Here is a 140,512-nt window from a genome sequence, read left to right as displayed (position 1 = left end):
TGCCATGAGAGGCCTGCTGGCCTGGGGTCAGCACTGCATCGGGCCTCCCGTTACGCATTGCTGTCACAGCCACTGATGACCTGGCTGTTATCAGCCTGGCCACTCGGGCCTGGAGGAAGCTGTCTGGGCTCAGGGCGCGAGTGGTCAGCTCCCCCAAGCCATGGGGACGGGTCCCTCTGGGGTCTTAACTTGTGACAGACTCTTGGAAGAGCCCCCCTGCCCACCCTCCTTCAGGCACATCCAGAAATTCTTAAAGCCCCTGCCTGTGGGACAGGGAAGTTTCTCCAGAGCACGTGGAAGACTTTAAATAAACCATTGAGGCTTTCTAGCAGAAAGAATCTGGGCTTTGGCAGGAGGCCACCCTCAGTTCAAATCCACACTCTGCTATCTACTTGCTGGGTGATCTTAGACAAATGTCCTCCCCTCTCTGAGCTTTGTATCTCCCAAGTGTGACTGAGCTCCCTGAAATAGCTGTTGTTCTCATCCTTGTGCTCACCTGGAAGGAACTCCCAGGGGTCTGATGCATTCTTCTATGTGCAAAAACAGCTCCGCTCGTCCTTAGTGAGTAATGAGATTTTACTGAAGGTTTCACGGGGTGATGAAAGGGTCACATTGCTCAGAATGCGGGAAAATCGAACGGAAGTCCCATTAGCCCTCTTGATTCTCTGACTCTCTCTCGCCACCCTTTCACCAGGCAGCCACTCTAGTCATGTCTCCCCCAAGCCCCCCCGCTCTGACATTTTTTATCTCCTTGCTGTTCCTTCTCTTATGCAAAACAATTTAGGTCTCTCACTTCTTGGAATCTTTCAGCTTTCTTACCCCAGGAAGGAGTTGAACATCATTTCTAAGAACGAAATCTCCAGAGCCAGGCAAGCTGGGTTCACATTTCAGCTCTGCTTCCGATTAGCAGGGTGGCCTCAAGTAAGAGGCCTCCCCTCCACCTGCTGCAATTTCTTTCTCTGTAAAATGGATTGATGATAACAATGCCTACTGGAAAGAGCGGTGGCGAGGACTAAATGAGTTAATATGTATAAAGCATTTAACGACAGCGCCTGGCACAGGATAAACACCAAATAGATGTTAGCCATTATTCCTATCTCCTCCTAAGTTGACAAGGGACCTTCCTTAAGATCTGCCTCTTTCGATGGCAGTGAGGAGCTGTAAGGAACAATTTTCCCCACCACAAACAATTTTTCCCGTCCCACGTTAAAGATGCAGACTGAATCGATGACTCCCGTGGTGTGTGGCTGCCTGACATTTTTTGGAGCCCCTTCGTACATTTGGAAAAATTCCCACATTATGATTCTCACCTCCTTTTTCTAGTCTCTTCTGGAGCTGGGAAGCAGGCGGGAGACTCAGGCTCTGCCAATTAGAAGTGACAACATCCAGGAGCCTTGGGTTGCAGACATGGGGTGGGAAATACTGAATCCATTTTCTAGCAAGAGCGATGGATGGTGGAGTGAGGTGCCCAGCACCTGGGGTCAGCGGTGACAACCTTAAGGGGATCATCTTCCCTGGACCTGGCCCATAATGTGCTTTGGGGTCATTTCTTGCTGTGCAGCCTCCACGCCTGACTCTCGGTTTCCCTTCCTGGTTCTGTAATCTTAACAGCATTTAGTCCAGGGAGGGGTTCTCAAAGTGTGGTCCCAGGACCTGCACTTAGAAACTTGTTGGTAATCCTGGGAACTTGTTAGAAATACAAATTCTTGGACCCACCTTAGACCTCAGGATCAGAAATGGTGGGGGTGGGGCCCAGCTATCTGTGTTTAACAGGCTCCAGGGGATTCCCATGCTGGCTCAAGCTCAAGAACCACTGTTCTAGAAAATTCCCTCTCCAGTTTCAGGATAGCACAGATTCCACTGTTTGCACCCAGGTCCCCTAACTTAACTGCTGCCTCTTAAGCTCTCGGAATTACTAAGACAGCCCATCAGAAAGTTCCTGACACTCTAGTGCCCAAGGCGGGGTCATGAATTTCCTTTCTTTCAGCCACCTCTTTACAACATTGCGTTTTGATTTAAAAGGTATTTTTTGGTTTGGTTGGTTTTGGTACATACTAGGTGACTGGCATGGGAGAAAAGTTTTTTAAAAAGTGCTTCAGATCTCGTCGGAGTATCACAAGAGGAGAGGATAAAAGCAGAGGTGAGTGAGGAGAGCGCTGTAGTGGGGAGAAGCCTCTGGGGAGTTCGTGGCAGGCTTCCTTGAGGAGGGAGGTTGTTGAGATGTGTCTGTAGAGATGAGTCTGTCACTTAGGACTTTCTCCTTTGCAAGTGACAAAACCTGACTCAACCAGCTTAAAGAAACAATGGAATTTATTGATTCGCATCCATGCAATGTTTAGGAGTAGATCTCTAGGTTCAGGTATGGCTGGATCCAGGTGCTCAAGTGAGTAATGTGATGAAGACTTTGTCTCCGTCATATCTAACTCTGTTTTCCTCCTATTGACCCCACGCTGGAGTGGATCTCCCTGCACAGTGGCACAAACAGCCCGCAAAGCTATGGAATTATAGTCCATCAGTTTAGCAAATTCAGAAAAAGTCCAGCGTTAACTCTGAATGCACCAATGTGGGCCACATGCTCATACTTGAATCTATCACCAATGGCCAGGTGAATGGAGAATTCTGATTGGCTGAATCTAGGGTCACGCGTCCACCCCTGGAGCCAGAGGATGGAGTCAGCCCCACAGGAATGACATGGACCAACAGTGGGAGTGGAGTGGTTCCCCACATGGAAACTGGGTTGTGTCAGCAGAGGAAGAAGAATGAGATGCTGGGAAGGCAAAAAGCAACAGGAGCCTGCGCCATCCAAGAAGACTGCCCGGGGGTAAATGGGGAAGGGGCATTTCAGGAGGAAGCAGGGACGCATTGGTTATCTACTGCCACATAACAAATTACCACAAGCTCAGTGGCTTCAAACAGCACACATTTGTGATCTCACAGTTTCTGTGGGTCAGGAATACGGGCACAGCTCAGTTGGGCCCTCTTTTCAGGGTCTCCCAAGGTGACAAGGTGCCAGCCGGGGCTGCCGTCTCATCTGAGGCTTGACTGGGGAAGGATCCACTTCTAAGCTCCTGCAGCAGTTTGCAGAACTCTGTTCATTGCTGTCGTCAGACCGAGGGCCTCAGTTTCCTGCTGGTGGTCAGCAGGCGGTCTCCCTCAGTTCCTTGCCGTGTGGGCCCCCCAACGTGGCTGCCTGCTTCATCATAGCCACGAGGGAGACACAGCCTCCTCGCGGGACGAGTGTTACTGCTCAGGGAGAGGAGTCACAGTCACATGATCTCGTACATCCCTTCACCTTTGCCACATCTGGTTGGCTGGAAGCAAATCGTGGCCCCACTCACTCTCAAGGGGATGGATTACACAAGAGTGTGAACACCAGGAGGCACACCATGGGGCTGCCCTGGACTTCAGCCACCACACGCAGCCTGAGCAGTGACCTGGCGTTGAGATTCAAGTCAGATGGGCAGAGGATCCTTAGGGGACATACACGGGCCTGGAAAAGAGGCTGTTCCCCTCTTAGGCCATGAACTCTCGGGGTAAGAAATCTTCCCTTGTTATTTGTGATTTTCCTCACTGCCCTGGCACATAGTGGGCCCTTAGCAATCCTTGGTTGGATTGAATTGTTGAACTAGATGGCGTACCCAAACTCTCATTCATTAATTCAGCAGGCATTTGCTGAGCCCCTGCCAGGCCTCAGGCCCCGTGCCAGGCGCTGGGGCATGATATGGAATAAGGACAGGGATCTGCCCTCAAGAACTCACTGGAGTGATAACTCTCGGCTGAGCCGTCCGACTGTTCACGGTTTGTTGCTCAGGACGCCCTTCTGCATATCCTGTCCCGTGACCCTGGTGTGTGGATGCCACTGAAGAACTGAAGTTCAGAAGGATGAGGACTCTCACGTGAGGCCGCTCTACAAGTTGGCAGCTGGCCTCCCATCCCGGGGCTCTCTCCTAGGACTGCCCTGCGCGGCATGCCGCGAGCCCTAACCCCAGGACACGGCCTGGGCCTCCTTCTGTTGTCTGGCTCAGAGTTTGGGAGGAACCCTGAGGTGGCCCCCGAGGCGGATGGGGTGTCCTCCTCGGAGAAGTCGCTTGGGGCCGTGGGAGCTGGGGAAGGGCCTGACGTGTGTCCTCTGCTTCCACCCCAGGCCCGATAAGAAAGCGACCACAGTCCTTTTTTGGGTCACTTTCTTGGTCAAAAGAGGAACATGGTCTTGAGTGAAAAGGGAAGATATGGAGAGAACGGCCACTGAGTGACTTGGTCAGCATGGAGGGTGGGGACGGCCAAGGAGGACAGGGACAGCCAATCATCATCTCAGGGTCCCGCCTCCTGACGTCTTGGTTCAAGAGGTTCCCTCTTCAGCCGTGCCTCTATTTACTCCCTTTCTATTGCTCAAGGCTGGTGTGCAGGCCCAGCCTCGGGGAAGTTCCCCGCAGGGCAAGAGCTGTTGTTTGTTTCACACTGGGGAGTCTAACGTGGTTGGAAGCAGGAGCAGATCCTGAGATAAGGATTGGAATACAAGTCGTTTATTTGGATTGAGTTCCCAGGCAACTTGGGTAAGGGAGAAAGCGAGTGAGACAGGGAGGTGGGGGAACCGATAAAGCACGTGCCAGTGAGCGGCTTCCACTGCAGGCAACAGGGGACCTCAGTAGCCAATACGCACCTCCCAGTCATCCCGCCACAGGGGCAAGGGCGCTGGGGCATTCACTTCTAGCACTCGCAGCCTTCCCCTGGGCTCAGCAGAGCCTCCAGCAAAGTGCGACAGGTGCCGGCAGAAGTCCATTAGGGTTCACAGTATTGGAGTGCTAACAGTGTCCGTGTACTGGTAGAATTTTTTGTAACAAAGGTTTTCACTGTTAAACAAAACTTTGAAAACCTATGATATAAGCCGAAACCCTCGCTTCACAGATGAGCTGGCAGAGTCGGAGATAGCAATGGATTTGCTCAGGGTCACCAGCAAGTTGAGGAAAGAACCAGGACTAGAATCCAGAAGCCAGGTCTCCAGTCTGGGATCTGGGAGTCTAGCACTCTCTTTTTTTTTTTGTCTTTTAATTTTGGAACAATTGTAGATTCACCCACCCTCTCCAAAGGTTAACATCTTGCACAAGTATAATACAATATCAAAACCAGGAAATTGACATTAGTACAATCCACAGGGCTTATTCAGATTTTACCAGTTATACATGCATTTGTGTGTGTGTGTATCTCTGTTCAATTTTATCGCAGGTAGCTTCAGGCAACCACCACCACAGTCAAGATATATAACTGTGCCATCACCACGAGATGCTGCCCTATAGCCACCGCCTGCCAGCCGTTCCTAACCCCTGTGCACCATCTCCATATTGCTGGTCGTCCACGGATGTTATATAAATGGAGTCACCCGCTCGTACCCTCTTGAGAGGCGCTTCTCACTCAGAATAACTTTCTTGAGGTTCGTCCAAGTTGCATGTATCAATAGTTCATTTCTTTTTGCTGCTGACTAGTATCCCATGATAAGGATGTACCACAGGTTGTTTAACCACTCATCCATCGAAGAACATCTGGCTGGTTTTTGGCTATTGGGAATAAAGCTGCTGTGAACATTCGTGTACAAGCTTCTGCACTGTGGCAGGCAGAATAATGGCCCCCAAAGATGTCCAGGTCCTCATCCATGGAGCCTGTGAATATATGACCTTACATGGAAAAAGGGGCTTTGCAGATGTGATTACATTAAGGACGTGAGTCACTGAAGTTTCATTGGGCACATGGCTGCCCAACTAAAGGCTACACGTCCCAGATCCCTTTACGTGACATGTGGCCACGTGGCTGGATTAAGGCCAGTAGATGTGAGTGAAAATGATGAGTGCACCTTCTGGGTGGTGACCTGTATTTGTCATCTATTACTGAGTAACAAATCTTCCCAAAACTTAGCAGCTTAAACTCACAATAGACATTTATTGTCTCACAGTTCCAGTGGGTCAGGAATTTAGGAATGGCTTAGCTGAGTGGTCCTGCCTCAGCATCTCTGATGAAGTTGACGTCAAGATGTCCACTGGGTCTGTAGTTATCTGCAGCTGGACTGGGGCTGAAGGACCCACTTCCAAGGTGGCTCCCTCACGTGGGGGGCAAGTTCATGCTGGCTGTTGGCGGAGGCCCCATTCCTCGCCACGTGGGCCTCTCCACAGGCTGCTTGAGTGTCCTCACGTCATGGCAGCCGGCTTCCCCAGAGCGAGTGATCCAAGAGAGCGAGGCAGGAGCTGCAGTGCCTTCCATGGCCTGGGCTTGGAAGTCACACTCCGTGTTTTCTGAAATAGCCTATTGGTGACACAGGTCATCCCTGTTCAGTGCGGGAGGGAACTATATAAGGACAGGAATACCAGGAGGCAGGGGTCACTGGGGACAGGCTTGGAGGCATGCCCTTAATACGAAAGGAATGTGCCAGCCCCCCTCTCTCTCTTCCTTCTGTCTGGGATGACAAGCCAATTGCACTTTTGTGGCTTGGGGGCATGTGAATATGGGCAACCCCCTAGGGATAGCTGAGCAACAAAATAGAAGGAGCCTGGGTCCCCAGCCCTGGTGAGCCACCCTGCCAGCCCCGGACCACCTCCCTGGACTGTTGCATGAGACAGAAATCCTTCTCTGTCTTATTGAAGCAATGATGTTTTCCATGATGTTACAGCAGACTAGTCCATCCTGCAACGAATACCATCTCTTTGCTGATGCAGTGACCTTGTGTCCCCACCCCCTCAGCTCCTTGACCTCTGGGAGGTCAAGTGAGGGGAAGATAGCGATTGGATTCCAACAGCTTCTGCTCCCAAACCTCCCAGCACTCAGGCCACTCCTGGCGGTCTAGAAAACAGAATGAGCAACCAAATTTCAGTCCCATCTCTCCCCTTTCCTTGCTCAAAGGATGGGCTAAGAGCATCATTCTTTTACATGAAAGCTTCTTAGAACCATAGGATTGCAAACTGCCCCGGATCAAGAGCCCACTAACCATTAGCATCGCTCTGTAAGTAGGTCTCTGCTTTCCTCGTACGGTCCTGGTCATGTGTTTCGACGCACATGGCAGTCTAGAAAGTTCTTTCCCACAAATCCATTTTCTCGCTTGAACCTGAAAACGACCCTCTGAGTCCCATTTTGCAAGTGAGAAAAGCGAGGCTCAGACAGAGCTGGAAGGGACAGAGAGGGGAGGATGCACGGGGTGGGTGGCCCCTGTGCTCCTTGGCGGTCTGTGTCTTCCCTCATCACAGCCTCACCCTCTGCCAAGTGTCTGCAGGCTCCTCGAGAGCGGAGGCTCCGTCTGCTTTGTCACTGTGTGCTCAACGCTCTTTAGGAGTTTGCTGACCAAATGAATGAGGGTATGAGCATGCTAAGTCATAAGAGGATCCTACGGGGGCCAGAAAAGCGAGACCACAGGAAGGCCAGGCTGCCTGCCCCTTACTGTGTGGCTGGCCCTCATTAGTGCCAAGCCTGGGAGAAAGTCTTTCAAAGCTAGCGTTTGCCGAGCGCTTCCTCCATGCTGGGCAATGAGGTGGGCACCATTATTGTCCCCACTTTACAGATGAGGAAACTGAGGCTTCTAGCAGAAAAGCACCACCCAGACTCTTTATAGGCAGCGGTTCTGTGCAAGCCCCACTGGGAGATTTTTGCCTGGAATAGTTCAGAGGCGTATGGCTTTCATTTTACCGCAAATTTTAAAAATAATAATAGTAACATGTGAACAAGATCTGTTGGGCCCAACCACCTGGCAGCCGCTGTTCTGTTCCCCTTTGATGTTCGAGTCTGTCTGTGGGGATTCTGCCCAGCGGCTCCTGCCAGAGTCTTCCCTGACCTCAGCAGAGCCCGTGTTTTCTAGATGAGCACAGACGCCAGTCTCTGCAACCCAGTGGCTTTTCTTGGCCTCTCTGGGAACATCCACTCCTTTACGTTCCCTCCAGCTGTGTGTGGGAGTCTCTAGGGAATTTCCTCTTGGCCAGTGGTTTTCTGAGACTTCAGGGGAACAGCTCTTCCTGTTTTGCTCACTCATGGCCTCCTCTCCCCTCCCCAGGAGTCAAGCTTGAGCTCACGAGGGCTGCTGGTGGGATTAATTGATTTGTCCGTCCAAAGGTGTAAATCGAAGCACCTACTATGTGGCAGCACTGAGCTAGCTAAGGACACAGGTGGACCTTCCGTGTGGCCTGCCATCCTCACAGACTTACAATCCGGCACGCAAGACAGGCGTTGAGTTAACAGTGATTGAAATGGTGAGGTATCACTTCACGCCCACCACAAATTAGAAAGATCAGTACCCTCAAGTGTTGGTGACGACCTGGGGAGAGGGGAGGCCCCAAGCACTGCTGTGGACGTGGGAATTGGCACAGCCATTCTGGAAAGCAACTGAGTAGTATTTGGCAAAGTTAAATCTGGGCATGCCTTGTGACCTAGAAATCCCACTCCTGGGTAACACCCCAGAGACAGTCTCGTGAGTATCCCTAAGAGAATCAGGCGCGGTGTTCACTGCAGCATTGCTAGCAGCGAAAGGGAGCAGATCCGTGCCAGGGAAGGTGGAGCGATGTCAGAAACAACAAACTAGATGTACATACAGCAGCGTGGACAGAGAGGTCTCCGAGGAGTGAACGGCATGAGATTTAACTTTTGAAAATTAAAACACACGCAAGAAATCCTTAAAAGAAAACGTACAAGATTCGTGCATATTTGGGGAAATTGATTGGGAGTGGGGATCAAGGAAGGAAACATAAAATAAATAAGAAAGGGGTCTTTGCATAAACTACCAAAGAAGGATTCCTACACCCAGAAAGTGCATCGATTCAGCTCAGTGTAGCTGGAGGTCCTTAGAAGCTAAATAAAAACAACTAACTACACTCATGAAGAGAGAACGAAGCCTCGTGGAGATCACCTATGACTAGGGTCACAGCCTTCTGCTCATAACTCTCCCTTCTGGCCTCGGCCCAGTGGCCTCAAACCAACCTTCCACATTTTGACTCTTTCTTACCTTCCAGGGAGTTCTTTCCCGGAAGTCTCTTGGCCTCATGCAGATAAGACACGTTAGACGACCCAGAACCTCCAGTCTCACCTGAATCACAGGTGAACACTGCTTATGTCGCAGGGGAGTCTCGGTGCATCAAGATCATGGTCCCGTTCGTTCTCCCCTTTTGTACTCATGGATGGAGCGCCCGCCGGCCGTCAGGCCCTGGGAGCATGGAGAGGAATGACGGTGATGAAGAGCATTTCTATTTTGCTTACAGGGTGGCAGGGACATGCTGATGCTTTTCATATATCAACCCACCTAAGCGCATCGAAACCTGCAGAGACGGACAGCACTGGCTAGTCGATCATGGAGCCCCTGGGAAAGAAATGGGTGGGCAGTCTACTGAATTCCTCCTTGCTCTGTGTAAGTGGAAGAATTCTAGGGCGAGTGAACAGGGTCTGACTCGAATCACCAAAACAGAGTCACAGCCCTCAGTTAATTCCCAGACTTGAGCCAGTTTATGGATCCAGACACCGTGAATGAAGGAGGGGCCGGTTCTCCTCGAGGAGGGACCCCGCCACACTGCTAAAAAGTTATACTCTTAGTCTTTGTCCCAGCCTACCCCAAAGGGACTTCCAGCCGTTTACCAGGGTGACAGCATAAGGGGAAGGGAAAGCAGCAGACTTTTCTGGCTCTGAACTGACCCCGGTTCCGAGAGAGCCCCTGTCACTCTGGCCCCTGTGGGAGTAAGGACGTATGGAGGTGAGGTGATCAACGTAGTTGTACCTCAGGTCTGCCTCACGCTTGGTTATGTCCCCAGTTGCAGAATGCATGATAGGCCCAGATATCCTCAGCAATGGGCAGGATCCCCATGAGGTGATGCTGTTATGATCATCCTCATTTTACAGAGGGACCGAGGCATAGGAGGTCAATTAACTTACCCAAGGTCACCGAGCTGGGAAGCTGCAATTCAAACCTGGGCAGATTGGCTCCTTAACCATTACACTATACTACCCTTAAGTGCTGGCAGCTTAGTCGGGGAGAGAAGCAAGGGCACAAATAAGTGCAACGCACTGTAGCATTGCTGTGACGGAGATGAATGCAGGGGTTATGGGAGTCGGGGTGGTGGGGTGGGGTCAGTGAAGGCTTGCTGGCAGAGGTGGTGTCAAAAGTCAGTGTGAGGGGCCGGCCCGTGGCGCAGTGGTTAAGTTCGCACGTTCTGCTTCGGTGGCCTGGGGTTCGCCGGTTCGGATCCCAGGTGTGGACATGGCACCGCTTGGCAAGCCATGCTGTGGTAGGCATCCCACATATAAAGTAGAGGAAGATGGGCACAGAGTGAGCTCAGGGCCAGTCTTCCTCAGCAAAAAGAGGAGGATTGGCAGCAGATGTTAGCTCAGGGCTAATCTTCCTCAAAAAAAAAAAAAAAAAAAACGCAGTGTGAAAGGATGAGTTGGAGTTCCTGAGACTAAGGTGGGCGCTCCAGGGCCAGAGGGGCAGAGGCAGGGACAGCCAGTGGGCAGGGGCCCAGGCAACGTGGGGCGGCTGTGTAGATGGTTGAGGCTGTGTGAGGTCGGGCTGAGTCTCACGGACTCCTGGACGCGAACTTGCCTGGACGCCCAAGAGCTTCCACGGGCGGAGTCCCATTCCTGCGCCCTGGGGCCCAGCGCAGCCTGCTCAGGCCCAGGAGCCTTTTCTCAACACTGCAGTTTGTGACATTCCAGAGCGTCGCCAGCTTGTGGTTTCTGTACACAAGTTCTTGTGGTTAGTGTTTAGCAATGTGCTTTCATCTCAGGGGAAACGCTTTCTTGGTCTTATTTTTGCTCCTTCTTTATTTATCACCCTGGGCGTCTCCCTGACCCCCATTTGAGGCTCTGAAAGGAAAGCAAAGCCTCCTCTGCAAAGCTCGGAGGGCGGGTGGCCTCTGTTAACGACGGTCGTCCTGGTCACATGGACTGAAGCAGCTGTCCTTGGAGACCACATTTCTCCGGTCCTTTGCAAACCAGCAACAGCCTAGGAAGTGAGGGAACACACTGCCCAGACCCCTGGCCATGGATCCATAGGAGAAGGGAGAGACAGCTGTGTGCGCGGTGCCTGCTGTGGGCCAGGCCCTTGCACTTCTGTCCTTTCTCTTAATGTTCACTTCCACCTATGAGCCAGGCGGTAGTTTACCCACTTCATAGATGAGGACAACCTGGCCCAGAGAGGTAAACGAACTGGCCCAAAGTCACACAGCAGCAAGAGGAAGGGCTGAGCTGAAGCCCCTGACTGGCTGGCTGTGACACTTATCTTTTCGGCTAGTTCACCCTGTGGCTTGAAGCATGGACAATCCAGTGTCTTTAGGTTGGTGGAATTTGGGGAAAGAGACTGAGAACCTAGAAAAGAAAGAATCATTATCTTCCTTCTCATCCATCTCGCTCTACAGTGACTAGTATGAAAATAATAACAGCTAACTTTATTGAATGCTTACTTAGTTCCAGGCACTGTTCTGAGCACTTTATTGGTATGGAGTCATTTAAACCTTACCAGAATTCTGTTGAGCGAGGTGCTTTATCATTCTCATTTTATAAGTGAGGAAATTGAGGCACAGAGAGGGAAAGCAACCTGCCCAAGGTCACACAGCTCATGAGTGGCAGAGCTGAGATTTGAGAGCAGGCTATCTCTGGAGACTCTCTTTTTTAAAAATTTTAATTAATTAATTAATTTTTAATTGTGGTAAAATACACATAACATAAAATTTCCCATTTTAACCCTCTTTAAATGTATAGGTCAGTGGCATTAAGTGCATTCACATCGTTGTACAACCGTGGCCACCATCCATCTCTAGAAGTTTTTTTCATTTGCAAAACAGAAGCTCTCTACCCATTGAACCATAGGTCCCCAGTCTCCCTTCCCCCTCCTCCTGGAAAGCAGCATTTTACTTTCTGTCTCTCTGCATTTGACTGTTCTGGGTTCCTCCTATCGGTGGAGTCGCAGAGCATCTGTGCTTTCGTGTTTGGTGTATTTCACTGAGTAGAGCGTCTTCGAGTCTCACCCTGTTGTTGCTCGTCTGAGTTTCCTTCCTCTTTAATGGAATGATATTCCGTCGTATGTACACACCGCATCTTGTCTATCCATCCTTCTGCTGGGGGACACTGGGCTGCTTCCACCTTTCGGCTCTTGTGAACAATGGTGCTATACATGTGGGCGTACAAATGTCTCTTCGAGACCCTGCTTTCAATTCTTTGGGCGTATGGAAGTCTGGAGACCACCCTTAACCCCACACTTCCTGCCTCTTAGCAGAAACCCCTGAAGCTTTGTGCGAGGCCTCTCTGAAGTGACTCGGCCGGGGACCATTTCGGGGAAGCCCAGTGATCAGAGGAGGCGCCTTGTCCATCCTCCCTCCCCACACGCACACATATTGGTTTCTAATCAGCCGCTCTCATCGAGACAATGAGAAGCCGGGGCTCCCAGCCGCCTTGATGTGGTGTAGCCAGGAGTGTGAATGGACTTCCGGCGATAGACGGCTCCGGAGCCAGACTCCCTGGGCCCGAATCCACCAGTGAGGCTGCCTGGCCTTGTGACCTTGGCTAAGTTCCTGAACCACCCATGCCTTGCTTGTTCACCTGTATGGTGAGGCCGTCATCATCATACCCACAAGTATCTTGTTGTGTGGAACACAGGAGGAAAACATGGAAAGTGCTCACACGGTGCCTGGCCCGTGGCAGGCACCCAACAGATGTTCACTGTGATTCCAGGCAGAGCAGAGCCGGATGGAGCACCAAGCGCTCTGGCTGAAATTGAAACACCGGGGCTAACTGTCAGCCACTTCCTGTGTGACCTTGGACAAGTGACCTCATCTCTCTGAACTTAAGTCCCTTTATCATTCAGAGGTGATTATGCTACTCCTGCTTAACTCCCCGGGGAGGAGAGCAAATGGGACCCGGGTGTCTGTGATGCTGAGCTAGAACACTGTCTTGGGTACCACTCCCTGCCTGTGTGTTGGTTCTGTGTCCCTGGCGCGTCAGCATCTCACACTTGACACTTTCCTGAAGTCCCTCAACAGACACTCGTCATTGGACCAGCGGGGCTACTGGACCGTGGTGCTCTGTCCCCAGCCGTTAGCAGTTGCAAGGGCAGCACCGCAACCTCAGGGAACTGAAAGGGAACATAGTGGCTCACCCAGGGAAAAGTGCAGGCAGAGCGGGCTGCAGGCATCCGCTGATGCTCTCAGGATGCCCTCTGTCCTTCAGCCCTGCTCTCCTCCGTGCAGGGCTTATTTTCAGGCAGGCTGTCCCTAAATGACAGCAGACAACCACCAGCTGCTCCAGGCTCACATCAAACCCGTCAGCAACCTCGGTGGGGAGAGAGCTGCTTTCTCTCACTAGTTCCAGCAAACATCCTGGGGCTGCCTCCCACCTCCAGGGCTGGATCTCAAGCCCATCTCACAACAGATCCTGGGATTCTGATGGGTTAGGTCTGTGTCGTGTGCCCACTCCAGACTTGGAAAGTGGATCAGCCCAAGATGAACCATGGGGACTGAGAAGGCGGGGCTGGCATCTCCCCAAAGGAGAAGAGAGGTGCTGTTATCAGAAGCCATGGCAGGCAGAGACAACAGGTGTTGACCATAGGTGTTAAGAGCCCTGGCCAGGAAGCCTAGATTCCGGTCCAAGCTCTCTCACTCACTTCCTGTGTGGCCTTGAGAAAGATACTGTCCCTTTCTAAGCCTCAGTTTCCTCATGTGAAAAAAGGGGTTTGCCTTCCTCGGTGGGTCCCAAACCTGGCTGCTGCTGGAATCTCCTGGTGAGCTTTTAAAAACGTGGATTCCCTAGCCCCATCCTAGACTGTTCTGATTCAGTAGGTCTAGGGTGGGACGAAAGCCTGCATTTTTCACAACAACCCCAGAGGATTCCGATGTGTTTTTACTTCTGGAATTCAATGGATGAAACAACTCCCAAGGTCCTTCCCGCCCTGGTGTCCTCTGATTCTAGAGTCAATTAACGTTGGCCAAAAGTCTGAGCAGAAAGATGTAGCAGGCACAGCAAGGCTCACCAAATATTCCACTCGCTCCCCAGCACGGGTCCGGGCCCTTAGGGCAGGCCGTGACTAGTTCTGGCCAATGAGATGTGAGCGAAAGGGACACGCGTCCCCTCCAGGATGAGGCGGTTAAAAGCTCAGGCCCCAAACTTCAGTCTCTCTTTTGCCTGCCTTGATGGATGGTTTGTGAAGCAGAACCTGGACAGTGGTGTCACCGTCACACACAGCAAAGATGTGACAGTGGACACAGGAGAGAGAGTGGGCTTGGGCCTCGACGTTCTTCCTTCCCTCCCTTCTCCAGCTGAGTGGGGGGCCTCCTGTGTCGAGTGGTGGTGGTCAGGTCAGACTGTGGCCCCCAGGGAGGAAGAACAGCAGGCCAGAGGCATCCTCGGACATTGGAGAAGCGTGGGTGTGGACTGGCTGGATGGCCCCGGGCTAGCTGATACACAAGTAAGGCATTAGGGTGAGGGGAGAGCGCTTGCCCAATAATGAGGTCTTCTTCCTTATCAGGATTGCAGGGGAGCCCAACGGGGAGGAGTGACTCACCCACAGTCCCTGAATACCTCTGACGCTGAGGGAACTCCATCCCGAGAGGGCTCCAAACCGAGGTCATTTCCTTCCACAGAATATGACTTCAGAGTGGCTTTGAGAATGTTTACACCATTGGATTGTCACTCCTTTCAGAGGTGACCCCTTGTCTGGGTTTGGAAAATTTTCCCTTTGATCTTGGAAAACACAAGCCTCTGGTTTTCCATGGTAAATTCCAGCATGTGTGGACAGGCTATACTTTGCATCTGGGCTTGTTCTTATCCCAGACAAGACCTCTACCCATGAGGCTAAAAGTTAGTTTTAAATTTTGATTTATTATATTTTGATTTTCATTATTTATCATATTTACATAATTTATTATGTCTCTATTTAAATTTTATTTATTAAAAAAAAGAATATATTCCCTTAGTACAAGTAATGGTTCTGGTCACCAATTGCAATCTGTGTGTGTGGTTTTTCCCCACACAGCCAACAATTCTTGGACACCAGCAGGGTGTCCTACAATTCAACTCAGCCCTGACACTATCTACCCAGAGACAGCAGCAGATGCCACAGGTTAAGGGTTCAGTCCCAAAAGGCTGCCCTCAGACGTCAACACCAAGCCCAGGTTGTCACCTGTGCCTCTGACCAACTGGCTGTGAAGCAGAGGTTCCCATGACCCCCTCCTCGGATTCAGTTTTCACCAGAACAGCTCCCAGAACTCAGGAAACCCGTTTACTTCCTAGATTGCCGATTTATTACAGAGGCCATTAAAGGATACAAATCAAGAGCCAGATGAGGAGATACAGAGGGTGAGGTCGCGGACAAAGGAGCTCCTGGCCTCGTGGGTCCGGGGGCCGCACAGCGGCACGTGTTAGCGTTCTGGTCCCGACCTGGGAGCTCTCCGAACCCCTCCCTTCGGGCTTTTAAGGAGGCCTCATTCCATAGGCGCGACCGATCGAATCATCGGCCACTGGTGACAGAGCCAATCTCTAACCCCTCTCCCCTCCCCAGCAATCAGGGCGTGGGACTGAAACTTCCACCCCTCTCTTCAGGGCTGGTTCCCCTGGCAACCAGCCCCCATCCTGGGGTGATCTCCAAAAGTCATCTCATTAACACGAACCCAGTCGTGGTGGAAAGGGGCTGCTTGTGAATAACGAGACACCCATCCCACCTCTATGGCTCTGAAGCGTTTCCAGGAACTGAGGCCAAGACACCAAATGTTATAACAAAGGATGCTCCTTGTTCTTATTGCTCAGGAAATTTCAAGGGTCTGGAGCTGTAAGCCAGGAACCACGGATGAAGACCAAATATATACGAGAAATATAACTCACAATATCCCAAAAATCACAGTACGGCAACAAGTTGGAAGATACAGAAGGATGTACAATGAGGAGGTCTTATGCTCACACTTTCCCCAGCCCCTCAGTTCCCCTCCCAGGATTAACTATTTGTTGTAAGTTTCTTGTGTATCTTGCCAGAGCTATCTTTACCAGCAGTTGGCAAACTTCTCCTGTAAATGTCAGATAGTAAGTATTTTAGGCTTTGTGGGCCATACTCTTTCTGTCAAAATTACTCATTTCTGCCTTTGTAGCTTCACAGACAATATGTAAACTAATGAGCATGGCTGTGTTCCAATGAAATGTTATTCGTGGTCACTGAAATCTGAATTTCATATTCTTTTCCTCTTTTGATTTTTTCAACCATTTAAAAATGTAAGTAATTTTAATTCACTTTGATTAAAATTTGTGAATTGCCCATTCATGTCCTTAACCCATTAAAAAAATTTTTTTCTTATTTATTTGGAAGAACTCTTTATATATTACTGATAACAACCTTTTGGTTAATTTATAGCATACATTTTTCCCAAGTTTCCAAACACCTTTAGAACTTGACAAAAATGATTCTGAAGTTTATTTGCAAGAAAGAAAATTCTAAAAGGGAAGATTAATCAGGGGAGAAATTTCCTCTCAGGTATTCAAATGTGTTGTAAAGCTACAGTCATGAAAACATTTTTTCTTCTTCTTTCCAAAAAAATGTATCCTGCTGGCCTCTGGGGTACAGTGCCTGGCACATAGTGGGTGTGCAATGAATATTTCTAGTTGGATGAAGATTTTCCTGAATCATTTCATCTTCTAAATGTAAGCTGAAGTAGAATCTTAACACCAATGGGTAGGAATTACAAGGGAACAGAATCCAGTGCAATTTAAAGAAAAACTTTCTGGTAATAATAAATACCATTTATTAAAATCTGCTGTCTGCTGCATCTACAGTAGGCACTTTCCATACACAATCCTAGCAGTGTCAGCAATGGCCCTACAAAGCTGGTATATTACAGGAGAGGAAACTGACCCTTCAACAGGTGAAATAACTTGTCTGAGGTCACACAGCAAATAAAAGGCAGAGCCAGCACCATCGTGCTTTTTCCAGTGTGCTGGATTCCTTACAATATCACTAATTAACATTGGTGTGATGCTTTTCTATTTATAAACTGTCATAAGACATTTAAGACTCATGACAATCCTGGGAGACAGGCTGGGAAGACATTATTGTTGTATCCAGAAGACAGATGATGAAACTGCGGTTCCAGGAGGTCCCATGGTTCTGGCCACCACCGGGAGCTTGGCCCTGTGCCAAGGGCCTTACAGACCTTAACTCGTGTAATCCTAACAGCAGTCCACGGCATTTTTTACCTTAGTGTGAGAGTCAGAAAGGTAAAGTGACTTGCCTTAGGTCCTACCACAAGTGACTGGGAAAACCAGGATTCGAACCCCATGTAACTCAAAAGTGATGCTGTTAATTATCAAGCACTGTGGCTTGCGTTTTCCATTTGACTAACCCACAGGATCCTCATATTGGAGCTAATAGGGTAGTTATTACTCCCATTTTCCAGTGAGGAAACACACTTAGACAGGTGAAGCGGATTGCCCAAAGTCACACAACCGACAAGTGGTGGAGGCAGGATTTGAACCCGCTTCTCATTATCTGTGGGGTTTTCCCCACCCCCAGTAGCCAGACTTGGACCTGCTGCTTCTGAGGAAGCCGCATCCTGTTTTCACGTCTGCAGGTAGTGATTTCACCAGACTGTGAGCACCTGGCAGGAAGGACGCGGAGGGAGGGACAAGGTCAGCCCCGAGGTCAGGGGAAAGGACCTCCAGCAATCCTACAGGCCTCGTTTCTGGATTCAGTGCCGTCAGTGTCACTTGAGCGTTCCACTTATGCCCCCGTCCTTGCTTTTCCAGCTGCCGCAGTTTCCAAGCCCTTTTTGCCGGCGGCGAAATTGTGCAGACGGCCCGGAGCTCAGTCGCGATGGGAACCTGGCCGCCGGCCGCACCTCCGCAGCCATTGGTTGTCGTAGGGGGCGGGGACTTGGGCTTATTTGCATAAAGTGCTCGAGGGGTCCGTGCGACAGGAGTGGGCGGGCTCAATCAGATCCACCTGTGAGCGGGTGGGGCGCGGGACGTCCGGGCAGGAGGGGTGCAGGGGCCACCTGGGCGCGGAGAGTGGGGCCGCGCCTCCTGTTCGTGGGTCGGGGGCATCAACTGTCTGCACCCCACTCACAGCGGCTCCGCAAGCGCGGCCTCCCTGCAAACGTGAATCTACTAGAGCAAGACACAAAACACAGTAACTCTGATTACTTATGGGGGAGGGAAAGCTTCTGGGGGGGGGGGCAGGGAGAGCAGGAGTGGGAAGGAGATTTTCATCGTAAGAGCTTTTATGCCCGAACTATGAACCATGGGCGTATTAAAACACAAATTTTAAAAATATGTTTTTTAATGTTATATTTTATTTTTATTTTAAATATATTTTAATAGGCTCCTGTGATATTTGTGTATATATTTGTTCCACATATGTGTGTAGATAGGTAGATAGATAGCTCTCCTTAGATCACAGAGACTTATAACTCCAAACTTCTTATCCTGGCGTTCAAAGCCTCCTGCAGTCTGCCCCAGCTTTCTTCCCACCCACCCACTGATCCTGAACCCAAAGCTACAGCCCCACGGGTTGGTCCCTGTGCCCACCCCATCTTTGTGCCTCTCACCTTTGCCTTTGACTTTGCTCTTGCCTTTCCCTCTGCACAGGGGGTTCTCTCTCCTTACAGCTCCGTTTTGGAAGTTCCACCCAGCCTCAGGGATCCCTCAGGGGCCTCCTCCTCCCTGATCCACAGTTGGAACTGTGCCTCCTCTGTGCTTCCAGGGCACTTGGTTTGTACTTGTCTGAGTGCACTTGTCAGAAAGTCCACCAACACTGTCCCCATTGGTTCGTCAGCCCAACTCCACAGCCTTGGCCCAGCGTCATTTATTGATTCAATAAACGTTTATTGAGTACTTACTCTGTGCCAGCCACTGTTCTAGGCACTGGGGATATAGAGCAGGGAACCAGCCCCATAAGTTCCTGTTCTCTCGGAGTTGGTGTTTTAGTGAGGGTGAGGGGTAAGTGGATAAACCAGCACGGTGCGTGATTTGCCAGGCGGGGACACACACATGAAGAAAACTAAAGCAGGGGAAAGGGGCTCCCTAGGGAGGCGTGTTGGTCCTCATTTGGGTTAGGGCTTTAGGGATGTTTATGCAGAGGTGACATTTTAGGAGCGACCTGAATGAAGGCACAGAGGGCGCCATGCTGTCCCTGGAGCGTTCCAGGCTGAGAGAGAGGGGCTAGCCGTGTGTCCAGTCAGGGCCAAGCAAATGGACACTGAATTAAACTGGACAATGGAGATGGGGAGAGAAGATGGTCACCGGTCCAGGAGAGAGTTGGGGCAGCTTCTTACATTCTCCAGGAGCGGCAAACCTGGTCTCTATCCAGGTGACTGAGCTGGCACCAGTAGTAAAACCTTTGGAAGCCACACCCAGCAGGTTAGGCTTCTGTGGAAGAACACGGAATTGCGGGAAAGAGAACCTGATTCTGGGTTCAGTCCTGGTTTTGGCCCTTGTGTGGGTGACCTTAGGAGCCGCTTCATCTCCTCGAGTCTCAGTTTCTACCCTATCAGTAGGGTAATGCTCCCCTTGCTGGCATATTGTAGGGACCATAATATTAAGCCACTGTTTCTTATCTCGAACTGTGAACAAGATCCTGTGTTAAACTTTTCACATACTTTATCTTACTTACTACACGAAACAACATGTTGAGGTACCCCTGATGGTTTCTAGAGGTTCAGTAACTTGCTAAAAGCTGTAGAGACAATAGAATTCCATCAATGTGCCATGAAGTCAATATCATGACCAGTTTTTAAAAAAATGAAATACATTAGAAGATATCAGGGGCTGGCCTGGTGGCCAAGTGGTTAAGTTCGTGTGCTCTGCTTTAGCGGCCCGGGGTTCGCTGGTTCGGATCCTGGGCGCAGACACAGCACTGCTCACCAAGCCATGCTGTGGGAGCGTTCCATTTGGAAGAACTAGAAGGACTTACAACTAAATATACAACTATATCCTGGGGCTTTGGGAAGGGAAAAAAAAAGAGAGAGAAAGAGTGGCAACAAATGTCAGCTCAAGGCCAATCTTCCTCACCAAAAAAAATAGCTTAAAAAAAAAGATTATGTCAGAGTATTTGGGGGAAATCTGTTTCATTTAGGTGAGAGTGTTTGTATTATAAAATATATTTCTTACGGTGGGTTGGAGGTAAGAAACAAAAACTCTAAAAACACCGCTTTGGACACTGCCGTGGCTAAAGCACGTCTGGCATGCAGCAGTTTCCGTTGAGGGTTGCTTTTGGAAGGTAATTAATCAGGGAACACCTCTGGAATTGCTCAGCGACCCTGGGCCCTCAGACCTCCATGCTGGACGGATGCTATCAGCAAGGACTGCTGGATTGGTGGTTCTTATTACTGTAATGTTGATGATGATGATTTAAGACCATGTGGAGCCCTGATCCCTCTGCTACGTGGCTCTCAGGCCACCCTCCAACCAACCATCTCCATCTCCCATAGAAGTGAAAATTTATGTCCGTACAAAAACCTACACACAAATGTTTACAGCAGCTTTGTTCATGATTGCCAAAACATGGAAGCAACCAAGTTATCCTTCAGCAGGTGAATGGATAGATTGTGGTATATCCAGACAACGGAATATTATTCAGCGCTAAAAAGTAATGAGCTATCAAGCCATGACAAGATGTAGAGGAAGCTTAAATGCTTATTATTACGTGAAAGAAGCCCGTCTGAAAAGGCTGCATTCTGTTTATTTCCAACAGTATGACATTCTGGAAAAGGCAAAACTATGGAGACAGTAAAAAGTTCAGTGGTTGGCAGGGGTTGGGGTCAGGAGAGGGATGAACAGGTGGAGCACAGAGGATTTTTAGGGCAATGAAACTACTCTCTATGATACTATAGTGATGGATACACGTCATTATGCATTTGCCCAAACCCATAGAATGAATGCACGCCACCAACAGTGAAGCCCGAATCACGCAGTCGCTTTGGGTGACTATGGTGTGTCAAGTAGATCCCTCAATTGTAACATACGTACCGCTCAGGTGAGGATGTTGATAATGGCGGTGTGGGGGCAAGGGGTATATGAGAAATCTCTGTACTTTCTCCTCACTTTTTCTGTGAACCCAAAACTGCTCTAAAAAATTAAAGTCGTAATGGAAGAAAAAAAACCCAAAGCAGTAGAGAGTTGCTAAGAAAGGGGCCCTGGAGCAAGATGTCCTGGGCTTGAAGCCTGGCTCCGCCACTTGTTAGCTCTGTGATACTGAGCAAGTCACCCAAGCCCTCTGTGCTTCAGTGGCCTCGTTTGTAATAGGGGAGATTAAAGAGACCTGCCTCATAGGGCTGCCGTGAGCAATACGGGAGGGAACAGATGGCCATGTCCTCAGAAAATGCCTGGCACGTCCTAAGAGCTATGGAAACCTCCGCTGCCACTTTCCCCCTGAAGGCCGTGGGAAGCCGCGATGGAGGGCCGGTAAGCAGAGGACACATTTCCAGCCCCGTCAACACCGCCTTAAATCCAGACATGGGCGTTTCCAGGAGGGCCGCCTGTGTGCCCTGCATTCCTGCTTCCAGCATCTCCATACCTTCGCCCTCTGCTTCCGAGGAGGCGCCCAGCTGTCGCCCTCCGCCTCGCGTTTGCTGTCACCTCCCTTTCTTGCCCAATGGCGCTTGTGGTTTTGTCTCCAGTCCGAGGTGGACAGGCTTCTCTTGGGCAAGAGCAGAGCTTCCTCAGTCACTCTTCTCTGCTTGCCGGGGGCTCTGCCCCTCCGTCGGATGCCTCAGCCTATGACAAACCTTCTCTTATCTCCAGAATCTCACAAGTCACTCTTTCTCCACACAGGCTGAGATAACCACGTACACACAGGCACCTCTGAGTTTGGAAAGCGCTTCCCCACACACTTTATCAGATGAGCCTCATCAAAACAATCTTGTTAGACGGACGGGGCATGGAAACACCGAGGCCCAGCATGGGCAAGTGACTAACTTAAACTCACACAGGGGCTGGCCCGGTGGCGCAGTGGTTAAGCTCGAACGTTCTGCTTCTCCGCCGCCCGGGGTTCGCCGGTTCAGATCCCGGGTGCGGATGTGGCACCACTTGGCAAAAGCCATGCTGTGGCAGGCGTCCCGCTTGTAAAGTAGAGGAAGATGGGCATGGATGTTAGCTCAGGGCCAGTCTTCCTCAAAAAAAAAAAGTTAAGCTCACACAACGAGGAAGTGGCAGAGTTAGGACCCCAGAGCAGCCCTCTTTCTATTTAATAATAAAACACCCTAACATCCATGTGTGTGGTACCTATTGTGTGCCAGGTTTTCACCTACATAATCTCAGTTAATTCTCACCAGTGCTTCCCAAACTTTACTGTGTACGTGAATCCCCGGGCCATGACGTTCAAATGCAGATTCTGATTCGGCAGGCCGGGGTGGGGCCTGAGATTGGGCATTTCTGACAAGCTCCCAGGGGATGCTGAAGCTGCTGAGTTCCATGGACTACAGTTGGAGTAGCCAGGATTCTCTCAGTGTCCTCCGAGGAAGGAACCATCCCCCTCATTTTTGCAGGTGAGCAAATGGAGGCTCCAGGGGGTTAAGACACTGCTCGAAGCAGCCAGCTAGTAGGTGCTAGAGCTGAGATTCCAACCCGGGTGTCTGGGAGCCAGATCTGGGGTGCTTGCCTTTATAACTCAGCTGCTTTGCGCTGGGGGGTCAAGTTGCATTTGCTCCAAATTGCTGGAATCCTGTGATGTCACCCTGACTCCATCACCACCCAGCTGGGCAGGGCTGGGCTGCTAAGACGGCTTCCCCATGTTGGAATGGACTTCAAACCATGTGGCCTGACCTCCCAGCAAAGGATACCTCGTGACCATAACGTCCTTTGCCACACAGAAGTAATAGGAGGCCAAACGTTAAAAATGCGCCCATGAAGGAGGAGAGGTGGAGGGCCACTCTCAGACCAAGTCGACCACGCCAGGCGCGGCTGCGGGTACCATGCTGGGCACACTGGGAGGAGGCCGTGCTCTTTCGCACAGCATGGGCGGGGGATGAATGCCCTGGCCAGTGGTTCTTACCTTCAAACACCTGCTTCCATGGAGCTGGAAAAGGCAAAGTTCAAGCCATTTTTATTCTTTTTATAACAGCTTTATGGATATACAATTCAAACACTATAAAATTTAGCCTTTTAAAGGGTACAACTCAGTGGTTTTTCGCTACAGTCACAGAGTTGTGCAACCGTCACCACTATCTAATTCCAGAACATTTTCGTCATCCCCGAAAGAAACCCCATGCCCATTAGCAGTCACTCCCCATCCCTTCTCCTCTCAGCCCCTGGCAACCACTCATCTGCTTTCTGTCTCCAGAGACTGCCTATTCTGGACATTTCATATAAATGGAATCATACAGCATGTAGACTTTTGTCGCTGGCCTCTTTCACTTAGCATGATGTTTTCAAGGTTCATGGTGTTGTAACAGCCATCAGAACTCCCTTCCCTTTTATTGTCACATAAGGTCCCATCGTATGGATATGCCACATTTTGTTCATCCACTTGTTGGTTCACGGACATGGGAGTCGTTCTCCTTTTTTGGCCATTGTCAACAGTGCTGCATGAACATGCATGTACATGCATATATAAGTTTTCATGCGGACATATGTTTTCCTTTCCCTTGCATATACACCCAGGAGTGGAATTTCTGGGTCAGATGGTAACTCTATGCTTAGTACCTTGGGGAACTGCCACATTGTTTTCCAAAGTGGCTGCACCTTTTTACAATCCCATGAGCAGTGTAGGAGGGCTCCAATTTCTCCACTATTTGCACTTATTCATTTCCTTTTAAGGAAACTTCTCAGTGGAAACCGAGACTTCCACTCGAGCTAGGCAAGGTGCAACAAATACACAGCGACCATGATGTACTGAAGCCAGTCTGCCCTTGCAAACAAGCAGGCCTGCCCTTGAGCTGGTCCTCCCACTGAGCTGTGCGTTTTTGGTAGTCACTTAACCTCTCTGAGCTAGTTTTCTCTCTTGAGACCTGAAATGCGATCTAATAACAGAGATCCTAGGCGAGTAGAGTTTGAGAAGCTTTGGTCAACCTTGTTTTTTTTTTTTTAAAAGGCTCTGTGGCTATAGTAAATGCTTTTTTTTTTTTTTTTTGATGGGAAAGAGTCACCCTGAGCTAACATCTCTTGCCAATCTTCCTCTCTTTTTTTTCCCCTCCCCAAAGCCCCAGTACACAGTTGTACATCCCAGTTGTAAGTCCTTCTAATTCTTCTGTGTGAGCCACCACCAAGCATAGCTATTGACAGAGGAGCGGGGTAGGCCTGTGGCTGGGAACGGCCACCGAAGCAGAGAGCACCAAGCTTTAACCCCTAGGCCATCAGAGACGGCTCTTGCCTTTTTGCTTTATTTGAGTCATCCACTTTCAAATGTTTGATTCTAAATTCACACTTCCCCTAAGAGGGGCCCACTGGTGGTAAAGAGCATCATATTGGGAGACGAGTTGGGCTAGATTCAAGTCCCGGCTCTGTCTCTTACTGTCTATGAGGACTTGGCTTGCAAACTTTACTTTTCTGAGCCTCCAGCTCTTCTTCTGTAAAAAGGGGATGAAACCCCACATCACAGGGTTGTTGTCAGGATACAATGTCCTGTGGTAAGTATGCAATCGGTGGTAGGCACTACTATTAGAACGCGAGATGATCCATTCCTCCCACCAATACTAGCTGAGTTCCTATTAAGTGTCAGGTCCTATGATACAAAGACAATTAAGACCCTTCACATGCATGGCTCTCAGGTTTGCTGGAGCAGACATGTAGAGAAATAATTGTGTCCCTGTGTGACAAGTGTGACAAGAAGTGTGTTTAAAGCTCTCTGTGGTTGGAGAGGAAGGGGTGTGGTAAGCAGAAGGAAGTGGGCACAGGAAGGTCTGGGTGGCCCTGGGGCAGGTGGCAGAGGCCCCTTTTCTGCAGGGTCGATGGCAAGGTGAAGGACCCCTTGAGCACCGTCTCCTTTCAGCAACACCCTCACCCACTCACATCCGGGATGCAGAAATGGCCTGTCTACACTGAGGCTGGAAAGAGGGGAGAACTTTGGCTTATAAATCCAGATCCGTTAAAGGCTTAACACCGTCCCTGAGCATACACCCAAAGCTCTGCGTATGCAAGGCCGGCCTCACGGGGGATGCCACGGGGAGTGAGTTTACGAGGGGAAAAGAGACACATGACATGAACTGGATTGGGGAGGGAGGCAGAATGGCTCAGAGGAAAGGGCTTTGAGCTAAGACTCTGCCGTTTAATAGCCTGTGATCTCTAGCAAGTCACAACTGCTCCTTCTAGCCTCAGTTTACTCATCTGCCACGTAGGGATAAACACAGCACTCCTCAAACGGTGAACATCAAGATGAAGTGAGGTGGCATGAAAAATGCCGTGACAAAAGCTAAATGCTATGTACCTGCTTGAAGGTTGGTTATTGTCATCTGATGAACAGGTGAACAAAATGCGGCATATCCATACAATGAGATATTATTCAGCAACAGAAAGGAATGACGTATGATACAGGCTACAACATAGATGAACACTGAAAACTCATGCTAAGTGAAACAAGCCAGATACAAAAGGCCACATATTGTATAATTCCTTTTATACGATATATCCAGAATAGGCAAATCTGTGGAGACAGACAATCGGTTAGTGGTTACCTGGGGCTGGAGGAGGAGGCTGGGGGCAATGGCGAGTGATTGCTGATAGATACGGGGTTTCCTTGGAGTGATGAAAATGGTCTGGAATTAAATAGCGGTGATGGTTGCACAACTCTGTGAATATACTAGAAACCACTGAATTGTACAATTTAAATGAGCGAACTGTGAATTATATCTCAATAAAGCTTTTAAAAAAAACAGAAGAAAGTTATTTATTCCTCAGCCATCTGTGGTTAGACACCATGAGGCAGACACAAATAAATATTGTATTATCTAGCATTGGTGCAGTGCTTTCACATATATTCTTACTGTGATTTTTATTTACTTATTTATTTGTTCACTCACTCTATAAACAGTGAACCATGCCGGGTCCTGGGGTTTCTAGTGCTAACAAGGCACCCATCTGCCCTTAGGAAGCTCCTGGCTCCTCATCTGCAGCCAGACGAGCTGAGGGCATGAGGGTGCTGTGGGAGTGGCGGAGGGCATCCGGACCAGGTGGGAGGATCTGACAGCCTCCTGAAGGAGCTACCACACTCAAAGGATCGAGAAGTGATGGCACAGAGAGCAGGGTGGGCCCTAGACAGAAAATGTTGTAAGTTGGGCATGGGAGCCATTGCACTAGATGCACGGAGCAATGTTGGAGTGCGTGCTGATGGGAGAGGGGCCCTGAGTGCCATTCCAGGGAAGGAGAAGCCATGGTCATGGGCTCAGTAATCCTTTGCTGAATGAATAACAAATTTATAAAATCTGGGTGCTCGGGACCCACGGCCTGAGATACTGATGCAGCTCTCCCTAGGGATTCTAATGTCCAGTGGAGTAGAAACTCCTCAGCAGGAGGACGGGACACCTCCTGATCAAGCCCAGTGTTTGTCACACTTTAAGACGATGTGAACCGCCTGGGGGTGGGGGGGGGGAGGCTTGTTAACATGCAGACTTGGCCCCAGTGGTCTGGGCTGGGTCCTGAGACCCTGCAGTTCTAACGAGCTCCCAGGTGAGGCTGCTGGTCCCAGGACCCCCTTGCCCCTTCCAACCCCTCCTTGACACTCCCCCACACCCACACTGAGCTGCTCAGAGTCCTGCACCGTCTGCGTCTTCTCCCTGCTGGCCTTACGCCCAGTTTTTCCTGCCTGGAATGAGCGTCTCCTCCCCCTTCACCTAGACGCGCCCCTCCTGCGCCTACAGCATGCTGTGTTGCTTACGACTTTGCAGCACTTACCAGGCTCTCCTGTTCATACCTGTGTGAACGTCATCAGAGCAGAAACTGCAGATTGTCAATCACGGAATCCCAGCACCTGGCAAAGTCCTCAGGAAATATTGGGAGAATGAAAATGGAACCTCGTAGAGGAGGTAAGATAGGAGGATGCATAATCACCATGATAATAGCAAACACTTCTGGCACTCACTCTGTGCCGATTGTTCTCGATGCTTGGTGGATATTAAGTCACTTCATTCTTACAACAACCCAATTTTGCAAGGACTATCATCATCCCCATTTTACAAATGAGGACACTCAGGCACAGACAGGGTCAGTAGGCGGCAGACTCTGGATTGTGACCCAGGCAGCACAAGATAGACTCATACCGGAAGGAGGGAAGTGCTGTCGGAGAGATGCACACATGTCACAGTCAACCACAGGGACAAGTCACTTTTGAGTGGGCATCTGGGTTTTGAAGGATGGGTAGGAGTCCAGGGGGCAGGATGGTCAGAAAAGGTATGAAAGCAATGGTGTGACAGTGGCAAATTGGTAGAATGGGCAGGTTCAGAGCACTGTGAGCTGCTGCTGCTTGGGGAAAGGGCCCTGCAGAGGACCAGGGAGAGACAGGGCTTGCCACGAGGTTGGAGGCCATTGCGTGGGGCCCAGGATGCCAGGCTAGGAGTTGGGCTTTACACAGAAAGCACTGGAAGGGTTCTTGGGCCAGAGAAAGGCAAGATGTACTCCAGGCTCTTTGAGGGCTGGGGCCAAGTCTACTGAGAGAGTGCAGCGGTTTGGGATTTTTGAATCCAATGTATCTGGGTTCAAATGCCCACCTCACCTCCTGTTAGCCCAATGACCGGGATCAAGTTACTTAACGTTCAGTGCTTCAGTTTGCTGCTCTGTAAGTGAGGAGAAAAGAGTCATGATAAAAATTGGGTTGTCGAGAGTCATGAAGCAATCATAATCCTAATGTTGTTAGAACCTGAGAGCTCTAGTACGGTCTCGGGCAAACTACTTAACTCCTCTGAGCCTCCGTTTCCTCTTCTGCGAAATGGGGGAGAATAATCGTACCCACATCAAAGGACTGAGATGAGCAGGTCATAAGGCAAAGTGTGTGCAAAGTGTGTGCTTAGGACCATGCCCGGCACGTGACAAGAGCTCAGTAAGTCTGTGCTGAGCTGATTGATGCTCATAGCTGGGCTTCAGAAAGATCCATCTTGGGATGTGGAAAATAGGGTTGGAAGTGGGAAGAGGCAGTGGGGGAGGGCTCTGTGGGAGGCCAAGGTCGTGGACTGGAGGGGAGGAGGGGAGGGTAGGTGCCAGAGTGTGAGGAGGGCCAGAAAAAGGAAAGGAAGACTGGCTGAGATGGTGGTAAGAGGAGAGAAGGCTCCCAGAGCCAGGGAAGAGGGCGGACAAGGGAGGCCTCTGGGTTTGAGCCTGGTTGGCCTGGAGAGGCTGGAAATGTGAGCAGAGCTGCAAGTCAGGCGTGCAGACAGGTTTGGCAAGAACCAGGACGGTGGGAGTTCATCATTAGACACTGAACAATAGGCAAACTCACAGAGAATCCTAGGTAATAAAACTATCAGTGATTTAGATTTTTGTTTATGCTTTTTAAATATTTTATAACAAAAAAATGAGTATGTATTATTTTATATCTATATTTTAATTGGTAGCATGTTTTCATATTTAAATTTGATTTATTTAAATACCTAAGACATTCACATGAATCTAAATTTAAGAGGCATAGAAGGTTTTTTCAGTGAAAATTCTCCTACACCTGTTTTTCAGCCACCCCGTTCTTCTAAGAACGCCCGGTGTTACTCACTCGGTGTACATCCTTCCAAAGATATTCCACGTCTAGTCTAGAATGTGTTGTTTTAGAATTTACAAAATTATGTGGATTAAAAAAAGACTGAAAGGCACATGCAGTAAAAGAAAAAATAGGCAAATTGGACCTCATGAAAATTTAAAGCTCTGTGCATCAGAATACACTATACACAGAGTAAAAAGGCAACCCACAGGATGGGAGAAAATACTTGTAAGTCATTCATCTGATAAGATTAACATCCAGAAAGTATAGAGAATTCCTAAAACTCAACAACAAAAAACCCCAAACAAACCAATTCAAAAATGGGCAAAGGACTTGAATAGACATTTCTCCAAAGAAGAAATACAAATGGCCAATAAGCACATGAAAAGATATTTTGTTTTGTTTTGTTTTAAAGACTGGTGCCTGAGCTAATATCTGTTGCCAATCTTTTTTCTTCTCCCCAAAGCCCCCCAGTACATGGTTGTATATTCTAGTTGTGAGTGCCTCTGGTTGTGCTGTGTGGGACGCCACCTCAGCATGGCCTGACAAGCAAATTCCATGTCTGCACCCAGGATCTGAACCAGCGAAACCCTGGGCAGCCGAAGTGGAGCGCGCAAACTTAACCACTCGGCTATGGGGCTGGCCCCATGAGGAGATGCTTAACACTACTAATTATTAGGGAAATGCAAATCAAAACCACAATAAGATATTACCTCATGCCCATTAGGACGGCTACTATCAAAAAAACAGAAAATTTTCACCTATTTTCTTGTTGTACATATCTCCTTTGTTGACAATAGTTTTTTTTAAGAAAAAAAAGAAAGTAAGTGTCAGTGAAGGAGAAATTGGAACCCTTGTGTACTGTCGATGGGAATATAAAATGGTATAGCTGCTGGGAAAACAGTATGGAAATTCCCCCAAAAATTAAAAATAGAATTAACATGTGACCCAACAATTCCACTTCTGAACCATACCCAAAAGAATCAAAAACAGAAGAGATATTTGTACACCCATGTTCCTAGCAATATTAGTCACAATAGCTAAAATGTGAAAAAAAAAAACAGTGTCCCTCAGCAGATGAATGGATAAGCAAAATGTGGTACATACACACCACAGAATATCAATCAGCCTGGAAAAGAAGGAAATTCTGACACATGCTACAACATGGATGAAACTTGAGGACATCATGCTAAGCGAAATCAACCAGTCACAAAAAGACAAATACTGTGTGATTCTCCTTATACAAGTGAGGGACCTGGAGTTGTCAAACTCATAGAGACAGAAAGTGGAACGGTGGTTTTCCACCAGCTGGGGCTAGCCGAGAGAAGAGGATGAAGAGTTATTACTTAATGGGTATAGAGTTTCAGTTTTGCAAGATGAAAAGAATTTTGGAGATCGATGGTGCTAATGGTTGCACAACAATAGGAGTGTTCTTAATGCCGCGAAACGGTACACTTAAAAATAGTTAAGGTGGTAAATTTTATGTTACGTATGCGTTTTATCACAAGAAAAACAAACTGAAAAAAAGAGACGATGTCAGGATGAGGCTGGGGTTGGAGATAGGAATTTTGAATTCACTCACAGGGATACATAGTTGAAAGTGGGGGAGTGGTTTAGAAGCCCAAGAAAGAGGGTACAGACCCAGAAGGGAGAAGCAGAGAAGAGAGATGAAAATAGTGGGCTCCGAGATGCAGTATTGGCCACACGCCCTGAAGTTCCACAGACATGGGCCTCTCTCTGGCTTCACCACTTAGCAGAAGCGCAAACTTGTCGAGTTGTTTAACTTCTCTGAACCTCAGCTTCCACCTCTGTAAAATGGGGATAATATTCATGTCTAACCTTGCGGTGTCCTTGTGAGGGTGAAATGAGATAAAGCTTACACAAAGCCCGGAGCACAGTGCCCGCCACACGGTCAATCACTCAATAAATGTGAGCCTCTGGTAGACATGCTATTAAAAATCTTTAACAACGGATGTAACACAAGCACCAACCAATTAGAAGAAACACCACCTTTAACAAACAGATGCAGCCCAAACCTGTGCGTTCCAGCTCCATGTTCACCCTGGGTGTGGGGCTAGGGAGCAATCATCAAAGGGAGGTGACCAGTCTCTCTGGGAAATTTCTAGAAAGCCTGTGTTGGGCGGAGGGGATGTTGAGCCATTTTAAATGCTGTCTAGGAAGGCAAGACCTGAGTGAGGCATTCAGCTTGCTGACTCCTGAGGAACAGTTTCAGAGAGAGGTAAGGGCCAAAGGTGAGGGTGTGATGCAGACCCGTGACCCTGGAGAAATGTGGTGATGAGAGGGAGGGGAGAACGTGCGCCATCATGGTATCCTACGGAGTAGTTCCACTGCCCTAAAAATCCTCTAGATTTGCCTTCTCAGCGTTCCCTTCCCCACAACCCCTGGCAACCACTGATCTTTTTACTGTCTCCATAGTGTTACCTTTTCCAGAATGTAATATAGCTGGAATCATACAATATGCAGCCTTTTCAGATTGGCATCTATCACTTAGTAATATGCACTTAAGCTTCCACCACGTTTTTCCATGGCTTGATAGCTCATTTCTTTTGTGAAAGATGACATGAGTGGACCCATATTAAAACAGAGCCGGAGTAGCCAGTTCAGAGGAATTGCCCTTGCACGTCTTGTTTTCTTTATCTTCCAAATTGGAGTAAACCACCAACATTCCAAGAAGTCAGTAAAGACAAGAATAGCCTGTTTGTAAGGACTGATAAAACTGGACTTTGCTGATGACCGAATCGCTAACCAATCAATGAAGCACAATGACTGGATCTCAAGCCAGTGTAACAAAGTACAAGCCTAGCCTTACCTCATCTTGCATGAGTGAATTCTTCTTTAGTACAACTCACCCCTTCCTCCCCTTTTCCCATAAAAACCCTAAGCCCCTGTCCTGTAATGGGAAAATGATTTAGGTTTCTACCTGAATTGGGCCTCCCAAATTGCAATTCTAACTGCCCAAATAAATACCTGCTATATAAATTGTAGTGATTTTTTCCTCAGTTGATGCTGTTTAGTGCTAATATTTCATTGTCTGGCTAGGATAGTTTACTTATCCATTCACCCACTGAAGGACATGTTGGTGGCTTCCAAGTTTGGGCAGCTATGAATAAAGCTGCTATAAACATCCGTGTGGAGGTTTTTGTGTAGACATAAGTTTTCAACTCGTTTGGGCAAATACCAAGGAGCGCCATTGCTGGGTCCTATGGTAAAAGTATGTTTAGTCTTGTAAGAAGCGGCCAAGCTGTCTTCTAAAGTGGCTTTGCATTCCTACCAGCAATCGGCAAGAGTTCCTGTTGCTCCCACATCCTCCTCAGCATTTGGTGTTGTCAGTGTTCTGGATTTTGGCCATTCTAATAGGTGTGTAGTGGTGTCTCATTGTTGTTTTAATTTGCATTTCTCTAATAACATATGATGTGTAGCATCTTTTCATGTGCTTATTTGCCCTCTGTATATCTTCTTTGGCGAGGTGTCTTTTAAGGTCTTTGGCCCGTTTTTGAACCATGTTGTTTGTTTTCTTATTGTAGAGTTTTAAAAGTCCTTTGTATATTTTGGATAACCGTCCTTTTTCTGGTTTGTTTTTCTTCTCTTTTCTTTTTTTAAAGATTGGCCCCTGAGCTAACATCTGTTGCCAATCTTTTTTTTTCTTCTTCTTCTTCTCCCCAAAGCTCCCCAGTCCATAGTTGTCTATTCCAGTCGTAGGTCCCTCTGGTTGTGCTGTGTGGGATGCTGCCTCAGCATGGCCTGATGAGCGGTACCATGTCTGCGCCCAGGATCCAAACCAGTGAAACCCTGGGCTGCCGAAGCGGAGTGTGCAAACTTAACCACTCGGCCACAGGGCCGGCCTCCCTGGTTTGTTTTTAAGACAAGGAAATCTAAAGTATATGTTTATAGGCAGATGAGCTGCCAAGATGTTGAAGAGAAAAATAATAAGCAGGCATAACAAAACCATATATCCAGTATGATTTGAATTTTCCTTCTTTCCTTGTAACTTTTAATTTTACGTAATGACAAACTAATAGAAAATTGCAAGAATGGTAGAAAGGACTCTCATACCCTTCATCCATCTTCACCAATTGTTTACATTTTGCACCAATTTTATTATTTTCCTTTTCTATTCAAGTATAATTTACAGCACACAGCCCAGTACAGCACACAAATCTCAAGTGGACAAATCACTGAATTTTACATGTATAGACCCAGTGTAGCCACCAACCAGATCAACATATAGCATATTCCAGTACTCCAGAACGTTCGCTTGGGCCCCCTCCCATTCACTAACTCTCCTCAAAGGGAACCTCCACTCTGGCTCTGTCAGTAGAGATTGATTTTGCCTGTTTTAGAACTTCATATAAAAGGAATCATACAGTATCTACTTTTTTTTGGTATCTAAACTCTTTCACTCAACAGTATGTCTGTGAGATCCATTCATTAAAAACAAAAAATAACAGCTTAATTGAAATATAAGTCACAGGCAATAAAGTTCATCCTTCTAAAGTATATGACTGAGTGTTTCTTTTGGTATATTCACAGAGTCGTGCAACCATCCGCAGTAGGTAATTTCAGAACATTTTCGTTGCCTCAAAAAAACCCCTTATACCCATTACCAGTAACTTCTTAGTCTTTCCCCTCACCAGCCCCTGGCAACCACTAGTCTATTCTCTGTCTCTATTGATTTGCCTATTGTGGACATTTCACATACACAAAATTATACAATACGTGACCTTTTGTGACTGGCTCCTTTTCGTTAGCATAATGTTTTTAAGGGTCATCCATGTTGTAGCGTGTATTATGTAGCACGTATGTTGCAGCATTCCTTTTTGTTGCTGAATAATATGCCATTGTAGAAATATGCCACATTTCGTTTATCCGTTCATCAGTTCACAGACATTTGAGTCATCGTGTTTTTTACATGTAACACTTATTTGTTCCTTTTTATTTCTGTATAGTAGTCCATTATATGAACATAATTAATCTATGTTACCATTGCTAAACTTTTCTCCTCTCAGTTTTTGGCTATGTTAAGCTGCTATGAACATTTCTGTACATGCCTTTCTTGGGCCTAAGCACTCATTTCTGTTGGGTACATCCTTAAGAGTGGAATTGCTGGATCGTAGGGTCTACACATGTATTCAACTTTAGTAGATATAGCCAAACGCTTTCCCAAAGTGGTTGTAGAAACTTACACTCCCACAAGCAATTTATGAGAGTTGCAGTCGCTCCCCACCCTTGCCAACACTTGGTGTCTTAATTTCAGTCAATCTGGTTGGGGATAGTGCTGTCTCGTGGTTTTAATTTGCATTCTGCGATAACTAATGATGTTTAGCACTTTGTCATTTTCTTACTGGCTAATTAGATACCCTCTTTTATGTAGTGCCCATTCAAATCTTTGCCTGTTAAAAAAAATTGGGTTGTCAGTTTTTTCTTGACACAGATATTCTCTTTTATTTTTTAAGATTTTATTTTTTCCTTTTTCTCTCCAAAGCCCCCCAGTACATAGTTGTACATTCTTTGTTGTGGGTCCTTCTAGTTGTGGCATGTGGGACGCTGCCTCAGCGTGGTTTGATGAGCAGTGCCATGTCCGCGCCCAGGATTCGAACCAACGAAACACTGGGACGCCTGCAGTGGAGCGCGCAAACTTAACCACTCGGCCACGGGGCCAGCCCCAACACAGATATTCTTGATAAATTCTGGCTACACGTCCTTTGTTATATACATGCATTGTAAATATTTTTTCCCAGTCTGTGGTTTGATTTTTCACTCTCTTAAACACGTCTTTTGATGAACAGAAGTTCTCAATTTTAATGAAGTTCAATTTAACAATCTTTTCCTACGGTTTATACTTTTTGTGTCTTTAAGAAATTTTGCCTGCTTCAAGGTCATGAAGATATTCTCCTACGCTTCCTTCGGGAAGTTTTACTGTTTACTTTTCACATTTAGGTCTCTGATCCATCCCAAACTATTTCTGGCAATGCTGTGAGGGTAGAAGTCAAAATTCACGTTTCCACGTGTGGATATGCAATTGACCTAGCACCATTTATTAAAATGGCCATCTTTTCCCACTTATCTGTAGTGGTACCTTTGTAATAAATCAGGTGACCATATAATGTGGACCTCTCAATTTTATTTTAAATATGTGTGTGTGTGTATAGAGATTTGAAGGAAGTAACAAGGTTTGTTAATAGTTGCTATATTGTGGTAGTAAGGTTGCGAGTGATTTTTATTTTCTTTCTTTTTAGTATTTTCTACACCAACCATGATACTATTTCACTACTCAAACAAAAGAGATGAAACTCTTTCTAAACTGTTACAAGAGTCGACACTATCAATGGTGTAGGTTCTTGGGACCTAGAGGAGGGGTTAGGTTGGACAGCAAGTGGGAGGGCTTCCTTAGTTGGGGAAGCATCTAGGCTGGTGGGTCCGGAGGAGAGAATTCAGAGTCTGGCTGAATGAGGCCTTCCAATTTCTTAGTGACCTCCATTTCCTGGAGAGGGTGGTGCTAGGAATCCACGGGTGTGAGGAAAATGGAAACGATCATTATCAATAATGCTCTTCTGTAAGTGCACACTGCTTCGTAGTTTTCAGGTCCACATCTCAAGTGTTCTTCTCAACAGTCCTGTGGGTTGGGCAAGGCCCAGTGATTATAAACATTTTACAGATAAGGAAATAGATGCTCTCAGAGTCCTGCTCAAGCATTCACTCAGGACCATTTTAAGCCAAGCCTTGTGTTAATTCTGGGTCCACAAAGACAAAGAAGGCACAGCCGCTATCTGTCCCTAGGCAGCTTCTAGCCTCAGCAGAAGAAATAGCAAGTAAATGGACAATTAAAATCTAAGGTGTAAGTGCTATGAGAGAGATAAACATAAGACGATGTGGGAGCACAGAGGAGGGCCACCTAACTGGCCTGGAGTGTCAGGGAAGATTTTGGAAGAGGTGACCTTGAAGTGAGTCTTTTTCTTCTATTTTTGAAAAAATTATGCAAGTGATATATGTGTTAGAAATACAGATAAGCAAAAGAAAAAATCAATCACAATGCTTCTACCAAGCTATAACCTCTATTTACACTTTGATATGATGCCTTTTAAACCTCATTTTCTCTCTCTCTGAAACACACATGTACACATACACACACACACATCAGGCACCCCCACACACAAACATTGCACAAAAAGAAATGAAATCCTGCCGTAACAGCATTCTATAATTTGCTCTTCCTCCGTATGTTTTAAATCAGTAAATACAAATTTACAGAAAAATTTCAGTGACTTTCTGGGTATTTTTCAGCATATGGATGTATCAAAATTTATTCAATCAATCTCTTTTATTGTACATTTATTTCTAATATTTAATGACTATAAACAATGTTGCAAAGAAGTTTTTAACCCATATCTGTGCACGTTTCCAATTTTTTTTTATGATGAATTCTTAGGGAGGATTGATCAATTTACTTTTCTATCTGTATGTTTAAACCTAGCCAACAGTGGGCATTTTTATTCTTTTTTTCTTGAGGAAGATTGGCCCTGAGCAAACACTTGTTGCCAATCTTCCTCTTTTTGCTTGAGGAAGATTGTCCCTGAGCTAATATCTTTGCCAGTCTTCCTCTACTTTGTATGTGGGACACGGCCACAGCCTGGCTTGGTGAGCTGTGCACAGGTCCACAGCTGGGTCCAAGCCCTCGAACCCCAGGTGCCCCACACGTGAACTTAACTTCTAGGCCATGAGGTAGGCCCCTCTTTTTTTAATTTGATAGGTGAAAAATGGTGTCCTATGTTGTTTTGTTTGCATTTCTGATTGCTTCTTTCATAATTATTGGCCATTTATATTTCTCCTTTTTTAATTGCCTGTTTCTTTTTTTGGTCATTTTTATTTTGGAGTATTTGGGGTTTTTCTTATGGACCGAAAAGAGCCTTTTATATACTGTTGATAGTAATTCTTTGTCACAGAGTTGAAAAATCTTTTTTCCAGTGTTCTTTTGATCATAAACTTTTTCTGAAGTTCATTTGGAAGAATAGTCATGATAGGAAGCACATTCCAAAAGGAAAGAGTAATGAGAAATTTGCCCTCTTGGATAGAAAATGTATTATAAAGCTATCAGCATGAAAGTATTGTGGAACTGGCACAGGAACACACAGAAAGATCAACGGATACAGCTCAGAAACAGATCTAAGCACATATACGAGTTCAAAAGGTGATGACGGTGGTACCTGAAATCAGTGGAGAAAATGGTGTGTGGACACACCTGGCTACTACAAAAATTATATTAGATTTCTTCCTCACTCCAAAATAAAAATAAATTCCAGATGGATTAAAAGATAAGTGTAAAAAATCTTTAAAAAAATGTTTTATCCTCTTGTAGCGGCCAGCAATCAAACAACAAAAAAAACCAAGAAAACATTTTGTAACAAATCTCTGAAAGGAAGCGTGCGAGTCAACCACGTGGAGGTAGCGGCTCGGAAGGGCGCTCCAGGCAGAGGGAACCCATCCGAGCCAAGGTCCGGAGGCCGAAGGACGGCAGCATGCCCACTCTGAGGACAGCGTCAGAAATCGAACTCAGGGCGCGCACAACGGCTCCGGGGCTGAGTTCATGTCCGCCCCCACAGGCCATCATAATTATGTAAAATAGCACTTTTCCCATATATGGTACTTAATATCTGTTCTTCTGGGATGACTTGGGTGGGACAGGAAAACAGCTCCCGGGGCGGGGTGTCGATCCCGGACCTTCCCAGTCTGCTCCCGCCCGGCCTCGCCCCGGCCCAGGCGGTGCACCAAAAGCCCGGCCCGGAGCCCTCCGCGAGAACCTCCTCCTCCTGATTGGACTCTCTCCATGTCAATCCTCCTCCTGAAACCTGGCTGTTCGTTGGGCCCGCCCTGGGGGGCGGGGCTCCCGCCTAGGCAGCGCGGGGGAAGGTGGAGAGGGCGGAGGTGGGGGCGGATGGGGAGGGTAAATCCCCACCCCTCTGGCCCCCAGAGGCTCCGCCCACCCCCTTCCCACAGGCCAATGGATCTGTCCATCAAGACGAGGCGCGGGCCGGAGTGGATGAGACAGCTGGGGGCGGGGTCATCTCTCCTGGCTCCTCCCCGGAGCCGGCGCCGGGCTGGGAATGGGCGCGCGGCTTCGAGGGCGGGGCGGGAAGGCGGCGAGGAGCGGAGCTGGGTGCGGTGAGGCGCGCAGATCACCGCGGTTCCTGGGCAGGACACGGAAGCCTGAGCGAGGCTGACCTGCTGCAGCTCCTGCCTCGCGCGCTCGCCCCACTCCGCCGTCGCTCGAGCGCTCGAGCAAGCCCTCTCGGGAGAAGCAGCGCCTGTTCGCCGGGGCAGATCCAGGTTCAGGTGAGCGAGCCCCACCGGCCGGTCCCGCCCCGAGCAGGCGGGCGCGCGGGCGGGCGTGGCGGCGGCGGCGACGGGACGCGCGGCGTCTGGGGCGAGAAGGCCAGCGTGTGGTTCTCGGCCTCCGCACGGCCGGCGAGCAGCGTGGGCGGGCGCGAACGCGGCGGGCCCGGGCCGGGGCACCGCATCCTTCCCTCGGCGCCCCGGGACCCCCGCGCGGACGCTCGGGGACGGTGCCGCGGGAAGCAGGGCCTCGGGGAGCGGAGGAAGGCTTCGGGGCCGGGCGCTCCCCGGAAACCCTCCATCCCCCCGCCCTCGGCCGGCGCGCTCCCCGCGGGGCACCCGGAGCCTCGACCTCCCCCTGCTGCCGGGCGCGCGCCCCGCCCTCGCCTCGCCCAGTGCCCAAGTTGGGCAAACTTTTTAACCCCTTCCGGGGAGCCTCTGTCCCGTGGACGCGGCCGAACGGGTGAGGGTAAGGTGGGGGGCTCGGGGCAGCGGCTCCTTTGGAAGTTTCCGGGCGTCTCTGAAACGGAGGTAACGGGCAGGCGGGGACCGTTTGGCAGCTGTCAGGGCGTCCTGACTCAGAGTCGGACGGTCCTGCAGCAGACATTGCGCTCGGCTCGGTTTCCGCCCTGCGCTCCCGACTTCCTCATTCACCCGGCTGCGAGCGGTGGGCGGCGGAGGGGACGCGGAGAGGCGCGGCCGGTGCACGGGGAAGGGGGACCCGGCGGGGCCCGGGCCGCGAGGCCGGCAAGACGACCCCCTCCCCCGCAGCCCCTCAACCTTTGTCTTTTGACTTCTGCTTCCCGGGAGAGCGAGGCCCGGGAATGTCCGCGGACGTCTGCGCGGCCCGCGCGCGCACCTGATTCCGCCGCACCTGCGGGCCACCCAGCGGGCCGGGGCCGGGGAGCTGGGCTCCGCTCCTTTAGGACCGGGACTGGGCTGTTGCATCGTTCCTGTCTGGGCCACATCCCCGGTTTTCTATCCCCCCCACCCCCCACTTCCTGTGCAGGGGTCCTCTCCCCATGCTGTCCTGGGGCCACGCCCAGGGCAAGACTGCACCCCGCTGCCGTCCCTCCAGAGACCCCTGTTGTCTCCAACAGAAACGGAGTACCCTCCAGGACTAGGTTCAGAAATGGAGTATCCTCCAGGACTAGGTTCCTGGCTGTCTTGAGGTGGGGGCAGGGTGGCTGCTGTCTGCGGCTCCACCCAGCCGGTGTGGGGAAAAGGTTCCTGGGAAGTCCCAGGTCCTGGAGACAAGCTGCCCTCTCGGCTGGACAGTTGAGAGGCCCAGCCACTTCTTGGTTCACTGCATCCTTTCCTGCGTTTAACAGGATTTCAAAGTAACTGTTGAGTAACGTTGAAGGGGGAAGAGAGGCTTAGCTCCTTTCTGCAACACTGTGGCCATTTGTGACTCCACCGTCGGAGCCTGGCCTGATAAACTCGCTGGGTGGTTTATTCCCTTTTTGGTAAGGAGGAAGGCTGCTTTAAGGCCTGTTTAGACAAACACTCGATTAATATTAGTCAATTTATGTACAAGGCTGCTAGGGGTGGGGGGAGGGGACACAGATGTGTAATCGAGCAAATATTTAACTGGCTTCTCTTTGCCAGGGACTCTGCCAGGTGGTGGTGGAGTGGGGGGGGGGGGGGTTGTCAGGTTGAGTAAGTCCTGGCCCTGCCCTCTGGCACCTAGGGCAGAGCTGAGACAAATCTGTAGATGACTCTAATGTGAGGCAAAGATGACAGAGACCCCAGAAAGGTACTGTGAGTCATGGGGATTTGGAGCAGGGAGCCAGCCCATTTTTGGGAGATCCCAGAGGCCTCCTCCAGGAGGGGAGTTCACAGTCCTCAAGGGGAAATTAGTGGCCGAATGACTGAAATACAATGGCAGCCTGTGATGAGTGTCCCAAGCATGCCACAGACAAAGGACTCGAGGAATTCCGAGAGGGGCCCCTTGTGTCTGGGGCGAGGAGGGAAGCTGCCTCCAGGAAGGAGCACAGTGCAGGTTTGGCAAACTGAGGCAAGCATTCAGTGTCGGAAAGTGAGGACTCATTTAGTGGTTAACTGAAGGGTAATTAAAAGCGTCAAAGAGATTGCTCAGTGTAATTTGAGAGCCGCTGTGCCCCCCAGGTGGCTGCGGAGTGACGCCGGAAAGCTCTTTGCCACATTCAGCAAGTCCTGGCAGTGCCTGTGGGCAGGTCCAGGTGCCCGGATTGGCAGGCTCTGTTTGGGGAAGGGCAGCCGGAGAGGTGCATTCTGGGGGGCTGCTTGTCCAAAGTGCACATAAGGGGAGAGGAAAGAGAGGGTCAGGGCCCTGGTTTTCTGTTTTTTATTTTTAAACTTTTTAACCTAAGGGTTGAAGATGGGACAACTTCCGTCTGGCAGGCTGAAGGACGCATGTTAATCACAGCCTGCCTTTTGCCTGTTCTTGCTCCAGAGAAAAACAAAACAAGGATCTGTCAGCTTTTAAAAGGAGAAAAGCACACTCAAAAAATGCAGCATTGTTACGTAGCCTGGTAGGTTATTGCTAGAAGCCCTGCGAGCTGGGCTTTCTTCACTTCCTCTTCTAGCTAATCCTTCAATAAAGTACTTAAGACAGCCCTTACCAGCTTGACATCTTTATTTCAAAAGGAGAGGAGGAGTTGGCTGTTGTTTTCCTCTGAGCCTGGCCTTACCCTTCTCTTGGAGGGGGAGAAAGAGATACCCGAAGCAAAGGAAAGATAAAATCCATGCCTTGACAGCTTCCTCCCAAGCATCATGTTCCAAAAATATTTAGAGTAACAAAAATCTGTGTGTCGTCTTAATTAAACAAACGTCCTAATTTGCTGAGCATAAAACAGCATCTCTGCCCGCAGGGGCAGGAAGTGCATTTTCCCTTTGTGCAGCCCGAGAGAGTCCCTGCCTCTCAGCCTTAACCCTTGGTGTGCTGAGCCCCTGAGCTCGAGTCCTGTGGTGACAACAGAGTGGAGCCCTGGCTGCTCCCTGGGAAGCGGTGCTCTGTGATCTACAGAATCCCATTCTTAGAGATGGGAATAATGGGGTGTGAGCTTAGGAGCTAGGCAGAGTTCAAAGCCTGACTATGCCACTTACTAAGCTTTATGACCTTAGGAAAGCCACGTAACCTCCCAGCCTCAGTGTGCTCATCTGTAATATGGGAATCAGGGTACCTACCCTGCAAGGTTAGATGTGAGAACTAAAAGAAAGAAGGTCTGGGAAGGGCCTGCTGGATGATGGCTATATAAGTTTTAAGAAAATTATATAGGGCTGGCCCAGTGGTGCAGCGGTTAAGTGCACGCGTTCTGCTTTGGCGGCTCGAGGTTCGCTGCTTCAGATGCCGGGTGTGGACATGGCACCGCTTGGCAAGCCATGCTGTGGTAGGCGTCCCACATAGAAAGTAGAGGAAGATGGGCACGGATGTTAGCTCAGGGCCAGGCTTCTTCCGCAAAAAGAGGAGGATTGGCAGCAGATGTTAGCTCAGGGCTAATCTTCCTCAAAAAAAAAAAAATTATATAAACTATCAGCGTTAACTCCCTGGGTTGTCAGGTGGCGAAGCAGGGGAAGGGGGTAGATGGTTTTCCCAGCTCCTGGCTCAGTGCTCTTTCTACTTCTAAAAAGGGGTGTTTGTGGGTGTGCAGTGCTCGTGGGCTGTGAAGCCCAAGTGGTAACAACACAGTAGTTCTGGGGCCCGTCTGCTGATGCTTTGGATGCTCTTAGCAGTGAGCTTGTGCTGAGAAGGCTCGTTTGAGGGCCCTGGCCCGGGCAGAAGGTGCACAAACTAACTGCAGTTTTAGTTCCAAAACGTGGTTTCCTGTGATCTAGGAGATGGCCAAGGGGTGACGTGGAAAGAACGCTGGACTTGAGTGGCTGGAGCCATGGCTTCCAGCTCTGGCTCTGGCTGGGGAATGTTTGATTTTGGTAGATGCCGCAGTTTCTTAGGCACTCTCAGATCCTACTGATGGGAGTATCAGTTGTAACAAGTCTCTTTTTAGAAGGCAGTTTGGTGGTGCCTGTCAAAGCAGAGTCCTTCTGACTGATTTCTAGGAATTCACCCCGCAGATAAACTCAGATGTGCAGAAGGAAATGTCCGAGGATATTCTTGGCAGCATTGTCATAGAGAAAGACAGGAAACAAGATAACCATCCATCAAAAGGGTCAGATCAATCATGGCACAGTGGTACATTGGGAATCTTTGTAGCCCTTACAAAAATGAGGCTGATCTATATGTCCTGATAGGGCATGCTCTCCAAGATATATTGTAAGGGAAAAAACCAGCTGCCAAGTAGTATATGTGGTGCTCCCTTTTGTATGAATGCTGGTATGTCAGCTCGGCTCTGTGTGTGGAAAGATGCTGAGACCCTGGGAATGGTGGTTGCCTCTAGAAGGGGCCCAGGAAGCAGGAGTGGGGGCTGAGCGTTACTTTTCGCTAAATGCTTTTTTGCATGTGTTGCCCTTAAATAATAAAAAAATTTTAAATTTTCTTAGTTTTATTATCTATAAAAATAAGTCATCTGGCCAATCTTGTAGGTCTCAATTGTAGAATGCATTGCTCCAGATTCCAGATTTCGTATTGAGTGCTTACTGTGTGCAAGGAAGGAGGCAGGAGCGTAAAATGGACTGACTTGCTCTTTTGGTTGGAACATTTGGGTTGGTTTCTTCTCCATGACATCATATTATCATCAGAGTAACCCCTTAAACAAATGTCTGCTCTGGTCTACTCCCTTGTATTCTGGAAAATGGTAGATGATTGCTTTTTCTTTGCTGTATGAGAAAAGGAAGCCGCAGGATGTGTCTGGAAAGTATTTTGGGATTCCCTTTTGCCAGGTTTCCCACAATCCCCCTGGCTCCAAATCATACGATGGCGTTTCCTGGGGAGCCCCCCCCTGACCAGAAGGCTAAACCAGGCCTTTCTTCTCTTGGGTCCTCTTTTTTAAACTTGGGGTCATTGAACCACTAGTGTGCCCCCCTTCCTGCTCCATCCCCAGCTGTCCCTCAGGCATCTGGCCTGTGGTTTTTATGTATTAATATTAGTGGAAAAGCCGAAATTCTTGAGAAAATGTAATCAGAAGGGTGTTTTGAATTGGAGGGCCCTGATCCCCTCCCCAGGGAGGACCATCATAGCCTTGCACGATCTGGGTGCTGGAGAAGCCGCCAGCTCTGCTCCCCGCTGAGGTGGCTCTTCTCTGTGGTTAAGCTGGTGGGAGACCCCTTCACTTCAGGCTCTCAGGCAGGCCCGAGTCCCTGCCAGGCAGCCTCCGGGCCTCCTGAAGGAATGGCATGAGTCACACCAGAGCACACAAAATGAGCCTGGGTCTAAAACGGGCCTGCTACCACATGGGGATGGTTTGAGGGCTGGATGCCAGCCTGTGTCTGCCTCCTCTACCCCACCTACCCCTTGTGCTTTGATGGCACCGAATAGTTGGGAAGCAGGAGGGAGCTGTCCTCTTGCATCTGATGTGTGTCTCTTTAAAAAGTAACTTAGGCAGGCTCCTGGTGGAATTTCTCAGGCCCCCATTCTGCTGACTCGCTCCTCAAGCCTGAGGTGATTCAGCACCCGGGATGGGACACAGCACAGCTGGGCCTGGGCAGGTGGGCCCAGAAAAGGCTCGTAGCTGGCCTTTGGCTGAGGGCGAGGCCATCTTGGGAGTTTCCCCCTAGCCTGTGCCTTCAGCACCTCTCTTCATCTCCAGCCCCTCTGGCTCCTCACCAGGAGCCCTCCCACTGGGGCTGGGGGGAGCTTTGCGGGGCCTTCTGGAAGTTGCCAGTGAAGGGTGTGGCTTCCTGCCAGCGCAGGTGGGGCAGGTTGGGTTGCGGCCTGTAGGGAAGTTGAAGGTGTGGCTGCCCCTCCCCCACCTTAAGGTCGCTTCCCTGGTGCCTCTCAGACAGAGGTGTCTGGTCTCTGTGGCCCTTAGTACCACCCAGAGGAACAAGGGACCCCTGGGGGAGGTTCCTCTCTCTCCTCCATGACATTTACATTTTGGGAACCTTCATCTTAGGTTTTCTTTTCCTTTCATTTTAACTCTAAATGATGCCCTGCTTAAAAGAAAAATCAGCAACAGTACAATCGTGTCTACTGAATTCGCTTAGTAGTATAGAATGCCTGCGCTGCAAAGCCTCTCAGGGACAATTTGATTGCTCCCCCCTAGTTAGAAAAGGGGTGATTTGCCCAAGCTCATTCTGTGGGTTGGTGGCAGAAGGCTTTGCCCCCGGTCTCACTCAACCCCAGTGCCTCTCTCAAAGTCACATGGCCTCATTTAAGTGTTTGTGAACTGAGGCCCCTTCCTCGCTTTCTGCACTGTTGAGCCAGGCAACACGTACTCAGTGTTTGTGAACTGAGGCCCCTTCCTCGCTTTCTGCACTGTTGAGCCAAGCAACACGTACTCAGCTCCTTTCATCTTTCCTCAAGAGCCTATTCTCCCACACCCTGAATCTTGCTCTTTTTTGGTGGGGGAGGAACACCAGGGTTAAGAAACGGGGTGGGAAGTGTTTGGGGTTTCTCTGAACTTCTTCCAGTTGGACAGGGCCGCTTGGGCCGAAAGTTCCCACAGCTCAAAAATCGATATTTCACATGGGGTGGTGCCAGGCAGCAGGGGCCCCGTTCAGAGAGCCGCACTGGCTTTCCTCTGTCCTGTGGCCAGTCCTGATTTCTAGTAATTTTAAGTCCTTTAATGTCTTGGGTGATTGATTTGTTATATTTTCAATATGAAACTGACGGTGGAGGGAACAAAACAAGGGCTTTGGGGTCAGGCGAAGCTGGGACCAGATCCTCGCTTTCGCTCCTACTAACCGGAGCCTCGGTTTCCCCATCTGCAACCTGGACTTGCCTGCTTCTTAGGCTTGTTGTGAGGATTATAAATATTTGTAGAGTGGTCCAGTTCTCCTCTGCTTCCTCTTTGTCCTTTTTTCACATTAGCATCAACATCCTCTGTCCTCAGGTGGTGGGAAGTACATGTTCAGGATTTTAAATTTGTCCCACAAACCTGCTCCTTGATAACAAGGGGTGGTGGCTGCGATGAGTGAGGAACCTGCCAAATTTCCTGGGCTTGGATGCTGAGGTTGTCAAGGCCTGGAACCTTTGCATCCTTCCCACCACACAGTACAGTTCGGCTTGTTACGCTGTTCTGAGCTGGTGTAAGTGTTTAAGCAAAGGCTGTTCCAGAGCAGTAGGGGCACCTCTGTTTAGAGTGGTATGTGTTCAAAGCCGCCGTGTTTCCTGTGTTTGCGTTAAGTCAGTGGGCTGGAGAAGGCAGCTTCCTGTCTGATAAACAGAAAGATGAGGCATTTGGAACCTTTTGGGTGCCTTACTCTAACTGGGCTGGAATGACGGGGGATGATTTTCGACTCCACTGCACTGTGAGGACCCGGAGGTCAGAGGCAGGAGCCCCTCTCTTGATCCCAGCTTCTTACCCGGTGCCTGGTGCAGAATCCGCTCCTCGTCCTTGTTGCCCCAGTGGCTTTAGGTGTCACTGTAAGCCTGGGGACGTGGAGGCCCAGGCAGCCAGGGCTTCAGAATGCCCCTTAGTGATCTCTCCATTTTACAAAACACAGATCCTAGGTACTTGTCTGGAACTCTCTGGGGTGAGAAAGGTGGGGCAGGAAGCCACGTTAAGGTTTTTGTCTATTTTTTAATATTTAAGAGCCAACTATTGGGCGTAAGGGTATTGACGAGTCAATCATCGAAGACTCCTTGGGCTCCTGCTGCATGGCCTGCACGGTGCAGGGCTTGCTGGGGCTTCAGTGGGGATGGAGGACAGAGAGCCCCTCCCTGTCCTCGGGAGCCCTACCCTTGAATAGCGAGCTGGGACACTGAGAGAGAGACTTGCCACATAGGCAGGCCCATGCCACCCTGAGCACCTGGGGATTCTGAGCATCTTGAGCCAGCTTCCTGCAGGCTAGAGTCGCCTGGGAGGAGGAAGGAAGACGGGGAAGGTGGGCAAGGAAGGAAGAGGCTTCGGGCCAGGCCATTGGCCTCGAATCAGGGTGTCTGGGTTGAAGTCCCAGCTCTGCTAATAATAGTAAGATTTTGTTGAGCACTTGCCATGAGCCAGGCACTGTGCCTTTCCATGAATTGTCTCATTTGAGTCTTACTCATTCCTGTGAGCTAGAAAATCAGCTTCGTTTTACAGATGAGACTGAGCAGGGACTCAAACTTGGGCGCTGTGACACTAGCCCCCCGTGTGACCTTGTCAGTGCCCTTCACTCCTCGGCTTGCCTTTCCTCAGTTGACGGTGAGGGCTTGGCTGGTCCCCGAGGCCTCCTCCCTCGGCAGCGGCCGAGAGTTACCGACAGGAGCCGAGCTCTGGGCCGGCCAGAGTGGGGCCTCCGTTCCATGGTGCGGCTGGCTGCTCAGAGCGAGGTTGCCAGTTCGATGGTGTTGGCTTGGCTACTGACTTCACCTTTAACCTCAACTGGCCATTTTTCAGATGTGTGTGGTTGGTCCTGAGGGAGGGCAGGTGAAAAGCCTGTGGCGGGGCAGCGTAAATCTGAGCTGCTGTTTCTAACTGCTGTTGGCTGGGCCCTGGCTGGGCGTCACTGGGGAGCCAGCCACAGGGCCCACTGCCGTCTTGACCAGTGTGCTCTTCTTGAGGTCAGCCCACCTGCAAACGTGTTTTCCTTCCTTCCTTTGTTTGTCCATCTGTCCATCGTCATTCAGTAGCCACTCCTGAGAGCTTACTCTATGTGCTGGGCACTGGGCTGGGTGCTGGGAATATGGAGGTGAAGGAAGCGGGGCCCCTGTTTCTAAGAACTGATGGTTTCTTGCCAGATACAGAGTGCTGGGGATACAGGGGGCTCTGAGAAGGCTTCCTGGAGGGGGCGGCGTCCGAGCTGACTGCAAGGCAGGGATATGGCATGGCATGTCCAGGGAGCAGGGCTGGGACCTTGTTCAGTTGCTCAGGCTTGGGTGGAGCTCTGTTCATGGGTAATTCAGGGAGCCAAGGCCCTGTGAGTCAGCCCAAGCTGGTAAAAGGTTGCCTCTCCTTAGTAGCTGCAGCCCCCTCTCGCAGCCCCTTACAAAGCCCGAGTGGTCCATTAAGGTCCACTTCCCTGGGCCATTTCCTGGGAAATGTGGGAGTGCAGGATTCCACCCAGCTCCTTAACCCCTGGCTGGCTGCTGGGAATTCTGCCTGGGCCGCTGGTTCTGTGCTCAGCACGCCGTTCCCAGCTGAAGGCCTGGGGATGAGACTTTTCATGGAGTGTTGAGAGAGACATAATTGTCTAGAATAGATTCCCTTTTTAAAGTGGAAAAAAAAAGAGAGAGGGGTTGTTTATATCACAAGCAATGTAATAACAAAGCTCACAAGAAGCAGATTTGCCCCTCCCCCGTTTGCATCTTTCTGGGTTTTGTGTTCATATTCACACGTTATTTTACAAAATTGTATGCAGAGCAGACACTGTTGTGTGTTCTGCCTTACTCAGTCCTATAATATAAAATTTCCTCTGTTGCAACAGTCTTCACATTTATTATTTTAATGGCTGTGTTATGGTCCATGGAGAGGAAGAACTATTATTTCTATTGCCAGAAAGTTCCATGGGTTTTATTGACTCCTTTGGAAATTCGTTCATTCAGCAAGAATATACTGGGTATCTGCTCTAGGGCAGAAACTGCTAGGTGCTTAGGGTGTAGATGAGTGAGATGTCACAGGCCCTGCCCTCCAGGGGCTCACAGTCCAAACCCAGAGAAAAATCCCTTCACGTTGGAGTTGTGAGAGAGGTCAGCCCAGGAGAAAGTGGCAGCTCAGACACCCAATTTGAGTAGATGGAAAACAGGTAAAAACCACTTTGTCATCAGTGGTGAGAAAGCTTAGGAACATGGACCTGGGAGATCTTTCTGGGTTCATTGGAGGAAGACCTCCCTTACCTCCCCACCCCAGTGGTTTTTGCAGTTTTGAGGCCTGGGCCAGAAAATATGCTGGAAGTGAGGGGTCAAGGCTCCGAGGGACCTTGTCCACAGGGAGGCTGGGGAAATAGCCCCCGGCCCTACTGAGAGAGACCCCTCTGTGAGCGAGCATGGAGGCAGCTAGCGGGGGGGGGGGGGGGGGGGGGGGGGGGGGGTGGGCAGCAGGGGTGGGGTAGTCTCTGAAACGTCCCAAGTCCCTGGCAAAGGCTTGTTCTGCTGTGGCTCCTGCCTCCGGGGCAAGGTACTAAATTGTAGCAACAAGTTGCAACAGTTTAGTTTGGTTGTAAAGAGGAAGTTTCAGAATCCTAGGGGCTGAGTCCTTTTGAGCAGATGGACGTTTACAACATTAGTAAGGGAGTTATTTGGGGGTGAGCTGGGCTGGGCATGAGGGGAGAAGAGGGGCGATCAAGGGTCCAGCAACTGGAATGCAATATCTTTGTTCCGGAGTTTTCTTTCATTCCGGATCCATGGCTCCCTTGCTCATGTTCTTTCCTCTTTCCAGCCCGCCACTGTCCCTGTCCCCCCAGCCTCAGCTCCGGCCTTAAGGGAGCCCGACCTGAATCCCACTGTCTTCCTAGAGAGCAGGAGAGAAGTCGCTTGTTCTCACCCACCGAGGGAATGAGAGGGCTGGGGGGTGGGCCCTAGACCTGGTCACTGGGACGCTTCCACGGAAGGTCCTGCCCGGGTTTCAGGTTTATTGACCTCCTCGAGTCCCCTCTCCAGCCTGCAGTGGGGATTGGGGTGAGTACCAGGCTGCTCAGGGCTGAGGTGTGGCTAGGAGAGCTCTGTCGTGCTCCTCAGTGCCCCATTGAACACACGCTCAAAAAACCAAAAGCCAACTCTAAACCTTAACCTAGCTGTGTTCTTTCCAAATTGACTTAAAATTGGTAATAAGGCTAAACACGGGGATTTCAGCGCTTAGTAGATTTTAATAGAATGTTCCTTGTGGTTGAGGCAGGGTCCTATGTGTTTGTTTTCTGTGTATCTCCTGTCACCTTGTTTACACTACTGTTTGGTGGTGATTATAGGCTGGGGATTATCTTTGAATTTATTTTGAATTATGTACCATTTCTTACACTGGAGGTGGGAGAGGTGGGTGCAGAAGAGGGAATTAGATAAAGCAGAAGGAGGCCTTGGCGTGGGTGCCTCTGGAAGCAGCCGCTGGGTTTCCATCCCATTTTCACTGAGTTTGTGTGTTCATGAAATAGGTATCAACTGTTGGCTCTGCGCTGGGGACCCGGAGGTGCTGGGGTTACGTGATTGCATAAAGCAGACACAGTCCTTGCAGTGCACGTTCTGGTGGGAGACCCAGACAGCAGGCGGGCAGACAAGCTCACGGGTGGGGCTGGTGGTCCGTGCTGTGGACAACGACGGCCAGGTGAGGCCTGTATCGGGTCCTGCAGCCTGGGGGGCCTAAACCACAGAAATTTACTTCTCACGGTTCTGGAGGCTGCAAGTCCAAGATCAAGGTGCGGGCAGGGTCTCTCTCCTGGGCTTGCAGATGGCCGCCCTCCTGCTCCCTCTGCGCTGCGCTGGTTCGTCCTCTGTACATGGGCATCCCTGCCATCTAATCTTCCTCCCCCTATGAGGACACCAGTCTTACTGGATCAGGGCCCACCCTAATGTGTCGTTTTAAGTTATTTACCTCTTTAAAGGCCCTGTCTCCAAATATAGTGACATCTGAGGTCCTGAGGGTTAAGGCTTCAATGTGTGAATTTTGGGGACACAGTTCGGCCCATAACAGAGAAGGGAGCAGAGCGTGTGCGTCAGCAGAGGCCCGTCCACTCCAGGGACTGGCTACGGGTTCCTCCAGGTGTGAGGGACGAGCCCTCCCGGGCTTTTCTCTACTTTCTCGGTTTTCCTTTAACAGCTTTGATCCCATTTCCTTGTCTGTAAAATAACGGCTAATAGAACCCATCTCCTGGTGTCCTTTGGGTAGCTGAAGCTTGGAAGGCACTCAGCACAGTGTCTGGTTCATGGTGGATCCCCACGAAATGTCCGTTCCATGCCCTCTCCTGCCCCCCGCCTGCTCTTGCTTCATCAGAGCGCCTTTCCCTTCCGTCCCGCCTTCATCCTCTCTGCTCCCCAGGTCCCCTTCTGATCCAGGCACTTTAGTCACTTTAGTTTCGAGTCCCTCTGTCTTCCTCACAGGGGCGATCGCACCCCCCGCCCAGTCCTTGTGGACCGAGTGTTCTTGGAGGCGGCTTTTCCCCTCTGATGAGCCGTAAACACTGTTTTTACACAAGCAAGCAGTAACACTTGTACAAGACTGGTGCTGGGCTGTCAACTTAAACTCCCATTGCCGGGGGATGTCTCGGTGCTTCTCTGCACTGGCCTGCTTGCTGGCCCCACCGTCCCTGTTGGAGGTGCTGCCTCTGGAACCTTGCCCATGGTAGGCACTTAGTGAAGCTTCGGAAACGGGTCATAGTGTCGCTCCTGAGTGTCGGTCGGGCAGACCCTGGTTCAGCAGGCACCGTCCCATAGCTCTGTGTGACCTGGGTAGGATGCTTTATTTCTTTGGGTTCTGAGGCTTAACCACTGTGCTGTGTGTGTCTGGTTCTTATGTAAATGGCAGGGGCTCTGGAGGCAGCCCTGTCCTAATCCTGGTTCTGCCACGGGCTGGCTCTTTGACCTTGGGTGAGTTACGCAACCTTTCTGTGCCTGTTTTCCTTGTTTGTGGAATGAGGAAAATGAGAACTACCCCAGAGGATTTGGGTGCTCCATCAAGTTTAGCTTTATGGTTTATCGGTTTTATTTATACACAGTTTGTTCAGCACAGTGCCAGGCTCCCTATTCCAGTCCTGTGTCGTTTTACGACGAGGGCAGGTTCTGAAAAATGCATCGTTAGGCGATGGTGTTGCTGGGGGAGCATCACCGAGTGCACTCACACACACCCAGATGGAATGGCCTACTCTGCATCCAGGCTGCGTGGTGCTGATCTTATGGGACCACCGTTGTCTGTGCGGTCCGTCGTTGACCAAAATGTCGTTATGTGGCACATGACTGTATAAATACGTCTATTTTAATAATCTATTTTATAGTAGATTATCTATTTTTAAAAACCTATTTTAATCTATTTTTTCTATTACTGTAAAATTTGAAGTCACACTCAGGTTATTGCAGTCAAAGTGTCTCAATCCCAGGAGGGTGGCAGTGCTGATGTCCCCATCTTATAGCTGGGAAGATCGAGACTCAAAGAACCTGCGTGACCAGCCCCAGGTAGTGAGCGAGAGATCTCAGCTCCTCTCTCCGCTTCTCTAATTTTCAGGCCGATTATTTTTCGTATCTGCTTCCGTTGCCTCTCTGTCTCATCCCACTTAACCCATCCTGGGGATAATGTCTGAGAAGTTGGGGGTGTGTAGACTTGCGTGCTTTTGCATGCAGCCTTAAAGCAGTGATGGTTGAGGTCCAGTGCCCCGCTGGCTTATCGGGCCAGGCGTAAGATGCAGCCCTCCCGTTCCATCCCTGGACTGTGGGTGGGGGTGGGTGACCGGGAGTGTGAGTTCTGGGCTGCCTGGTTCCTGCAGGAAACGTTCACTCTTCTCCCTCAGCCTTCCAGAGCCGCCTCCTCCTGGCCACCTCCTCGCCCACCGGCGTGCTGTTCTCAGCCTGCCTTCTGCCCAGAGCTGGGCCGGCCGCCCACCAACTGTTCCTGCCTTTGCCAGGGTGAGGAGGAGGTGGCTGTGTCTCGCCAAGTGCTCATGAAAAATGCCTTATTATGGGATTAATTACTCGTCACTGAGCACTGTGGAGTTCACAAGTCCCCATCAGTACTGTGACTTCTCGTCTCCGACTGTCTCCACGCCTTCTTCCAAGCCTACCTGCAGTTAGCGCTGCTGACTCTCTGACTAGCACTTTAAACCTCGGGTCTGACAGGAAGGAACAGACAGTGGCCTCTGAGGCAGAGGCTGAAGATCTGGCAGCGGCCGTCCCTGCCAATTACTAGCTTTAGTCCTTGGAGCCTTGGTGTCTTCAAAGTGGGGACATTGGGCCAGGGCTGTTGCAGTTGTAAAAGCCTTTGTGTGTTCAGAGCTCGCCAGTATCACACACCTGGGGCAGACCAGCGTATTAAAGAGAGCCTGCAAAAGGATGGCTCTCTTCCCCTTTAAAACAAGTCCCAGGCTTTAATGATCCTTAGGTTGAAATAGTGGACTCTCGCCCTCCCCCCTTCTGGCTTTCAGACAAGAATCTGAGGAATGTGATACTCCATTGTGGACCTGAGCTAAGATCAGGGGCTGGGGCAGGACTCAAGGCTCTTCTGGGGCTTTGTGCCCTGGACCTGGGACATTCCAAATTGGTTGTGGTCAAGAGTCACCACGACTACAGGCGCATTAATTCCTGCCTCATCGGCGGGATTGCTGGGGACAGCTGGGAGGGGTGGGGAGATAAATGCCCCCACCCTTCCCAATGCTCTTATCTAAGAGAACTCAGGTTAGAAGGAGTTTGGAAGAGAAATCCCGAGTCAGCTGGTTCTGGGTAATAGGGAAGACCATGGGTCAGTCTCATCTTTCTTCTTCCTGACCATCTCTCCCTGCTGTTGACCAGGTCCTCCTACGAACCTTGCTGGATGCTCTGTGCATTTGCTGTCTCACGGCATGCTCAGAGGCCGCAGCTGGTTAAAGTGAGACGTCTAGGGTACGAGACACCAACGGCTGCTGCCCGTGTGCTCTTGGGCAAGTGGCTTAAGCATTCTGCACTTCAGTTTCCTCATCTGCAGAACAGGCCACCAGTGGAGCCTCCCCACAGGGTTGAGTGGGCTAGTGAGGCCTCCTGTGAAAAGCACCCAGAACTAAGTGTTAGTGGTTATCATCTAATTGTCTGCACTGTTCTCTGAGGTGGGCTTTGCGATTCCTGTTATGCTGATGAGGAGGGAGGCTCAGAAAGCTTAGGGATGTTCCCAGGTTCCCTCACGCAGGGAGTGGAGACTCCAGCGCTCATAGCCAGGGTGGCCTGACTCCGGAGTATCCTCTGGGGAGTGTGTGTGCCCATGTCTGTTCATGTGCCCATCCATGTGTGCGTGTGTTCATGTGTGTACAAGCCTGTGTGTGCACGTCTGTGTATACATGTCCATGCCTGCACGGCTGTATATACGTGTCTGTGTATGCACATGCCTGTATGTGCACGTCTGTATACATGCCAGTGTGCACATGTCCGTCTACATGGCAGTGTGTGCACGTGTCCATGCGTGTGCACACATGTCTCTGGGGTTGGAGCGGGGCTCGGCCCCAGGTTAGGGTGGTGTGGCCGGAACCTGGCAGCTCTCTGGGGCCGGGCCGCTCCCTTCTCTCACGTGCAGCTTCAGCCTTGGCCTCTGTGGAACCAGACCAGCTCTGGCAAAGGAGCGATGCCTGGCGGGGGGTAAAATAAGCCGCAGCCAGGTTTCTGGTGAAAGACGTGGTGAGGTCATCCCTGTGGCCAGGCTCCCTGCTCAAGGACAGTGGGCTGGCCAGCCTTGCAGACGAGGGTGCTGCCACAACCTGCTCTAGGAAAAATTTAATTTTTCTATAAAGCGTGGAATAAGTGGGTTTTATCCTCACTCTGTGCCTCGTATTTGGGTCATTTTCTCCAGGGAGGCCAAAGGTGCTGGGATGCTGCTTGTCCATGCTGGCTTCTCTGGAGAGCTCGGTTCTGCCCTGCTGCAGCCCGTGTGCCCAGGGCTGGCTCAGTGGAGAACAGGCCTGAGAGGTGAAAAGGTAGGAGGAGAGGCAGTTGGCTGTTCAGTTTTGGATTTCTCGTTCCCACAGTCCAGGGTGATCCAGAGCAGCAGCCTCCTGCCCTCGCCATCCCGAATCCTCCCCTTCCCGCGCAGCCTCTTGCTGCTGGGCCTGCTGCCTGCAGCCGTGCTCCTAGACCTCTGCAGGGTGAGGGAGGAAGAACATCCTCTCACGTTGCCCTCGTGGGGAAGGAGCCGCTCCAGGGCCCCTTTGCCTTTGAGCTTGTGAAAGTCCATGGGCTGCACTTGAGGGTCTCTATGAGCCCCCTGAGATGGTGTGCCAGGGCTCACAGTCTTCAGCCGATTCTCACAGGGTCCTTAATGGCTGGAAGTGTTAACCACTGGTCTAGAGAGATGGGAACTTCGGGTTTCCTGTTTATAGAGCGTGTGTGTGCACACGTGCATGTGTACATGTATGTACGTGCAGTCAGGCTATTACCAGGCAGGAGGGTCTGATCATCGTAGGGTTGGGTTATGCCGCCCCGGGATACACATATGTGTGTGGAGCGCCGCTTCCCTGATCTCATCTCGCAGGACAGTGGCCTTCCTCTCTCATGCGGTCTTTCTTATAGGAAGCTTTGATATCGCATCCCTTCCGGGCGTCTCTTCAGTGTGGGGCTGGGCTGCAGCTTTGTGTGGTGATGTTTGGTTTTAGCGGGTTCGATCTGTTATTCTGGATCCTGAGGAAACTGGGCTCTTCCGTCTGTCCTTTGGTCTTCTACTTGGACACTGGTCCTCAAAGGATCCTTCTGAAGCCCCCCGTATCCAGACAGGTTGCCTCACCTCCCAGAGCCTCTGGGTCTCTCTTTTATGGGGGAGGGTGGGGAGCAGGGGAGTAGGTGACTGGCTTGCTACCCAGGTCTTACCTACCTGAGGTTTGATCCCCCATAGAACCTTGCTTTGGTTTTGGACTTGAGCTTCTGCTTGGCCTAACTCGCTGTGTGATCTTGGGCAAGTTGCTGGAGTGCTCTGAGCCTTGCTTACCCAGTGACGGTTGAGTCAAATGGGTGTTTCTCATACTGTCAGTTCAGACTTATTGGTGGGTTGTGAAATGACTGTAGTAGGTGGCAACCAGAATTTTTAGAAATGAAATAAAATGGATTCAAATGGAAAACATCAGAGTGCATAGCATGCATGTATATGTCATTTCATGAAGATTTTGTTTGATGTTTGAGTGTATTTGTGTTAAAAGTTTTTAAATTTTTTTTTTCTTTTACTGTGGCTTGAGATAGAAAAGAATGTTGGCACCCTCAGAATGGGCTGCTCTGGGGGGCCTCTTTCAGCCTGATTGTGTGGTTCCCCCTACGCATCTGAGCTGAGCTGGGTCTCCCCCACCACTCCCGCTGAGCCTGTAAACGGAGCCCCTTGCAAGATCAAACTCTTTAAAGTTCTTTACAAAATTTTGGGAAATGAGCTGCATTCCTGGGGTGGAATAAATCATGTTAAGTTAGGCTGGGCAGGATGTGACTTCAAACCCCTGAAGTGGGTTGTGTGAGGGCAGCGCTTGTGACTGACTCATTATGAGCTCAGTGGCGACACAGACTTCTTGAGAGAAGAGGCAAAGATGGTGGGGGAGGGGAGCTGACTGGCCCGGGGTACCACCAAGCACGGTTCTGCCCCCGTTAGCTCATTTTGATCCTCACAATAGTTCTGTGAGTTGAGCAGTGCTCTGACTACATTGTAGACACGGGCCATCAGCTAGACTGCTGGGGGCTGCGCTGCTCGCCCAGCTGTCCTGGGGGTTAGCTGGTGGTACCTCCATTTTACATATGGAGAAACTGAGGCCCAGGGGCCAAGTCAGCCTGGCACAGTTTGTTCTGTTCATTAGTGATGGGTCTGGAATTCCACGGCCAGTCTGGCTGCCTCCTGAGTCTGGGTCTTTCTAATCTGCCTTCTGTAAAGGTCATGAATAAGTTATCACCATTTGGAAGGTCTCTCTCCTTTCAGGGATGAAGCTTATTATCAGAGTTGACTCAAATGACCTTTTGATCAATCCAGGAAGATTGTTGTTGACCCCTGGCCAGTCACGTGTCTCTTCGAAACACTAAAGAAGATTAGTGGACGTCAGACTTGGCTGGAAGGGTGGGTGAGAGGATCCTGGATGGCCACAGAGAAGCCTTGGCCCATTCGGAGGCCTTTGCTGCCTTGCCTCCGAAAGGGGAAATGAGCCACATGAGAGTCGCTTATGTTTGGAAAATAAAATGGAAGATTATTGGGCTTAACGTTTGGCGCTTTAAGAATGAGTGGTCAAGAGTCCATTGGACTTGATCCCTGGAGTTTGGACCCTTTGGGAGACTGGAACCTTCGCCCTTACTTGAGTTCATCAGGTTTTATTCAGCACCTGCATATGCTGGGCGACGGGGACCCAGCAGTGACTGGGACCCATCAAGGCCTGAACAAGCTCTCAGCTCAGCCAGAATGGGGTCAGGATGGCTGTCCGTGGAAGTGGTTCCGCTATTGAGGCTTTTGTTTTTTGTTTTATTTAAACATCACTCAGGGAACAACAAGCTGCTGAAGACCTGGTGGCTTCTGGGCTGAGTGGTCTTCAAAAATCGTCTTTCGTTTCTGATCCCGAGTTGGGTTTCTCAGCTGTCGTGATGTGGACTCAGGAAACCAGCATGCTGTACTCAGTGTACCCATCGATACAGTGGCCGTATAATTAGATCTCTTCAGTATGGTTGTTTTTCTGTGTTGGATTTCAGCAAACTGCACTTGCATGCTTGGGGAGAGGAAACCCCTCCTATCAAGAGAACCGAAGGGAAGGAACGGCTTCGCTGCAGGAATCCGAGGGTTCAGGTTGCCCCTGGTGTGTGGGAAGCTGGGGAGATGCTGTCTGCGAGAGGGCAGGGTCGGCGTGTTCAGTGCACAGTTCCCATCGGGAGGGCAGCCAAACAGTTCTGTCACCCTCGTCAGACCTGGGGGCGCTTCTGCGGGGATAATCAGCGCCTCGCAGTTTGGGAGGGGGTGACGCCCCCAGATCTGAGAAGACTTGCTCCTCTTTGCAGTTTCTCCCGGGCAGCCGAGTGCAAGCTTATTACCGAGTAGGTGAGGCACATGTGTGATCTCACTGTGCAAATATTGAAGCAATTAAAGCAAAGTCGAGGGTCCAGTGTGCATGACTGAGTGCAGATCCAGCCGGTGGCCTCTTACCATTGAGTGGCAGCTGCTTAACCTATTGCTCATGTGCCTCCGTCACTCCTGCTCTGGACATTAGACCTGGGTGGCGAGGAGGGTTACCTTTGGAAGGCTATTCTCTTGGACAGCCAGGTTCCCAGGAGGCACGATGTGAGTGGTAAACCTGAGCATTTGAACACTTCACTTCAACAAGCGTTGGTTGAGGACCCTCTCTAGGCAGACCCTGGGCTTGGGCAGCACCTGAGTAAGGAATGAGGGGACAGTCCCTGGCTTCAAGGAGTTCTAGGCACCACGGTGAGACAGGCAGAGAAGCAGTGGTTCTGGTTTCTGTCCCCTGTGTCTCAGAGGACAAGAGAGATGGGGCTGGAAGGAGAGTTGGGAGGCGGTGGTGGAAGGAGTTGGCTGGGGTCTGAAGGCCATGGGGATCTTGCTCTCCAGGTGCCATGGGCTGTCATTCTGCGTGGCGGAGTTCTTGAATCGCAGGATTGTCTTCAAGTTCTAACTGCTTTCTGCCCTGATTGACCAGTTGATCGATTCATTCATCAAGAAGTAGTTTCTATGCCCAAAGCCATGTATCTGTGGCCCTGAGGACAAGGGTGGTACTTTGTGGAGGAGAACCAGTTGGGCACTTGGGTCTGCCTGACACATGGTGCATGAGATCTATGCCCAAGACCCTTTGGACACTGGCCAGAGAGTTCCTGAGATGTTGGCTGGCTTCTCACTTAGGAGGAAAAGACCGCAGTGGGGCATTGGTTCCCAGGATTCTCCCTGAGCCTGGCTGTTTGGGGTAGTAGATCAGAGGATGAAATCTTGCCTCATTTGTCCCTCTCTTGTGGCAGTTAATCACTTTCTCCCTAGCCTCCTCATGGAACTCTTTTCCCCTCTCTCAGATTGGAAGCCCCTCCTGGCTAGTCCATGGTACTTTCTAACTGCTGACCTCACCACCTTAGAGTGAGGTCAGGGAGGATGATCTCTTTAAAATACAAATCCGATGATGTCACCCTCCCCCACCTCCTACCTCTTGTGGTGGCCTCCCCTTGTCCCTAGAATAAAGTCCACATAGCTCACTATGGCTGATAAGATCCTGGCTGAGCTGCTGGGCGAGTTACTGGGCTTATTTATTCCTCCAGCCTCATCTCCAGCTTCTGCGTCTCATATGCCATACACACATAGAAAGAGGGGATCTATGCACAAAATTCTGGTGTCATTTTTGATGGTCTGGGTTTCTTGGGTGCAGGGGAAAGTCAAAATTACCCCAGGCCCCGCCTCCTGCAGTCAGGCAAACGTGAGCATTTCTCAGTGTTCCCTGGGACTCTCAGGAGTCCTGGGAAGTCCCTCCATGGCCTCTGAGGAGGGATGGGCAAAGGGGGTGGGTTCTGGCACTCTGGTGCTAAATTCCTCACTGGCCTGTCTCTGGTCTGGTTTTCTTATCTGCTTAAGCATCAGCAGAGGCTTGGGTTGGAATTCTGCTAATGGAAACAAGCCCCAGCTTCTTCTGTAAGCAAACAGCATTCCTGAGGTGGGGAGGCAAGGGGCCCCTCCTCCCAGTCCTTGGCAGCTTCTGGCCTCTGGGCCTGGGGAGAGTGAGCACCTTAGGGTGGGGGGCTGCTGTGAGGTGGGCCCTGGTGGCAGAGTGGCTGACTCCTCCCTGTAGATCAGTGCTCTGATAGTCCTGGTGTTTATACAGGGAGGCTCCTGGAGGCCATTATCTTGTCTGAGCCTGATAGCAGTGTCAACCGAGCAGGTGACATCCATCTGCAGGGTCATTCAGCTGGTCACGATAAGCCAGACTCCAATCTGGCTCTTCTGCCACAGGCCCTGTGCACATCCCACCAGACAAGCATTTCCCAGGCCAGCATCCAGAGATGCTTTTCTTGTAGGATGTTCCCGGGCCCTAAGCCTGATTGGATGAAGTGAAACAGGTTTCCTTACTTCTGGCTTCTCAGAACCTTCCGCGTGTGTCCTGACTGCGGGTTTCTAGCCTTCCTCGGCCATGAAACCGCTTGCTTCGTGCAAATTCCTGTGGTTGGGAGTCTCCTGCTGTGCCCCATCCTCTGTGGACTGGTGTAACTTGCAGAGAGAGTCACCAGTCTTCTGGAAGCTTTTCACAGCCCCAGGTATCATTCTAGGAGGGATTAGGATTAATTAGGTCAGAAGGACAAGATAGAGGGGTTGGGAGGGGAGTTCCTATTAAGTGGCGGATTCTTTGCTGGGAACTTGAGTTGCAACTGCTCCCATAGTCTTTTTTTTCTTATTCTAAAGCTAGGAAATTGAGGTGTTAGCCTCAAGATCACAGGAATCTGGGGAGTGGGGGATTCAAAGCTGGGTCTTTCTGACTCCAAATTCGCACTCGTTCCACTCCATCCCATCACAATGTTTGCATTACAAACATTTATCTTGGGATTTGTAGAATCAGTGGTGCTCCACATGGTGGAGGGGGGGTTGGGGGGTGGGGGTGGAGGGGAGCGGGGGGGGGGGAGGGGGGGTTTGTCCAAGTTCATCTCTGTTCAGAGCTGGTTCCAAAGATGGGTGTCGGCAGCACTTGCTTAGCACATACAGACCAAGTGCTCCAGGAGAGGCAGGCAGGGCCGCCTTTTTCTGGATCTCAGTGAGCAGAGCCCACGCCAGCCAAGGTCATTTCTGGTGTGTCTGGTGGTAAATGTTAGCTGCCTGCACCTTGGTTAATCAAGGGGTGCTAGACGGTTCCAGAAAACTGAGATGGTTTCAGAAAACTGAGATGGTTTATTCAACCTTGTGCAGAGCTTCCTGGGGACCAATAAATTATCTTTACTCCTATCCCTCTTTGTAGTTTGAAAGCCCCAATATGCCTTCTTTCCCTTCTTGTTTTGGGGATATAAAAATTAGTCCATAAATGGTCTGGATTGTGTAGCCCATTAGGTGGTTGTGACCCTTGTGTGTGCTTTCAGCTTGGGTCTCCTTGTTCATTGTGGCTCTTTAACTCTGTCCCTCTGTGCGCAGCTCAGGGGGGTTTCCAGGCTCTTAGGAATCTTCGCCTTACTCCTCTTTCCTCAGCCTTGCCCTGTGCCTCCTTCCTTCATTCAGGGCACTTCGGCTGAGCACTTGCTCTGGGTCAGGCTTTGGGCTAGACATTTGAAGTCGAGATGAATGAGACCCAGTCCCTGTCCTCACATAAAACTGCAAATCGTGACAGTTCAGCTGTTTGTTACTGAGACACCACAGAGCACAGAGGGGAGGGAGGCATGGGGAGTCTTTTTGCAGCAATCAGGGAGAACCTTACAGAGGAGGGAGCGTTTGTGCTGAGATTTGAGAGAGGGTTTCCTGGTGCAGAGGACACTGGCTTCTTCGAAGGCCTGGAGCGTGAACAGAGTGGGACATGCACAGGAATTGATTATGAGGAGTTGGGGGTGACTGTCACTGGGGCAGCGAGGAAGGACGGGGGAGAGGAAGGCCAGGAGCACTAGGGGAGGTTCATGGGTGGGGTCACAAAGGGCCTCCTCACCTGCAGAGATGATTTGATTTTCTTCTGGAGGTGGCTGGCGCATTGTGCTGTTTTGAGGTGGCGAGTGATTTCAATAAAATAGGAAGTAGCATGAATAGAAATGGAGCTGCTGAGTCATCCTGAAGGCAGCTAGGGTGATGGGTTTGAAGGAGGTAGGAGGCTTAGGAGAAGGTTAGTAAGGAGGCAGCTGTGCAGCCTGGAAAGGAGGAGACGCAGGCCTGGACTGGAGTGGGGCGCCGGCGGTGGGGTTGGCACAGTGCTTGCTAATGGCCCAGGGAGGAGTTTCCGGTGATCATCTTGGGTGACCAGGTGGATTGTGTCTTTCTCAGAGATGGAGACCCAGTAGAGAGTGCAGATTTGGGGAGAGGAGCGTGGAGGGAGCTCAAGTGTGATGGTGCTTGTGGGTCCCTCAGGTGGAGACATCCATCTGGTGGGCAGTCGGGCATATATGAAGGGGCATGGGGGAGGGTTCTGGGTGGAAACATTCATCCGGGTATCATCCTTGGGTCTAATCATGGTTTGCCAAAACTATTCAATAAATAGCATTTGCTGGAATTCCCTGCGCGGTGGGTGAGCTGAGACAGCCACGGGAGCGCTCCCTCCCCTCCCCCAGCATGGCTGCTGCTTGTTCTCCATTAACCACCTGGACCTCTCGATGCTGGTGGACTTGGCTTATGAATCACTGGCTGAGCTGTGTGTTAGAGGCTCAGGAGGTTCATGCCCTGCCTGCAGAGGCAAGTCAGCCTCCTTTGCCTGATTTTTCTTTTTTATTGGGCATTTAGGAATCTTTACAGTCCAGTCCAGTAAGTGAGTTCTGGTCAGATCCTTTAAAATACGGTGTATTATAAGGGACAGTCACTCCTTGGTGACAGCATCATCCATGATGATCCTGGTTTGGGCCCTGGGAATCGTTTTGCTCTGAGGACTTCTGTTTTAAGGAGACTGGGCTTCTGCACTTCAGAGTTGAGAGAGTTCTTGCGAAGAAGGGGTCTGGCATCTGTGCCACACCTGCTCATACTAACCCTTTAAATCAGTGGTTCTCACCTGGGAGCGAGTTTGCCCCCCAACCCCCACCTTTGGCAGTGTCCGGAGACATTTTTGGCTGTCACAACTGGGGACCGAGTGCGACTGTCATCTAGTGAGTGGGTGGAGGTCAGAGATGCTAAATATCCTGCAATGCACAGGACAGCCGCCCACAACATAGACTTCTCTGGTCTCAATGTTCCTGGAGCTCAGGTTGAGAAACCCCGTCTCAACTGATCGCGGTATTTTATGGTTCACGAGAGACTGCACTCTCTGCTCCCTTGGCTTGGGATCCTTTTCTACCATCTCTTCTCTCCCCCATTAATATTCTACCCAGCTTACTGTCATCTCCATGAAACTCTGCCTTGAGCTTCCAAGTTTTCCACTGAATTACCCCTTTCTCTCTGTCGCTACAGCAAGTCGCTTGTTCCTCTGTCTTCCTTCACTGAGCCTTGTGTTAGAGCTGGTTGTTGACACGGTCTTCCCCTCTGCAGTGAAGGTTCCACAGAGACAGCTGTCCTGTCTCCTTGTTACGTACATTTAATGAGTCTACGTTGAATTAAACAGCCTTGCGAGATAGAGAAGGTGGCATGAAATATTATCTGCATTTACACTTGAGCCAGAGAGGTGGCGCGTGCCCAAGGTCACACGGCAAGTGCTTCTTCTTCACCCATGTGGCAAATCTATCTGTTGGGCAGCTGCCGTGTTTGGTGTTGGGTGCAGTCGTGAACAGGACAGAAGAAAACCAAGGAGCTTGCTTTTTGACCACTCTATGCTCTGTACAATCCCAGACTGGCCCTTTAACTAGGGTATCATGTCATCCCACACATTATAAACTCCTTGGGTCCTTTACACCTTTGTCATGATATTTTTGCACATAGATCCTCAGTACGTATTAGTTGACTGAATAAGTAAATCTAATGGGTTTGAAAGTTTCTGTATCATTTCAGCAACTCCTTTCACAGAACCTTCCTTGACAGTGGAATTCAGGCACCTTGATAGTTTCATAACTATCATTTAACTCAAGAGCAGTGGCTGTAAGGACAAAGAGAAGGGACATGTTCATCTGTGTTCCCTGGGATAGAATTGGGGATGAAAACGCAGTCAGAGGAGGTTGCCTGTGTACATCAATGATTAAGCTGGAACGGGGCTCTGGTGTCTGGGTCGAGGCCACCTGGGTCTCTGAACCGGAACCTCGGCTCAGAGAATTTAAAAGCTTTGCCCGAGGTCACACCTCTCTCCTTCTGATCTTTAGCTAGTGACTTGCGTTGGAAGTGTGGAGTCCCTTGTACAAACCAGCACAAGGAGATGGGGTTTGCGGCTTCGAGTTGGCATTATTTGTGTCTGTCTTACTGGTTTGCTTAACCGGGGTCGGGGGAGGTTCTTAGTTATTTTCTCAGCACGGCTCCCTGCTCCCGAGAGCTCAGGGGAAGGCAGTTCAAGTGGACACTGAGCAGGGCGTTGAGGCCGAGTGGGTCTGAGTTTGAACCTGGGTTTTGTGACCCGTCTGAGCCTCATTTCCCTCACCTGTAAAATGATGATATATATACCTTATGAAATTGAGTGAGAAAATGGAGCGTAGTAGCAGGCCCTAGGTACGTGGGAGCTTTAAGATGAGTTGGGATGACTTCAAAGTTCCAAGCCTAGGACTTGGCCCAGGGAAGGCTTTACATAAATCCTAGTTGTCTAGGAATGGAAAAGCTCAGTGTTTGCACTGGTGATTTTTCCTAGTAGAATAAATTCTGTCTTTAAGGGGCTAGCAGTTTCTTTTCCAAACAAGTACATAAGTAAGTAAAAAGAGAACCAACTGGAGGGAGGGAAGGAGAGAGGGAGGGAGGGGATTCCTTGGGAAGACAGGAAGGAGTAAAAAGTCCAAATGGATGTTCGAGGGAAAGGGGAGAAGGTAGATAATCGAGGAATTACATTTTGGGTTGAAAGCAGAGGTTTTTGGTCAAGCTCTTTACTTTCAGTTTCATCATTTCCTGAGAGTCCTAATTTAGCCTCTGGTTGCGTCCTCTCGATTATGGCCTAAAAAGGCAACTACTTGGGTTTCTTGGAGTTGGACTGGCAGCCGCAGGAAGCCGGCATGGGAACGGCTGGCCTCGGGATACGATCTCCAATGGGGGAGAGCTGCCTTCTTCCTCTTTAACTCCTTACTGGCCTGCTGACTCCTGCAGGTTCCCAGGGCCTCCTGAGGTTCCCTAATCTGAGCCACCGAGCTCCTTCCTGCAGACAGTGTTCTCTGTGCTGGCATGGGTACCCTGCTCAAGGGCCGTGCACACCGGCCAACCCTTTGGGATAACATTTTCCTAATACATCTCAGGGCCATGAAAATTTCTGGATGACCCTTTGCTCCAGTAACTCCACTTCTGGGAATTGATCTCAAGGTGGTCCACTAAATAAGAGGAAAAAACCTAGTAAGTGGCCGTTTTAAAAAAAAAAATCCCACAACTCTTTGGAATATTATGCAGCCATTAAAAGCGACCAACAACGAGACCTTGGAGTGAGGAGTCCTGGGTTCGTTCGAGTCCTCACTCGCCCAGCTTTGCGACTGAGTGGAGTTACGTCCCTCTCAGAGCCTCTGCATCATTACCTGTAAAGTGAAGCATTTGGATAAAAATGATCAACAAGCAAGCTATGGTCCTGTGGGGAAATGGTCATAATAAGTAGGGAAAATGCAAAATGTGAAACTCCATCATCTCCCTGTAATAGTTAAAAATCAAGTGTTTCTATGAATCAGAAGTAGAAGGGACCATTAAAAAAAAGAGGAAACTGGTTTCTGCGGGGAGAGTGTCAGGAATTTAGGGGGGTGTTTTTGCTTCGTTTTGAAAACCTTTATATTACGTACAGTTTAACAAGAAGTTTCAAAGAGGCTGTTTCAAAAAAGATGTGGTCCCAGGACAGGGCTGGGAGAAGTGGCTGCCGTGTTTAGTAGACTGCCCCCCTAGTGTCTGTTCTCTAGAGCCTCTCATTTCATTCCTAACAGCCCTTGACAGCGGCGGCTCAATCCACCTGCGTCCCCAGAGGTGAGCGGTCACCTGTTAACCTGTCTGCGTAGCCGCCTTCCCTACCGGGCATACATGAGTCAGCAGCTGCCTTGCATGAGTCAGCAGCCGCTGGGCGCAGGAGCCGCCTCCTGACGCAGGTGGAGATGGGAGCTCAGCTGCAGCCCTGTGGCCCCCCAGTCATGGAACGGATGTTCCTGTCGTGGCCAGGTGGGAGGCCTTCATAGAAAGCCCATTGTTCATGGTGACCTCGGCGGCCCTCCCCACCAGCTTAGCCCCTGTATTGATCTTGGCACTGCTGCTCACCCACAGCGTTCCAGCAGAGCTGCTGAAACCAAATAGCTCTGTCCTTGGCCTGGCCCAGCAGGGCCCAGCTGTGTCTAATGAAAAAGTCTGCTTGGAGCGAGACTCTTAAGCCCACCGTTCATGGGGGCCTAGGCATGCCTGGAGGCAGCGGGTGCAGCCCTCTGTGTCGGTCCAGCTCTGAGGGGACGCACTGTGCCCCTCTGTCTTACAGAAGTATGGCTTGGCTCCAGGCCTCTGCCAGCCGTCAGGGGTAGACAGCGCTGGCCTGTAACTGCCTTCCCCCCCAAACCCCAAGTGAGGAGCCGAGGGTGGTGGGTCTGGTGGAGTTTTCCCCCTCCAGCGCAGACCCACTGAGGAAAGGGCTGAGCGGTGTATGGAGTTCCCAGGGTAGGCTGAGTGCCGAGGGCCTGAGCCTGCAGGGAGCCCATGTGTTGCCATGAGGCCAGGCTGCCAGGTCCTTTGCGGCTGGTCCCACCAGGGTTGGAGTTGCTGGGGTGAAGTGGAGTTTGTTGAGGGCCAGGTCTTCTGCCATCACTCATGGGCTACTTGGTGTTGACAGCAGCCAAGGGAGTGAGAATGTAGACTTTTACCGTGCTCTGCTTTATGACGGGCCACGTGGTCCACCCCAGGAAGGCTCACTCTCAGCCTCCCCACCTGCCTGCTAACGCTCAGTAAATGTTTGTTGAATGCCGTGGAATGCACTCCCCTGTACTCCCCACGTCAACTCAGCCCAGCTCTGGTGCTAGCCTGACTCCTGCCAGACCCCAGGCACAAGTGTGCTGGGAAGAGCCCAGGCCCGGGGGCCAGGAGGATCTGGGTTAGAACCTAGTGCCATGACTGGGCTGGGCGACCCTGGGCAAGTGACCTTCCCTCTCTGAGCCTGTTTCCTCATTTATACATGGGAATAATAAAAGCTCTTTTTTAGGGTGATTGCTGGTTAAGTGAGGTTGTAAATAAACTGAGTGTGATGATGGCAGTAGTATTTAATGAGTGCCCCCTTCCCTCCTCCTCTGGGGCTGACCTTGTGAAGGTCATGCAACATCTTCGAGTATCTTCACTGGAACTCCTAATCAGCAGCAGACTTAGGATTTTGGGGGACAGGGTTCAAGGGAACTCCTTGTTGTGTATTGATGGGTTTGGGGTCTGCAGAAAGACAGAACCAGCAGCCCGTGAGGCCCCGTGCCCTGTGATCACTGCACATTCTTGAGCAGGGCAGTGCCACGATGGGGAGACTGGTTTCTGGAGCCTGGGTGGCGGGACTCGGGGGAGGCCCACTGGCCAGTGGTCAGATGGATGGCAGAGCGACAGAGGACAGCTGGTACTTATGCTGGCAGAGGGAAGCCTTTGATTTGCTTGAATGGACTGGCCAGTGCAGAAGTGAGGACAGCCGGAAGTAAGCTGGTGGTGCCCAGGGCCCTGCCGCCTGCCTGGCCCCCAGACCCACACGGAAGATGAGGGCCAGCCAGGTGCTCTGCCACCGTCCCATTCCTGCCCTGTCTGCTGCTGCCTGACTCTTGGGCCCTGCCTTCTCTCAAGGGGTGGACCTTGCAGGTGGATGGTGGCCCTGTCCCCCGAGAGGGTCTGCCAGGGTTTGCTTGTGCTGGGAATGTAAACAAAGCCACCGGCTGAGGGAGATGGGGAGGCTGCCAGGCTCTGCTCCTTGGACTTGCCTTTGCCCTGTTGTGGGGGCAGGGAGCAGATTTCCTGGAAAACAGCCTCTCCTGGAGTGAGTCCAGGGGAGCCCCTCAGCCTTGATCTGGAAACCATTTAATGAGCCCAGATAAGAAGGCCTGGGCAGCCCAGACTTTGCCTTTTGTTGCTCCCACCCAAGCCTCCAGCCTCCTTGGCATCTAAGTCGTTGTTGGAATCTGGAAGCATGAAGGCCCTTGTGACTCCGGATTTGGGGTCCTCCTGGCTTCCCTGAGGAGGGGCCCTTGCTCTCACAAAGGAAAAGCCTTCCTGTATCGTGAGCTAGGCAGTGAGCTTCTGAGTTGTTCCTCTGGTGGCCGTGGGCTGGCTATGTTTGGGTGTCTAAGCCCTGATTCCCGTTCACTCAAGGCAGCTGTCGTCTCAGCTGACCCCAGCCTGAGCCTTGGAGCAGGATTAAGCACTGTGGTGATGCTGCAGGAAGGCCACGGGACCAGGAGTTTGGAGTCCTTCCCTGGCGACTCTGGACTTACCTCCAGGGAGCTTCTGTTTCCTCATCTGTGAAACGGGATAATAACACGTGCCATTACCCACCTTACAGAGTTGTGATGAAGATCTTTCGAGATAGCAAAACCTGTGTGAAAGCCTTTCATAAACTATAAAACCACACAGATGTAAGGGATTATTATTTCATCCTCTTTGTTTCGCAGATGAGTTTTAAAAAAAGCAAACATTCATGTACTCAGGTTCTCCTGGCCCATCAATTATGAGGCTGGCCCTTTGACATCCGTGCCCCAGAAGGGAAGCCTGGCCTCCCTCTCCATGAGGTTGCCTGGAGCCTGACTTCTTTTCTTCTCGCCCTATGTCTTTCGGCTGTATTATCAAGATGGAATTAAAATCTGCTGGAAACATGTTGGTGTTTTATTTTCTGCTCTTGGTTGACTCTGTGAAATAAAAAAAGTTTCTGCAACTGGAAACTTCCACCATGTGCCGTTGTAGTCAGTTGCCTTTTGGGCTAATTAGAAACCTGTTTTTGTTGGAAGTCCCCTTAAATTGTGTGGTCGCTTTCCTGCCTTAGCAGCTGTAGCTTAGTGACTATAATTGCATCTGTCTTTGAGGTTCTTACACTCATCATTTGGCACAATAGTTGTTTATAGATTTGTTGGATTGTGTATTGCTCCTGAGATATGCCTTACCCATACACCTTATGTCTTCCAGAATTCCTGATAACAGCTTGTTTTTTCCAGCCATGTGCATCTTTCTTTCTAAAAGTGGAGAACGGGAAAATTCCGGCAAATTGTGCAGCCTGGTTCTCTAGAGTTGTACTGTACCGTGATGCTATACAGTTGGCAAAGAGAAGAGGTGGATGTTTGTGATGCTCGTGTGGCTGATGTAGCGCTATCTGATGTTTTGTCCTTTTTTCTTCCTTAGGTCCTGGCTGTAAGTCACCATGGCGCAGCAAGCTGCTGATAAGTATCTCTATGTGGACAAAAACTTCATCAATAACCCACTGGCCCAGGCCGACTGGGCTGCCAAGAAACTGGTATGGGTGCCTTCCGAGAAGAGTGGATTTGAGCCCGCCAGCCTCAAGGAAGAGGTAGGCGAGGAGGCCATCGTGGAGCTGGTGGAGAATGGGAAGAAGGTGAAAGTGAACAAGGATGACATCCAGAAGATGAACCCGCCCAAGTTCTCCAAGGTGGAGGACATGGCGGAGCTCACGTGCCTCAACGAAGCCTCGGTCTTGCACAACCTCAAGGAGCGCTACTACTCAGGGCTCATCTACGTAAGTGGGGCACGAGGGCTCTGAGGCGGGAGGTTCCAGGTCTGTCCCGTCCCCCTCCCATGCCCATGCCCTGGCTCTCTGGGGCAGAAGAGGACTTTAAGGAATGCTGGGGTGACATCCTTCAAGTTTGGCGTCTGAACGTCCTAATGGACTGTTCTCATAGCGTTGGTTTTGTCTCTTCTCTGTGTAGCCAAAACACAGTAAGGAAGCCTGTTTGACACCAACTGCAGTGAGAAGACCATGACATGTCTAGGGTGTGCCCACCTGCTGGTGTTGGTCCTCAGTCTTGGTGGAGAAGGGAGGGATCAGCCCAGCGTGGTCAGTTCCTTCTCAAAGATAGGAACACCGTGTTCTGGTTTCCCACCTTGTTCCCCCTGCACCACCTGGTCCCCTCCGCTCTCACCCCTTTGCCCACTCTCTTTTTTGGTATCTCCGCCATCCTGTTCTTTATAGAGGCCTGTTGGTGTCGCTTACTTCCCTGGGGAGTGTGCTTGGAGCAGAGATGAACCTTCAAGAGTAGGACTTGAATCACTAGTCCATCCAACACTTTAGAGTGGTTCCATGCCAGGCTTAGAGTCCAGAGAACAGCATGTTCAAAGGCCCAGAGCAAGCAAAGGATAAGGAGCAGGCTTTTCTCTTTCCTCTTTCTAGCAGCGCTACATTTGCGCAAAGATGGCTCCTCACTGCTTTAGAACACATGGAGAGGCGATCACTTACCCATCCTCTTGGTCATGGGCTCCAAGCTCTTACGGCCCTGGGGTCACAAAGCTTTCTATTGTCGATCCCAATTTCTTCTATTCAGTTAATTTCCTTCTGGTTTCGACCTCAGTTGGGAAGAAATATCTGGTTCTTCCTATTCCTAAAATAGCTCTTGCTTTAAGTATGCTGTTATGTTCGCCTTGGCCTTCGTGGTCTTGGAACTGAATAAAACAGTTCTCAAAATCTGTTTGCACTGGAGGAGGAACACATCTCGAGATTATCACAACCCTCATTCTAGAGGTGGGAAGACCAAGTCTTGGACCGAGGGGTTTGCCCCGGTCATGTGTAATAAAAGGAGGGGCCGGGCTCATCCTGTTGCAGGGATGGTGAGCGGCTTCCTCAGGGCCAGCCACTTTCTTTTCTATAGAGTTTTAGGGTGACATCAGCACACATTTCCATAGGATCCTTCCCTCACCCCCTGGTCTGGCACTTCTGAGTGCTCTGCAGTGTGCCGCATCCCTCTGTTGAGCCACGGGCCGTTCTGGATTATCCAGAAGTCTTGACTGGGCCAGAGCATCTGCCAGGACTGCATTAGCTTGCTGATTACTAAATCTGTCCCTGATTACAAGGTCCTCGTTTCCTGCCATTGATGACCACCCTTTGAGGATCAGCCTGATTAGTCAATAAGGAGATACACAGAACTGTCTACCTGGAAAAGTCCTTCTGTATAGACCAGCTTAGCCCAACCTTCTAACAGGACAAGTGGGAAGAATTGAGGCCCAGAGAGGGCAAGAGACTTATGCAACGTCACACAGCTAGGTGTTGGCAGAGCTGAGACTAGAACTTGGGTTTCCTGACTGTCAGCCCAGTTCTCTCTCTGTTTCTTGGCGAGAATGTTGTGTGGACCAAATTAAAAGCCCCTGTCCTTAGGGGTGTTGACCACTGAAATGCAGAATTAGTGACCTGCAGAAAAACAAAGGGCCTTTAAGGAAGTATTGCCTGTCCGCAGGAAGCCACTGTCCAATTGTCCGGCAGCGGGACCCTCCCTTTGGCAGCTCGATAGCTTATGTTACACCCACTCTGCTGTGCCACCAAGAAATGGCCTCTGCTCAGTAAAGCAGAGCGATAAGGGCCTGGGAGTTGGAGCCTCCAGGACCCGGTTCGAATCCCAGCACTTGCCCCTTCCTGACCATGCGGCATGGCTGCACGGATCCCTGAGGACTGCATGAAGCGCCTGGCTCACGGCCAGGCCGGGACTCTCCTGCTGCCATTTGCTACCGGTGAAGGTAGCCTGGCCCTCTGCTCGGCCCTCTGCTGGTGTCGCTGTTCCACCTGGGTCTGTTAGAGACTTAACTGAGCCTGGAGCGAGTTGGGCGGCCTGCCTGTGCCTCTATCAGCTGGCTGCAGACGGTCTTACCTCCTGCAAAGGGGAATACTGGTCATCACAGTGCCTTCCACGTTAGTTGCTTCATCTTTTCTCGGAAGCTTTGGTTTTGCTCTGTAGGTGGGCTTGGTGGGTACCCTGAGCTTTTTCTCTAGAACACTCGGGCTGGAGGCGTCAGTCCCGTTCTGTCACCTCCTGTGTGCAGTGCACTTCCTCCTGCCTCAGACCAGCTTCCACCTGAGCGTCGTCACCAGAAGGGAAACTGATTGTCTCTGCAGTTGCCCAAGTGGAGACCCCAGCAGGTGCTGAGCTGCGGGGAGATCAAAGCCACTCGGTGGTGCTGCCGGGGCAGGGGCAGCCTCACTCGCAGTCCACCTCTGCGCACGCTGTTCCAGATTGCGACCCGGGAGGCTTTGCTCAGCCTGTGTGCGCAGCATTGTGGGCGGCGTGGCTGATCCTGTGCCACAGCTGCTCTGTCTCTTTCTGCGGGGGGTGAGGCCCTGGGATGGAGGGCGGTTGGACACAAAGAGCCTCTGTGGCCCGAGAATGGAGCAGCTCCCTGGTGTGGCCGTGTGGGAGCAAAGCCACTTGCTCAGCGTCTGCGCCTCCACGAGTGTCCAGTGAGAGTGGCTCATGGTCGAGTCCCCTCCCTCCCACCTGAGCTGCGGCACCGGTTCCGCGGGCGTAGTCTGGTCACATCCACTGATTTGATGGTATTAGCCCAGCGCACTTGGAGGCCCCCTGGAACCCTCCACAGGACCATCTGCCCACCCAGCTGTCAGAAAGACTCATACCCCCTAGTCCCCTTCTGCTCTCACCACTAGCTGTTTCTGAACACCTGGCTGTGTGGCACACCCTAAACGTGGGGCCATGTGGCCTTTGCTTTGATCAGCCTGGATTTCCTAGAGTGTAGGTTTTCTTAGATGCCGGGAACAAAGCTGGATTGTTTCTGTGCTCCTGGGGTAACCTTGCTGCTCCCTGGCCTTCTGTCTTGTCCCCACCCAACAGTCACATGGAGGGAAGACCAGGAGTCTTCCTGTAATCCCCGGGCCCCAGGTTGTCAACACCATGTGTGGATGCCTTTGCTTTAGAGCTTCCCTGGTGTCTTGTGAAGGGAGTAGTTGGAGGGCAGACAAATGACTGATTATCCCGGGAAGAAAGGAAAGCGAGGGCCCTACGTCCCCTCCTCCCAACAGAAGAGGCAGCCAAACACGCCTGTTCATTTCCAGACTCAGCTGCTCCTTTGCATGCAGGCCAGCGTTTGGTTGGTGTGTCCCTCCCGGGTTCTGCTTTCAGTCTAACTTGTGTTTGGAAAATCCAAGTGCTGTAGCCCTTGGCCAGTGCTAGGAAGACCTTTGCCTCACAACTGGTTCCTCTGTGGACCCTGTCTTTGGGTTCAGCCACAAGAGCCATCCTTGTTTTTTGGCGCGGTGGAAGGGGTTGGGTTGACACCTAGCACAGCCCCTCAGGTGTTGGATGCTGTTGGATCGAGGGGCGAAACCACGGACAGTGAGGTGAAGGCTGTTTGTAACAAGGAAAACAAAAAGATTTGAGGAGCTCAGAGAACTGGCCTCTACCACCAGGGAGGTCTGTGCTGGGTGGTGTGACACTTGGGTCTCTTCCCAGCTCTGTCATTAGCCTCATGACCTTCAGCTGTCACTCAGCAGTCAGGGCTGCAGGTGTGTGTGCATCCTGCCCTGCCGGTCTCCCTTTGCCAACCTTCTTCTGGGTCTGCGGCCCAGTTTCCTAGGAAGAGGCTGCTTGGGTTGCTCCAGCTGCTAAAAGAGAGCTGCGTCCCCCTAGCTGATGAGCTCCGGTCACCTGGGTGGTCTTGGGAGTCTCACTCAGCTACCAGGAGTGTATTTTTGTTTTTGGTGGAGAGAGGGATCGTGGAAGAAAAGATAGCAGGAAAATTGTTAGAAAAAGAATTAGTAGTCACAAGTTAATGTGGCTTTACCTTAAGACACTGAGGAGAGGCAGGTCTGTGTGGGCCTGCCACTGGGAACCGCTCTCCTGACCTCCTGGGAGCTCCTCTCCACGGCTGGGTGCCGTGCCATCCTCATAACCTCTTAATGAGGCGTGGATGTCTGCCTGGCCCTGTTTTACAGGCTGGGAGATGGAGGGAGAGAGAGGTTAAGAAACCTGTCCTTGATGGGGTTGGAACTCAGCACATCTGCCTCTGGGATCTGGTTTGAACCTGGTCAGATCAGACTTGGAACATTGGGTGTACTTTTGGATGCCTCGTATGAAGAGTGTGGACTAATTGGGCCCCCTTCAGAGAAGACCTGAGTCTTGGAGAAGGCTCACAGGGGATGTGCAAGTTGTCTTTAAGTTTTTCAGAGATTTTCATGTGACTCTCTGTAGAGGATTCCAGGGAGAGAGGTATCGGTGAGTGATCTACTAGCCCACAAAAGATCTGAATGTTTGAGGAGTGCAGTGAGTTTTTCCCAGTGCGGGAAACGTTTCGGCTTGAGCAGGTCTGCGAGTCCTTCGGGTAGAGTAATTTGTGTTTCCACAGTTTGCTTGTGCAGCTGAATCCTTTTCTCTGTGCGTCTCTCGTGGACAAACACATCTCTTATTGTCCTTGGATCCGAGTTTTGTTCCTGGACTTCTGCTGTCCGTGAACTTGCCGTGGATCTCACCTGATGCACACACTGGTCGGCATGCAAAACTGGCAGCAGTTGTGCAGTCAAGCGAGGACCCTTGCTAAAAGAGCAGAGCTGGTACCTGTGCCCCCACCCCTGTGGCAGGTCTGCCGGAGTGGGGCACAGAGAGTGGGGGGCTCCAGGGGATGCTTTCACATCCCGCTGACTCGGGGGCCTTGGAGGCAGCAGATACTTTGCCACAAGGTTTACATGCCGTTGAGAGTCAGACTTCCTAACCCATTCCTGTTTGTCACTCTTTTCTTTAGACCTATTCAGGGCTGTTCTGTGTGGTCATCAATCCTTATAAGAACCTGCCCATCTACTCCGAAGAGATTGTGGAAATGTACAAGGGCAAGAAGAGGCACGAGATGCCCCCCCACATCTATGCCATCACAGACACCGCCTACAGGAGTATGATGCAAGGTGGGTGCTGTGGCCTCCCCGGGGCTGGGTCTGCTTGCAGCCTCGTTGACACCTTTGCAGGTGCTCCTTCATGGTCATTGCCAAAGGGATCGAGTGGCTGGGTCGGTGTTGATGGCACTGGTGATGGGGCATCGTGGAGCTCTGTAAGCCGATGTGTGAGAGCCAAGACCAGTGACTATCAAAGGAGATGTTTATATGTTGATAGAATGTTCTAGAAGCTTTAAAAAATACGTTTCCTAATTATTTTCCCAATTTCTGATTCTTGTCAAGAGCTCCCATGCCAGGCCTCTGCTCTCTTCCAGACCCCTTCTTCTACCGCTTACTCTCTTTCCTCCTTGTTTTTCACCTCTGTCTCGCTTCCCCCCAGTCTAGGAACGTGCTTGAGTTCTGACCGTCTTTTACATAACAGACACAAAGTCTGTCCTGGATTCTGCACCCCTCTCCAGCTTCTCTCTGTCCCGTCACAGCAGAGCTGTTTAGCGGAAGTATCCCTGCTCACCGCTTCCATTCTTCACTTCCTGGTCACGCTTCTGGCCCTGCTTGACTGGCCCCACCACTTCTGCAGACTGTCTTACAAAGGTCACCCTCCCTGCTGTGTTGCTAAATCCGTAGTAGCGTGAGCTGTTCTCTTACTTAACCTCTCTTGGGGTTGGACACTCTTGACCACTCCCTTTTGAAACCCCTTCCTTCCCACGACTATTTCTCTGGTTCCCTGATCTCTGCCGTTCCCATCTACGTGGTTCTCTCCTGGGATTTCCCCTGTCCCTGCATGTCGGTGCTCCTCAAGGTCTTGTCTGCTCCCTCGGAGTATTCCTCTGGACGATGGCCTCATCCACTTGAGTAGCTTTGTTCTCACTTTCTGGCTGACGGCTGCCACTGTCGCCTGATTGCTGCCAGCCAGTTGCTCCCAGCTGCCATTTCGCCATCCACCCAGTCACCCAGGCCTGGAACCTGGCTTATCTTGCACTCTCCTCTGTCCCTCACCCCTCTTTCCCAGTCAGTCAGTGCTTTCTGTAGGTTTTATCTCTGTTAATATTTCTGATCCTCTTCCCTGTCCTGTCCTGTGGCCCTGGCCTTAGTTCAGGCCTCCACAATTTTTTGCCTTTACTATTTCTGGGACCTCTTGACCTTTGCTCTCAATAGAGCCCTCCCTCTGTGCTTTCAGAGGGTCATCTTTCTAGAATGCAAATCTGATCAATCCCCCTGATGTGAAATCTTGAAAAGGCTCCTCATTGCCCCAAAGATAACACTTAACCCCTCTGGAGGCATACAGTGTCCTTTGTAGTTGGCCTCCTGCCTCCCGCTCCAACTTCCCTGCCACATGGAAATCCTGACATTTCTCTGATAGATCTTTTCTGTTTCAAACCGCCACACCTGCTCCATCTGCCTGCCGTACCTGGCAAGTCCCTCTCCTGTTGTTAAAGACACAGCTGAAGCGTTACTGCCATCCAGGCAGGAGATCTGGGCTACACTTGCATTGGTTTATTTGACTTAGGGGTTTTACACATTTGTTTTTCTCTCCTAGATGTGGACAGGGCCCACGTCGCCTTTATAGTCTCAGAACTGAGCCAGGTGCCTGGCATATGGTGCGTTTCATGTCATTCTGAGTCACGCCCAGTTGGCTTTCAGGCAGGGCTGTATTCTCCTATCTTGTGTTGATAGTGGTTTTTCGTGTCCTATTGCACATGCATCCTTTTTTTCTTTAAACTTTGTAGTTAATCTAGGCAGCGATGGTAATGAATCTGCTGTATTTACAACTTTATCCTTAGTTGAGAGGTTTAAAATGGCAACATGTGGGACTGTCTTGTGCCCTGCACACTGTACTATGAGCAAGGTGTTTCGGTTCCAAGCTTGAGGAATTATGTAGAATGTGCAAGTTTGGCCTAGGTTCATGTCTTTCAAAATCCCTTGAGGAAGCCAGTCCTTTAGTGTTTTGTTTTTTTTTTTTTTAAAGATGTTATTTTTTCCTTTTTCTCCCCAAAGCCCCCCAGTACATAGTTGTATATTCTTCGTTGTGGGTCCTTCTAGTTGCGGTATGTGGGATGCTGCCTCAGCGTGGCTTGACGAGCAGTGCCATGTCCACACCCAGGATTCAAACCAACGAAACACTGGGCCACCTGCAGCGGAGTGCGCAAACTTAACCACTCGGCCACGGGGCCAGCCCCCAGTCCTTTAGTTTTAAAGCAGGATGCCTGTTTCAAAGTGCTAACTCGAACAGTCTGCTGGAAGAACGTTCTGTGAGATTACAGAAGAGCCTGAGTCTGTGTCTCTAGGGGTTATGGGTCAGTTTTCTCCTGGCTGTCTTCATCAGCCTCATGCAAGTGCAAGAAGTGCGCCCTGGAGTCTTCTTGAGCTCTGCACTGCTGAATTAGGGCATGTTCCCACACTGGGATCCTGGATCTGAGCCGTTTTCTAGGAAGTGGGCTTTTTCACTTGTGGGCAAACCATTCTGACAAGAATGATGTAATGATGCAAAGCATGGTGCCAAGAGTTGGAGTCCTTGGAACTGGTCTTCTAGCCTTTCCAGACAACTTGTGGGGCTCCTTCCCAAAGAGATTCATCCAATTTTTATTTGTTCAACAATAAAAAAATTTGAGGGGCAGAAGTCAGCAATTATAGGTTTGGAGATAATTGGAAAAAAAAAAGGGAATCTGCAGAGAGCTGGAGCTTCCCCTTTGTGTTGACCGAGAAGTCTTGTCTGTAACGGAATGGCCGTGATGGGAACCGAGGAGCCGCCCCGAATTATGAGTGCAAATGGGTGGGTGTTTTCATCTTTTGGATCTTTTGGAGACCAGGGGTAGGAAATATGTTTGTGGGCACAGGGAACCTGAGGTGTTGGTGCTTGCTTTTAACGGTCTGTGCAGGTGCTGGGTCCACATACTTCTAACTCTCAATCTGGAGGTTTTCATTCGCTTCTGCTTCGTGTTGGACTTGCTGTGGCTCTTCAGACCCCATGGTGACCGACTGAGGACATTTTCAAGTTCCCTCTCCTCATACACAGTTGACCTGCAAAACAGTTAGCAATAGGTTTCTTGTTCTTGGGGTAGGGAAGAAGTTAATTAACAGAAGTTGCTCCTGTTATGACAAGATGGTTCACCAGGAAAGAAAGTTCCTGAGAGGAGCCTCTGGTTCTTGCCCTAAGTCAGGAATTGACAGGGGAAACTTGGGTAAAATTGGCTCCTCTCTTTTGGAGAACATGTCTTAGCACATGCTGCCCCCTTGGCTTTGGGGCAAAACAGGTTTGTTCTCTGTCACTCACATCTTAAAAGAGGTAGCCACATAGTTCCTTTTCTGCCTTTTCTTTAAAGAACTAGAAAAAGACTTCCTCTCTGAGCTGGCTGTGGCTTATGACATGCTATCATTTATTCTTCCAAATAGGGTAGTTGCTGGCTTTGTCTGGGGACTTCCATGAGATGAGCTCTTGGACCCTTCCTTGGGGCCTCCCTCCGTCTTTCATCTCTCAGTGCTCTGGTTTGCCTGTAAGTCCTGGTTTCTGCCTGCTGCCTGCAGTTAGTGTTCGTCGTGTCCTCTTTCACTTTTAGAAGCATCCCAGTGTGGATGATAAATTGTATGGTTCCTCTACCTATTTGTCAGGCTAAGCCAGGGTTTCTCAAACTTGGCACGATTGACATTTGGGGCCAGGTAATTCTCTGTTTTTGGGGGTGGAGGCGGGGCTTGTCCTGTGCATTGTAAGATATTTAGCAGCATCCTGACCTCTACCCACTAGATGCCAGTGACACCATCCCTCTCCGGTTGTGACCATCGAAAATGTCCCCAGACGTTGCTACCAAATGTTTCCTGTGGGGCAAAGTCGCCCCCACTTGAGAACCACTGGACTAAGTGTTGCAGATTGGTTTCCTCTGAGATTGACTCCCATTGATCAGTAGTGGCTTGCCCAGCCCTGTACTGGCAGGGATCTGGGACTCAATGCCAAGGAATGCTGGGATAGGTTAGTGCTGTCTGCCATGGGCTCAGGATGGGACACGGCAGCATATGGCGCCCTGGATGAGGCCATGGAGAAGGGAGTGGAAAGTGCTGGAATACCGTGTGGTTTAGTATGTTATCTGGCACTGGAGGCGCTGACAGCCCAGGTGGAGAGACCAGACGTGTCTGTACACAGATCTGTACTTGCAGCCATATAATAAGACAAGTTGCCACCCACCCCTGGTGCCGGCACCACTGCAGCAGGTGGCAGGTGTCTTGGAAGTTTGGAGGAAGGTGTGGCCGCTGAGGCCTGGGGTGGTCGGAATCCTGTGGAGTTCGGATCCTGTGGAAAGACTGGCAGGGATGTGTCAATAAGTGGTTACAGCGCAGCCCAGACGCGCCCGGCACTGTTCTGTTTGTTTTAATCCTCAGCCTTCGGTTTAATTAAAGTTGCGGTGACATGGTTGGTTCACCCTCCTAACCCTGGCTTTCCCATTTGGTTGATTTGTTGTCACAGCCATTAATGGGTCTTCCTGCCTTGGGTTGAACCATTCCTCAGAAGAGTGCTGAAGGCTTGGAAGTGTCTGAGGCCGGGAGGATGAGAGAGCGTAACTCCTGTTGTTGCCCCTCACTAGGCAGACGTGGGCCCTGATGGGGAAGAGGGCCGTCTCCCAAGGCAGGTACAAGGGGCTGCCCGTGGAATTGGACAGAAGCAGCACAGCGTCAAGGCGCCACTGGGTTGGGAAATGGCGCTCCTGGCTTCCTTTGGGGCCAGGCCTTCCGGGGTCTCTCTCAGTGGGTAACAGTGTGGATTCTTACAGGAGAACTGGCCAGTGGAAGAATTTGACTGGAGCCCAGGAATCTCCCCAGTAAGAGTAGGAAAAAAACCCTCTTCTATGTTAATTAGTTGGAATGCCAGGTTTGGTTCACTTTCAGTGACTTTATGGTATTTTAATGAGCTCCCAGCATTTCTGGGGGAGTGGCAGCAGGGTCTGCTTTCATTCCAGGCCTACCCTAATCCGAGAACTATTTAACCCTCTGCTCCGTGCTAATCCCACCTCTGCTTCTCAGCAGAGGCTGCAGCAGAAGCGGTCGGTCACTGAGCGGTTGCTCAGAGTGCCCAGTGAGTGTCCACATTCCTCTCAGGGGTTGGTTAACCCTTTTGAGTGAACAGTGAGGGGTAGAAATTTTGTGCTCGCTTCCCGTCTGAGTATGACCCTTCTAACTCAGGTGCAGGGCAGGCCCAGGAGTGTTAACTGACTCGTCCAAAGGCCCGCAGAGAGTCCGCCCCAGAAACCAGATTCCCGATTCCCGTCCTGGGGCCCACCCCAGGGGCACTGTGGCCCCTCACTCTCTGGCTGGTGTTTGGAGGAATTCTCCTCTCTAGCTTGCTGGTTTCGGGCAACAGGCCCTCCTCTCCTCTCTCACGTTCTTCCTGCCCCAGTGGTGGTTGCTCCTTTGGAGCTGTCTGCTTTCCAGGGTCTTTCCGAGGAGAAGCACTGTTAGGGAAGTGCTTTGAGGGTATGGGAAAGTGTGACTTTGAACAGACTCACCAGGACGGCGGCTGAGGAAGCCACAGATGTGATGACTCCACTTAAGCAGGAATGTGCAGGCCAGGAGGTGCAGGCTCTGCCAGCATCTGCGCATGGGGCCCCCGCTGTCTGCAGGGACGTCTGAGCCGGGCCCGTGTGTCCTGTGTGGCTCACCCCGCGGGGGCATGCTCTGTGCCCACGCATCATTACCCCCTGTGCCAGCCAAGTGCCTACTGTGTGCTAGAGTAGAAAGACAAGCCATGGTCCTGCCTGGAGGAGGTCGTGAGAGGCAGGTAAGTCAACTTCAGGAGGGGAGTGAGAGTCCAGTTCATAGCGGGAGGCCACCTTGTTTAGCCTTGAGGGGGCTGGGGTAGAGAGGGGGGCTTGGATAAATGACAGAGCACTTCTGTAGGAGTCACCACGAAGAGTCTGCTGGGCCTCTCTTGGCCTTAGCTTTAGGGAGAAACTTGCCTTGTGAACAAGAAACTTGGTGTGGAGAAGAAACCTGGGTTTTGGACTAGGTTTCAGTGGGAGTCTGGCTCTGTCACTTCCTGACAGTGACCATGGTCCAGCAAGTCTACTTACTCGGCCTGGGCCTTCGTTTTCTCATCTGCCTCTTGGCAGGGTCATTGTAAGAATTAAACAGGGTGCAGTATGTACGATGCCTGCTCTGTGATGAGTGCCCTTTATAGTTATTTATTTATTTTTTTTGCCGAGGAAGATTGGCCCTAAGCTAACATCTGTTGCCAATCCTCCTCTGTATGTTTGAGGAAGATTCACCCTGAGCTGACATCTGTGCCAGTCTTCCTCTATTTTGTATGTGGGACGCCTCCACAGCCTGGCTGCTGACAGATGTTGTAGCTGAACCCAGGCTGCCAAAGTGCAGTGCACCGAACTTAACCACTAGGCCACGGGGCCAGCCGCAAGTGCCCTTTAGAAGGTAGCATTAGGAGTCTGGAAATTCACTTTCTTGACTGAACTGTCCCTGCCTTCAGTGTAAACCTGCACATCGCACATTCCTTCCATCCACGATCCCACTGGCTTAAGGAAGGTGATAACCAGAGGCTTCCTCCAGGCGGGTTTCTTAATCTCAAAGAGCATCCTCTGAGAGTTCAGGCTCTCGGCAGAAGCACACACAGGAAGTGACTTGTCAAAGCTGCCTTCCCTGCAGCGACCACATAACACACAGGCGTGCGCTGGCAGACGCCGTCTCCAACTTGCCCGGTCTAGTCCACGGACCCGGAGCAGGCAGCACGAGGCCTCTGGTTGACGTGGCCTCGGTAGAGCTCCAGGAGAACGTGCGTGCGGCACTGGGGCGGTCCTCTCTTGATGTACTGGTGGGAAGCAGAGAGGTGCTGTGACAAGCAGCCCTGGGCCCACCACCCAAGCACCGAGCCCAGATCAGGGGGTGCTTTCCTGGGGCTGATCCCAGGAGGCTGCTTTGTGATGCCCCCAGAAGGAAAGCCCAGCCCCTGGAATGAGGCTGCCTAATTATAGTGTGGTCATGCCTGTCAGTCTCATTTCTGTAAAATGTTCCTTCTAGAAGAGGAATCTGTGGTTAACAGTCCTTTCCAAGGATTCAGCTCTAAGCTTGCTGTTTTGTTTTGTTTTTAATCCAAGCCAACAGGCCCACTGTGCTTTGCTCCGGGCTGGCTGAAGTGGGAGATAAGAAAGGAGTGCCCTCTTGGAACCGGAAACCTTGGGGGTGTTTGAAAACCTGGCCCAGTTTCTCTGTCACAGCCCCCCCAAAGCATACACAAGAACTTACCTGCAGAGTCTCTAATGACCCAGCTGCTTTGTGCTTTTAACCTCCCTGGACACGTTCTTCTCTCCTGCCTGGTGATCGCTGCTTACCAGCCTGTTTTTCCTGTTTTCTCCAGTTCTGACTCTGAGACTCCAGTAGAGCTGTGTTTCAGGATGTCAGGGCTGAACGTTGGTGCATTTGGAGAAGAAGGTTGCTTTCTTTCCCCTGCCTGGTTTCTGAAATTAAACTATCAGAGGAGAACAAAACTAATTCCCTAAAGAGAGATAACACAGCTGAAAGTCTCTAGGCATAAAAGTCAGGATTCCACAAGTGGCTTCTGTAAAATTCCTTTAGTCTTGACCAAGGCTGTTGGCCCAGTGTTGACCTTTGTAATAAACTCTGAGGACCCATGGTGTTCTGGCAAATGGACAGTGTTGATTTGGGTTCAGGATGTCATTCCCACCAGGCTTTGTGACTCTGGAGGAAGAGCTTGTCTCTCCCACATGAGCCAGTCCACAAATACAAGAGGGCAGAGGTCTAAGCTGAAAGCCAAGGGTGGAAGTCATGCTCCAGGAGAGAAATTCTGGCCTAAAAGTTGCCAGCACACCATTCCTTTCATTGATTGCCCCTTCTCCAAGGCGGTGGAGCCTCCAGCTTCTTCAGGAAGCATCTTCATGTGCCATGACTGTTCACTTCCTAGCACTGATGCGCCTGGTGCTCTCCAGGTTGGGCTGAATGCATCACTGTGTTGTTTCACAAAGCCCGTTGTCCTCTTTGCAGGACTGTTTGTGCTGCTTCTTGGAGCCAAGTTTGTCCTGAGCTTTGCCTCGCGGTGTCCATCTTGTTCCCTGTTTGTGTCCTCTTGTCCTTCCCTCCGTCCTCCCCTTTCTCCCTCCCTGAGAGCCCAGCTGTCTCCAGAGCTGTGATCCATGCCTCATCCTCTCTGTACGGGACTCAGCCACGGCACCCCCTACCTGTCTTTCCTTTTCCCCAAGGAAAATATTGTTTAAGAGCAAGGAAGAACTGACTTGGGAGTGTCGGGTCCCTCCCAGTGTCCTGGTGGCATTTGCTGTGGGCCATCAGTATCACATGTGGCTTTTGAATTTCCCTCCACCCTGACAAACGTGGGAGCTGCCTCAGCAGCAGCCCCGCGTGGGGAACATTCCTGCTGCCAGCCCCGCCCATGGGAAAGGTGGATGAACGACTAGCAGTGGCTTCTGGCAGGTTTGCCTGTGTGCTAGGAGCTCACCTGTGTGAGCTACCGGATGCATTTTGGCCAAGAGAAGGCTTGTTTGGGGCCTGGCTTGTCCTCTCACATGATGAAAGTTAAGAGCAGTCCCTTGGGCTTCTTTCTGACTATCAAGGGTGCCTGGTTTTGGAGGGCTGCCCGTTCTCTGCCTCCTGTAACTGGGGACTTGGGCCTCCTCAGCAGGGTTCAGACCACAGCCCTACCTGAGGGAGTGTGTGGGTGGAGGCACTGGGTCAAGTCCATCAGACTTCTGGCTTGGGTTGCTGCTGAGCAAGCATCTCCTTGGTCTGGTCCTACCTCCGTGCCTTGGAAAAACATTGCTGATGACCACATTGTGTGCTTGGGAGCCACTGCCGGGGCCTTCCTTTTGCTGGCGGACTGCCAGGCAGGCTGCCAGAGGCTTGGTGACACAAGGGCCCCAAGGCTCGGCATCAGTCTGCAGCCTCAGCTAATGTGAAGCATTATTTTGCACCTGCTTTTTCTCACCTCTGCTTCCCAAGCACTTGTAACCCAAGCTCGTGAATTGGGCTGGCTTGGGAGAAAGTAACAGGCTGCTCGCAGGACCCCATGTGGCACTTTATTATGAGTGTGGATGGCCCTTTCTTTGCAGTGCTGAGGCAGGACTGCTGGTGGCGCAAAGTGATCCCCTTCTAGGAGCTCTCCATGGGGAAGAACTAGCATCCAGAGGCCTGGGTTCTTGGCTCAGCTTGTGTGACTTTGATGAAGTCATTGGGCTTCTCAGGACTTGGTGTCCTGACCTCTAGACAGAGATGATTGAACCAGATGCTCTCTAGGGCCTTCCCAGCCCCCAAGTTCTGAGCACGAGCCCACAGGTCTCTCCGCATCTTATATTTGGTGAAATGCTTTGCATTTTGGCCCATTGAGACCCTGATGCTGTTCACCAGAAGGTCTTGGGAGAACTAACTCTGATGTCCAAGAGTTTGCCCTGGACAGCCCGAGACTTTCCCTCCCAGGCGTCACAGAGCTGGGCTTCACACAGTGAGCGTCCCAGGGGTCTGCTCTGCAGTTTTCATGAAAGGCAGACCCCTTGGTGGTGGAAAGTTTCAGGCCCATTTGTCATGACATCCATCATGTCTCCCCCACGCAGGCATGTCGCCCAACCTGGACTGCCCTTTGCTTTCATTTTTCTTGGCCCGTATCCATATCTTAGTTCTCAAGAAACCTGCTTGACCTGAAGCCTGGTCCTGTGGGCAGGGCACTCTTCCAGGTGTACCCTAGAGAGCGTAGCTCTGCCGACCTCGGGGAGACGTTATCTTGGTGAGCGGGCGATGAGTCAGTCCCAGCCAGCGGCTGTTGGTGAACCAAGTCCGTTCTCTTCCTCCTCTACTTCCTGTCGAGGCTGATGTCACTGCTGTGTGAGCCTTTGGCCTTTTATGGACAAGAATCGACAACTCCTCTCATAGAGGAAGTGAGCGATAAGGCCCCCAGCAGAAGTCTGTACCCGGGGTGAATACCTGCAGTCAGGTTTCCCTTCCGCCCACTGGAGTCTGGACCATCTGAGCAGGCTGGAGACACCTGTCCAGTTGGAAACCTGCATCAGCTCCGAAAGGCCTTGGGGCATTTGGGTTTGAATAAAATCAGGAGAGTGAATGGCCTCATCACTGAATATGTAACTTAAAACCTTTCTTCTTGTTATTCCGAGGAGGGCATGCAGTGGAGAGCTTGGAGTCGGGGGGGCGTGCAGAGGCTCGGGGTTATGAAGGACGGTGTCTCTGAGCGCCTGTGCCGGACCACGGGCTGCAGGTACCTGCTTCGTTCAGTCCTTGGAGCAGCCCTGCTGGCCAGGCCCTGCCCTCTGTTGCCTGGGAGGTCACGGGACCCGGCATCCCGAGGGGAAGTGCAGCGTGGAGCCGGGAGCCCAGGCTCGAGCACACGCAGCCTTCGCTGCCGCTGCTCCAGACGCCTGCCGGTTGTGGTTAAAGTGTGCTCGGAGGAACCCCATCTCCGCTGCCCACGCAGCTCAGCTTTTCGTCTCCTGTTCTTCATACGGGCATTTGGGAAGATTTTATCTGAGGGAAGGCTGCTACTGCTTGTAAGATTCGAAAACCACTGCAGAGAGGTTCCTAATCCTGTCTCTGCCCCCCCGCCCCCACCCCCGAGTTAGGGGCGGGGCAGGAGGAGTTTAGGGGCCTGTGTCAGGCTAGCCTTCATCCCAGAGCTGGGCCCATTTCCCACAACGGGGCCTGTTTCCCAGAACAGAACTGTCTCTGGTGGGTGCACTCCACTGGTACTGGGCCATAGGATTCCTATCTGTCTGTCTGTCTGTCTCCTCTGGTGTGGAGGAAGGAAGGGCGTTTTCAAATAAGCCTTCAGTCCATATAGGCCCGAATAAGGACTTGAGCCAAAACAAACAGGGTGGGCTGGACTTCTCTGGAGCATCCATGGAGATGACCGTGTGGGAGGGGCTTATGGAGTGAGTGTTAAGGAGGGTCCCCACCAGGATGCACTGGGGGTCTGGCGGAGTAAACTGAGGCAGGTGGAGGGCCAACTGGTTGCTGAGAATTCTAACCATCCCACTGCCCAGAAGAGCTGCTTCTGAGCTCAGGAACAAACCAGAACTGCTGTGAGGAGCTTGTGCAAAACAGGGACAGTGCCTGCCTTATCTACCACCTGAGGTTACTGTGAGACCACAAGATGACAGCCCCAGACCTGGTGCAGGAATTGAAGAGACCTTTTCCGATGTGAGGGGCCATGGTGTCACTCACTGCAGGCAGGCGGATGTGGGGCGCCAGGTGGTGGGGACAAGAGTTGAGGAAATGAGAAAGGCCTCCCATCGTTTTCCTCTGCAAAAGAGTTTGCCCAAATGAATGTTCTGGCACAGTGAATTAGAGCCTTTAAAGGGTGGAATGAAAGTGTCAGAGTGTTTCCTTTTGGGCTTGTTGACAGTGGTAACTGGGCTTCAGGACCTGGAGGTGAAAGGTCAGAGGAGGGGGGAGCTGGGGATGGTGGGGTGATGGAGGTTACAGTGACTCTGGGTGTGCAATTTTGCAATTTGGAGTGTGTGCAGGCCTCTGTGTGTGCATGTGTGTGTCTGTGTACAATGTGCCTGTAGGTAACTGTGCATGCCTGTGTGTCTCTGTGTGCACGTACCTGTGCACCCGTCCACTTGCAGCTGGGTCCACGTCCCTGTACGTATGTGTGTCTCTGCCTGCATGTGTGTGTGTTTGGGGGCTCTGCTTCCTGTTGTTCAGCAGCTCAGCATCTGACTCCTCCTCACACAATTAGAGGAATTCCAGCCATCCCAGGGACCGGGCCTGGACAGCTCTGGGAAAACGGTTCCTTCTGGAAGGGATGGGAATGTTTCCTTTTATGGTAACGTTGGCCCGCTGCTGCCTCATGACCTGCCAACACGCGCAGGTACCATCTTGCCTGCTTGTGGAGCGTTGACTAAACATGCTGTGGCTGGGCCGCCTGGGAGGGGCAGTGGGGGAGGCCGGGGCCTGGATCACAGCTGGGTTTGTTCCAGACCCTTAGCGGTCCCTACACCGTTCTTAGGGGCGGGCGATGGAAACTGCTGTGTCTTCCCAGCCTTTAGTCCCCACTGCCTACTTTCCTCTGCCTTCCCGGCTGTCTCACAGAAGCTCTGCTGTCAGCCGCACAGCCTCATAGGACCCTCTTTGGGGCAAATCAAGACAAGGGAGCCAGGTTGGCCTCGGGGGCCGCTGTGGGTGGTTCCGTGGTACTGAGAAGGCTGTGAGTGGCCCAGTTCTCCCAGCTCCACACTGCGGGTGTTTCTTAGGGGCCTGAAGGGGAAGGTGCAGAGTGGGCAGGGGCGGCTCCCTTTGTGATGGGCATGAGGTTTAATTTTGCTTCTTTCCACCTGGACTCCCTCTTTCCCTTCCGAGTGACCTGCAGACAGGAGAAGAGCTGGTCATCATGCCCAGCCCGTGTGCTGCTGAGGTCAGGCGCACGGTGGTTCACCCTGCGAGGAGGCTGCTGCTTAGTAGTGTAGAGTGTGCTAGTAATAAAGGGCTAGGTCCGCCTCCTCGCCATGCACACGGGGAGCCGTGGTCGCTCTCCCGGGGCCCCGTCCTGCAGGGCCCTGGCTGGGCAGTGGGAGCCCTCAATGTGTCCTTCTAGATCACCAACGTCGGTCTCTGTCCTGTGCCAATACTACTAACTACTACCCTCTACTACTCCTCAACTAGTACTCCTGCTACCCTGACAGTGCCACTACCAACCTGTCACCTGACTTTGTCATGGCGAAATAAACAGACAGCAGCCTTTTGTGGAGTTCATTCTCTTCAGAGTACCACACCATTCCATTCGTGTGTTGTTTCTGTTTTTCAAACTAATCCCACTTACTTTATGGATAAGGAAACTGAGACTTGGTCCTGTGTTCAGGCTGATTTGACTTCAAGGGGGTGAAAAGGAAACAAATTAGTTTGTTAGTGTCAGCTTTTGCTGAAAATTGGACAGCCAGCCCTGAACCGGGTCAGCCCCGAATGTCTTAGCGCATTTCCATCAAACTTAGCTTTCAAAGTGCGGGCGTTGCTGCTCCTCCCGCACCCAAAGGCAGGGCGTTGTTTATGTCCTTATGTGCTGAGTGAGCAGTTTTCAGGGCTCAGGATAGTTGGAATGTTCCTGACACCTAGGTCTGGAGACCCAAGATGTCACAGAAACTAGTCAGAAGCTGTCATTCCAGTGAGTTTCTGTTCTTTCTGAGCTGCCTCTAAACTGACATTAGTGAGCATTTTCCCTGTGCCAGACACCACACTATTGGCTTTCATGCATGTTATTGACACGTATACTGTTATCCCGCATCACAGGAGGAGGCCGGGGCTCCAGGCACATGGCCAGGGTCTCACGCACCTCGTGCCTGAGGGAGCATCTTCCCCAGGGTGGTCCCCATTGCAAAGCCAGCCTTGTCTACCCCACCCCTCACCCAGCCTCTTAACCCGTGCTCCTTACTTAAATGGGGACAGTATTTAAAAAACCTGCCACGGACCTTACTTCTGACAGCCTCCACCCCTAGTTACCAACATATGGGGCAGGCCCCGCCCTAGTGCTCAGCAGGGTAGCTCTTGGGAGCCTTCTCAGAGGTGGGAGAGACCGAAGTGTTTCTGGTGTCTGGAGGCGGGTATTGCGGGTGGGCCGTCTGTGCTCCTGGAGGTGGTAGCTGCTGCCCTGTGGCACGGCCACCTGAGAATGTCCCTCCTCCGAGGGAGGCATATGGTCTGCGTGTAGGCCGGCGTGCAGGGCCCCCCACAACGGCAGCGCTGCGTTAGAGGCTCTGGGCTCCCGGGAAGTGGGCAGCTCTTCGGAAGCCAGCAGGGGAGCTTTTCGTATCTGATGCGAGTTAACCTGATGTCTCATTTGTTTCAGATCGAGAGGACCAGTCCATTTTGTGCACGTAAGTGTCTCTGTGTGGGTGGTGGGGCCTGTGTCACCCCGACCTGTTCTTCTCTTGGGGACTCCTGCCAAAACCGCGGTTCATGAGTGCCATTCCCAGTTCAAGCCCCGCCCCTTCCCCAGGGCACGGGCCGTACAGTGATATGTTGGCTGCTCAGTGGTCCCACAGCACGATGAGCTTTATTTCCTGCCAAAGATTTAAGTGCCTTCCTCAGGGGAACGGGTGGGCAGTGGGTGGGGTTTATAGCAGAGAGGAAGAGCTAGCTTCTTCTCAACACAGCACAGTTGGGAACTCGCCCCTCTGGAACATTCCTTCTGGCTCTGAGCAGTGGCTTTCTTTACCTGAGTTGAAGTAAACACTGAGGCTTCTCCCCTCATCCTTTGAACTTAACGAGGAGATAAGTAAACCCCGTTGCCGAGGGAGTTAATGGGACAGAACATTCCTTCAAGGCAAGTTTCGAAGGAGCGTGTTTAAGTGCCTTTGACCCCTGAGTCAACAGCTGCCTAAAACTGGTTCCTAAGACATTTGGATGCGAAGGCTGCCAAGTGACCAGGGCAGGCAGTGGATATAAGTTTACTTTTGTCAGGCCTCTGGAGGGCCATGGGAAATGGCCTGAGCGAGGATTCCAGAACGTAGCATTCATTTGCCTGTCCCCTTTTCCGCCACCAGCTGTTGGGTCCCTCATTGGCGCCCAACAGCGTGGTAGGCCGTAGAGTGTCCAGTGGGAGGGGACAGACCTCAAGGATTTGGCCACCTCTCCCCTGAGAACGTCCTTGGTCTCTTGGTAGGGGTGAGTCTGGAGCTGGCAAGACAGAGAACACCAAGAAAGTCATTCAGTATCTGGCTCACGTGGCCTCCTCACACAAGAGCAAGAAAGACCAGGTGAGTGCGGGCCTCCCCTCCACGATGTGCCTCGTCTTCCAGAGGAAGAGCGTTTAATGATTCGTGGTTCGGCTTAAAATGAGAGTGTTTTGGGGAACAGAGCAGAGGCTGGACCCACTTGTCTTGAGGCTGCAGCTTGGCCGTCTTGGGAGTGGGTCTGGTGGTAGCCAGCCCATTTCTCCCTTTGCCTCCTGCCCTTCTGATTTGCTCTGGAAGCTGGAGACCACCCAGGGTCCGGTGTAGAGTACTCCTGGCGTTTGCAGCTAATTGCTGCGTGGTGTCCTCCTCTGAGGACGGAAGAGAGATTCCAAAACTTGGTTCTCAAGATAATGGAGACTTGAAGGGTCTCGAGCAGGCCGTTGAGTCCCTGCTGCTTTTCCCTGCTGTTGAAATGCCTCTGGGTGGACAGCGCCCAGCGAAGAGAGAAAGGGCAGCTGGAAAGTCGTCTCACTTCCCTTTTTCTCCCCTCTCCCTCTTGATGGATTATGGTCGAGCGCAGCAGCGTCCTCGCTAGGTGAGCTGCACGTTTACTGCACGTTCTGCACCAGGAATGCGTGTTCTGCCCATCGTGTGCCCTTGAATTACGTATTTTTTTCTAAGCAGCTTTTCACTCCACACCGTTGTCACTTTCTGCAGCTAGAACTGTTCTCGTAGCCTCAGCTCACTGACTGTCTCTGGAGGAGGGGCGGGCTGGGTGTGATACACAGTGACCTCTCGTGCACTCTGAAATGACAGCTCCTGCAGAATGGGTACGGCCTCATCACCTAGCTGTTCTCAGAAAATCCGGTCATGCCCAGAATCCCCCATGAGCATGACGGCTCTAATGCCCTGTGCGGAACCCTGAGTGAGGTGCAGTGGAACGGGACTCTGTTCTCCCGGAGCCGCACATGCTCAGTGTTCCAGACCAGATGGAGATGGCCAGCCCCATCGCCTGCCACCACTGTGCCAGTCAGAAGCAGTTCCTGGAAGGCCCCACATTGGCCTTTCCCAGAGTCGGGGGTGACCGGTCTTAAGCATGCCCGTGTGGTACTCTCTCTCTTTCTCTCAAGCACACACTCTTAAACTTCTCTGTGAAATCTAAGTGTCCGTAGTGTCCCCTCAAGCCACCAGGGGAACTGCGCCGTCTGGTGGCTCCCCTTTGCTGGGGAGCTGTGTGCAGCGTACATAAGTAAGTAGTAGTGTGTCTCTTTGCATGCAGACCTGGGGTGTGTCCTGCAGAATGTGCTAATGAGCACAGTCTTCTGGAATCGAACCAAAAGTAACTTTTCATGTGCCAGACTTCTCAAGACACTCTGAATCTTTTTCCACAGGGTGTCAGGAGTTATATTTAGCATAAAGTTTCTTTTGCTCCCTCTCTCCACCCCCCATTTTCCATTCTTTTTAGGATGCCTATTTTAAAAACAGGGCTGTGAGGTTAGGAGTTCTCTGGCTGTGGTTTTCCATCTCTGGATTTGCACTAAGATCCATTTCCCAACTATTTATTGAATGCCTAGTATGCGCCTGGGTCTCTCGAGGGTGACCTTGGAGTCTGCCCTGAGGACGGGAGACAGGGCCACAGTTACAGAGCAGGAATGTAGACCCATGTGCCTTACGTCCGGGGCTCCAGCTGCAGAGGGGCAGGCAGCCCCGGGCGCTTGGAGAAGACGGCCTGCGGGGGAGTGATAAGTGGGAGCTTGCTTGTCTCATCCTCTTTCTCAGGCTGCGTGTGAGATGGGCAACCTGTCTCTGACTCCGTCCAACCAGAGTGACTGATGAGGTTGCCTTCGGCTTCCAGTTACTGCTCAGGCCCTCAGTTGTCAAGGCCGTTGACCAGGTTGATGGATTTCCTTGCCTGAAACCTGTACAGTGACTTTGCGCACGTATCTGGGGCTTGAGACGCTCTTGAACTTGGTTTGCGGCTCTCATACTCTGAGACCTGTCGAGGCATACTCCGGGAGAGAGTGATCTGGCAGTGACCCCACTGCTCATCCTGAGACTGCCCACTGGAACGTCCCGGACCTCACTTTGCTGGGGGAGGCCAGGCTTTGGCCAGGCCTGGATGTCGGTAAAGCAGAGCCTGGGTGAGGCACCTTCCCAAATGGACTTCATAGTCTGAGCAGTGACCTTTGACCCCTCCTCCTCTTCCTTCCTCTGTTTTTTATGCACTAGTTGGAGCCCACTGGCAGGAACACCACCCCGTGAAGCCCTTCAGAAACCGGATGGGTAATTCCAAACTTTTTTGAGCATGCGCTGCCTACAAGAGCCTCATAATTTCATAGAATGCAAATTTCATTGAAAAAGAAAAGTCTCTTGGCCCAATTAGACATCAATAAAGAAAAACCCATAGGTTAGCCGTCGCCGTTGTCAGCAGGGAGCTCCCGAGTTGGCCCAGCGGTCCCATGTTCCACAGCAACGGCGTGTGGATCCAAAACAGAGGCCTGGCTTTGCCTCTGAGCCGGGGCAGGCTCTGGCGGGGGCCACGCTCCCATCCGTCTGCAGGAACGGGAACGGGAGTGGCTCGGCCAGCCTGGCAGCCTGGCCTGTGCTTTGAGAGGAACGTTCTAGTGGGTGGGGAGCAGCGCCATCCAAGTCTGCCTCCGCGGGCTGCCTTGGCTGACTTCCCAGGCCCTGCCCAAGCCCGGGGGATGGCAGCCCTGGTCTGTGACCGCTGGTGCCAAGCACACATGCAATGAGTGCTCTAGGGGTTTGACCTCTGCCCCCTGACCTGGCTCCGCTGACCCTCCTTCACTTATGTGTATGGTCTGAGAACAAAAGGCTCCCCAGCCCTGGAGGAACCCTGGCCAGGGATGGCCGGCAGAGGAGGAGGGTCTTCCGGGCCCCTCCCCGTCTCGGGTAGGCTTCCAGCCCTGGCTTGGCCAGACTCCAGAGCATCCTCGGTGCCCTGCAGACAGGCTCGCCCTGTGGCAGGTGTGCCTGGAAGGCTGTGGTTCACGACTCTCCTGGGGGCGCCTGCTGCCACCAGTTTTCCTTTTCATCACTCACAGGCAGCCTTCATTCCTGTAAAATCCTGGCCCGACTCCAGCCTTGCTAATAAATACAAACCCTGCCTGGCCCTTGTGTGATGTTCTTTCCCCCGAGAGGGTATCTGGGTATTAAGGTGAACGAGATCCATGTTTCCCTCAGTGTCAGTTATTATCTGGCCGGCTGGGAGGGCGATGGCTGCTTCCACCATTGCTCTCACCCGACAGGGTGGAGCCCCCAGGTGGGGCAGGGAGGGAGATGGAGCTGTGACTGACAGCTCGTAGGTGGAACTGGAGTTCGAATACCCGATTTGCTGGCTGGGAGCTGGATGACCTCAGGCACAGCATTCCCCATCCCTCAACCTCAGTTTTTTCTTCTGTGAAATGGGGCTACTCGGTTTTGCCCACCCTGGGGATCATGAGGATCCAGGGGAAGGCATAAGGGTGTGTGTTGTCAACCACAAAGCGTCATGAGACCACAGTAGGATTTGTTGGTGTGATCAGTAAACAGTTAGAACCCACAATGGGCATTGTTGATCCCATGCTCAGATACCTAATGTGCTGGGAGCAAGGTTGGGGGCGGGGCGGTGCACAGGTCAGGGGACCAGCAAGGAAAATGAACGTAGCGTTGACTCGGACACGGAGCAGATGAGCTGGTGTCTTTTGTGGATCTGGGTCCCTCTCTGCTTGTCCTATGAAAAGGGAAAAAAAAATGGTGTTGGGTGGGGATTGGAGACAAGGAGGGGAGAGGGAGGCCGGTGCCCCTGGGCTGGGACTGTCCCAGGGCAGGCGTGTGGTTCTGCGTCTCTTGGTTCCTGTGCTGCTTTCCAACCCCGCATCCTCCAGGGTTGATCTGGGCAGTTGTGCCGGGTTCCCAGAGCTGGGGGAGCCTCCCGCTTTCCCTTCCTAGGGACGCTGGTTGGTCAGTCTGTGAAAGTAAGTTCAAACCAGTCAAGGTTTCCAGAGACCTGGTGGGAAGGTCACTTTTAAGTGACACAGTGACTGAGGCTGGTGTGGCCGGAGCCCATCTAGAAGCCTCTGCTCTGACGTGTTGGCTGTGTAGACATGGCTCTGCCACCATCCCGTCCACCTGGTGGCGTAGGTTCGGCAGCCCGCTGCCTGGCCTTCACTGCACCCCCGGGTTCCTTTCCAGGGCGAGCTGGAGCGGCAGCTGCTGCAGGCCAACCCCATCCTGGAGGCCTTCGGGAATGCCAAGACCGTGAAAAATGACAACTCCTCACGATTTGTGAGTAGCAGCCGTCACGACCCAGCTCGGGGGTCAGGGTCTCCTCCCCGCAGCTCCAGCTCCTGTCGCTGTCCACCTGGGTGCTCTCACCCCAGAAGTGGGGAAGCCTCAGACTTGCTGCTTCCTGGGCCTCTTGCGTGGAGTCGCTGGGTCGCACTCCGGTTGATGTGCACCTGCAGAAGTGGCTTCCTTAGCCCCGGAGGCAAAAAGCCAGCGAGGGAGTGGGGGGGTGCCCGCAGGTCGCCCTCATTGTCCCATCGTTAGAACGCAGGCCAGATCCAGCCATGAGGAACACTTGTAGATCCCTGCTTCCCTCCTTTCCTTCTGTGGAGGAACTTGGCCACCACTGGAGCGGGTCCTGGCTCCAGGCTTTTAGCGGTGTGGCGCTTCTGAGTCCTGAGTGCCCCTGCAGTGTGGAGTGCGGGGCCCCTGGTCACCACCACGGGCAGGCTTTTGGTTTTCTCCCTCTAAGCTGTGCCAGATGGAGGTGGGGGCTAGAGGATATGGGGCCTCTAATCTCTTCCTTGTCTTCCTTTAGGGCAAATTCATTCGCATCAACTTTGATGTCAATGGCTACATCGTTGGAGCCAATATTGAGACTTGTATCCTTGTGCTTAATTGTAGTGAGAATCTGGGACTAGAGGGGAGGGAAGTGACCTTGATGGAGAAGAGGCTGCTCCCTGATTCCTGCAGTTTCCCCGTTATGGGCCTGTTAGGACACCACATCTGTGGCACCCGGAAGAGTCCCAGGACAAGCTCATGGAAAACCCGGGCAGAGCTAGGTTACTGGCAGGATAAAGTTCTGCTTGGAATGGGATGGAACGCCTGAAGGTGGGCCAGTGTGGTTCCCACAGGGCCGGAGTTGGGGTGGCTGCTGCCCCATTTCTCCTCCACACCCGTGTTACAGCCTGTGCTAGGGAGACATGCTCATGTCCATTCTCATGAGAAGGGGGCCCCCTTTAAATAGACGAGGCCCTTGGGAGTGGGAGCTGGTTGGACAAGCTGCACACCTTGAAAGGTGGAGCCAGGAGAGTGTTGCCGTTTTGAGCTGTTCTTCCTGCCTGGCGGAGTTCAGTTCCCTTTGATGGGGATGGGGAGCGTGGAGGGTTGCCTCCGTCCGGCTTGCACAGTTCCTCAATGTTTGCAAAGATCTTCTGGAGAAATCCCGGGCCATCCGCCAGGCCAAGGAGGAGCGCACCTTCCACATCTTCTACTATCTCCTGTCCGGGGCTGGGGAGCACCTGAAGAGTGAGTGATGGGCCCCCAGCCTGACGTGGGGCTGCTCACCACCGGGGCTCCCGTGCCATCGGGCCACACACTCCACTTGGGAAATGAAAACTCCAGCCTTGGGTTGGGGAGGAGAAGTGAAAATGACTTCTGTTGTCCAGCCATCCTGAGGACTCAGCCCCCTGTTTCTGGCTGCGCCAGGGAAAAGTCAGGGCGGGTTGCGTGTGCAGCTGTGGGTCATGGGGCCCTGAGGCTCTCATGGGCCCTGTGCGTGTCACTCTCACGTGCTGAGGAGAGTCGGCATTCCTGGCTACTTCACTGTTTCCGGGGTATCGCAGGGCTTAGGGGTGCTTCCCAGTCTCCCAGACCTTTGAGGCCACAGCGTTGACTGGAGTGTCTGGTTTCAACACCTCACTGACCCGCCCTTGCCCTCCACCCCTTGCAGCTGACCTGCTGTTGGAGCCGTACAACAAATACCGCTTCCTGTCCAATGGGCACGTCACCATCCCTGGGCAGCAGGACAAAGACATGTTCCAGGAGACCATGGAGGCCATGAGGATTATGGGCATCCCAGAAGAGGAGCAAATGGGTACAGAGCTGGCCCTCCTGTGGGTGAGGGAGGAGAGGCGGGAGACTGGTCACCACGCCCTTGGGGCATCGGGGCAGCTGCTGGGCCTGGGCAGAGCTTCCTGTGGCTCTGACTCTTAGGGAGTCCGGCAGAGGCGGGGGGAAGCCGTGAGTGTGTGGGAAATGCTACCTCAGGTTTGAGTTCAGGGTTATTCGTTCCCGGTGGTACCACAGGCATTTTCGCAGAGGGGAACAAAGGACAGGTGCTTCACTGCCCAGGGTCTGAGTCCACGGCTACAATCCTTGCCATTTGCTGAAAGTGGAATATTCCACTTTGTCTTGGCGGAGTGTGGAAGGGGCTGGGGCTGTGTTCCTTGCATTGGGGAAGCCCAGAATGAATAGCAGTGTGGAACATGCCCGTGTCTTCTCGTTTCCCAGAAGGAGGGGGAAGAGGGCTTTGAGGCTTCATTTTAGAAAGATTGGGGGCTGAGGAGAGTGCGTTAAGGGTTGGAGCCCCCTTCACTCGGCCACAGACAATATGTAAATGGATGAGCCATGGCTGTCTTCCAATAAAACTTTATTTATAAAAACAGACAGTGGGCCCTTAGGCTGGAGGCATGTCCTTGGTCCAGATTTAGAAGTGCTGGGGGGAGTGTTACATAGCTCATACCCAAGCATAGGGCTGGCCAAGCCGAGGTCGGCCAGAGGCCCTGGAGACAGAGCCTCGCCGGCAGGGAGGGAGTGAGCCCTGTGGGGCGGCTGGGCCTGCCACGTGGGTTAGACCAAGGCCTGGTACCCTAGTGTCCCTGCTTGGCCCTTGGGGGAGTGACCACCACACTCAGGGACTTCCTCCAGCCCCTGCCTGGTTCTGAGCTGCCTTTGATCGCACCCTAAGGCTTGCTGCGGGTCATCTCGGGGGTTCTTCAGCTCGGCAACATCGTCTTCAAGAAGGAGCGCAACACCGACCAGGCGTCGATGCCCGACAACACAGGTAACACTCGTGGTCCTCTCCCCTGAAGCACGGGGCAAGTGCCTGTGCTTGGACTGGCTCAGGAGAGGGGGTCTTGTACAAATTCCAGATACTCCTCTCTTTGTCATTTTATGTCTGTTTATAGCTGGCTATTGCTCTCTCTTTTTTTTTTTATAAAACACACACAAACCTGACTCTCCTTCTGCTTCACAGAGTGAGCATCAGAATGAGTTAGAAAATCCCGTGATCTTATGGACCAGGGTTTTCCTCATTTTTTCCTGAGACCAAACCAGTTGTCTCAGTTAGTAAAACAGTGATTTCTGCTGTTGCTCCAACTCCATGGGTACTTTGCCCATGAATGCATTAGGACTGTGAAACACTGCGTCTGCCTCGACCACTGTTATTTCCTTGGCTCGTGTAAACGACCGCTTTTAATAGCCTCCACATGCCTTTCTTAGGGCCTTTTGAAAAAATTTAACTGGGGGATGTGCAGATCGTAGGAGATGTTCTTGTGGGATCTGTGCTGTTCTGTCCCCTAGCACTGGGGTGGGGCTGTCTCCTCTCAGTCCTGTTTGTGGCCTGGACCTATTTTCACACTCAGGATGTGGCCAGGTCTGTGCAGAGGAACTGATACCAGGCCCCTAGTCAGGACTCGTGCCTCCCTGCTTCTTGTGGCCGGAGGGTGTGAAGGCTGCCATTCCCACTGGCCTGCACACAGCCACTGAGTCTAAGGGGAGCTCGGTGTTCTGTGCCCTGCTGGAGAAGGGCCCGAGCTGGTTGTCCTGGCAGTGATGCTCAGTTACTACAACTTTCTTCCTCTGCTCCCAGGTTGAGCAGAGGGACTGGCTCTCTTGGGTTTAATTGCAGCTTTTTTACCTCTCCTCTCCTTACTCTTTGAAAAATGTTAGCTGCCCAAAAAGTGTCCCACCTCCTGGGGATCAACGTGACTGATTTCACCAGAGGAATCCTCACCCCGCGCATCAAGGTGGGACGGGATTACGTCCAGAAGGCGCAGACTAAGGAACAGGTATGCCAGCGGGCCGGGGGAGTGGGGCCGCCTCCTCCTCGAGGGTCAGTGTGAGGCCTGCTCTGGGCCGTCGGCTGTGTTGGGCACTCTGAGTGGGTTCAGTCCTTGCAGCAGCTTGAAGAGCAGAGCGGTGCTCATCCCCACTGAGAGCACAAGAAGCTGGCCGCAGAGAATTTTGGTGGCCTGGCCAAGGCCACTCACCTAGGAAGGGCCATCTGGAGGTAGATCCTCTTTAGGCTGCGTTGTGCATCTTTGCATTGAGTCGATATTTAGACTGATTGGTTGACAAGGACACGGGCAGGTCCTGTTCTGGTATAAACTGAAGCGAGAACTCAAGGTCTCTATAGCATGACTCATTCTGGTGCCACGGTGGCGGTGGCATCCCCCGTCTTTGGAGCCCATGCCAAGCGGCTGTCTCTTCGCCACCTGCTGTCTTGCTGCCTGTGGTGACAGACGAGCAGGAGTCTTTCCCTCAGCTGTGCCCCACGAATGTGCCCGCCTCCCCTGGGAGCAGACATCTCTCCCGGCCAGGACCGCCTCTCCCCTCTGTTGGCAGTTCCTCATTTCTGTCGTGACAATGGGCATTTTTAAGGTGCTACTGCCATCTCTCAAAAATAGTTTGAAGTTTGCATTGGTGAGTCCTTTTTCTAGAGGGTTCCGTCCACAGTACCTCACGCTGGTGGCTGACAGCCCACGGGTCATTCTGTGAGACCCATCCCAGCAAGCCAAGCACTTCATTTTCAGCAGACAGTGTGCCTAGTTGTTACCAATTGTTCATTTCCCTCATAATTAAAGAACCTTTATTTTTTTGTTAGGAGAACACTCCCGGAACACTTTAAGATTCAGGAAATAACAGAGAAGTCTAGAGGAGGAAAAAATGGCCACAGTGCTGCCCAGAGACAATTGTTGGGCAGCTCTTCATTTCCTGCAAGGCTTTTTCTTTTTTTTTTTAAACTTAGTTGTCACCCTGGCTTTTTATTAATGCAACTTTTCAAATAGTCACAGAATAGACTAGTGTCATGAGCCCCGTGTGCCCGTCACACAGGCAGCTGCAGGAGTTGCTAATACATGGCCAGTCTCGGCTCGTGGTTAATCTTATCTACCCCCAGCCCTGCCGCGTTATCTGAAGTGAATCTCAGACATCTTGTCATTTCTTTGGATACTTCAGTATGTCCCCATTTAGTGTAGAAAGATCTTTGCAAATGTCTAAGTTTCCTATTCCCGTATTGTTGGATATGTAGGTTGTTTCAACTTGTCATCATTTTAAATGACATTGCAATGAACGTATTTGTGCACAACGGTTTTTTCTCACCTTTACGGCTGTTTCTCTGGGGGAGGGCCCTGCAGGTGAAATGACTGGGGCAAAGGGTACAAGATTTGAAGGCTACTTGGATCTGACACTCTGTCTCCTGGGTGTCGCCCCCAGGCTGACTTTGCCATTGAGGCCCTGGCCAAGGCCACCTACGAACGCATGTTCCGCTGGCTGGTGCTGCGCATCAACAAGGCTCTGGACAAGACCAAGAGGCAGGGCGCCTCCTTCATCGGGATCCTGGACATTGCCGGCTTCGAGATCTTCGATGTGAGCTTCTGCCTCATGCCCTCTTCTCCACCTCCTTGGCCTCTTGGCCGCCTTCTTCTTGGGCTAGGAATCTTCTTTCCCGTGGTCCCATGGCAATCCGAGTTGGCTATCTCCTTCCTTGCATGGTGACAGGAGATGTCACTTGGGTGTATTTTAAGCTTAACCAGGCATGCCCATTCCCAGTGAGAGATGCTGGAGAGAATGGGGCCTTTGAGATGGTGTTCTGGAGGCTTCCTGGGCACATGCTTTCTGTTGATTTATTCTTCCAGCAAATGTTTATTGAGCGTTGTGACAAGACATTGTCCTCGCCCATAAAGACTTTGAGGTCGGTAGGAAAAACCGATGATTACAGCAGATTGGGGGTTCCTAACCTGGGGTCCGTGGCAGATTTCAGAGGAACCGTCAACTTCGTGGGGGGTCGGGGGGGGAAATTACCTCTTTATTTTCCACTAGCCTCTCATTGAAATGACGCGTTTTTTTCCAGTTGTGAGTTGAGCACACTACAGAAGCCACATAGCATTAGAAGTGCTTGTGACGTCACCAGTGGAAATCAGCTGTTTTCATTTCACAGCAGTTGGTGCAGAGATGTTGCAATGTCATTTACACTCATCTCTGCTTCAAAACTTGGAAGTTATTAATCCTAGGACTTGAACTTGTTAATAAAGAGGCACAATGTATTACAATGTCATACTATTTTGATAATTCTATTTCAATGTAACTTCTTTCCTTTGTAATCTATTTTATGCATTTTAAAATGTTATTCTGAGAGGGGCTTTACCAAACTGTTAAAGAGGTCCATGGACCCCCAAAAGTGAGGCCTCCTGCTTCTGGGGGTGATGAAGCCTCTAACTGTGCAGGCTCCCCAGGAGGCAGCAGCGAGGTGCCCAGGGAGGTCCCTCTCAAATATCCATCCTGTTCCTTCCTGAGGGGCCGGTGGGCCTCGTGTCGGGAGGGTGGGCATCTCTCTGACGCTGTTTTCCCCCCTCGCAGCTCAACTCCTTCGAGCAGCTCTGCATCAACTACACCAACGAGAAGCTGCAACAGCTCTTCAACCACACCATGTTCATCCTGGAGCAGGAGGAGTACCAGCGCGAGGGCATCGAGTGGAACTTCATCGACTTCGGCCTCGACCTGCAGCCCTGCATCGACCTCATCGAGAAGCCAGTAAGCCGCCCCCGCTCAGCCCTCAGACCTGGATTCTCGCTCGTTGCTCGCCTCCTCCGGGGACCCACCCCTCCCCTGCCACTGCCTGTTGGTTGTGGGGGTGTCCAGTTCCTCTCCCTGATGGTGTCACCTAGAGGAATAAGCCCGGGGGACTTAGATCTGGTGCCTGGGAGCGTCACCAGCCTCCGACCAGGTGGGGATGTGGCTGGTGCCCCAGTCAGTCCCAGAAGACCACCCAGCGTCTACCTGAGGGGCGGCCTCGACAAGCCCTTCTTCCACTTAAAGAAACAGGCCTCCTTTTATGAGTCAGATCCTCTCCCCAGACGCTGTCTCTGTACGTAGAAGTGTGCAGACCCTCATGCTGAGTGTTGATCTTGGCGCATGTCTGTCCTCTCTTAGGGCTAACATGGCACTGGGGCATCTGTCCCGCAGCCTCGGCTGTCGGTGGATGGCGAGCCCTCCCCCTTTTCCATGAGTTCACACTGAAAGCTCTTGCCGGTTGATGGGCGCGGTTTGGGTCGCCGTTTGTGCTTCAGGTTTGGGGGGTGTGCTCTTTCATGGAGCCTGAGCCGTTTCTGTTTCCGGGTTATCTCTTCATTAGAGTTAGATGCACTGAGCACAGGTCTTCCCAGAATCCTGACCTCCTTGAGAAAATGTCCATCAGAGTCACATTGAAATGCTAATTAGTCAGAAGGCCTAGGAAGAACTCGGTGCATTTTGAAAGTATTGCTCAAGGGGCCTAGAGCTGAAACGATCCTTAATCCTGAGGTGAAACAGTTTACTTTTGTGATGAGGTTTTGTTAAGCAGTTGAGTTTTCCAAGAACCCATCTGGCTGCAAGTCTTGTCAGCCAGTCTCCACCATGTCTCAGTCTGCTTTCCTATAAACTCAGTGTGCAGAAGACCCTTGGGACTCTGGGGCGCTTTCTCTTCCTCCAGGGGCTTGTCCTAAGTGTCACATGGCACTACAGAGTTGTGCAGACACAGAGTGTGAGGGGCATCTGTTGAGGGCAGCCTCGTGGCACATGGGTCAGAGGGCCTGCGTGGTCCATGGAGCCCATCAGATGAATTCCAGTGCACTGAAGTTGGAGAACCCCTGTGCTGGATCCTCGGGTTAAGGTGTGGGCTGTAGCCTAGACCCCAGAAGTTTCTTTTTAATCTAGAACTCATAAATGGAGCGCTTTTGGTAATGCTGCTGTTTTTCCCTTCTATGGGGGGAAATGCTGCCCATGTTCTCATGAGATTCTGGGGCTCTGAAAACCAGGCTTTGGCTTCTTGTGAGGGCGGGGCTGATGGTGGGTTCCTGTGTCACGCTCACCCGTGTGATGCTGTGCCTCCTCCAGGCAGGCCCCCCTGGCATCCTGGCTCTGCTGGACGAGGAGTGCTGGTTCCCCAAAGCCACCGACAAGAGCTTCGTGGAGAAGGTGATGCAGGAGCAGGGCACCCACCCCAAGTTCCAGAAGCCCAAGCAGCTGAAGGACAAAGCTGATTTCTGCATCATCCACTATGCTGGCAAGGTGAGGAGAGCACACACGCAGGGAGATGCCGGCTGGCCGGACCTTCTCGAGAGAGGGGGAGACAATTCTAAGACCATGACGGGGGTCAGGAGCACAGCATTCTCATCCTGTCACTCATCCAGTTAGGAGCCTGGTGGCAGTAATCAGCATTCACACAACTCTCCCACCTTGCAAAAGACAGTCGCGTGTGACATTTCCTTAGCAGCCTGCAGCATTCCTGTGAGGTGCTCAGGCTGCTGTGATGTTGTGTATTATTATTAGGTGCATTTTCCAGGCGTGGAAGTGGGATTGGTGCTAAAGGTCTGGGCTCTAGAATTTGAATTAGAACTTTGCCACTGTGTGACTTTTGGTCAGTTACTTAACCTCTCTGAGGCTTGATTGCCTCATCTGGAAAATGGAGGTGGCCACCACCACACAGGGTTATGTGTTTTAAATGAGCTTGCGAAACCCAGCACTTGCACAGCTCAGAAATGTCTTTGCACGTCTCCAAACGTCTCCTATTTGAGGGGCACAATTGCCCTGGTTGAAAGCCACCACTGTAGGTGACAGCTTCGTCATGCCAAGGCTACCGGCCAGTCAAGGCAGAACTACCCTCATACTTCACTGGCACATGTGCATCTTTCAGTTTGCTTGTTCCTCGGGCTTAAACCTAAGCGAACAGGGATGTCTCTAGTCCGTTGAGGTCTGTGCTTAGACCAAAGCTGGCTTTTCTCAGCCAGTTGTGTCCCCTGCATGAAGTGTTCACAGCTGATCACAGCTCAATCGTGTGATTAGACGGGCTGGGCCAGGCTCCTCGCCAGTGACAGTCGGCGAGCAGAGCCATGATCTTTCACAGCGCTGCTCCTGAGCCACACGCGGTCCTCGCCCGCTGCTCCTTCATGTGGCCGCCACTGCCTGGCTTCTCCTGCTAGCTCATCTGGCTCCTGAGGCTGCTGCACAACTCTTGACTTTACCCATTTGAGAAAACAGAAAAATAAGCAGTTTCTATAGTTACCTAAGGTCGCACCACCTGAGCCAGCATCTCCACGTCTGCTTCGTTAGAAACGCACGTGCCCAGAGACGCTCACAGGAGGGCTGCTATTGCAGTACTGTGTAAAATGCCAAAAACTGGGCCCGTCAGGGGCCTGAAGGGTGAGACTGGCGGTGTGCCTCTGCGCCTGGGCTGGGCTGCTGCAGCTGACAGGAGGAGCCTGCTGCCTGTGCCCAGGTGACCAGACGGCCAAGACACTGTCTCTGGGGCTTTGTCGTTGCCCAGGAGGTAACTCTGCTCCTAGGGAAACAGGAGCCAATGTCACACGTGTCATCATCAACAGCCGTGCACGTGAGGACCACTGGCCTGAGGTCAGAGGTCACCTCTGGGCAGTGACGTGGGTTAGGAAGCGGCAGGCAGGGTGGCCTGCTGCTCTGTATTGTTCTGGGTCCTTTGTACTGGAGATGTAATACGTGACTTGTGTTAGTTGAAACGTATTTCAAAAAAGATAAGAATAATACAGCCTCAGAGAAAAGTTGGGCATCCTGAAACGACAAAGAAAAAGCAAAAATTACTTACTTGTTCTATTACTAAAAAGAAATATCACATTTTGGTGTATGTCCTTCCAGGGTTTTTTCTTTGTGTTCATATTACCTAAAAAAACCCTAGAAATAAAATACTCTATTGTGTAGCCACAACATAATTTTCGTGGCCCATCCCCTGTTGCTGGTTGTTTTCATGGTTTTTTTGAATTTTTTGTTCTTCTGCATGACACTGCAGAGAACATCTTGTTGATGCCCCGTTGCCCTTGTCACTCATCGTTTGATTCTTAGGGATGGAAAAACCGAGTCAAGGGGTGTTCGTGATTTTTTTTTAAAGATTTTATTAGTCCTTTTTCTCCCCAAAGGCCCCAGTACATAGTTGTATATTTTAGTTGTGGGTCCTTCTAGTTGTGGCACGTGGGACGCCTCCTCAGCATGGCCTCATGAGCGGTGCCAGGTCCGCACCCAGGATTTGAACCAGCAAAACACTGGCCCGCCGAAGCGCAGCGTGTGAACTTAACCACTCAGCCACAGGGCTGGCCCCTGTTCATGATTTTTGAATTCTCCACATGTGTGGTAAGGTTGTCCTCAGAGAGGTTGTAACAGCTTGCATCCCCAGAGCAGCCTGTGATTCGGGACTCTCTGCCTCCTCCAGGTGGATTACAAAGCTGATGAGTGGCTGATGAAAAACATGGACCCCCTGAACGACAATATCGCCACGCTTCTGCACCAGTCCTCCGACAAGTTCGTCTCGGAGCTGTGGAAGGATGGTACGCTCTTTGCCCTCTGCCCCTTGCCTCCAGTGGCTGCGGCCGGGCTCTTCCCACCTTTGCAGTGGCTCAGCTGCAGAATAGAGGCATGTCCCCACCTGACACAGGCCAGGTGGTTTCCATCTGCGGTAGCTCCCTTGAGAGTGGTCTCCTCGAGCCACGAGGCTGAGGCCGCCCTTGAGCGTCCTTGAGGATGCTCTTGGGCAGAGCGCCGCTCTGGGCTTTGTGGGTCGCAGACGGCCCTGGCGCTTCCCACACGTGGGAATTACACTGCTGCTGGCCCAAAGCCTGGCCACCCAGGTGTCCCGTCCCCGCGCCCTCCTGCACTTCTGTCCTCTCCGTGGGAGGCCGGCAGCTCCAGTTGTTCCCTCTCCCTGTTTCTGTCGTTTCTCTTTTCCCTCTGCCTGGGTTTTGCTTTAACCTCTCTGTTGCAGAGATGCAGAGCACTCAGAGAGCCTATTTCTATCAACGCTTTCCTATTCTCCACCTAGAACCAGGTGACTGGCCGCTGGAGTGCCGTCCTCGTGTGTGGTGCATCCAGGGCTGTGCGGCAAACGCTTCTGCTCGGTTTTCCTTGCCCGTTGGCTCTTCTGCCTGCCTGTGCCCCTTTCCCTGTCTGGCCCTGGGCTTGTGGGCGGGCTCCTCCCCCCATACCCATCACAGGCCTCCGGTAGAAAAACGGGCAAATGGGAGTCTGTGTTTGGATATTTGGGGATTTCAAGTTGTAGATGTTAAAAGGAAGGATTGTTTAAAACTCCAGTACGTCTTCAGAGCTCCACCTCATAAAGGTGGCGTCTTACTGCTCGAGTGGCTGCCGCTGTCTCAGCATGTGGTTTAGGTGTGTGCACGTGGCCGTGTGTATGTGCACCTGAAAGCTAAAATGGCATTTGTGCGTTCCTTCACCAGTTGCTCAACAAACGCCTGCTTCCTCTGGGCTGCACCTCCAGGGGGCAGGACACGCTCACATGAAACGACTAGTTACTACAGGACATGTTTGACCTTCTTCTGGGCATACTGAGTGGCCTGCCCAAGCCACCCACTCCCAGGAAACCTTTGGTGGCCAGTAAGATGGGCCCTGTGGTGGCTGCCTGAGGTCAAAGATGCCTGTCACTTATTATTGACTGGTTCATCAGGTCCATCCTCACTGCCGCTTCTGTCTTGAGCAACTGTCCTTTTTGCTGTCTTCAAATAAATAGTAGAAATCTAGCCACAAAGGAATAGGAAACAGACTTTGTCACAGAATTCTTAACTTCTGCATCCAGCCATGGAAGCCTTCAAATTTAATAATATTGGCTGTCACTTAAAACTGACCTCAGTCACTGTCCTCTTGGTTGGGTGGGTTGGCTCTTGTGTTCTCGCATTGGAGAAAGTAGTTCATCTCATTGCCTTGCACACGAGCCCGTGACAGGGCTGCTTCCTCGGAGGGCTGCTTTAGATGGTAAAGACCCGTGAGTAGGAGACAAGGCGAGACGCGGGAGCGTGGAGGGGTCCCCAGACTTTGGAATAATCATTGTCGCTGTGAATCTTCGGAACTCTCTACTTCTCACACCACCAGGCGATGCCTGGGTCCCTGATTTAGAGAGTTCTGTGCGGGAGGGTTCCAGATAGGGAGTCACCCAGAGTCTTGTGGGCGATGCAGAGTAGCTTTAGAGCCCCCACCCTCTGACTCCTAACCCTGGGCTCTGAGGTCAAGGTCAGTGTGAATTCAGGACACTGTTTTTTTTCCATCTGGGACCACAGGACTACGGGATCCTGTGAGTCGTTTAGTTCCTCCTCAGAGCCAGGCTAGTGGATAGTGAGGCTCACTATTCCAGAATACGTTATCAGCTTTATGGTGTCTCTTTGGCAGTAGGAGGTTCCAGAGAGGGCTGAAGAAAGGTGACGTGGACAGAGTTACTGAAGGACCGCTCCCCAAGAGAGACAAGGCTTCGTGGCTCTGCAGTTTCCCCCTTTCTGCTTCCTACTCACAAGGGCCAGTGTGCTCAGCATTTGGAGAGAATCTTAGCCCTGTGTGTGGACTCCAAGCAGAAGGGGTCCCGCTGTTCTGTAGTCTCACCTCTTTCTGTCCACATGTCTGTCTCCTTCCTGCCTCTCCACCCCCGCTGGGACTGCTGGGTATTGATGTGCTCCTGTGTGGTCTCTGCAGTGGACCGCATCATCGGCCTGGACCAGGTGGCCGGCATGTCAGAGACGGCGCTGCCCGGGGCCTTCAAGACACGGAAGGGCATGTTCCGCACCGTGGGGCAGCTCTACAAGGAGCAGCTGGCCAAGCTGATGGCCACGCTGAGGAACACCAACCCCAACTTCGTCCGCTGTATCATCCCCAACCATGAGAAGAAGGTGAGGCTTCTTGGTGGCGTGGCGTGGCGTGGCATGGCCCGGGCACACGTGCAGGACATTGAGCCCTTGTCTGCCTCCCCGAGCAGAAACGGTTCCTCCCCGCACGGCACACACACAGCCTGCGGTGAAGCCCCTGTGCGGGCTCACAGTGCTGTTAGGAGAAAGGCTAGTTTGCAGCCGGCTCTCCCACTTGGTGACGTCATCTCTGCCAGACCTGGATCCTGTAACTTAGCTGTCAGAACCCGTGGGCTGCAGTGACTCCTGGGTCTTTTGCCTTGTTGAGTCTGGAGGGGCCCGTCCGACCTTTCTCCGTCAGTACCTCGACACAGAACCAAGGCCACATACGTGTGCTTCCTTCCCTAGGCTGGCAAACTGGACCCCCATCTGGTGCTTGACCAGCTGCGCTGCAACGGGGTCCTTGAGGGCATCCGGATCTGCCGCCAAGGCTTCCCCAACCGAGTGGTCTTCCAGGAGTTCCGGCAGAGGTGAGTCAGGGCCTGCAGCCGCCTCTCCCGGCCCGGGGGCCTGCTGCTCCGCAGAGGGGCCTTCACTGAGGTGGAGCCGAGGTCTGGCCAGCTCCTTACACGGTCCTTCTCCGTGCTACCCTCTACGTGAGAAGGGATATCCCTATTTTGTTACTGAAACGAAAGTTGTCTTGTTGACTTTCACTCCTAGTGATTGTGGGGGCCTGGGGCTGTTTGCTGCAGGCTGAGGAGCTATGAAAAGAAATTAAAAACGGATCAGCCAGAGACTTGGGTGTTAAAGGAGCTTTATGGAGATGGAAGTCACAGAACACTGCAGCTTCTTGCTGTGTGTGCACGGAGGGTCATTAGTGACACTGTCCTCTTTGCCTAATGACCGTGCTTAATGCCAGTTGCTCTCATGAAGCTGCCTCCACTTAGACCATCCTGTTTATTAGCAGTTCCCTGCAGCAGCTCTAGAAGAGATGAGCATGGCCTTCCGGGGTTACAGATGCAGATACTGGGCAATTAGCAATTAGTAAGCCCAACTAAAGCTCCCGCTTGAGTGATGAAACAGTCCAATGTGAGTTTCCATTCGCTTTATGGAAAACTCTGAGCCTTTCTGTGTCGTTCAGCCTAGGGAAAGAGCAGGGCGGGATTTGCTGAGTGCATTCCTTCCTTAGGACGCTTTGTGGGAAGAATTTTACGTCTGCTACATTGTCAGGATGATCCTCATCTCTCAGTATGTTCTAAGCCCCGAAGAATTGAGACAAGGGGTAAATTGACCTGGCTTCTCTTTTCTTCCTCAGATACGAGATCCTGACACCAAATTCCATTCCCAAGGGCTTCATGGACGGCAAGCAGGCCTGTGTGCTCATGGTGAGTGGAGCTGCCGTCTCCGCCTCCCTCTGGTTGGCTGGACCTTTGGCTGGTGTGCACCCACCTGGCCGGTGCCTGTGTGGCTGGATGGTGCCCTTTAGATCAGTTCATGCATGAGCCCTGTTGTCCCTCCGGTGTGCCAGTTCTGCTTCTGCCGGGCACCCTGAGTGGCAGCCTTCCCAGCCCTCGGATGTTCAGGGATGGCGTGTGGGACCAGGTGGTGGGGAGACTAGAGCTGCCACGTGGCAGGGCTCTGAGGTGAGACAGTCTCTCTCCTTTGGGGCACATTTTTTGCTCACGTCTCCTTTGATCTTCTTGCCCAGTGTGGTTGGCAGGGCAGTGCTCCACGAGGGCAGCAGTCCCAGCACACTGTGGCTGGCCCAAAGCCCCAGAGTCCATGCTTCTGGAACTTTCCCCTCTTCCCCCAGCTCTCGAGCAGTGCTTGGCGTGCAGGGGGTGCTCCGAACTCTGCTTGAATGAATGAAGGCCCTGGGGTGCCTCAGTGGCCGAGCTAGGGCTGTATCCCACCCTGGTCACTTTTCTGCTCTGCAGGCATCGTCTTGTTTCTGATGGGTCCAAGAGAAGCAGCCACTGCCCCTGGTTTTCTTTACTTTGCATTCTTTCCAAAGAGTCAGGAGAGAGGCTGGGCTGGTGGGAGGAAAGAGAAGAGGGAAGAAAAAACTTCAGCACTGAGTATGTGCAGAGCACTGCGTTAAGTGATAGGAGATTGAGGCTGGAAAAGAGGAGGGAGAAGATGCAGTTCCCCGCTTGCCGATGCTTATCAGCTGGTGGGAGAGGAAGCGATGGGAGAGGAGGCGTGGAGGACGGAGGTGTGCCTCCAGCTGCTGTCTAGGCCACACTTTCTCCAGGCTGGTTGCTGGCCAGGTGAGGGGTGTCCCTCCTTCAGACACAGGCAGATCCCCCACCCAGCTCTGCTCTGCAGGGAGGGGAGATGCTCATGTTGGCTCCACCTCCCTCCCCTCTCCTCCTGGGGCCTCTTCCAGGTCTGCCAAGGCCATTTGTGGGCGCCGGGGGTCCCCCAGATCCCACCTACCTATTCAAGCCTCTGCCTTTTGGGAGCTTGTTCTAAATCCCTTCTCTCCCAGGCTGGCAGACAGACAGACAGACAGACAGCCAGACAGCCAGCCATGCATGCCCTTGTCCTTGGGCTTCACAAGGGAAGACTGATGCTGCTCAGTAATAATGATGACGGCTTAGATATACTCAGCGCTCATCACCTGCTTGACCCTGCGCTGAGCACTTTCCGTGCGTCCCCTTGTTCAATTCCCACGGCTCCACTATGGAAGAGGCACTATTATTTGCTTTGTTTAACTTTTTTTAATTAAAGAAAACATGATTCCCATTTTACAGCTGAGGCAATGTGGGCTCCTAGAGGTTAAGGGCTGGGGTCCCCTAGTTAGTGTTCGATTCTGGGCCTGTCCTGATCTGGAGTGTGTGCTGATGTTAGCGAAGATGATGATGACGACGCTCAGCAACCTCTGGTCAGAAGGTGGCCCAACTGGGCGTTGAGAACGTGATTCCAGTATTCAGAGGTGGGAGGTGGAAGGAAGAGAGGACACTTAAAGTCCCTTGAATGCCAAGGTTCTGTGTTTCTCTGCAAGTCTGACTTGTCACCCTGCCCCGTACTGGCACCCACTTGTCCCTCTTCCCAGCATCCCCCTGAGCCCCACTCTCTCTGGCACCGGGTAAAAGGCAGCCCGCCGAGAAGCAGCAGCTGGCTGACAGCCTCTCCAGGACTGAACCGCGTCTCCAGGCCCTTCACCCGGCTGAGGCAGGTTCCGGGCATGGCTGCGAGAGCCGCGTGGTGGCACGCAGTAAATGGCCTGCTTTCCGCTGTCTAGATCAAAGCCTTGGAGCTGGACAGCAACCTGTACCGCATCGGCCAGAGCAAGGTCTTCTTCCGGGCTGGGGTGCTGGCCCATCTGGAGGAGGAGCGGGACCTGAAGATCACTGACGTCATCATCGGCTTCCAGGCCTGCTGCAGGGGCTACCTGGCCAGAAAGTGAGTCCCCGGAGACACCGTCCCCGCCCAGCCTGCCCCACGCTCAGGCCCTCTGAGCTCTCCCATTGCATAAGAACACTTAGGAAGCTGTGGGCTGGGGCACTAATGCTGGTCAGGTGTCTGCCCGAGGGAGGCCCATGTCGCTCTGCCTGCTCCTCTGTTTCCTGGATGTCTGCCTGAGGTTTACAGTGACCGGGTAGGAAGGGGGTGACTGTGCTTAAATTTGCCTGCCCTCAAAGCTCCTGCTCACCAGTGTTCCTCACTGTGTCCCTTGTGTGGGGGTGACAACCAGAGCCTGGCTATCTCCACAGTTCCCCATGCTCCCAGAGGAGGAGGCTTTGAGTCCAGAGCAGCCCCTTCGAGAGTCAGGGGCGCACCTGCTGCAGGACAGTGCATGTGGCAGCTGCACGTTAGTCCCCTGAGCACTTGTATCTGTGCTCGGGGATGTGTGTTCCAGCACAAGCAAGCTATGAACGCTGCGGGGTGGAGCTTGGGTCCATGGTTGTGGGACAAACGGAGCCTGCCTTTATTCAGAAGCCCTCCTGCCGACACCTTATAGCCCACCTTTTGCAGGACGTCAGTTGCTGACATTCTCTCACCAGACAAAGCCCTCAGTGGGTGGCATGAGGGTGGGAAGCTGAAGTCAACAGGTGGACTTATGACCAGCGATCAGGCTTCGTTGGTTCTATTTAGTTCACAACTAAACCACGAACTCTCTCGCCCCTTAGTGAAGGAGGGGGTGGTCTGGTGACCTGGGCCCTCGTCACCCTCTGCAAGGTCACCCACAGGACTCACCCCGAGGCCAGCCTCCTTCCCTACGCTTCTGTCCAGTGGGGCCCCAGGCAGGGTGGGTTCCCCCGGAAGCGCGCCCGGGGCGCGCTCGGGGCCGTGCGCTCGGGGGTCTGCCCTGGCCTTAACTTCCCCTCGCCCCGCAGGGCCTTCGCCAAGCGGCAGCAGCAGCTGACGGCCATGAAGGTCCTGCAGCGGAACTGCGCCGCCTACCTCAAGCTGCGCAACTGGCAGTGGTGGAGGCTCTTCACCAAGGTGGGTCCCGCGGGCGGGCGGCCGGGAAGACGCGGGCGGGCGGGCGGAGTCTGCGCGCCGCTGGACGGGCCCGCCCAGCCTCTAAAAACCCCGCAGTTATCAGAGTGCTTCAACCTGCTTTCGTGTGTAATAAATAATTTGTGGCAGTTGCAAAAAGTTAAGACTCACAAAAAACCATAAAAAAGAAAATTCGCCCGCGATTCCTTCAACCGCGAGCCAGCATCGAGTAGATGTTTCAATACTTATCCCTACTCTCTTTTTTTCACTCCCTTTGAATCTCCACTGTGTAAGCCATATACATTCTTACAAAGCGGAGCTCCGACTTGTATAAACAGTCTTACATTTTGCATTTTCCATTTAAAATGCCTTCATAAGCATCATTTTTTTAAAAAGTCAGCATGCTGTTCCCTGGAGATATTTCATAATTTATCTGGCTACTTTTCCAGCGATGGATCTTTAGCTCATTCTTAATTTTTCACTATTAAAGAAATGCTCTTGTGAACATCTTCATGTACATAGTAGGGATGTTTTCCCTGAGATGGAATTGTGGCACGCACCACATTGATTTCTGGAAAGCTTGTACCGTTAGCACCTCCTCCGCACAGCGTGCCTATTTGCCCCTGGCTCTCGTGAGCTGCGTTTCCGCAGGTGGAGGGAAGCCTCGTGGCTGTGGGCCGGGACAGGCGTCTTCAGCCTCCGCCTCCTCTCCTAGGTCAAGCCGCTGCTGCAGGTGAGCCGACAGGAGGAGGAGATGATCGCCAAGGAGGAGGAGCTGGTGAAGGTCCGAGAGAAGCAGCTGGCCGCTGAGAACAGGCTCACGGAGATGGAGACGCTGCAGTCCCAGGTGGGCGTCTGAGCTGGCCCGCTCCCCCGGCTAGCGCAGCTGCTCCCAGTGCTGCCGCCTGCTGGCCATCAGCAGGCAAGGCGTGTGTGGAGTTTGAGGAGATGTTTTTACCTTTAACTGCAGGAACAGTGTTAGTCTCTGTAGGCCCCATTTGGTGTTATCACATAGGGATGTGATGTAGGGAGGCTGCCTGATGGGATGGGAAGCTCATGAGGGTTGGGTTCAGGCCCAGCTCCAGTATTTAACCTCTCTGAGCCTGTTTCCTCAGGATCAGTGTATGCAGCTCCTGGAGCAGCAGTGAAGGACAGAGGGACATGATGTTCAGAAAGTGCCTGAGGGGGCCAGCCCAGTGGCCTTGTGATTAAGTTTGGTGTGCTCCTTTTTGGCACGCTGGGTTCAGTTCCCCGGTGTGGACCTATACCACTCGTAGGTGGCCATGCTGTGGTGGTGACCCACATTCAAAACAGAGGAAGAGTGGTACAGGTATTAGCACAGGGTGAATCTTCCTCAGCAAAAAAAAAAAAAGTGCCTGGGAGCTTGAGCATTCTCAAGATGGAAACTGGTCGTTTCAGCCTGGGCCTCTCCCTCTGGAAGCCTGAACTGGAGAGCATCTGTCCTGGAGTGGCTCGAGGAGGTTGCGCAGAGCTTGCATTTTCTGCGTTTTCCTTGCAGCTCATGGCGGAGAAGCTGCAGCTGCAGGAGCAGCTCCAGGCAGAAACAGAACTGTGTGCCGAGGCCGAGGAGCTCCGGGCTCGCCTGACGGCCAAGAAGCAGGAGCTGGAGGAGATTTGCCACGACCTGGAAGCCAGGGTGGAAGAGGAGGAGGAGCGCTGCCAGCATCTGCAGGCGGAGAAGAAGAAAATGCAACAGAACATCCAGGTGCCCCCCTTCCCCGTGGTGGGGGAGGGCGGGGCTGGACTCCAGACCTGGGGTCGGGGGGCTGGGCGCGGGGAGGGGCACTGACAAAACCTGGAGGGAACGCAGAGCTCAGAAGCCACTGCAGGCCAGCTCCTCGCCCTCTTGTCCCCCGGGGGCAGCCTTGGAGAGGCTTTCTCCTTGTGTGACTCCATCTCTGAGCGCTGCCCAGTTGAGCATCGAAGCCAATTTCGTTTCCCTCCCTCTGTCCTCGCTCGGGCTGGTCTGAGGAGCGTGGGCCGTCAGCTCTGCTTTCTGCCCGCGTCAGCAGCGGGAAGCTTGCTAAGGAAGCCCCTCAGAACAGGCGACCACATAGCTAGAGCGAGATTCTTGTCGCCATATACCAGTTTTCAATATGTGGTCCCAGGTGGGGGTCGGGCCGCGTCTCAGCCCTGCCCCGGGCTCGGGGGGCCGGCAGCCCTCATGCTCTCCCTGGCTCCGTGGTAGGAACTGGAGGAGCAGCTGGAGGAGGAGGAGAGTGCCCGCCAGAAGCTGCAGCTGGAGAAGGTGACCACCGAGGCCAAGCTGAAGAAGCTGGAGGAGGACCAGATCATCTTGGAAGACCAGAACTGCAAACTGGCCAAGGTGAGGCGCGGGGGCTGCCGAGGGAGGGCAGAGCTGGGCCGTGGCCACGGGGGGCGCGTGACTCAGTGCAGGGCTGCGGCTGCCCGCCTCTCCGACGGCAGCGCTGTGGCTTCTGCTCAGTAGCGGGTCTTCCTCATGGGTCTCTCCTGGCCTCTGGGGCCAGGGTTGTGTTTGAAGGGATGTTTCTCACGACTGAGTGGGGCCCAAGGGAAGGGTTTGATGTTTCTCCTCAGTAGAGCTCTTCACAAGCTTTGAGACCCAAGCGTCTGTAGCGTGCAGCCCCGTGTGGCGTTGCACATCAGTCACTGGGGGGTGTGGGCACGTCAGCATCTGCCAGCGAGCAGATAAAACCTGGGACTCGTGCTAGAGGAGAAGGAAGGACAGGGTCAGAACACTGTCCTCGGTCCCCAGAGGGTGGGGTGGGGCCTGAAACAGCAGGATGCTTGCCTGGGACTCTAATGAAGGGAGCAAGATGCTCATGCTGAGTGATGGACCTGTTTATTATGGTGGCTGTAGGGGGAGCATACTGATTGGGACACCAGTGGTAGCCACACAACACAGAAAATGAGGAGAGCAGGGGGTTCAGAGCCCACTTGGTGAACAAGGGCACTGCATGGAGAAGGTGGCACCCTCATGCCTATGTTCCCTCACTGACACTACCTGCCGCCTGGAAGCCCAAATGGGGGACACAGGTCCAGGGAGGAAGATCAGGAAGCTGATCCAGCGGTTTCAGGGGAGCTAGTGACCTGTCAGAGGTGCCCCTTTGATCTCGAGAATCCTAATGAATGAAGCATTTAAGGGCCTGTCCCTCCATTCAGTCCTTAGTCTCTGGGCAAGTCAGGCTTTGAAGGGAGCTAAAGCGTTCTGTGCTCAACTAACACTGAGTCTGACCCACCCTCCACCCCCAGGAGAAGAAGTTGCTGGAAGACAGAATAGCTGAGTTCACCACCAACCTCACAGAAGAGGAGGAGAAATCGAAGAGCCTGGCCAAGCTCAAGAACAAGCACGAGGCCATGATCACTGACCTGGAGGGTGAGAGGGGGTGGACGGGCACCGTCTGACACGGGAACCCCAGGGGACCACAGCTCCGGGGCCAGCCTGGGCCTCACTGCCAGCAGCAGGCGTGCCTGGTGGGTCTCACGCTCGCTCTGACAGGCGAGGCTCAGAGCGTCCAGCACCCAGCCACTGCCCTTAAGGCCTAGGGGACAGAGTCCGGTCCCTAAGGGACTCTGGGCCGCCAAGCAGTGGCACTTACATTTGGGGGAGGGACGTTGCTCCAAGTGAAGCATATTCAGAGGACAGCTTGGCATTTCTCTCTTGGCGCCACGTGTTTCACAAGCTCTGGGACTTCCTAAGAGGCTGTGGGTGTGACCCTCAGTCTGCCACTTACTGGCTGTGTCATGTTGCACCTGTTACTTAATCTCTGTGAGTTCCAGTTTCTCTCACCTCTAAGACATGGTGAAAGGGTGTTTGTAAGGACTAAACTAAATAACGTGTGGGGACACACCACGGGTACTATAAAATGCTAGACAGATACTGTGAGAGGCCGTTGCTTAACTTGGGGCAGGGTGACAGTCCCCCTGTGCCCCGGGGATCTGTGGCAGTGAGGAGGATGGGGTAGGAGCACAGGTCTGTGGCTGCCTGACGACCCCTCCCCACTGGGCCTTGAGAGGAGTGGACTCCGGGGGAGGAGGAGAAGGGCCAGAACTCAGTGGGTGCTCAGAGCTTGTGCCAGAAACCACTGCTCCTCCTGCAGAGACGTGGGGCAGCCCAGTGTGTCCAGGGCAGTTGTCTATGCCCACCGAACGCAGGGCCACAACCATCCAGGCTGATGAAAATCCACTGGGTGGATTTTCCCAGCTTGGTTTCACAGCGCCCCCTACCCCCTCACATGTGGACAGGATGAGGTGAGTCAGGTCGTCAAGGGTAGGGACATCCTGACACAGAGATCTCTTCCCACAGGCTCCCTCCCTCCCTTGGGAATAGTCTGAAAGACTCAATCGTTCAGGAGTTCTAGGAGTGACACCCCCTGAAGGGGCAAACGTAAATGTTGATGCTGACAAGTGTCAAAAAAGATGGAGAACAGTCAGAATACACACACACTCGGTAGAAAGCTTTGGAGAGCAATCTGGCGTTGCCTCCTGAGGTTGAAGCTCTGTGTATCTGTGACCCAGTGCTCTCATCCCCGTGCACTGGGAGTCATGGGCAAGACGCTCACCGCAGCGTTGTTCACGAGTGCACACAGCGAACACAACCCAAGTGCCTGCAGCTGTAGAACGGATAGATAAGTTGTGGTGTATTCACATCATGGAATAAGAAACGGAAGTCCTAGTGGATCAGTTCCAATGATGTTTAACTTGCTAAATCTCGAGATCATTAATATCGAGCGACAAGGGCCGGTCAAGGAATAAAAGTCGCTACCCCTTACTGAGCACACACTGGGCCAGGCACCTTTCTCAGTGCTCTCAGATATTAACGCATTTGAGCCTCACAACAACCTAACGGAGTAGGTTGTCCTTTGTCCTTGTTATTCAGATGAGGCGCAGGAATGTTCAGGAGTACCTAAGTGACGTCATAGCAGAATTGTAAAGCCAGATCCTGGACCCTGACCCTGTTCTGCTGTCTCTGTAGAATTCATACAAGACTGGTCCCTTATATAAGTTGAGATTCGTGCAAAGCTAAACATTGCATTTTTTAGGGAGACACACATGGTGCAGCCTTAAAGGAAAGCAAGGGAATTATGAACACAAACTTTAGGAAAGTAGGTCCCCTGGCACAGAAGGTCAGCGGGCAGGGTTGGAGAGACACAGGACGTGGCTGCTCATGGTGATGTCCTTCTTCATCATCTGGAGTTGAGTATGAAAGTCTGTATCATGATCCTTTAAATCTGACATGATTTATAACAAACGTTTGATATTTTATGTAAGAATTAAAAACAAAGAAAAGTCTGTGGCCACTGAGGGCTCTTTTGGCATCTCCTCGTCCTCCTTTCTCAGAGCGCCTCCGAAGAGAGGAGAAGCAGCGTCAGGAGCTGGAAAAGACCCGCCGGAAGCTGGAGGGAGACTCCACAGACCTCAACGACCAGATCGCCGAGCTCCAGGCTCAGATCGCCGAGCTCAAGATGCAACTGGCTAAGAAAGAGGAGGAGCTCCAGGCTGCCCTGGCCAGGTGAGAGTCAGAGCATCAGCCCGTGGCCAGGTGGCCAGTGCCAGCCTGATGCCAGCTTCCTCCTGTGCTTCTTGGTACATTAGTGAGCTGTGAGCATTCGCTCTGCTGTTGTCTTGGAAGCCATTTCACTGCAAAACATTTCCTGTTTGGTAAAGGCACAGTCTAAGGCTTCTTTGTCATTTGTCAAAAAAAGACACCCACCACTCTGTCACCCAACCACAACAATCCTCTCCTTTCCTTTTCCTTTTTTAATTTCATAGCTACAGCCATGCTTTTTGGAAAAAAAAAACCAGACTATCTTTTAGCAGTTTCAGATTCACAGCAAAATTGAGCAGACAGTGCAGAGAATTCCCATAAATCCTCTGTCCCCACACTCACAGCCTCCCCTGCTGTCAACATCTTCCACACGAGTGGCACATGTTACAACTGATGAACCTGCACTGACACATCATTATCACTAAGTCCACAGCACGTTTGTATTTTTACTTAGTTGCAGTCATTATGGGTTGTAGCGTTTTATTTCCCTTTTTTTAAAACTTAACATTTGAATTATTTTTTATGTTTAAAGCACTGAATCTTAATTTGGAAAATGAAGTGATTCTTCTCTGATGTTTTCCAATTCTCAAAGTGGTGTTACCCTTAAATCTTCTGGATGCCTCAAATAGATATTGTTTTTGCTGAGGGGAGCTCCTAAGGGCAATGATTATGACTGCCAGAAGTGGCTTTGGCTGCACTTCTTCAAAGCCTCTTCTGCAAATTCTGTTCTCTGAAGGTGAAAACGGTCTTATCCTGACGTTGTTGGTCTCTTTGGTAGGGTGGAGGAAGAAGCCGCCCAGAAGAACATGGCCCTAAAGAAGATCCGGGAGCTGGAATCTCAGATTTCTGAACTCCAGGAAGATCTGGAATCTGAGCGTGCTTCTAGGAATAAAGCTGAGAAGCAGAAACGGGACCTCGGGGAAGAGCTGGAGGCTCTGAAAACAGAGTTGGAGGACACTCTGGATTCCACCGCTGCCCAGCAGGAGCTCAGGTGTGCCATGGGACCAACAGCCAAGTCACTGAGGATTGTGGTGGGGATGCAGGGAAAGGGAGACGGTGGCCTGGGAGGGGTGGACCCCAGGCCTCTGCACACAAGCCGATGGCCTTATCGTGTACCAGACAGCTTGGAGTTTGGGTGAGGCAAGGGCGGGCTTTAAGGCCGAAAGGGTACAGAAGCTTCTACAAAGTGTGTCTTTTGAGCCTGGGCTATAGGATGCACAGCTGAGGAGGGAGGCCAGTGGTCAGAAAGGCTGCCAGGCGGCCACTGCCCTTGCTGGCCCCTCTTTGCAGCCAGGGAAGAGCCCCGGGGGCCGCATCGCTCCAACGTCCCCAGCCTCCATTCTGAGGACGTTTCTCTCCAGGTCCAAACGTGAACAGGAAGTGAACATCCTGAAGAAGACCCTTGAGGAGGAGGCCAAGACCCACGAGGCCCAGATCCAGGAGATGAGGCAGAAGCACTCGCAGGCCGTGGAGGAGCTGGCGGAGCAGCTGGAGCAGACGAAGCGGGTGCGTGAGCTTGGGACTGGCTCTGTGACACTCCACCGTTGTGAGCGGGGCCAGTTCTCAGAGAGAATGTCTGCCTCTCTGGGCCAGCCGTGCAGAGCTGAGCGGCTCCAGCACCAGACTGCCTGTGTCAGAGTCCAGGCTCCAGCCCTTAGCAGCTGTGTGACTTGGGCAGATGGGTACCTCTGTGCCTCAGTTTCCCCATCTGTAAAGGAGGCTGATGATAGGTCTGTCTCATATGCTAATATGAGAGAGCTGAGAACGTGTAAACACTGTGATAGATAGGGCTCAAAAATTGTTCAGGAATTGTTATCATTTGTAGTAGTCAATACCCTGCCAGACCAGAAAGCTCTAAGGAATTGGCGTGACCCTGAAACTGCCTTTCAGAGGCCTTATGGTCCCTTTTCTGAAGCTGGGTCCTCTCTAGAACACCCCCAACAAGTGGTCAACTGGTGTTTTCGTGCGAAAACCCTTGGGATGGTAATCCCAGCTGGTTTCTTGGCTGGGCAGCTGGTGGCTGGTCAGTTCCTTAACAGGACAGGTCTTGCCTCCTGTGGCGTCCAGCTCGTAGCCACTCTTGGTGGCAGCCCGAGAAGTCAGAGGCTCTTCCTCATGGCAGCCTATACAATATTCTTAGGAACATGCCTTGTCCATCCGTCTCCCTTCAGCTTCCACCCGGTTCTACGCAGGTTGAACCCTTTCCTTGTCCTGTGGCTGTTTTTACCCAGCACCCCTTCACATTCATACAGGGTCCAGTTCACCCTTGACCTTACCCATGACCCTGTGGCCGGGCTCAGTGCGGACTAGAATAGGATGGTCACTTTTATTCTGTAAACACCGCTTTATAGGTTTTGGAAGAACTTTACAGTATTTCTGTGAACATCAAATTTCAAAGAGGCTTTACTGAAAGTCTAACTATGAACAGTTGATTTCCCTCATTCTATAATATTAGCACTAAAATCATAATATCAGCACTGATAACACCTTAGACTCGAGCGATCACTACCCAGCGAGCGATGCTGGGCGGGGCTTGGTTTAGATGTGGGGAAGCCAAGGTCCTTTGAGGAGAGGACACGTGCTAGGTGCCACACACAGGTGAGCAGTGAGCACAGGTCAGCCGGGGCTTCGGGATGCAAGCCTCTTGCTAACATGCTGTCCCCTGAACTTGCCCCACCTCCTCCTTGCTGCAGAGGCAGCGGATTCTGGATCCACCATCTCTCCCAACGATGTTGGAAAGACCAGCGTCTTGTCATGGATGCCCCTTCACGTCTGGCTTTCTTCCCCACCAGGTGAAGGCCAACCTCGAGAAGGCCAAGCAGACCCTGGAGAACGAGCGGGGGGAGCTGGCCAACGAGGTGAAGGCCCTGCTGCAGGGCAAGGGAGACTCAGAGCACAAGCGCAAGCGGGTGGAGGCGCAGCTGCAGGAGCTGCAGGTGAAGTTCAACGAGGGAGAGCGAGTGCGCACGGAGCTGGCCGACAAGGTCTCCAAGCTGCAGGTGAGGCCCCCGCTGGGACCCGGGCCTGGGCGGTGGTCCCTTCAGCAGCTCCTCGGCCACGTTTTCTCTCTCGCCTCAAACTGGCTCCTCAGTGAGGCCTTCAGGGTTCAGCCTGTGACTCAGGCCCAGCTTTGCCTGGAAGAGCCGAGGTGGGGCCGGAGCAGCCATGGTCGAGCTCATCATCCTCTTCTCTCCTGTCCCTGTGCAGGTTGAGCTGGACAACGTGACAGGTCTTCTCACCCAGTCTGACAGCAAGTCCAGCAAGCTCACCAAGGATTTCTCTGCTCTGGAGTCCCAGCTGCAGGACACGCAGGTGAGTGTGGCAATGGGTCCCTGCAGGTGGACCTTTCCTGGGAGGACCCTGTGCCCACACGGCTTTAGCTGCCAGGCCTCTGCTTCCGCCACAGAGCTCATCTGATTACCCATCCTCCCCTGCTTCCACGGGGTCTCTGGGTCCTCCCAGCTCCCCACCAGGTCTTTACTGGCTGTCCCCTGAATCAGAGGGACTGGTCCTGATGCTGCGCCTTCTGAGCCCCTGCATCCCTCTTGTCCTCGGAGTAGGAGCTGCTGCAGGAGGAGAACCGGCAGAAGCTAAGCCTGAGCACCAAGCTGAAGCAGATGGAGGACGAGAAGAACTCGTTCAAGGAGCAGCTGGAGGAGGAGGAGGAGGCCAAGCGGAACCTCGAGAAGCAGATTGCCACCCTCCATGCCCAGGTTCGATGCGGGCTCCCTCACGAGATGCCCCAGGCCGCCCAGGCGGCTCAGGGAAACTGTGGTTGGATTCTGCAGGCTGAGGAGCTTCCAGCAGGGTGCCCTACTGGATGCTGGAGGCACACCCCTGCCCCGAGCTGGGTGCCCTTTCTCGGGGAGCTCCTGCCCTCTCTCTCCAGACCAGGGCTCAAGCCTGGGGCCCCCAGATAGAATCCAGGGGTCCGTGAACTTGGGTGGAGGAGATGGAACATCTTTCTTTCACTGACCTCTAGCCGACATTGAGCATTTCCGTCCTTTGTGAACGCAGGCCACGTGGCAGCTGCAGTGCCCGTGGCCTTGGTCTTTAGAAACACCACGTCCGAGGTGTGGTGGGGCCGTGGGGATGTCATCGCTCCTCACCACTTAGGAGCCTGCCGTTCGATGTGCTGATAAGGAAGCACATGGGCTGCTGGACCAGAGCTTAAAACATACCTGGCAGCTGCTGTTGCCTATGTTAGTTTACTATACATTTGACTTCATTAATATTGTTAATAGTAAGTTATCAATATTAATGTGCTAATATGTTAAGTTAAAATTAATATAAATATTAAAAATATTAATGTTAGTAACGATAAAATGTTGTTATGAGGAGGAGTTCATAGTCTTCTCTAGACTATCAGAGGGTCCACGGCCAGAAATAGACCAAGAGCCCTGTTCTAGTTCTTGTCTTGGGACTTCGCTGTTCCAGGCCAGAAGATCCGCAGCAGCTCGGGGTGGGTGCGCAGGGTGTTCCCCAGTCTGGGTGGGGGAGCCAGCACGTGCACGTGGTGGCAGCTCTATGTCCAGGTGCAGGGAGGGGCTGCAGGATGGGTCCCTGTGGTCCTCCTGCCTCCAGCAGACAAACCTCCTGACAGGGCCCCAGCCCTGCTGCCTGGGGAGGGAAATGGAGGAGGCTCCCCTCTCTGGGCCCCAGTCTTTGTGAAACAAGAGGCTTCGCAAGTCGCTACTGAGAGACCTTCCAAAGCTGACCTGTGGGGGTTAGCTTCCAGGGTCGGCCTTCCCCTGGGTTCCACACGCTAGGCGGGTGCCCTCTGCCGAAACGCCATTTCTCTCGCCCCAGTGGAAGAGGGAGGTCTCCATAACTGGGTGGGCTCCCTGGCCCTCCGTTCACGGGGTAGTAGGCCAGCTCCCGGCTGTTACCTGGACAGGTGCCATCCTGCGTGTCTCTTCACTCCTTGCTCCTGTCCAGGTGAGCGACATGAAGAAGAAGGTGGAGGACGGTGTCGGGTGCCTGGAGACTGCAGAAGAAGCCAAGAGGAAGCTCCAGAAGGACCTGGAGGGGCTGACCCAGCGCTACGAAGAGAAGGTGGCCGCCTACGACAAGCTGGAGAAGACCAAGACCCGGCTGCAGCAGGAGCTAGATGACCTGCTCGTGGACTTGGACCACCAGCGGCAGAGCGTCTCCAACCTGGAGAAGAAGCAGAAGAAGTTCGACCAGGTGTGTGTGTCGGCCTGGACCTCGTTTCCTCTGTTCCGCAGATGCCACGGCCTCAGGCAAAGGCCACTCCTGGCACCACCTCCTCACCCAGCTGGGGAGGAGGCCGCCAGGGGCCAGGCGCTCAGAAGTGCCTCTCGGTTTCCTGCTCGTTGAGGGGCCTGGAAAGAAAGTGCTTGGAACAGGGCATCTTCATATGTTAGGTATACAAGCGAGCTTCCCCCTTTCTGGATTCTTATATTTTTCAAATTTTTTGTCACAAACCTATTTTATTATCATTTCGATTTTTATTTACGTGTTCATATCTCTTCTTCATTCTAAAAGATCTGAGGCAGCTTATAGAGACACAGACAATGGAGTGGGGTAGAAAGATAGAATAAATCAGGGGTCAGCACACTGGCCAAGTGCAGCCCACTGCCGGGTGTGCAGGACTCAGCTCCATTCCTTCATTAGCTGTTGGCTTTGGCTGGCTGTGCCATCGTAGCAGACTTGAGTCATTGCTACAGAGACCGTGGCCTGCAGAGGCTAAAGCATTTACTGTCTGGTCCTTTAGGAAATAGGTCTGTGGAAGAAATGAGGTATTGGTGCAAAGGGAGTTGAAAGTGGGAAAGTAAGATCCAGCTGAAGGTGGGCCGCTCAGAGGATGGATGCCAGGGGCATTTAAGCTGGCTTTAGAGGAGGGCCACAAATGGGCTTTGGGCTTCTAAGCAGCCAGATTCACATTCTTTTCAAGGCAAGTACCAGCCAGTCATTTAGGAAAACCAAAGCCTTTCCAGATTCTGACGGTGACGTCTCCTGTGGGTTCTCACAGAAGGGGCACTGTATCATAAAGGATCATTATTATTAAGTGATAAAGACAAAGACTATAAAATGTGGTGAAAGAGGTGACCTCTGCCTTCATCTGGTTATGAAGGATGTGCTGGACAGCACTTGTCAGCCTGGACACCCTCTGGCCCCCCCACCCCCACCCCCACCCCGAGACCCAGCACCTGGGACCCTTATTCCTCAGAGAGTTTGGTCCGGATGCTCTGCCTGCCTGAGGTCAGCAGGCTCTGAGTGCTTTCTAAGAGCCCGTTGCTTGAGCCTCATGGTGCCCACCTATCCCAGCTCCTGGCCGAGGAGAAGACCATCTCCGCCAAGTATGCCGAGGAGCGTGACCGGGCTGAGGCGGAGGCGCGTGAGAAGGAGACCAAGGCGCTGTCGCTGGCCCGGGCCCTGGAGGAAGCCATGGAGCAGAAGGCGGAGCTGGAGCGGCTCAACAAGCAGTTCCGCACGGAGATGGAGGATCTCATGAGCTCCAAGGACGACGTCGGCAAGAGTGTGAGTGTGGAGCCCGGCTGGTGCTCGGGAGGGAGCCTGGTGGGGACATCATGGGGGATCAGGGATTGAGTGGGCACGGAGGCCTGGACCTTGGGACCCCTCGTCTCTCTGCTCCTGACTCGGGTTCCCTCGGGTGGCAGGTCCACGAGCTGGAGAAGTCCAAGCGGGCCCTGGAGCAGCAGGTGGAGGAGATGAAGACCCAGCTGGAGGAGCTGGAGGACGAGCTGCAGGCCACCGAGGACGCCAAGCTGCGGCTGGAGGTGAACCTGCAGGCCATGAAGGCCCAGTTCGAGCGGGACCTGCAGGGCCGCGACGAGCAGAGTGAGGAGAAGAAGAAGCAGCTGGTCAGACAGGTGCGGACAGCCCTCCCTGCCCCGGACAGGGCCACCTCCATCTGCGGGCAGAGGCGGGCAGGGACCACCCTGGTTTCTGGCAGGCTTCCTTGCTCTCCTTCCTCTACCTGGATGTGGCAGGCTCCTTGACCATTTCTTCCATGTCCTTACGTTCCAGTCTTCTGTCCAGGGGGGCAGTCAGTGACTCACTCTATCAGGGTTTTTACTGTCAGTAATCCTCATTAGTCCCTGGAGGCCTCATGGATCCCACTGGAGTGGACCAAACCTGCCTGAGCTCAGAGCCGGAGCAGGGTCTGTGTGTGGGTCCAGCCTCCCAAGCTGTTGGCACCTTCCCCAGGTGCGGGAGATGGAGGCAGAGCTGGAGGATGAGAAGAAGCAGCGCTCGCTGGCTGTGGCCGCTCGGAAGAAGCTGGAGATGGACCTGAAGGACCTGGAGGCCCACATCGACACTGCCAACAAGAACCGAGACGAAGCCATCAAACAGCTGCGGAAGCTGCAGGTGAGGCAGGCCGGACCAAACCGGATCTGGCTGCAGACAGCAGTGCTGGGCTCAGCACAGGGCTGGGACGCCAGTGGGGTGGCCGGTGGATGCTGGGAACTGCCGCCTTCCCGTCTCCAAGGAAGGTCTTGGGTGCCCTTAGCCCCATCTCACAGATGGAGACTCAGGTCCCGAGGTTGAGTGGAAGAAGGTAGTCTGAAAGCAAACTTAGAATAAGGTCAGTGACTCTGAGTCCATTGAAACAAAGAAATGACTATACACCGCGATGTCCAGTGGAGTTAGGGAAGACAGTCACTGTTGGCACATTTCCTGAATAAACCAGATGGGACCCGGGTCTGACCCAGTCCCGCCTTACTGGGTGATGCTGGAAGGTTCTGAGCTGATGGTTCAGAGAAGCAGCCCAGAGCACGGGACACGTACTTGGGAAATTTTCACCTTGCCAATAATTGGAGAACAACAAATTAAAAACAGCTCTGAGATGCTGCATCATACCCAGGACACCAGCAACAATGAGAATGAATGGAAACATCTGTGGTTGGCAAGGTCACAGGGCAGAGTTGCCGTGGTGGCTGGTGGCCGTTCCACCTGGTACCATCTGGTCGTGTCCCAGCAAGAGACGTACCCTTTGACATGGGGACTCCCAACGTGGGCTTTGTCTGCAAAAGAAAAAAACACTATTTGACAAGGATCTTTAGGGTTAAAACATATCCCGGGAAAATTCCAAAGGGAACGTGTTCCTGCCATATAGTCAGGAACTAACCTGGCAGAGGAGTGGGTGTGCGCTGGGAATGATTCAAGTCAACAGGAAGTTGTAGAAAGTCAGAAACGAAAGGAAACTTGGCTGATGTGTACACAGTCACGAACCCTGCCGGAAGCGTGCTCTGTAAATCCTAACCATCAAGAGTGTAAAAATGGTGTAGGATAAAGAGACATTTGTCTTTCGTTATGATTTTGCCCTCTTACAGCTAAGTTCTGTTGGCGGGTGTCCCTCTGAGGGGTGGAGGGCAGACACGGGTGGTGGCTGGGGTGGTGGCACCACGCCTCTCCTCCCCCCAGGCCCAGATGAAGGACTACATGCGCGAGCTGGAGGACACGCGTGCTTCCCGCGAGGAGATCCTGGCGCAGGCCAAGGAGAACGAGAAGAAGCTGAAGAGCATGGAGGCCGAGATGATTCAGCTGCAGGAGGTGGGCCAGGGCTGTGGGGTGCTCGGGGGCGCTGCCCTCTGGCCAGCAGGGGCAGCCCAGGGCTTCCCCCTGGCCGGCTCGAGCTCCCAGGCAGGGCTGGAAACAAACTAGCCAGAATCCCGGCATGAGTTGGGGGTGGTTCTTGCTTTGTAACAGTTCCCTGCAGGGTTTCACGAGGTTTTAGGGTTCCCTGGTGAGTTTAAATGTGTGTGTGAATTAAATCGTCACCATTGGCAGCCAGCTCCCTTATATGAAACGAGGCTTTGTGGTGTCCCCACCTCCTGCTGTGAAGTAGGCCTGGTCAGGGGCGTCCATCCCTGATGCTCGTGCACCCAGCATCCCCTTGTCCCCCACACGAGGCATGTCATGGAAGCGTGCCCTAGGGTCTCCAAGCGGTCTCCTACAGAGAGAGGTGACTGGTCCGCGGGTTCTGTTCCTGTCTGAGCCAGACATCCAGGCACGGCCTCCCCCGCTCCTGCCTGCCTGCCTGCCTGTGCTCTGCTGCCTGGGTCTGGGGTGATTCCTCCCTCCACGGTCACATGTGGGTCTCTGTCGAGGCTGCCTCACCCTCCGCCTGGCTCTCAGATCCCTCATGCTCTGGCCTGAACTCACATCTCTGTCTCGTCTCTCCCAGCTTCTGGTCTACCCAGAATGCAGAGGGACCAGCATCCCCTGTCAGGCCAGGATGGTTTCTTTATCTCTAATATCCCGGCACCTAGCTCGGTTCCTAGCACATAGACATGGGGTGTTTGTAAACATGTGGTGCTTAAGCTTTGACCTCAGAGAGGGGAATTAGCCCTGTGAGCCAGGGGGGCTCATCAGAAAGGCCTTCATGGAGGAGGCGGCCTGGGAAGGGGTTTGAGCGGAGAGGGCCAGGGGCTCGGGGAGGACAGCACTGCAGAGGACCCGGAATGGAAGAAGTGGGCTTCCAGGGTTGTGGGCTGCCCCCGCGGGTCACATTCTGGGTTCTCATGGCAGGAACTGGCAGCTGCTGAGCGTGCCAAGCGCCAGGCCCAGCAGGAGCGGGACGAGCTGGCCGAGGAGATTGCCAACAGCAGCGGCAAAGGGTGAGCCTCGGGGCAGCAGTTCATCTGGCGAGGAGGTGGGCCGGGGCGGGCCCCGCCTCTGGGACTGGCCCCTTCTCACATCTCCCTGCCCCCACCCAGAGCCCTGGCACTGGAGGAGAAGCGGCGTCTGGAGGCCCGCATCGCCCAGCTGGAGGAGGAGCTGGAGGAGGAGCAGGGCAACACGGAGCTGGTGAACGACCGGCTGAAGAAGGCCAACCTGCAGGTGGGCGGCCAGGGCTGCCTGCGCATTCCTTCTGCCCTGTAGCTCCTGGCTGCAGTCCTGAGCTCCCCCCAGTGAATCAGGCCCCACAGACAGCAGCTGGCGGAAGCCACCCGCTCCCTGAGTGCTTAGGGGAGAATGTTCTGGCCCCTGTAAAGGTCTCCCAGTGGTTTCTCTCAGATGTTAAGAAGTTTCCGGACTCATGCTATTGGGTAGCTCCCTTTCTGGGGGGCCTGGAGTTAGCATGGGCTCTGCAGGACCCAGCTTCCCCGCTCTGCCCTTAGCCAGGGCCCCTGGCTTTCCTTGAGGTCACCCAGCCCTTCTTCCCACAGATCGACCAGATCAACACCGACCTGAACCTCGAGCGCAGCCATGCCCAGAAGAACGAGAACGCACGGCAGCAGCTGGAGCGCCAGAACAAGGAGCTCAAGGTCAAGCTGCAGGAGATGGAGGGCACCGTCAAGTCCAAGTACAAGGCCTCCATCACCGCCCTGGAGGCCAAGATCGCACAGCTGGAGGAGCAGCTGGACAACGAGACCAAGTAGGTGCCCCTTGCTCGTCACCTGCAGCAGTCTGCAGATCCCTCTGCCGTCCTGTCCCTGGGTCCCGGTCAGGATCCAGCTTTCTGTCCTTGAGTCCCAGAAGCTGTTTTCCTCCAGCCTCATTCGCTTTGCTGGGGCCCCGTGGAGTGTGAATCGGAGCCCATGGCCCACCTCTAAAGTTGAGGGTTTTGATGACTGTCTCTGAGGCCTCAATCAGAGAGGCGGGGGTTCCCGCCCAGCTGGGTAGCTGATCTGTGGGCTCAGGAAGACCTAGACTTCTTTGGAGATAATGGGGGTCCCACAGGGCCCCAAATCTCAATTTTCCCTTTTCCTACCTACTTGTATGCTCTTTGACATGTACCCCTTCCCTTCGCCCCAGTTTCCTCATCTGTGAACTGGGGTGATCACAGCACCCCTCTAAGAGACAGAGCACACAGCGGGTGTTCAGTAAAGACGGTCCTCCTTAGCCTCAAGGCCTCCCTATGGGGCAAATACCATGAGGCCCCCGGAATGGGAGGTCCAGTTTGTGGTCTGCTGGCCAGACCCTCTGAAGGAAGGTGTCTCCCTGAGCCGCTGTGTGTGCCTCGCAGGGAGCGCCAGGCAGCCTGCAAGCAGGTGCGTCGGGCCGAGAAGAAGCTGAAGGACGTGCTGCTGCAGGTGGATGATGAGCGGAGGAACGCGGAGCAGTACAAGGACCAGGTGTGTTCGAGGGCAGGGCAGCACGGGCCGGGTGGGCCCCATGTGTCCAGAGCTCCTAACCGGGGCCGTTGGTCCCACGTCTCTGCAGGCCGACAAGGCGTCCACCCGCCTGAAGCAGCTCAAGCGGCAGCTGGAGGAGGCTGAGGAGGAGGCCCAGCGGGCCAACGCCTCCCGCCGGAAACTGCAGCGTGAGCTGGAGGACGCCACCGAGACCGCCGACGCCATGAACCGCGAGGTCAGCTCGCTCAAGAACAAGCTCAGGTGAGCCTGTGGCCCCGCTCGCTGCCTCCCCCGGCTCCTTCACATGATTCTCCTTTGAAAAGGTAGTTTGTTCTGAAAAGCACAGTGCAGAATATTACGCTCCTATAGACTGGGTTTGGTTATCGACTAGATGTCAACGAGCAAGGAGCTTGATGACGAGAAAGTGCTGGTCAGAGGGTGACCTGCCGCTTCCTGGGTTCTTCTTGCCTCCCGGGCTGTGGGCCAGCCTTCTGAACAGACAGTAAACCGTGGGTAATTTACTCCTGTCCTATCTGAAAGGTCCGTCCCTGTGGCTGCTCTCAACCTGATGAGAACATTTCTGTGCTGGGTTTTTTGTACTAGAAGTGGCTTGAGGCAACCCGGCAAGTCCCTGGCACGTATTTGGTGCCTCGTAAACATCAGTGATGGATCCTGGCATCATCTCACCGTGCCTGTACCAACGAAAGGCCTTCTTGCATTTCTCAAGGGAGTGTTACCATTCAGGAAATGTTAAATGGTTGAGGCAGAGGGTCCTTTTCTCCAAGATTCTCATTTCTTACCTCCTTTTCACAGCAGTCTTTTTTTTTTTTTTTCTGTAAGGAAGATTGGCCCTGAGCTAACATTTGTGCCAATCTTTCTCTGTTTAGTACATAGGATGCTGCCACAGCATGGCTTGATGAGCAGTGTGTAGGTCCGTGCCCAGGATCTGAACCCGTGAACCACAGGCTGCCAAAGCAGAGCATGCAAACTTAACTGCTTTGCCACCAGGCTGGCCCTACCTAGTGGTCCTTTTTTTTTTTTGTTAATCGAGGTCATAATAGTTTACAGCAATCCGTTTTTTTTTTTTTAAAGATTGGCACCTGAGCTAACAACTGTTGCCAATCTTTTTTTTTTTTCTGCTTTATCTCCCGAAATTCCCTCAGTACACAGTTGTATATTTTTAGTTGTGGGTCCATCTAGCTGTGGCATGCAGGACGCCGCCTCCATGTGGCCTGATGAGCAGTGCCATGTCCGCACCAGGATCTGAACCGGCGAAACCCTGGGCTGCCGCAGCAGAGCGTGTGAACCCAGCCACTTGGCCACGGGGCCGGCCCCAGCAATCCTTTTTTTTTTAAGCATAAAAGCAACGATGCAGACATTCTATCGGTGTTTAGTATCAGTTTTCTTATGTGTGATTGGCACAAGATGCCCGTCTTTGTCCACCTGGTTTCACCTGTTTTGTACTAAGTTTCAGCAGAGGGTGGCTTTTTGTGGAAGGCGACTCCATCTCCTCTTGTGCCTTTTCCCCTTTGAATCAGCCCAGGTTCCCTGATGGATTTTGCTGCTGTTTGGGTAAAGCAGGCAGCTTTAATCACCTGCTCCCTGAGAGCGTCTGGTCCCACCTGGAGCCTGGGGCTCCCAGGGCCCGCACCACTTCTCCCCCTGGGGATGAGGTGCCAGGTTTCCCTCTCAGGATCCTTCGAGATGTGTGAGCTGACTGCGGCCACGCTGGCCGGCCCTGCTGACCCTCTGCCTCTGCCCCCAGGCGTGGGGACCTGCCGTTTGTCGTGCCCCGCCGGATGGCCCGGAAAGGTACAGGCGACGGCTCCGACGAGGAGATGGACGGCAAGGCCGACGGGGCTGAGGCCAAAGCTGCCGAGTAACCTCTTGCCTGCTGCCTGAGACGGATGGACCGACCGACCGACGGACGACTCCGCCTCCCCTTCCTAGCCCCGCAGCACCCCCTCCACCCTCTTGGGACTGCTGTGACCGTGACCCCCACCCCATCCCCGTAGGCCAGGGGACCTCAGGCCTGCACGTCCCTGCACGCCCCCCAGGCCTTGTTGAGGGCGTTTGGCTTCCCCTGCTGCAGCCCCTACCACTCCCCTCCCACCCCCAGAATCTGATACCAAAGAGTCAGGGTCCTGGGCTCCTGCCCAGGAACAGAGTGACCAGCAGGATCTTCGGCCCTCTCTTGCCAAAAAGCACAAGATGGTGAGGCAAGGAGGGCAGGCCACCGGGGATGGGCAAGAGAGTTTTCTACGAATCTATTTTTCTTGAGACTAAGGAGTTTTCCATAGCCCGACACCCCAGAAGAGTCGTCACCTTCTCCTGCCTCCGCCACCAGCTCCCCCTCCCCCTTCTTTGCTGTTGGCAATCACACACGGTGACCTCACACCCTCTGCCCCTTCGGCCCTCCACTCCTGTGGGCTCTGGGAGGTCTGGAAAGAGCAGGCCCAGGGATCCCACCTCTGTGCAGGGCACAGAATCCTGGGGCGGGGAGGGAGGGGAATTCCTCCCCGCCCCTGTGGGCAGTGCCACGGTCCCCTTCCTGCTTCTCAGCCGTCTCAAGTGCAATGATGGCCCCGTCCCTCCTTTGCTGAGGGCAGCCCGCCCTGCACCGCGAGGCCTTTGGGCCAAGCAGACAGGGCCTGGGGCCAAGCTGGAAAGGCCAGCAGTGGCTTCTCCCAACACTCTTGGGGACCAAATATATTTAATGGTTAAGGGACTTGTCCCAAGTCTGACAGCCAGAGCATCAGAAAGGGCCAGTGGCCCTCCCACATGACCTTGAACCTACTCTAGGACTGGGGCCCGAGGGTAGTTGATCTGCACCGTTGACTCTGTAGTTTAAAAATCCGCCATCTGCGCAGGTGTTTTTGAAAGGAAAAAAGTTTTCTTTTTTTCTCCCCTTCTTGTAATAAATGATAAAATTCCAGGTCTTTATCACTGCCTTTCCTTTGGAACCGTGTTTAGAAGAGAGTAGCTTGTCCTACACTGGTCTACACTGGTTGCTGAATTTACCTGCATTCCTGTTTTGTATATGCTGCATTTAGACTTACTTATGGCAAAAAAAGCATTTTTTTTTTAAAAAAGAAACTCTCAACAAATCATGAAGATATATAAAAGCTACATATGCCTAAAAAGCTCTGAATTCAGGTCCCAGTTGCTGTCACAAAGGAGTGAATGGAGCTCCCACCCCATCCCTTTTTTTATATAATGAAAGTGCCTTAGCATGTGTCGCAGCTGCCACCACTACAGTAAGCTGGTTTACAGATGTTTCCACTGAGCGTCACAATAAAGAGTACCATGTGCTACGAGCCGTGCCTGTGGTGGTGTCTGTCTGCTGGAGACGGTGGCCTGGGGAGGGGCTGTGTTTGCTTCTGTAGCAGGCACCTACTTTGTGCATCTTCTGGAAGCTTCCAATAGTGCTGCACAGCTGAGGCACAGGCTTTGGTGGAGGATGGTAGTCACACAGAAAAGGTGAGAAAGGCAGGCTGGGCCAGATTCAAGGATGCCAAGAGTGTCTATATAAACCTTGGATCGTTTCGGTTATTGAGCACCTGCTCTGTGGGGCTAGACACGTGGCCCAGGTGCTGACTTCCTTCATCGGCAAACAACGCAAGGCCTGCCCTGCAGAGGTTTGTCCCAGGTGCTGTGTCAGTGGGGAAGAGGGAGGCAGTGCCCAGGCCTGTGGGTATCAGACAGGAGGCTCTCCCTGGAAAGGCCAGAGCTTTGTTCGTTCTGTTAACAAAGGCTGAGCATGAACCAGGCCCCTTGCGAGGCCCTGGGCAATGAAGACAGATGTCTCTGCAGCTGCAGGATGCGGGCGAGGGGGAGAAGCTTTCCTTAGGGAAGGGATGTGGCACCCACTTGATAGATGGCGTGGACTCAAGCAGCAGGCCTGCGTGCCAGCACGGTTGCTGAGGAAAGCTGCGTGCTTCTAAACAGAGCACTCCCTGGGCCTCCCTCAGCCGACCCTTCCAGCTCTGAGCAGGTGCACTTCTGGCCCCGGGAAAGGGAGCAGCGGGTGATGACGTGAGAGGTAGGTGGGGGCCAGGCCCTGGAGGGCTCTGGGTGCTTCTGCCTTTCAGTGTCATTGGAGTTTTCGGGCTACAAAATTGGTCCACGTTTGTTGTCACATCGGATGCTCCTGGGTTGGGTTCCAGCTCCACCACTTTCTTGTGACTTTGAACAAGGGATGTTGCTTCTCTGGGCTTATTCCTCACTATGGTTCACCTTTAAGGGCTGGGCTCAGGTGGCCTCAAGTTTGAGTGCCAGCTCTGCTCCCTCCTGGTGACCCGGGCCTGAGACTCGCAGTGTAAATGGGAGTAACAGTCACTGCCACATGTGGTGTCAGGAGGATTAGGTGACGAGTGTGGAGCTCCCTCCCCAAGGTTTCTGAGCATCCTCAGGTGGTCTTCCAGCCTCCTGGCACTGCCAGCTGGCTCCGAGCTCCCGCTTCTGCTCAGTCAGCACCGGGTTTGGACGCTCTTGCTTCCACATATGCTCCGTGCTTGGGTGTGCATTTCAGCCGCTTCCCATCAATCCCACCCTAGCAGACACAGGATTTCCCAGGCAGTGCAGGTACCCAGAAGACTTGGGTGGAGGGGGATTTATCTCCCCACACAAACCACATGGATCTGGGTGTTAGACATCCCCGCGGCTCTTGGTCAGTCCTGATGTCCACAGGGCCCTGTGGCGCCTCTGTCTCTCCACCTCCCATCTCCCTTCCTTGTTCGTCTCTGACCCCCAGAGGCTCCTGAGAACCCTAAATTCCCTTCACTCTACCCAGTAACCCACACCTCATGCTCTGCCTCAGGCTCACCTCGCCTTCAAACCCAAGAAGAGTCTGGCAGCACAGAAAGATCCATCCTCCTGGGAAGGTGAGGCAGGCTAGGAGAGACCTGTGATTTGGAAAGAAGCTTTGGCTGCAAGGAGCAGAAACCCAGCCAAGCCAGTGGAGGGAAATGGGAGTGCATTTTTAGGACACAGGGCCTCTCAGGGAGCCAGGCGACAGCCACAGCATTTGCTGCTGTTTCCTCCCAAAACTGGGATCTAGAGAGTGGGCAGCCTGAGGTTGAGAGCTGTTCTCTGATTTGCTCAGATGCTACAGACTCTATGTCTCTTTCATCCTGCATCTCTGCTTCTCTTGTTACTGGACCGATGGGAGTCCTCCTCTTGGCAAGCTAATCGAACTGCACCAGAAGTGGTCACACAAAGCAGAAATTTTATTTGCAGCATGCAATGAAGGCAATGGAGATCACGGAATAATTTCACAAAGCTATGGCTCCCCAAACATGGGAGGCAGGTACCTTTATTTGGGGGAGGAAATGAATCTTCAAAGGGGAAGTTTCATGATTGCATGTAGAGGTAGGCATAAGCTCACACATGCATGGTTTGAAAACATGCTGTTACATACATCACATAATCTAAAAATGGTTGCTTTGCCTTTCCCAGAGGAGGAGAATTTACAATGTTAATGAGGACAGGTTTCTTTAGTACAACTCTCTGTCTGTGCAGGTGTCATTCTTGTGTTTGTGGTCTGGATCCGTCTGGGCTGGTTCAGAGTGGTTGGTCCAGGGTGGTTGTCATTTAGAGTTTCTTCCTGGAACACAGCTGAAACGGCATAAGCTCAAGACCCCAAAGTTGTCAGAGAAAGGAACATTTGCACCTTTTAACCAGACAAGAGAATTAGGGCAAACAGACAAGAAAAAAATGGTTGGAGCTTAGGCAAGAGAAGAAAACCAGGTTAGGGTTTATGGCTGGTGAGAGAACCCTCCTCTAGTTTTATCCTGCTCGTCATTCTTGAGCGGCGTGGGGCAAAGGTCCACCTTCTGTGACTACTTCCCTCCGAGTCTGGGCATTGACATAGGGGCCGGTAGAGGAGTGGAGTTTTTCCCTCATTAGCCTAAGGTAAGTCTGTGGGTCACCAGGCATGGCTCCAAGGTGTTCATATTCTTGATTAATAGGCAGGTGGCAGCTACAGCCCCCAACTATGGAGACCATCTTTTTGCCGTGATGTCTAGCTGCTTTGAGAAATAGGCTGCCACTCTTTTTCAAGGCTCCCAACATTTGGGTTAATACTCCTAGAGCTAATCCTTTTTTTTCAAGATTTTATTTTTTTCCTTTTTCTCCCCAAAGCCCCCTGGTACGTAGTTGTATATTTTTACTTGTGGATCCTTCTAGTTGTGGCATGTGGGATGCTGCCTCAGTGTGGCTTGATGAGTGGCGCCATGTCCACACCCAGGATTGGAACTGGAGAAATCCTGGGCTGCCGCAGCAGAGCCCGTGAACTTAACCACTTGGCCACGGGGCCGGCCCAAGAGCTCATCCTTGTCTTTCATGAATGTATAGGTCAAATGGTTTGCTCAGATCTGGTAAGACCAGTGCAGGTGTTTCCATTAGTAAGTTTTTAAGCTTATCAAAATCTTGGTCATACAGCTTATCCCACTCACAGAGATTTGTTTCTGGCCCCTGTAATTTGTCATAGAGAAGCTTAGCAATCAACCCAAAATTAGGGATCCACATGTGGCAGAAGCCAGCCATCCCCAAGAATCCTCGTAGCTGCCTATGTGCTCTTGGCGGAGCAAGTCCATATATCACTATTTTCTCTCTCGAGGAAGGCTGCGCTGTCCGTTTTGAAATAATAAACCCCTAATACTTTACCGTCTCTAGATATCTGCACTTCTCCCTGAGACACGTTATATCCCTTACTGACAAAGAAGTTTAATAGGGTTCTCATTAGTGATTTCTTTAGAAGGACTGGCCATTAGGATGTCAAACACATACTGTAACACAGTGTTTTAATTTTAAGTGCCTTAAATCTTGGCCCAAGATTTCCCCCAAAATTGTCAAGGAGTTTTACAATTCTTCAGGTAAGACAGTCCAGAAGTACTGTTGTTTCTGGTGGGAGTCTGGGTCCTCTCATTTAAAGGCAAAAGTCTCCTGGGATTTGGGGTCCAGTGGCATGCCAAAGAGAGCATCTTTTAAATCTAGCATTGTATAAAACAGGCTATCCCCAGGGAGATGAGCCAGCTGGGTGTAAGGATTACAAGATGTGTGTATGTCTCAGACTTTTTCATTGACAGCCCTAAGGTCTTGAACAAATCTATTTCCCTGTTCCCGGCTTTTTAAGGGGTAAAATGGGAGTGTTGTATGGGGGTCTGCATGGCCTGATTAATCCTTGTTTTAAAAGTTTGTCAATCACAGGAAGGATTCCTCTCATGGCTTCTTTTTGTAGGGGATATTATTTTTACCGGAGGCCAGTGGTCTCTCTACTTGAATTCCATCCTTACAGGTATGGCGCTGGCCGCTCATCCCACCTGTCCTTGCATCCATACCTGTGAGTTAACTAAGTTTAAAATGTTTTGGGGGAATTTTTTCCTTTTCAGGTGCTGGCATGTCTTGTAATAAGGCCATGAGCTCGGCTCCCCGATCTATGGGAACTTAGATTTCTATTTTATCTCGTTCCAAGTTTATCGAGGCCCCCAATTTTGACAGTGTCTCCCTCCCAAGAAGGGGAACAGGGCATTCTGGCACATATGGAAATGAACATCTTAACATTTTTGATCCTATTTCATAGGTTAAGGGCTCCAGAAACCTTTTGGTCTATCCTTTCCCTGATACCCCTTTTATGTCACATTTTCTTTTAGAAAGGTCTCTCTTTTGGGTTTTCAACCCTGAGAATGTGGGTCCAGTCTTGAGCAAAAATTCAACATGCTCTCTTCCCACTGCTAAGGTCACCCAGGGCTCGTCAGGGGAGATAAGGATTTGGTTGCCTGGAGCCAACCGGGGAGCCCCACGGCCCCGTCCCAGCTCATCTGTAGTCATGGGAAGTAGCCATGGCTTGGTCTTGTCCGATCCCTTCCCTCCCTGGGGTTGGTCTAGATGGGTCCATTTCTAATGTCCTTCCTGTCTGCAGTATGCACATTGATTAGGCCCCAACTTCAGTGGTGGCCTTCTGGTCCCATGCTGGGGGCCAGGGTCACTCACCCGTGACATTTTCTTCTCCCTCAGGTTAACTGGAGCAGACTGGAGGGCCACTGTGAGAAGAGTAGCTTGCCTCTGCCCCTTTGGTCGTCTTTCATTTCTTCTGTCATATCTCGGGTGTTGAACACCCTGAAGGGTGCCTCCACTAACTGTGCAGAACTGGCAGCAGGCCCTATTGTCAATTTTGGGAGTCTCCTGCAGATATCTGGAGCACTCTGAGATAGGAAGCAGGTATCAAGAACCACTTATATTAATATTTACCCACATAATATAACCTAGGAAGGTTTATTATCATTTATCTGATAAGTTTTAAATGTAACAACACACCAAATAAGCCTAACTAATTTAATATCTCCCTCTTTATAGAAAGAAAGAACAAATTCTTTGAGAAGTCCCCAGGACCTTACTGGAAACCCTGAAAAAGAAAGACTTTACTTAGGATATGAACCTTGGGGAAATTTATCAAAAAATATCAAGAGGTTTTAAAACACTTGGTCCAATAGAAAATAATGTTTGGTTATCCATTCAATCCAGGTGACAACAGGACATGTCAAACAGAGAGAGTGAAACAGCCTAAAAAAAGAAAACCATGATAGACTTCTCAGTCTCTTTAAGCATAGGAAATTATTTTAACAAAACATAGATTTTCTGTCTTTTAAGTAGACTCACTCAAAAGTAAAGAAAAAAATAGGCTTTTGTAATCTGTGTAAACCGAAAGTTCAAGAAGATTATCCTTTTAGGGGCTGGCCCCATGGCCGAGTGGTTGGGTTCGCGCGCTCTGCTGCAGGCGGCCCAGTGTTTCATTGGTTCCAGTCCTGGGTGCGGACATGGCACGGCTCATCGAACCACGCTGAGGCAGCGTCCCACGTGCCCCAGCTAGAGGGACCCACAATGAGAAGTATGCGACTATGCACTGGGGGACTTTGGGGAGAAAAAGGAAAAAAATAAAATCTTTAAAAAAAAAAAATGAACATTATCCTTTTAGCAGAGAGCAAGCCAAATTTTAAAGTTTTTAACTTACTTTTGATATCAACTCATTTATTTAATTGAATTTATTTTAATCTTAGTCAGCTTGACCATACATAAAACTCTTTTTTCAGAGTTTTTACTTCTACAAACTTTCTGTAGATGTACTTACTTTTTACATTTAGAATTTGTCCCATGCCTTCCTTTATTTTTTCCTTTCCTAGTAGTTTAGGAGAAATTTATCTTTTTTTTTTTTTTTTTAGTTCCTAATAGTTTACATCATTGTGAAATTTCAGTTGTACATTATTTCTTGTCTGTCACCACATAGGTGCTCCCCTTCACCCCCTGTGTCCACCCTCCACCCCCCTTCCCTTGGTAACCACTTAACTGTTTTCTTTGTCCATGTCTTTGTTCATATTCCACATATGAGTGAAATCATCTGATGTTTGTCTTTCTCAGTCTGATTTTTTTCACTTCGTTTATTTCCCTCCAGGTCTTTCCGTGTTGTTGCAAATGGGGTGAATTTGTCTTTTTTATGGCTGAGTAGTATTCCATTGTATATATATACCACATCTTCTTTATCCATTCATCAGTCGATGGGCACTTGGGTTGCTTCCATGTCTTGGCTATTGTGAATAGTGCTGCAGTGAACATAGGCGTGCATATGTCATTTTGGATTGCTGATTTCAAGTCATTTGGGTAGATACCCAGTAGTGGGAGAGCTGGGTCATAGGGTAGTTCTGTTTTTAGTTTTTTGAGGAATCTCCATGCTGTTTTCCATAGTGGCTGCACCAGTTTGCATTCCCACCAGCAGTGTATGAGGGTTCCCTTCTCTCCATATCCTCTCCAACATGTTATTTTTAGTCTTAGTGATTATAGCCATTTTAACAGGTGTAAGGTGGTATCTTAGTGTAGTTTTGATTTGCATTTCCCTGATGATTAGTGATATTGAACATCTTTTCATATGTTTATTGGCCATCTGTGTATCTTCTTTGGAAAAATGTCTGTTCATGTCCTCTGCCCATTTTTTGATTGGGCTGTTTGTTTTTTTGTTGTTCAAAACAAAACAGTTCCTTATGTATTATGAGTTACTTATATATTATGGAGATTAACCCCTTATCAGACATATGATTTGCAAAAATTTTCTCCCAATTGGTGGGTTGTATTTTGGTTTTGATCTTCATTTCTTTTGCCTTGCAGAAGCGCTTTAGTCTGATGAACTCACACTTGGTTATTTTTTCTTTTGTTTCCCTTGTCTGAGAAGATATGGTATTCGAAAAGATCCCTTTAAGTTCAATGTCAAAGAGTGTACTATTTATATTATCTTCCAGAAGTTTTATGGTTTCAGGACTTATCTTCAAGTCTTTGATCGATTTTGAGTTTATTTTTGTGTATGGCGTGAGATAACGGTCTACTTTCATTCCTTTTTTTTTTGAGGAAGATTAACCCTGAGCTAACTGCTGCCAATTCTCCTCTTTTTGCTGTGGAAGACTGGCCCTGAGCTAACATCCGTACCCATCTTCCTCTGCTTTATATGTTGGACGCCTACCACAGCATGGCTTGCCAAGCGGTGCCATGTCCACACCCGGGATCCAAACCGGCAACCCCAGGCAGCCGAAGCTGAACATGCGAACTTAACCGCTGAGCCACTGAGCCAGCCCCTACTTTCATTCTTTTGCATGTGGTTGTCCAGTTTTCCCAACACCATTTATTGAAGAGACTGTCTTTTCTCCATTGTATGTTCTTGGCACCTTTGTCGAAGATTAGCTGTCCGTAGATGTACAGTTTTATTTCTAGGCTTTCAGTTCTGTTCCGTTGATCTGTGTGCCTGTTTTTGTCCCAGTACCATGCTGTTTTGATCACTATGGCTTTGTAACACATTATGAAGTCAGGGATTGTGATGCCTCCAGCTTTGTTCTTTTTTGTCAGGATTGCATTAGCAATTCGGGGTCTTTGGTTGCCCCACATGAATTTTAGGATTCTTTGTTCTATTTCCATGAAGAATGTCATTGGGATTCTGATTGCGATTGCACTGAACCTGTAGATTGCTTTGGTCAGTATGAACATTTTAACTATGTTTATTCTTCCAGTCCACGTGCATGGAATCTCTTTCCATCTCTTTACGTCATTGTCTATATCTTTCAATAATGTCTTACAGTTTTCATTGTATAAGTCCTTTGCCTCCTTAGTCAAATTTATTCCTAGGTATTTTATTCTTTTTGTTGTGATTGTAAAATGAATGTATTCTTGAGTTCTCTTTCTGTAAGTTCGTTATTAAAGTATAGAAAAGCAACTGATTTTTGTAAATTGATTTTGTACCCTGCAACTTTACTGTAGTTGCTAATTATTTCTAATAGTTTTCCAATGGATTCTTTAGAGATTTCTATATATAAGATCATGTCGTCTGCAAACAATGAGAGTTTCACTTCTTCACTCCCTATTTGGATTTCTTTTATTCCTTTCTCTTGCCTAATTGCTCTGGCCAAAACCTCCATAAGAGTGGTGATAGAGGACATCCTTGTCCTGTTCCTGTTCTCAGGGGGATGGGGTTCAGTTTTTCCCCATTGAGTATAATGTGGGCTGTGGGTTTCTCATAAATGGCCTCTATTATGTTGAGATAGATTCCTTCTATCTACATTTTCTTAAGGGTTTTTATCATAAATGGCTATTGGATCTTGTCAAATGCTTTCTCTGCATCTATTGAGATGATCATGTGGTTTTTATTCCTCATTTTGTTAATATGGTGTATCACATTGATTGATTTGCGGATGTTGAACCATCCCTGTGTCCCTGGTATGAATCCCACTTGATCATGATCCTTTTGATATATTCCTGTATTCGGATTGCCAATATTTTGTTGAGGATTTTTGCATTTATGTTTATCAGCGATATTGGCCTGTAGTTTTCCTTTTTGTGTTGTCCTTGTCAGGCTTTGGTATCAGAGTGATGTTGACCTTGTAGAATGTGTTAGAAAGTGTTCCATCTTCCCTAACTTTTTGGAATAGCTTGAGAAGGATAGGTATTAAATCCTCTGTGAAAGTTTGGTAGAATTCCCCAGGGAAGCCATCTGGTCCTGGGCTTTTCTTCTCTGGGATGCTTTTGATTACTGTTTCAATCTCTTTCCTTGTGATTGGTCTATTCAGATTATCTATTTCTTCTTGATTCAGCTTTGGGAGGTTGTAAGAGTCTAAGAATTTATCCATTTCCTCTAGATTATCCATTTTGTTGGCATATAGTTTTTCATAGTATTCTCTTATAATCTGTTGTATTTCTGTGGTATCCATTGTTATTTCTCCTCTTTCATTTCTTATTTTATTTATCTGAGCTTTCTCTCTTTTTTCTTTGTAAGTCTGGCTAGGGATTTGTCAATTTTATTTATCTTCTCAAAGAACCAGCTCTTTGTTTCATTGATCCTTTCTATTGCCTTTTTTGTTTCAATAGCATTAATTTCTGCTCTGATTTTTATTATTTCTCTCCTTCTGCTGACTTTGGGCTTTGTTTGTTCTTCTTTTTCTAATTCAGTTAGGTGTAGTTTGAGATTGCTTATTTGGGTTTTTTCTTGTTTGTTAAGGTGAGCCTGTATTGTCATTAATTTCCCTCTTAATAAGGCTTTTGCTGCATCCCATATGAGTTGGTATGGTATGTTTTCATTTTCATTTGTCTCCAGATATTTTTGTATTTCTCCTTTAATAGTGAGTATTTAATGTCTTCAATGATCCATTGCTCATTCAATAGCATGTTGTTTAGTCTCCAAATCTTTGTCCTTTTCTCAGCTCTTTTCTTGTAATTAATTTCTAGCTTTATAGCATTGTGATCAGGAAAGATGCTCGTTATTATTTCAATCTTCTTAAATTTATTGAGGCCTGCCTTGTTTCCCAACATATGGTCTGTTCTTGAGAACGTTCCATGAGTACTTGAGAAGAATGTGTATTCTGCTGTTTTTGGATGGAGTGTTCTATATATGTCTGTTAAGCCCATCTGGTCTAGGTTTTCATTTAATTCCACTGTTTCCTTGTTGATTTTCTGTTTGGATGATCTATCCATTGATGTAAATGAAGTGTTGAGGTCCCCTACTATTATTGTGTTATTATTAATGTCTCCTTTTAGGCTTGTTAATAGTTGCTTTATGTACTTTGGTGCTCCTGTGTTGGGTGCATAGATACTTATAAGTGTTACTTCTTCTTGTTGGACTGTCCCTTTGATCATTATATACTGCTCCTGTTTGTCTCTCTTTACCTGTCTTATCTTGAAGTCTACTTTGTCTGATATAAGTATTGCAACACCTGCTTTCTTTTGTCTGCCATTAGCTTGCAGTATCATCTTCCATCCCTTCACTCTCAGCCTGTGTTTATCATTGGCGCTGAGATGTGTTTCCTGGAGGCAGCATGTTGTTGGGTCTTGTTCTTCAATCCATCTCTCCACTCTGTCTTTTTATTGGAGAATTCAATCCATTTACGTTTAGTGTGATTATCGATATATGAGGGCTTAATGCTGCCCTTTTATCACTCGTTTTCCAGTTCTCTTGCATTTCCTTTGTTTCTCGTCCTGTGTATTTTGGTCTACCAATCGAGTTATGTAGTTTTTAACATGTTTATTTGTTTTCTTCTTATTTATTATTCGTGTTTCTGTTCTGCTTTTTTTGTTTAGTGGTTACCCTGAGGTTTGTATTCAAGATCTCGCGGATAAGAAAGTCCCTTTTCTGATGGTCTCTAATTTCCTTAGACTAAACTGATTCAGTCCCTTTCCTCTTCTGCTCCTAAGTTGTTTTTCTCACATATTATTCCATCTTGTGTTATGAGTTTGTGGTTAAAATGACGAGATTATCTTTGTTTTTGATTTTTTCCTTCCCTTTGTCTTTAATGCTATACATGAGTATTTGCTATCCTGCTCTGATTCTGTCTGTCTATTTAACTCCTAACTCCACACTTTGTAACTCTTTTCTCCCTTTTTTTTTTCTGGTATGACGTCCTTCTTGAGGATTTCTCGTAGTGGGGGTCTTGTGGCAACAAACGAACTCCCTTAACTTATGCTTGTCTGGGAAAGTTTTTATTTCTCCATCATACCTGAAGGATATTTTCACTGGATAGAGTATTCTTGGCTGAAAGTTTTTGTCCTTCAATGATTTGAATATGTCATTCCAGCCTCTCCCAGCCTGTAAGCTTTCTGCAGAGAAATCTGTTGAAAGCCTGATGGCAGTTCCTTTGTAGGTTATTTTCTTCTGCCTTGCTGCCCTGCATATTCTTCCTTTGTCATTCAGTTTTGCCAGTTTTACTACTGTATGCCTTGCAGTAGGTCTTTTTATATTGACATATTTAGGAGATCTGGCAGTCTCTTCCATATGGATTTCCCTAGGTTTGGGAAGTTCTCTGCTATTATTTCTTTGAACAACCTTTCTACTCCCTTCTCCTTCTCTTCTCCTTCTTGAATACCTATAATTCTTATGTTGCATTTCCTGTTGGGTCAGATATTTCTCAGAGAGTTTCTTCATTTCTTTTTAGCCTAGTTTTCTCTCCTCCTCTGTCTGGAGCATTTCAACATGTCTGGCTTCCATTATGCTGATACGCTCCTCTACGGTGTCTGCTTGAGCATTCAGGGAATCCACATTTTGTTTTATTTCTTCCCTGTGTCTTTCATCTCTAATATTTCTGCTTGATTCTTCTTTGTAGTTTCAATCTCTTTTGTGAAGTAGCTCCTGAACTCATTGAACTGTTTCTCTACACTCTCTTTTACCTCATTAAGTTTTTTGATGATAGCTGTTTTGAATTCTTTGTCATTTAGATTACATACTTCTGCATCCTCAGGACTGATTTCTGGGTACTTGTCATTTTCCTTCTGGTCTGGAGATCTAATATAGTGTTTGATGTTGCTAGAGGCTC

The 140,512-nt window shown here is 51.5% G+C and overlaps 1 protein-coding gene across 4 annotated transcripts; it reads left to right on the top strand.

Moving 5' to 3' along the window:
* Positions 1-37,784: 37,784 nt before the first annotated feature.
* Positions 37,785-128,998, top strand: MYH9 (myosin heavy chain 9). 4 transcript variants are annotated; one of them, XM_023631247.2, is made up of 41 exons: positions 37,785-37,939; positions 67,573-67,924; positions 72,919-73,075; positions 86,871-86,898; positions 87,687-87,780; positions 91,894-91,986; positions 92,525-92,588; positions 93,136-93,234; positions 93,659-93,802; positions 94,676-94,771; positions 95,659-95,777; positions 97,204-97,356; positions 98,347-98,520; positions 99,862-100,035; positions 102,203-102,317; positions 104,464-104,657; positions 105,021-105,142; positions 105,928-105,997; positions 107,860-108,020; positions 108,956-109,064; positions 109,777-109,908; positions 110,581-110,787; positions 111,271-111,408; positions 112,317-112,440; positions 114,405-114,576; positions 115,391-115,603; positions 115,974-116,118; positions 117,405-117,611; positions 117,820-117,924; positions 118,173-118,325; positions 119,551-119,799; positions 120,904-121,116; positions 121,257-121,469; positions 121,807-121,968; positions 123,025-123,153; positions 124,132-124,220; positions 124,320-124,443; positions 124,773-124,981; positions 125,573-125,681; positions 125,770-125,942; positions 127,447-128,998. In XM_023631247.2, the coding sequence occupies exons 2-41, from the start codon at positions 67,592-67,594 to the stop codon at positions 127,562-127,564; spliced, it is 5,883 nt and encodes a 1,960-aa protein (XP_023487015.1). In that variant the 5' UTR covers positions 37,785-37,939; positions 67,573-67,591; the 3' UTR covers positions 127,565-128,998. The 4 variants fall into 4 exon arrangements, with proteins under 4 accessions (XP_023487015.1, XP_070110059.1, XP_070110061.1 ...); XM_070253958.1 differs by lacking the exon at positions 37,785-37,939 and adding an exon at positions 38,305-38,408; XM_070253960.1 differs by lacking the exon at positions 37,785-37,939 and adding an exon at positions 38,374-38,470.
* The last annotated feature ends 11,514 nt before the right edge of the window (positions 128,999-140,512 follow it).

Source organism: Equus caballus, chromosome 28 (genome assembly GCF_041296265.1).
Source record: "Equus caballus isolate H_3958 breed thoroughbred chromosome 28, TB-T2T, whole genome shotgun sequence".
NCBI classification, from domain to species: domain Eukaryota; kingdom Metazoa; phylum Chordata; class Mammalia; order Perissodactyla; family Equidae; genus Equus; species Equus caballus.
Note: the sequence above shows the minus strand (reverse complement) of the source record. Positions and strands in the feature narration are given on the sequence as shown.

Bases quoted from the DNA above. Each gene is read 5' to 3' on its own strand.
- MYH9 (XM_023631247.2), top strand. From the start codon at position 67,592: ATGGCGCAGCAAGCTGCTGATAAGTATCTCTATGTGGACAAAAACTTC. The intron at 92,589-93,135 runs GTATCCTTGTGC...ATGTTTGCAAAG, and splicing joins TGGAGCCAATATTGAGACTT to ATCTTCTGGAGAAATCCCGG. The intron at 116,119-117,404 runs GTGCGTGAGCTT...CTTCCCCACCAG, and splicing joins AGCTGGAGCAGACGAAGCGG to GTGAAGGCCAACCTCGAGAA.